Source organism: Pelophylax lessonae (genome assembly GCF_965119305.1).
Source record: "Pelophylax lessonae genome assembly, chromosome: 6".
In the NCBI taxonomy this organism is placed as follows: domain Eukaryota; kingdom Metazoa; phylum Chordata; class Amphibia; order Anura; family Ranidae; genus Pelophylax; species Pelophylax lessonae.
In genome coordinates this window covers 11696566-11832226 of record NC_138773.1, presented here as the reverse complement: position 1 = coordinate 11832226, position 135661 = coordinate 11696566, and the positions used below count along the sequence as shown (strand labels likewise).

General features: G+C 42.9%; 2 protein-coding genes and 1 long non-coding RNA gene across 4 annotated transcripts in view; 2 read left to right on the top strand and 1 right to left on the bottom strand.

Moving 5' to 3' along the window:
* The first annotated feature begins 37268 nt into the window (after positions 1-37268).
* LOC309557875 (uncharacterized protein) lies at positions 37269-115014 on the top strand. Of its 2 annotated transcripts, none has more exons than XM_082260681.1 (4): positions 37269-37638; positions 103832-103958; positions 105758-105831; positions 114379-115014. In XM_082260681.1, the coding sequence occupies exons 1-4, from the start codon at positions 37314-37316 to the stop codon at positions 114732-114734; spliced, it is 882 nt and encodes a 293-aa protein (XP_082116807.1). In that variant the 5' UTR covers positions 37269-37313; the 3' UTR covers positions 114735-115014. The 2 variants fall into 2 exon arrangements, with proteins under 2 accessions (XP_082116807.1, XP_082116806.1); XM_082260680.1 differs by lacking the exon at positions 37269-37638 and adding an exon at positions 96943-97311.
* Positions 77446-79212, top strand: LOC309558277. Its single transcript, XR_014225415.1, has 2 exons — positions 77446-77505; positions 78934-79212. It is a non-coding gene; the product is annotated as an uncharacterized lncRNA (long non-coding RNA).
* A 12093-nt stretch (positions 115015-127107) lies between the features above and the next one.
* The window catches only part of LOC309558404 (uncharacterized protein), a gene marked incomplete at its 3' end in the record, with an annotated part of 48772 nt that continues 40218 nt past the window's right edge, over positions 127108-135661 (bottom strand). Inside the window, exons 7-10 of the mRNA XM_082261478.1 lie at positions 134387-134470; positions 133154-133225; positions 132973-133056; positions 127108-127167 (exon numbers count right to left, since the gene is read on the bottom strand). Coding sequence (XP_082117604.1) covers positions 127108-127167; positions 132973-133056; positions 133154-133225; positions 134387-134470 — 300 coding nt within the window. The remainder of the gene's footprint in view (positions 127168-132972; positions 133057-133153; positions 133226-134386; positions 134471-135661) is intronic.

Below are 135661 nucleotides of genomic sequence, written 5' to 3'. Positions count from 1 at the left end.
TACAACTTTGGAAACACAGCCCTCTGAATTGCTTCTCCCAGGTGAGAATACCGCCTTCAAACAAGGTCCAACAGAAAACCTTGGGTAATGTTTACCTAGAAGGACATCTCCTAATTGACTTCAATGAAAATACAGCAAAATTAGTTATCCAATGACCAGGCCATTGTCTCAACTCTGGAAAAGATGAACACAGAACAAAGCTCCCTCAAAGAAAGAACTGTTTTTTTTTTCTCTTGTAACAATTTCACACAGTTAAGACATTATTTTCAAATATTTGGTGGTATTATCATAAATATTGATGAATCTCCATGGTCCACAATATGCCAAAAGGTGAATATGGAATCTTTGCTTATGTGTTTAGCATAATATTCTACTGAGAATTATATCATATATGTATAAATCTAAACGTGTATGATTATAAGACTTTCCCCCTTATACAGTATTATATCCCATGAAATAAATCAAGTCATGATTGTATTGTTTGCTGGCATAATAATACACACATAACACGTAACATAATAATAACACACGTAATATGTACACTTCCTTCCACATCATGTTGTCCAATCTATTGTAAACAAGAGTATTCTCTTCTACCTGTAGCAGGTCACTGATCCTTTCCTTGATATGTCCTAGCTACCACCAGGGAAAGGTAAAGGGAAATCGGGAGTCCCTTGATTTAACGTAACACTCATATGTAATTGGTGCTAGAACCAGTCTATCCGAACAGAGTAAGTACACAGTGTTAGGTTGATAGATTGACGGATGGCCGAGCGCAACCCCCTGAGGAAGACACGTAGTCCCTCGTGTCGTCACGCGTAGGGGAGGGGCCAGGCTAGTTTCGGTGATCAGAACTTCCTACAGTGTTTGGAACGCTGACTCCGATTTTACTGCAACGGGGTTGCGCTCGGCCATCTGTCAATCTATCAACCTAACACTGTGTACTTACTCTGCTCAGATAGACTGGTGCTCTCTAGCACCAATTACATATGAGTGTTACATGAAATCAATGGACTCCTGACTTCCCTTTCCCTTTCCCTGGTGGTAGCTAGGACATATCAAGGAAAGGATTAGTGACCTGCTACAGGTAGAAGAGAATATTCTTGTTTACAATTGATTGGACAACATGATGTGGAAGGAAGTGTACATATTACATGTGTAACAGAGCTAGCACATGCTGCGAGGAGGCCTCGGTCAGCCTGTCTGGGATGCACAGTTTGCGCAAGCTGAGGTGAGTGTACTCATACTCGGCAATCGAGGGAACGGTACTGCAGGTTAGGATAGTTCTCCAGCTCTCAATTTGACATATTCACAATGGGATCCAGGTTCACCCTGAGTTATGCCTACCTTTTCATGGGTTACTGGGAGGAGATTTACATTGGGGACAATAACGTATATGGGGCAATCTGGTTCTCTATGCCAGGTACATAGATGATATCCTTTTCATCTCGGATGGTTCTGATTCAGCTTTCGATGGTTTCATTGTACCCTGTAAGAATTACCCATTTGGCATGGAATTCACTTACATGGCAGATGAGTTTTGTCTAATATTTCTTGATCTTGAGCTGAGTTTCAACATGGATTTTGAACATCATGTCGAGAACTCATTTTAAGCTGGCAGTAGGAAATGTTTACCTGCATTCACAAAGCGGCCACCATCCCAGCTGGATTCTCAATGTCCCATTTAAGTTATTCTGCTGACTCAGATGCACATGTACCATGAGTCAGGTAGTAAGGGAGAGATTTCTGGAGAAAGGCTATTGAGAACCCTTCATAGAGGAGATGTTACTCAAATATAAAGCCCAAAATGAGTCTCATAAACCTGGGTGTCCAATTTAACTAAAAAAGAACCTCTAGGACAGAAAGGAACCAAATACACAGGTACAATAACAGGGCCTTTGACATTCACAGATTATTAGCTAAAAATTGGAATATTCTTAAACAGGATTCTGTCCTGATCAATATCCTGCCTGAAAAACCTAGCATAACCTATAAGAAAGCAAAAGACTTGATGAGCATTATAGCCCCTAGTAGAGTCAAACCCCTCGGGAACTATTGGTGAGGGCCATCGGGGGTCATTTCTTGATCAAAAAGGCAGCTTAAATGTGCAGTGAAAAAAGCAAGGATTAAAGGCAAAAGCCACCATATCAAATAGATTATTCATGTTTGTACCCGATTCGCCATCCATGGCCCCATCTGCCCATGCCAACTACTTTAGATGGGCAGGACTTCATGGTCTTTTGAGAGTTAGTTTTGGCAAACACAAAATAAACATTCTTAAGGGAATTGATAATCAGTCAGTCCCTCAACATTTTTCTGAGAAGCATGATAAGGACCTGTCAGGGTTTAGAGCAGTGGTCCTCAACCCTGGTCCTCAGGGCCCACTAACAGGCCAGGTTTGCAAGATAACTGAAATACATCCCAGGTGATATAATTTGCTGCTCAGTGATTGCAGTACTCTAGTCTGCATCTTCCCAAAGTAATACTTAAGATCTGGCCTGTTAGTGGGCCCTGAGGACCGGAATTGAGGACCACTGGTTTAGAGTATTTGGAATAGAAGCCATGGCAGGTGATTCTGACCTGAATAGGAAACACCAAATGACCTGCAAGAGGGAGACTTATATAGATATAGATTTATAGACTTGGTAGCCTCGTGGGCTTAATGAGGATTTCCAATTGCATGTGGTCATGTAAGTTTAACTATTGTTAGGCCTGGTACACACTGGTAGTTTTACTTTATTCAACCAAGCGGGCTGAACGAAAAAAAAAACTTAAGAGCACAGGAGGAGCTGCTGTACTAACAGTTTGATGTTAGTACAGCAATCTCCTCTGCTGAGCTATTGTGTTCTCAACGGGAAACGGACCCCTGCCAGAACACACCGGTGAGAGCTCTCAGCCATTGGCTGAGAATACTGATTGGGTGCCAAACAGCAAACTTTTTTTGGTAATGCCTCTTTGACAGAAACCGGCTTCTGTCAAATCGGCTGCCACACACACGGGCCAAAAGTTGGCTGGTTCAATTAATATTCGGCCTGTGTGTACGCCCCTTAAGTGTGTAATGAAAGCTCTGTATAGCAGACATTAGCACATATTTGTCAATTATCAAGTCAATGATATTATGATATAATGATATTGACAATTGTCAATTGTGAAAATCTGTCTGTTAAAGTCCTACCGCCCTTTTTCAATAATTTTTATGAATATATATAGGTGACTGTTTTCTTTATCCGTTACTATTAGTTTTGTTATAATATTACTGTTATGTGTACTTTTTTATTTTATTTTATTTTATTTTTTTAGATCTTGTGATTTTAATAATGATATAAGTATTTTGATACTTATTGGATCATTTATCTATAGTTGGACCATCCATTATAGTTTATTTTTATTTTTTTATTAAGTTTTTGCAGCATCCTGATGGTTAGTGTTCCATTTTGAAAATCTTTACCCTTAAGATATGGGGATTTCATACCAATTAGGGATCAACCGATTATCAGCAAAGCCGATTATCGGAGGGCTGATATCAACTTTTCCCGATATATCGGTATCGACCCCGAAACTGGCCCATATAACCAATATTTTTGTGACGTCATTCTGCCTTCTTAGGCCGCCTCCCTCACCTTGGACAGCCTCGTCTAGAGTCGGGACTAGTCTCGCGGGAGTGTATTACAGCCATACACCCACCCACAGCAGCCCGGTGCCAGCCAGCCAACCACACCCACAGGCCCTGTACCAGCCAGCCACAGGCACTGTACCAGTGAGCCACAGGCACTGTACCAGGGAGCCAGCTAGCCATCAACGGGCCCTGTACCAGCCAGTCACAGGCACTGTACCAGCCAGCCAGCTACCCCCAGGCCCTATACCAGCCAGCCACCCACAGCCCCTGTGTCAGCCAGCCACCCACCACAGGGTGCCAGCCAGCCACTCACCACAGGGTGCCAGCCAGCCACCCACCCACCACAGGGTGCCAGCCAGCCACCCACCTACCCACCACAGGGTGCCAGCTAGCCAGCCACCCACCACAGAGTGCCAGACAGACAGCCACCCACCACCACAGGGTGCCAGACAGCCAGCCACCCACCAAAGGGTGCCAGCCAGTCATCCACCACAGGGTGCCAGCCAGCCAGCCACCCACCATAAGGTGCCAGACAGCCAGCCACCCACCAACCACCACAGGTTGTCAGACAACCAGCCACCCACCAAAAGGTGCCAGCAAGCCAGCCACCCACCACAGGGTGCCATCCAGCCAGACAGCCACCCACCCACCACAGCGTGCCAGACAGCCAGCTGCCCACCACAGGGTGCCAGCCAGCCAGCAATCCCAACAGGGTGTTAGAAAGCCAGCCACCCACCACAGGGTGCCAGACAGCCAGTCACTCACCACAGGGGGCCAGCCAGCCAGCCATTAAGCATTAAACAAAAATGTACATGTTCAGTACCAGATTTGTGTCAAAAATTGTCTTTATTTTTCAAAACTTTAAATGTACAAAATATCGTCCCATATCGGCCAATACCGATACGTTGTGACTAAAATATTGGTATTGGCCCTAATAAATCCATATCGGTCTAGCCCTAATACCAATGCTATTATAGATGATATTTGTAATATTATTATTATTATTATTTTTATTATTAATAAAATGATAACAATTGTGAAGGTGTTTTTAAAGTATTTTGCTGCAACTAATTTTAATTTCAAGGAATTGATTATCTATGCATTTAGTATACATAAGGAACTCTCTTATGCTGCTTTTTCATGGAATTGATCTGGTGTTTTTTTTTTCTTATTTTGAGTGTGGTCTGTCTTGACCTGATAGCTGATACTCTATGTAAGAGCAGATGGAGTCTCAGCAGTGTGTAGGCAATTTCAAAGGTTACCCCACCCTTGTATTACAGGACAGTGCAGTACTTGAGTCCTTTCCGTTCTATCCAGAGATTGTGCTGCCCCCTTTGTAGGCGGGGCTTAATTCTGGCATATCCAGAGTGAGACACACTTCCATCCCTAGTATCTGGTGTATGTATCAGGTGTGTGTTTCATAGGCACTGGTGGACATCTTTGGATATCTATATTGATTTTGGGGGACACCAATTATTACAGGTTCACTGCCCCTCTCCCACCCCTGCTGCCAGTGGTCAGTAATGTCACTCCATATATCACTATTATAATTATTATTATTACTATTCTGATTTTTTTATCCTCATTCTATCTGCGGTTAGAAAGGACTACCATGTACAGTATGTCACAATAGTGAGTACACCCCTCACATTTTTGTAAATATTTTATTCTATCTTTTCATGTGACAACACTGAAGAAATGACACTTTGCTACAATGTAAAGTAGTGAGTGTACAGCTTGTATAACAGTGTAAATTTACTGTCCCTCAAAATAACTCAACGCACAGTCATTAATGTTTAAACCGCTGGCAACAAAAGTGAGTACACCCCTAAGTGAAAATGTCCAAATTGGGCCCAATTAGCCATTTTCCCTCCCTGGTGTCATGTGACTTGTTAGTGTTATAAGGTCTCAGGTGTGAATGGGGAGCAGGGGTGTTAAATATGGTGTTATCGCTCTCACTCTCACATACTGGTCACTGGAAGTTCAACATGGCACCTCATGGCAAAGAACTCTCTGAGGATCTGAAAAAAGAATTGTTGCTCTACATAAAGATGGCCTAGGCTATAAGAAGATTGACAATCCCTGAAACTGAGCTGCAGCACGGTGGCCAAGACCATACAGGGGTTTAACAGGACAGGTTACACTCAGAACAGGCCTCGCCATGGTCGACCAAAGAAGTTGAGTGCACGTGCTCAGCGTCATATCCAGAGGTTGTCTTTGGGAAATATACGTATGAGTGCTGCCAGCATTGCTGCAGAGGTTGAAGGGGTGGGGGGTCAGCCTGTTAGTGCTCAGACCATACGCCGCACACTGCATCAAATTGGTCTGCATGGCTGTCATCCCAGAAGGGACTGTGCATCCCAGTTTTATTCCATAGGGTTCAATACTGAGTAGGCCCACCCTTTGTAGCTATAACAGCTTCAACTCTTCTGGGAAGGCTGCCCACAAGGTTTAGAAGTGTGTCTATGGGAATGTTTGACCATTCTTCCAGAAGCGCATTTGTAAAGCAAATTTACACTGTTATACAAGCTGTACACTCACTACTTTACATTGTAGCAAAGTGTCATTTCTTCAGTGTTGTCACATGAAAAGATAGAATAAAATATTTACAAAAAAGTGCGGGGTGTTCTCACTTTTGTGAGATACTATATATATATATATATATATATATATATATATAAATATCCAAGCAAAGAGAGGGACATCAGCAGAGGGACAGAAGGGTTTGGTTAATAAAGAGGGACAGTCCCTCTAAATTACAGACAATCATGAGAAATGTAAAATAGGATAATCAGAGGAGCGAGAATTAAAAATAAACAACAACAGGGAAGGAAATACAGTATGAGACAATTGTATAATAATATGTTATATATTGTTATATTTGTTTTATATTGTTGTATCTGTTGTATGTTGATGTATTTGCTCTGTAATGTATCTGTTGTATATTGTTGTAAGTTTTCTAATATGATGTATCTTTTGTACGATGATGTATCTGTTGTATATTGTATCTATTGTATGATGCTGTATTTGTTTTGTAATGTATCTATTGTATTATTATGTATTTGTTTTATAATGTATCTGTTGTATATTGTTGTGTATTGTTGTATAATGTATCTAACGTAGAACAAGGTATCTGTTGTATAATGTGTATGTTGAATCTGTTGTGTTATGTATTGTATATTGTTGTACTTGTTGTGTATAGTTGTAACTTATGTATAACAATGTAACTGTCGTTTTCCTCCCAGACTCCCCCGCCTGTTTCTCTACTTTCTCTTGTCAGTTCTCTTATCCGACCCCCTCCCCTCCCCCTCCTTTACCCCTTCGCAGTATCTCTGCTCTTACACTTTATGTTGGGGTCCGTATTCTCCTCCTAATATAGAAAGGACAGATTTTCAGAGAAAGTGAAACTAACTGAAAGAAGAGGAGGAGGAGGAAGAGGAGGAGAAGGACTAAGGGGGGGGGGGAGGAGGAGGTGGAGGGGGAAGGCGAGGAGGTGGAAGGGGAATGAGAGCACACTTTTGCATGTGAATAATACCTCTTACAGATGTCCTCTAAAGCTGACCATACACTAGCCGAAAAATCGTTCAAACTCATTTTCAAAAAATGAAAAATCAGCAATGAGAGCAGACGATCGTGCTATCATGTAATGACTGAATTTCGAACGATAAATCGTTCAATTGACGTTTTTCCTTCAGTTTGTCACATATGCCGGGTGCAAACAGTTCGGGTGAGAAACACATTAACCTTTCAATTTATCGTTTGTTCTGGAGAATTTTCCAAACTGTTCCTTCGATTTTTCTGCTCTGAAAAGTTAAAAATTATTTTCTATTTGTGCCGATTAACTGGACGAAAAACGAACGATCGGACCAAATGACAGATTTTCGAACGATTTTTCGGCTAGTGTATGGCCAGCATAACTGTCTCAATGCCTTCAGATGACCGTGTGAAAGAAGATCACTGTATATATTCATATCAATTTGTGAAATGTTTTATAAACCTGTTTTTAGTGTTTATTGCTTTAAGATTTTTTTTTTTTTTTTTTTTGCGTTTTTACACTGTTTTTTGTGCATTTTTTTTTTTTTTTTACAAACATAGAAACAGCTAAAAGTCGGCAGAAAAAGACAGAATAGTTCATCGAGTCTACCCTTTTTTTTTTTTTTGTTACTTTTTTTTTTGTCTGAGTATTGATCTGTTTGTCCCAAGCAGGTTTGAAGCCATTTACGGCTGATTGTCCCATTACTTCTGCTAAAAGTTTATTCCAAACATCAACTTCTCCCAGTGAAATAATACTTTTTAATTTTATTTTTTTAACTTTCCTCCAGTTAGTTTGAGGTCATGTCCCTGTGTTCTTGATTTTGGTTTCATATTGAAAAAACTGCCCTTTCTGATTATTAAAGGAGTTGTAAAGTCTCATTCTATGCATTATGGTGAAAAACCTTTTCTACTTCATCTGCCCCCCAGACCCCCCTTTTTTCTTACCTGAACCTGATCTTTCCAGCGACCAGCACAAGCCTAGTGTCTCCAGCTGCTGTCTCAGGTCCTCATTGGATAGATTCATAGCAGCAGGAGCCATTGGCTCCCGCTGCTGTCAATCAAATCCAGTGACACAGGAGCAGGGGGCAGGGCCAAGTCCTGCTGTCTGTGTGAATGGACGCAGCAGCAGGACTCGGGAGCGCACCAGCTTGGGTGCCCCCATGGAAAGCAGCTCTCCTTGGGGGCACCCAAAGAAGAGGAGGAGCCGAGAGCAACGCCTGCATATCCCAGAAAAGGAGGATCCAAGCTGCTCTGTACAAAACCCTTCCAGCGCTTCAAGCCTTGCTCTCAAATCGCTCTACTGCAGGGTAGTCTTCCCAGTCACAATTGTAGACTGACGGCGGTGAGAGCCGGCGGTGCAGAGGACGGTCTATGTCAGGGGTCCTCAAACTTTTTAAACAGGGGGCCAGTTCCCTGTCCCTCAGACACTGTTGGGGGCCGGACTATAATTTGAAAAAAATATGAACAAATTCCTATGCACATATTTTATTTGTAGTGCCACCCTGCCACAGTATAAGCAGCAGTCTCTTAATATAATATATACAGAAGCAGCAGTCTGGTAATATAATATATTATATATATGTGTGTGTATATATATATAATATTAAAAGACTGCTGCTTTTGTATATATTATATTTACTAGTAAATATAAAATTTACATAGCAGCAGTCTTGTGTGATCCCCAATATTATTATTATTAATATTATTATAATTAATTATTATTATTATTATAATTAATTAATATTATTATATAGGATTTATATAGCGCCGACAGTTTACAACTTGACGGTATATTACATATCACTTTACTGATATATAATATTTACGACCACACAGGACTGCTGCTTTTGTATGTAATATATTTTCCTGCTGACATAGAATATTGGGGAATGTGGGGATCACAAAAGATTGCTGTTTATATATTTACTGCTGATACAAATTATATCATGATTCATAATCACACACTGGCCAGTCTGTCCCCATCTCTTCTCACGTCTTACCTTCTCATCTCGGCTCCACAACCACACCGTGTGGGACAGCCAGGGACTGTGGGCTCCTCTGCTCTCTTGTGGGTAGGACTGGAGGAGCGAATGACATCACGTTGAGGCACTCAGCACTTTATTGGCTGGCATGGCACCTGTCCTGGCACACTGCTTGTAGCTAGGCCACGGCCTAATCATATTCGTAAACCTAATTGGCAGGGTCTGGTGGTGGTGAACAAGATCAATCAATCCAATTTGCGCACAGGCCAGGCAGCACAGATCACTGTGTCCATGTGAGGCCTGCACACTTGCACAGTGAGTGACAGACAGTCAGCCCTATGCCGATGGAGCCGCAGAGTTGTGGAGTCTCGCAGTCCAGCAACGGCCATGGCCTCTGCCGTACCCAGCAGACAACATGAATGATCCATCCGGGTCGGGTTCAGGACCCTGGCGGGCTGGATGTGGCCCGCGGGACCATAGTTTGAGGACCCGTGGTCTTTGTGAACAGCTTTACCCCAGATGCCTTCATATTTAGGCTCCATTCACATACTGGCGTATTGGATCGCGGGCAGAATCGCCACGATTCTTCCCACGATCCCGAATCATTGCAAATTACGGGACGCCCGTGCGATTTCCGCGACTTGCAAGGGCACCCTAAACGTGGCACCATTTTGCTGCGATTGTTGCCCGCCGAATAGTGGTAAAATCAAGCAAACAGAATCGTAGGACGCCTGTCGCCCAAAAAAAGTACAGGAACTTCTTTTGGGCGACAGGCGTCCCGCAATTCTGTTTGCTTGATTTTACCGCGATTCATTGGGTGACAATCGTGGCAAAATCGTGCTGCGTTTGGGGTGCCATTGCAAGTCGCGGGAATCGCACAGGCGTCCCACAATTTGCAATGATTTGCTACACCAGAATGTGAATTGAGTCTTAGATGTGTCTGTTTTAATCATCAATCATGTGAGTTGCTAAATGTTGAACCTTCATTAGTTGTAACCATATTGCTACACTTAGAGGCTCCTCTCTTCTCTTTTATACTCTGTAGCTCCTGCTGGATTTTTCTAATCCCATTGTGGAGGCGCCATTTGTGGATGGACATTTTATGGTCACACAACCTATCACATTGCTAGAATCTTTTTATATGGACTATAAACTGAAGCATTTATGAATAAATGGTTGTGGAAGGAAGCATCTGAGTTTCCATTATTTCTTATGGGGAAATTCGGTTTGATTTAAGAGTGCTTTGGATTACAAGCATGTTTCCGGAACTAATTATGATCACAATCCAAAGCTTTACTGTATTTTTCAAGTTGTCACTTTAGAGATCAAAAAAAAATAAGCTCACTTTTCCAAAAATAATAATTAATAAATATTTTTGCAGGTAAAAAAATATGCATTCATATGCTCAATAGGGTTTAGGTCTGGAGACAAGCTTGGGCAGTCCATCACCTTTACCCTCAGCTTCTTTAGCAAGGCAGTGGTCACCTTGGAGGTGTGTTTGGGGTCGTTAGCAGGGTGGAATACTGCCCTGCTGCAAGGTCTCAAAAGGGGGGGGGGTCATGCTCTGATTCAGTATGTCACAGTACATATTGGCAATCATGGTTCCCTCAATGAACTGTAGCTTCCCAGTGCCGGCAGCACTCATGCAGCCCTAGACCATGACACTCCCACCACCATGCTTGACTGTAGGCAAGACACACTTGTCTTTGTACTCCTCACCTGGTTGCCGCCACACACGCTTGACACCATCTGAACCAAATAAGTTTATCTTGGTCTCATCAGACCACAGGACATGGTTCTGGTAATCCATGTCCTTAGTCTGCTTTTCTTCAGCAAACTGTTTTCAGGCTTTCTTGTGCATCATCTTTAGAAGAGGCTTCCTTCTGGGATGACAGCCATGCAGACCAATTTGATGCAGTGTGCAGCGTATGGTCTGAGCACTGGCAGGTTGACCTCCCACCCGACAACCTCTATGACGCAAAGCATGTGCACTCAACTTCTTTGGTCGACCATGGCGAGGCCTGTTCTGAGTGGGAACCTGTCCGGGTTAACTGCTGTATGGTCCTGGCCACTGTGCTGCAGCTCAGTTTCAGGGTCCTGGCAATCTTCTTATAGCCTAGGCCATTTAAATATAGAGGAAGAATTATTTTTTTCAGATCCTCAGAGAGTTCTTTGCTATGAAGTGTTGAACTTCCAGTGACCAGTATGAGAGAGTGAGAGCGATAAGACCAAATTTAGCACACCTGCTCCCCATTCACACCAACATTACACTGTTATACAAGCTGTACATTCACTACTTTACATTGTAGCAAAGTGTAATTTATTCAGTGATGTCACATGAAAAGGTATAATAAAATATTTACAAAAATGTGAGGGGTGTACTCACTTTTTTAAGATACCGTATATCTATGTAGGTCATCCGTGAAAATGCTCAGTTTATAAGAGCTATTGCCCACCTGAACTCCATGGATATAGGGATTAGACCGTAGAGCCACAGCCAGATTTTCCTTAGCCAAAATATATGGGTATGGTGAGAGCAGACAGCCCTGACGTGTCCCATTTGAAATATTAATAGGTCGTGACAATATTCCACTAACTCTTATCCTTGCGGATGGATCGGTGTATAAATTATTTTTGTATAAATTCTACCAGGAGACCTATTTGTTTCAGAGATGCTACCATAAACCTCCAATCCAAGCGATTGAAGGCCTTCTCCGCATCTAATGAAAGAAGACAAAGTGGGTTTTTGGTTTTCCGGGCATACTGTATCAAGAAGCTTGTCTTTAAGATATTATCATGAGCTTCCCTGTTTGGGACAAACCCCATCGGATCTAGGTCTATTAAGGAGGGGAATAAAGGAGTAGGACAAAATAAAATCATATAATAACCCACTCACCCAGAGCTAAAACAAGTTAATATAAAACATAAAACATAAAACACTATACGTGTACAGCAGCAGCTGCTATTCAGAGACCAATGTAAATAAAGGTGCAATAATGCTCATAAGAGGATGGAACACAATTACACTAGCAGGGCTTGCTTGATCTTACATATAAATATAAATAAATTATACTTATAAGTCCAAATAACTGGAAGTTCTAGATGGTACATGACATGCACATTCGTAGTGACTGCATCTATGAAAAATAAAGTTCTAATAAAGTCCATAAATGCATCCAAAAGTATCACTTTCTTCACCCCGGTGCAATATCAGAACTGACTGGACCACCTTCACCACACCAGCGTGTATCCCCCGTGGTAATGGACACTCACCAGAAAATTTGATGTGTAATATGACGTCACACCCGGAACCCGCTCGCTTCAGGTACCGAGCGGCGAGACAGCACAGTCGGGAGTTGCTTCGTAGGACGTAGGTCTTCTTTACTTTGTGACATGCAATTATTTGATTATGTTGATGTGAGTGCATATTTAATGGGGAATGGGAACTTTTATCTAGTAAAACTCTAGCATTACTGTATTACGCTATGGGTCCCTTTTTCTGCTTTGCATATTACACATCAAATGGAGCTTATGGGCTTTGGAGTCTTTAGTTCTGTGGAGATTGGAGGATCTTAAACAGAGTAACAGACCATACTTTCTTTTGGCGTGGCAGACCCATATGTGTCTCAAAGGCTACATTTATTCCATTTTCTGGTGAGTGTCCATTACCACGGGAGATACACGCTGGTGTGGTGAAGGTGGTCCAGTCAGGTCTGATATTGCACCGGGGTGAAGAAAGTGATACTTTTGGATGCATTTATGGACTTTATTAGAACTTTATTTTTCATAGATGCAGTCACTAGGAATGATCGAACTTTTGAAAAGTTCGGTTCGACCAGAACACCCAAATTTCCCGAAAGTTCGGTACGGATTCCAGAACCCCATTAAAATCAATGGGACCCGAACTTCTGGAATCAAAAAACACAATTTTGAAGCCCTAAAACCCAATAAAAGCCCCTACAAAGTGCCTAGGGTTCTGGGTCATGCCCCAGGGACTATGAATCAGGCAAAAAAAAGTTCTTAAAAATTGTAGTTTTTTGATATATATATATATATATATATATATATATATATATATATATATGTATACCCCTAACCCAGAATCTGCATAGTGGGGTCACCCTGACATGGCAGAGTCAGTTCACCCTAAACTACACTACGGTCACCCTGACATGGCAGAGTTCGGTCACCCTGACATGGCAGAGTCAGTTCACTATAAACTACACTACGGTCACCCTGACACCTAAAGCTATACCTACAAAAACTAGATTTTTGAATCTAACTATAGTGGTATATAGTACCCTAACTACACTGCATATCCCTTTCCTCGCACTAATAATTGCAAAATGACACTGGAGCTTTACAAGCAGCAGGAGAAACACAAATGCTTCCACTCTCTTCCACAGCCCCTGTATTACAGTGCTAGAGTTTTGGCGGGGCTATGTTATATACTGGGGACATATGGGGGGCGTATTCACTCCTGATTGGCCTCTGGACCCCGTAGTCACTCCAATCACATTTTACTGAGGTTTCTGGGCCAATCATGGGCTTTTAAAGCCCAGTTCCTGTCCTATTGCATTTTGGGCGGTTCTGGTTGCCTAATTCCGAACTTTTACCTCAAAAAGTTTGGAATTCGGCCGAATTTCGAACACCCAATGTTTGGGTCGAACTGATGGTTGACCCAAACCGTTCGATCAACCCTAGCAGTCACTACGAATGTGCATGTCATTTATACCATCTAGCACTTCCAGTTATTTGGACTTATAAGTATAATTTATTTATATTTATATATAAGATCAAGCAAGCACTGCTAGTGTAATTGTGTTCCATCCTTTTATGAGCATTATTGCACCTTTATTTACTATTAAGGAGGGGGTCACGGTTTGTAGACGCATGGCTAAAATTTTAGCAAAGATTTTTAGATCTACATTTATCAAGGAAATCGGCCTGTAACTAGAATATTGAGTAGGGTCCTTTTCTGGCTTTGCTATAAGAGTGATTTGTGCCTCCTGTGTTTGCTTGGTAAATGGGCAATCTGATTTAGTTTCGTTATAGAGGTTACAAAGAACAGGACTGAGGACATCACCAAACTGCCTATAAAAAGCCCCTGATAGCCCATCTGGACCACGGCATTCACTTTGTTTTAAGGATTTTAGGGCCGGATTTACTTCTTCTGTTGAAAAAGGGATCAAGAGGCTCTTTGCCTTCTCTTCTGTTATACAAAGTATATGATAGAATGGTACTTTGAATATAGTCAGAGAGTTGGGGATGGTGTAAGTTATCTGATATAGGTGTATTTGTATCCCTTAAATTATAAAGTGAGGAGTAATAATCATGAAATGTGGAAGCGATTTGTTTGGAAGCGTATACAAGGTCTCGCTGTGAACATCGGACCATTAAATTCTAACGCCCAGATTGTTTTTTGGAGATCGAGCATACTAGAGCTTTACTACATTCATTACCATGTTCATAAAGAACTTGTTGTGCACATTCTCTGTATTTCAGAAAAGCTTGGTCAAGCAAAGAACGCAGTTCAGCTCGCTTTTGTTGAAGGCGTTGGAAAGTAGAGACCTCTATGTTTATTTTATGTTTTAGTTCTAATTCATGAATTTCCTTAAGTAGGGAGGCTACTGTAGAGGCCTTTTCTCTCTTCTGTCTGGTGCCGTGGGAGATAAAAACTCCCCTCAGCACACATTTCAATGCCTCCCACTTAGCAGGTGCCTTTGTATCATCCTTATGATCAGATAAAAAAGCCGAGACTGCCTCTGCTATAGATTGCCTTGTCAATGGATCCTTTAATAAGTTCTCCAAGTATGTTTCGATTTGCAAGTATTAGGAAGTTTCACTGAAAAATATAGTGGGAAGTGATCTGACCACATTTGCACTCCTATCGCAGACCATGGTTCCCAATCTAGCAAACAATGGGAAATTAAGAAGTAGTCTATTCTGCTGTACGTGTTGTAGGAAGCTGAGTATAATCTATAACCAAAGGAGGCAAAGTGCGTCAAACGTTTATTAACTGAAGTGAATGGAACAAACGCTTCAACCTATTCAAACAGAGATACAAAATATGTGGTATGCTCATTGAATTATCCATGAAAGGATCCAGAGTTATGGATGGGAGCTTGCTGAGCATGTTGTCACTGCAATAGTTCATCACCATGCCAGGGGAAAAGGACTACCGGCCCCTCACCACCACCGAGAGGGTAAGAGCTATATAGACTAGTACGGATCGATATAGAATGGTGCAGGGTCCACTAATGTGGTTCAATGTGAAACAGTACAGTGTTGTCTCTTCTCTTATAATACTGCCAGCCAGCTTCATTACTATATATTCTCTGTTACATAGATAGTAACACTTACATAGTTAGTGAGGCTGAAAAAAGACACAAGTCCATCCAGTTCAACCTATGATGTGTGTGTGTGTTTGCTTTTAACCGTACATTGTATACCCCTGTATGTTGTGGTCTTTAAGGTGTCCATCCAATAGTTTTTTGAAACTATCAATGCTCCCCGCTGATACGACTGCTTGCGGAAGAGAATTCCACATCCTTACCACTCTTACAGTGAAGAACCCCTTACGCACTTTAAGGTTAAACCGCCTTTCCTCAAGTTTTAGTGAGTGGCCACGTGTCTTATTGTATTCCCTTACTCTGAATAGTTTGTTCCTTATGCTAGGGTCGCCAGTACAGTATTTGTACATTGATATCATATCCCCCCTCAATCGTCTCTTCTCCAGAGAGAATAAGTTCAGTGCTTGTAGTCTTTCCTCATAGCTGATGTCCTCCATTCCCCTAATTATTTTTGTTGCCCTTCTCTGGACTTTCTCCAGTTCCAGCACATCCTTCCTGAGGACCGGTGCCCAGAACTGGACAGCATACTCCAGATGTGGCCGGACCAGAGTTTTGTAGAGTGGAAGAATAATCTCTTTATTTCTGGAGTGAATCCCCTTTTTTATACAACCCAGTATTCTGTTGGCTTTGCTTGCAGCGGCTTGGCATTGCATGCCACTTCCAAGCCTGTTGTCTACCAGTACCCCCAGGTCCCTTTCCATCCTAGACTCACCCAGAGGTTCCCCCCCTAGTGAGTAGCTTGCTTTCTGGTTACTGGCCCCCAAGTGCATTACTTTACATTTTTCTACATTAAATCTCATCTGCCATGTAGTTGCCCACCCCGTTATGTTGTTGGTTCCTCTTCTATAGTATAGTGTATTTATTATGGTGTATATAGTATAGTGTATATAGTATAGTGTATATAGTACAGCAGGGGTGTCAAACGCAATTTCAATGCAGGCAGAATTGGCATTATAGTTACCCTCAAAGGGCCAGTTGTTTCTGTAAGACTAGATGTCCAGAGCACCCCATTCCCTTACATCAGATGTCAAGAGGACCCCCCATCAGAAGTCAAGAGTCCCTCACCCTGCCTTACCTCACAGTACACCCCCTTAACGTGCGCTGCTGCTGGGAAGAAGCTGGGGCGGAGCTGGGAAGCAGAAAGTGCAGGGTCTGCAGGATGACAAGAGGAGGGCTGGAGTCTACAGAATGCTAAGATCAGGGGAATTGGAGATGAGAGGGTGCTGGGGCTGCACAGAAAGGCGCTGGATCTGCAGGAGGAGTTCTATCTTCCTCTCTGTTGTAGACTGTTGAGACGGGGAAGGGGGGGGGGGGTAGATATGAGCCTCTCTGTGGCTGCATGGAGAAATGCAGAATCTGGTGGAGGAGTTTTGTCCTCCTCTCTGCTGTTGACTGCTGAGACAAGGTGGGGACAACAATGAAGAGGTTGCTGCAGCTGCAGGAGAGGTGTGAGGGCCACATGAAATGGCCTGGAGGGCCGGATTTGGCCCCAGGGCCTTGTGTTTGACACATGTGTAGTACAGTATATAGTATAGTAAAGCTGCATGATTCTGGATAAAATGAGAATCACAATTTTTTTGCTTAGAATAAAGATCATGATTCTCAGTGTAACATCATCTTTCACATTGGCTAACTTTACTGTTTTCTTTATTTTGGTAAACAACGGCTTGGGGAGCCAGTCTGTATGATGAGGCCACAATTTAGTGCACTAGGAACAAGATTAGAGATTTTTTGGATAAATTCTGGTGTCTCTTCTGCAGACTTTGGATAGAAGTAACAGGTGTGGAAAAATTTGTGTGTCGAAAGGTGCCTTCACACTGTAACTCTATAGAGGTACTCTTGATGAAAGCAAGAATTCTCTTGTTGTCAAAAATTGAAATGATATGCACCTGTCAAACAGGTGCGAAAAAAATTGGTCTTTAGGTGTCTGTGGCACCTTCACACCGTAACCCTATAGAGGTACTCTTGATGAAAGCAAGAATTGGCCTTGCTTTCAATAATATTCACCTGTCAAACAGGTGTAGAAAAAAATTGTCTTTGGGTGTTAATTGTGCCCCTGAAACCTACACCAAAAAAAAAATGCTTCCATATGAAATCAACACCCACAACACTAGGCAGCCTAGAAGTCTTTTCCCAGAGATTCCACATCCCAAAAACACTTAATCAGTGACATCGGCATCAGGGGCTTCATAGCTGCTGGTAATCCAGGACTGATGCATTTGGATAAATGTCACATGGTCCACGGAGTCTGTAGAGAGGCGGGTTCTATTATCAGTAACAAAACCTCCAGCAGCAGTGAATGCCTGTTGGGAAAGCACACTCAATTGCATACTGGCCAAGTTGTGGCCAGTGGTCTATTCTCATGACCCAGTAACCCAGTGGATCGTCAACTGGAAAGCTCTCCATCTCTGTTTTCGCCCCTAGATAATCGTCCACCATTTAAGGCAGACACTGCCGTTGGGATGTGGAAGCTAAGAGCCCTGGGTGACGAGGACTAAAAAAATAGTGAAACTCATCACCTAGGCGGCCCTCTTCTCCTCCAATCCTCTCTTGACCAACAGAAGCATCAAAACAAAGTTTTCCACGACACTGTAACCTACCAAAGTCAGGAAAAGCATTAGATAAACTCCTCTTTAAAGTTTCCTCGAGATATTTCATCTTCTGCCCCCTCTATGGGGATGGGATGAGTTCTGAGACTTTCCCCTTGTAACAGTGGTCAAGGAGGGTTGACAACCAATAGTGATGCTTCTCCTTGATGCCATGTATGCTTGGGTCCTTTCACAGGCTTTGAAGCATAAAGGAGTCCATGCACCACAAGTTTGCGGAGGCATGAGAAGCAGACTCCTCAGAGTCACTGAGGATAACAGTATCTGGAACTGCCTCCTCTCAGCCACGTACTACTCCCAAGGGTTCTGGGGATGGAAACCCATCTGTTAGGGGTTGACATAGGTTTTCCTCTGCTTCAATGCCTCCAAAACTGCCAGAATCCTCCTCCTCCCTCTCCTCTTGTGTGTTCTGTGGTGTAGGAAAAACGGTGTCTGCATAAAGTGGGCCTTGAGGTGGAATCCCTATGGGATTTTAATTATCCAGATATAGACTGGGCAGAAGGAACCGCACATTCGTCTAAGGCTCACCATTTTCTAAATGTTTTGCAGGACAAACTTCATGGGTCAGATGGTGAATGCACAAACGAGACCTGATTGCAGATGTAGAAAAAAGGGGCAACTTAGGAAACAGTGACCATAGGTCAATTAGTTTCAGTATAAATCACAGAAATCGAAAACATAAGGGTAATACACAGACACTGAACTTCAAAAGAGACAATTTCCCAAAACTACGCTTTATGTTGGACGATAGTAAATGGGATAGAATCCTGGGAACAAAGAACACTGGGGAAAAATAGGAGTGCTTTAAGAACATACCTAATAAAGGTATTGGCCAGTGCATTCCAACAAAAAATAAGCTTAAAAGAGCTAAAATAAACCCGGGGTGCCTAAACCCCAATGTAAAAATGCATATAAAAACAAAAGAAAAGGCCTTTAAAAAATAAAAAGTAGAGGGGTCATTGGCAGCATTCCAGCACTACAAAAAAAGCAATAAGAAATGTAAGAGCACAATCAAGGTGGCTATGATAGAACACAAAAGGCACATAGCGGAAGAGAGTAAGAAAAACCCCAAGAAATTCTTTAAGTATATAAATAGTAAGAAAGTGAGGCCAGAACATATTGACCCCATAAAGGATTATGAAGGGAATCTGGCTATAAAGGACAGAGAGAAGGCAGAGGTTCTAAATACATTATTCTCCTTAGTCCTCACAAAAGAATTGGGGGGATACAGTACCTAGATTGTACTGTTAAGGTTAATAACACGTCACAGGAAGCACCCTCGTGGTTAACAGAAGGTAGACTCAGAACTAGACTCGAAAACTTAACATAAATAAGTCACCGGGACCAGATGGCTTACACCCAAAGGTCCTTAAGTAACTAAGCCAGGTGATAGCCAGACCCTTGTTCCTAATTTTTAAGGACAGTCTACTGACAGGAATAGCACCAGCTGATTGGAGAAAAGCCAATGTAGCACCAATATTTAAAAAAGGGCCGACGTAATAATGTGCGTATTGTGGGCCTGCCTGAAAAAGTGTAGGGTAAAGACCCGACTGATTTTATTCAATCCTGGCTCAATTAAATATTTGGCAAAGAAGCTCTTTCCCCTATTTTTACAATGGAACGAGCACACCGCGTCCCTACCAGAGCTATACCGGGTAATACACCCAGGCCCATATTGGCACGGATATTGCATTACTGGGACAGAGAGAAAATTTTGAAACTAGCAGGAGAAAAAGCTAATATTACATATAATGGCAGCCGGGTTTCCTTCTACCCTGACTTTTCAATGGAGGTGCAAAAACAGCGGGCCAAGTTTATGGATGTAACACAGAGGTTGCGTAGACTGGGCTTGGTGTATGCAATGCTTTATCCGGCACGTCTCAGGATTACGGTGGAAGGTAAAGTGCACTTTTTCAACTTGGCCTCTGAAGCAGCATCATGGCTGGACGTGAATGAGCCTACTTTGCGTCATCGTAATAGGACGACTTCTGAGGACTGAGGTTTGCTTCTGCTTTATGATTCATTATATTATTTGTTAGCCCAATTGAAGTGTTAGTTGCTACTCCACATTGGTTCCTGGCCGGGGAACGTTATTTTGTTTTTGTTTTTTTTTCTTCCTTTTTCCTCCCCCCTTCTTCCTTTTTTTTTTCCCCACTTTTTTTTTGGAATACCTGATTTATGCTCTTTGAGGAATTAACCATTTAAATGACTGCGAATGATCCCCCCTAGTCTGGCCCTGGGGCGGGGATCGGATGGGCCATGTATTGGCCGCTATTATGCTTGAGCGACCTCATGTCCTCAGGGTTAGATGTTTATAGGCAACTGCGTGCCTTATTGTGTTTGATTATGCTTTATTCTGTGTATGTGTTTTTAGGAGATGTTCAACCTTGCAATTCTTTTCCAGGTGCTTATGGTCTATTTATATTTATTGTGCTCTAGAGCCTCTGCACTTCCTCCAGTGTTTGGACTTGGTTGCTACACTGGGTGATGTGCCCTCAGAAATCAATTTTGACCTGTCATGGTGGTTACCCCCATCATTTCCTGAAATGTCAGGGGTCTTGGTAGTCCCTTAAAGAGGGGGATGGTATTCTCTGTTCTTCGTAAATACCAGCCTGCTATTGTTGGTTTACAAGAAACCCACTTGGTGGCAGATACTCTGTCATGTTTATGGTACTCCTGGGTAGGCTGGGCGTACCACTCCACCCACACCTGCACATGTCCCTGGATTTTCAGGAGTTGCATACACAGGTGGACCCGGAAGGGAGATATGTCTTTTTGTACTGTAAATTGTTTACTATGACTTGTATATTGGCGATGCTATATATTCCTCCTCCATTTTCTTCAGTAGTGCTGCGGGAATTGATAGCCTATGTTTTTACGAAGCCAGACGTCCCCCTGTATCTTTTGGGTTATTTTAATGGGGTCATAGACCCTAAATTAGATAGACATCCACCTGCGTCAGCTACATCCTTGTCCAGGGGTACGGCCCATTCGCGTTTTATGCTAGAGTTGGGCTTGGTGGATTTTTGGTGTACAAAATTTCCTAATATTAAACAATTTTCATGTTTTTCTAAAATGCATACCTCTCTCTCGCACATAGATCTGTGTCTTCGCTCAGGGTTTGCTTTGGCCCGGGTATGTGGCGTGGAATATGCGCAGAGAGGGGTCTCTGATCACTCTCCGGTGGCGATGGGTGTAATGGCCAGAGCTTCCATCAATTTATTGAAGGTCCCGAATAAACGCTTTTTGGCTAAATTTGATACCATCTAGTGCAGCCATCTCTTCCCAAATTGAACACCTTTTTTTGGATAATGCCTCCTGTGAGGATGTATTGATTAGATGGGATGCCTTTAAATGCTTTCTTAGGGGTATTTTTATTTCTGCTATAAATCAAATTTAATACTGTACGAGGGAGTTGGAGGAGGCGTTGACACGGCGGGTGCGGGAGTTGGAAGAGGAGTATGTGGCTGACCCTGGGGATGCCACTAGGGCAACTTGGCTTGCAGCTCAAGACGTATTGACTAAAGAAATGAATTTAAAGGCGGAGAGGAAATGTTTTTTTCTAGGGTAATATTCTATGAGGAGGGGGAGCAGACCGCCTGCCTCTTAGCTAAAATTGTTATTGTGCGCCCATCAGTTCCAGCTATTGGAGCCCTGACACTTCAGAATGGTAAAATGGTTAATTCCCAGGAGGGGATTATGCAGGAATTGGTTGGATTTTATACTGATCTGTATGCCTCTCACCTTCCAAAGAATTACATACTTATCTACGAAATATTACCCTCCCTCAGCTTATGGATATTCAAAGGTCGCACTTGGAGGCCCCATTTTCATTGGAAGAACTACAGAAGGCGGTAGGTCTGTTTCCCAAATCCAAGGCCTCGGGGGATGATGGGTTACCGATGGAGGTATACCAAAACTACTCAGAAATATTGTTGCCCAAAATGTTAGAGGTATTCAATGAGGCAAGGGTTTGACAGAGGTTGCCCGAATCAATGACTATAGCTAGCATAGTACTGATACTTAAGCCAGATAAACCAGTGACTGAACCAAATGCATACTGCCCTATCTCACTTTTGCAGACTGACGTCAAACTTCTGGTAAAAGTTATCGCCAGACAACTGAATAAAGTGACGAGCTCCATAATACATGAGGACCAGGCAGGATTTATGCCCAATAAATCTACATCAGTGAACTTGAGGAGGCTATACGTTGATATGCAAACTCCAACTGACAATGGGGGATGGAGGGTATTACTGTTGTTAGATGCCAACAAGGCATTTGACAGTGTAGAGTCAGAATATCTGTGGGCCGCCCTGGGGGGATTTGGGTTTGGTCCTGGGTTTATTTCCTGGATATGTTTATTGTATAATGCCCCTTGTGCATCTATTAGGGAAGGGGGAAGGCAATCTTCTGGGATGCAATTGGAAAGGGGAAACAGACAGGGGTGTCCCCTCTCCCCATTGGTATTTGCCCTGGCAATTGAGCCACTGGCGGTGTGTAATTGAAATAATGAGCATATTGTGGGGTTCAAGTATGGTTCTTTACAGGAAAAGATCCTACTATATGCGGATGACATGCTTTTGCTTCTGTGGGACTCTGATTCCTCACTCAGGGAAATTATGGCCACTATCACTGAATTTGGGAGGTACTCTGGGCTTACTATCAATTGGTCGAAATCTGCTCTGATGCCCCTAGATGGGGTGGTGGATCCGTTGGTGAGTAGTTTCTGTCCGGTTCCGGTAGTTGCCTCATTTAAGTACCTAAGGCTGGTTATTTCGCCAGCCCTGTTGGATTTTTTTAGACTTAATGTATTACCTCTACTGGTAAAACTTAAAGATCGGACCAAGATCAGGAGGAAGTTATGGCTATCTGTTGCCGGACACGTTAGTCTGGTTAAAATGATACTCATGCCTCAATTACTTTATTGTCTGAATAATTCCCAGGTGGTGATTCCACTGCGGACTTTTCGGATGATAAATTCTATTTTTAGGGATGTAGTCTGGAAGGGAAGCACTGCTAGGATAAGGCTGGAACAACTTTAGAAGCCTAAGGAGGGGGGAGGGCTGTATTATATAGCTTCACAGTTACAGCATCCGGTGGGGGGACTGGCGGCTGGACTGGTGGCCTCATCATTGCATGTTATGCTTCAATATAGTGGTGCAAAGTCTTTGGCGGAGGGCCTGGAGGCGCAATTATTTGCCAAATATAAAAAAATAATTTCCAGCGTATAGACTTGTCCAAAAAATATGGGATAAAACCAAGCAGTTACAAGGCGTGTCTGAGTTCACGAAATATAGCCCGATATGGAATAATTATTCCTACCCTGAGCTTTTAAAATGACAATTCGTGGCCCAGTGGAGAGCTGTGGGGGTGACACACCTCTATCACATTTTTGAAGGTGGCAATTTTTTGTTGTTTCCTCAATTGCAGGCTAAATGTATTATTTCACTAAATATGAAATTCCCTTATCTTCAATTACAGCATGGTATAAGAGCCCAGACAGCACTGAAGGGTATTGAGCTCTCCCCAACTCCTGTGTTTTCCCTTATGCAACACACAGCTACTGTATAACTAGGCGATTTATTTTGGGATGCTATGCGCTTCTTTTGGGAATGTATTTAGAGAAATTTCCTAGTGATGCCCGTGAAAAATGGGCGAGAGACGTGGGAGAAATATCAGGGGAACAATGGGAGGGGGCATAGGAGGCTGTCATGACTTGCTCATTGAATGCCTCTCAGAGAGTCTCCAAACTATATATCCTCCTCAGAGTTCACTATACTCTGCTTAAATTACATCTGATGGGGGTGAGGCCAGATGCATTATGTGGTAAATGCAGGGGGGAGACGGGTACCCTTATCCATTTGCTATGGAGATTTCCCAAATTGCACCGCTATTGGTCCAAGGTTGTGACCACAGTAAACACTGCTTTAGGTGTAGTGGTCCCTTTGGATCCTAGACAATGCTTGTTGGGCATGCTTGATACGGTCATCCAGGACAGATGTCTTGGGGAGGCGGCAGCGAGAGCTCTGTTTCAGGCACGTAGACTTTTGTTAGCAAACTGGACTGCATCTGAACCTCCCACGCATGAGATGTGGCTTGAATAGGTGGGTAATACATTACATATTGAAAAATGTATATATCAACATAGGGGCTCCCCGTATAAATTTGAGAAGGTGTGGGGTAAATGGTTGGCTACTCCAGGCCTGGCCCCTGCGGACTTGGTACTGGATAGATTGCTGCACCAATAATGCCATTTATAATGTCACTTGGGAGGAACTGTAGAGGCGATAGGAGCTATATGTCTGCAATTCTAGATAATGAATAGTATTTCTGTAACATTAGGTATGCATTCACCTGTTATAAATATATTGTTGTTTGCATCTCAATAAAATTGTTCTTGATTAAAAAAAAAGGGCTGAGATATATCCCTGGGAACTACAGGCCAGTTAGCCTAACATCAATAGTCTGCAAGCTATTAGAGGAGATGATAAGGGACTATATACAATATTTTAGTAATAAAAACTGTATCATTAGTAGTAATCAGCATGGATTTATGAAGAATCGTTCTTGCCAGACCAATTTATTAACCTTCTATGTGAGCTGCCATCTAGATAAAGTAAGGCATGTGGATGTGGTATATCTGGACTTTGCAAAGGCACTTGATACAGTTCCCCACAAATGCTTACTGTACAAACTAAGGTACGTAGGTATGGATTAAAAACTGGCTTCAGGGGTGAGTCCAGAGGGTGGCGATAAAAAGGGAGTACTCGGATTGGACGGGTGTGGAAAGTGGGGTCCCCCAAGGATCTGTCCTGGGACCAATCCTGTTTAATTTATTCAGGAGGATGGGATGACCAGCAAAATCTCAGTATTTGCGGATTATACTAAGATAAGCAGGGCAATATCTTCTTCACAGGATGTAGAAAACTTACAAGAAGACCTGAACAAAATAATGGGGTGGGCATCTACATGGCAAATGAGGTTTAATGTTGAAAAATGTAAGGTAATGCACTTGGGTGCCAGAAATACAAACACAAGTTACTCGCTAGGGCTAGAACCTCTGGGGGAATCTAAGATGAAAAAGGACCTGGGGGTTCTAGTAGACAATGAGCTCAGCAATGGCATGCAATGCCAAGCTGCTGCCAGCAAAGCCAACAGAATACTGGCATTTATAAAAAAGGGAATTCACTTGATTATTCTTCCACTCTACAAGACTCTGGTCCGGCCGCATCTGGAGTATGCCATCCAGTTCTGGGCAACAGTCCTCAGCAAGGATGTGCTGGAACTGGAGAGAGTCCAGAGAAGGGCAACAAAGATAATTAGGGGAATGGAGGACATCAGCTATGAGGAAAGACTACAAGCATTGAACTTATTCTCTCTGGAGAATAGACGCTTGAGAGGGGTTATGATATCAATGTAGAAATACCGTACTGGTGACCCTAGCATAGGGAGCAAACTTTTCAGAAAAAGGGAATTTAAAAAGACACGCGGTCATTCACTAAAATTAGAAGAGAAGTGGTTTAACCTTAAACTGCGTAAAGGGTTCTTTGCTGTCAGAATGGTAAGGATGTGGAATTCTCTTCCACAAGTAGTGGTATCAGCAGGGAGCTTCGATAATTTCAAAAAAACGTTAGATAGGTACCTTAATGACCACAACATACAGGGGTAGACAATGACATGTTAACTGCAAACACACACACACACTTCATAGGTTGAACTGGATGGACTGGTGTTTTTTTCAACCTCACTAACCTCTTCCTCCCGCTGCTCTGCCTCGAGTGCCCTGTCCATAATGCCAAGCAGAGTCTGCTTCAGCAGGAAGACAACAGGGATTGTGTCATTGATACATGCATTGTACAGCTCCCCATCCTTGTGGCCTCCTCAGATGGTGACAGTACAGTGCATGCATCCTTTATCAGCAGCCATTGATGTGGGGAAAAAAAGCAGAGCCAGCCTGAGGCTGTCGTTGTACCATACTCACACAGGTACTCATTAATGACCTTCTGCTGCATGTGCAGCTACTGCAGCAGTGCCAAAGTCGAGTTCCACCTAGTGGGCATGTCACAAATCAGGCGGTTTATGGGCAGGTGCAATTCCCGCTGAATTTCAACAAACCGAGCACTGGCTGTGTATGACTGCAGACCTACAGACTCTTCTGGCCTGCTTTAGCAGATCTTCCAACCCTGGGTACTTGTTTAGAAATGCTGCACCACCAAATTGAAGACATGTTGCAGGCATGGCACATGTCAACTTTCCCTGTCTAAGGGCAGATAGGAGGTTTGTGCCATTATCACATACCACCATTCCTGTTTCCAGCTGGCGTGGCGTGAACCACCTCTGGGCCTGCCCCTGCATAGCTGCAAGAATCTCAGCTCTGGTGTGGTTCCTGTCCCCTAGACACACCAACTAAAGCACTGAATGGCACCATGACTCATTGAATAGCCCCTTGAACGCTTAGGGCGTTCTTGTGGTTTGTAGGACAATTCAGCAGAGGAGGGCAAGGAGAAGGAGGAGGGGGTAGTGCTAACAAATTTTGCATCATCACCACTAGCTGTATGGAGATGTGGCGGCACAACAAGCTGCAGCACTGAGCCCTGTCCTGCATCCTTTTGAATTGAAAGCAGAGTTACCCAGCGTGCTGTGAACAAAATATAGCATCCCTGACCATACTTGCTGGACAACGTGTCAGCAGTAACGTGGACTTTGTGGCTGACTGCCTTCCCAACAATGCCACAACATTGCCTTCCACGTGTTGATATAGAGCTGGAATGGCCTTACATGAAAATAAATACAGACTGGGAACCTGCCATTGGGGTACAGCACATTCTGCAAATTCACAGAAGGGGGCAGAATACACCAGACAGAAAGTCAAACATTGTAAAGGCAGCAGCTTTGTCAAGCTTTCATTTAGATGCTAGGCATGTGGGTGGCAGTGACTATATTTTTATTTTCGCTGCAGCAGATGGGGCATAGAAATTTGCCGGCTATAGTCTACAACGGGTGGTGTGCTACTGGCAGATGTGCTGCAAGGACCTGGGCCACCCTGCACTATACCATCATCCCAGTCAGTGGAGGCTGCTCAGAGGTCATGATAGATAGGTAGATTGAGGTGAGTAGGGAGGAAGAACAGAATTGTGTCCCTTTTGTGTGGCTTTCAAGTTCTCTTGCCAATAGACTGAGTGGTGGGAGGTTAAATGCCTTGTCAAACATGTGGTACCTAAATAGCTGGTGTTTTTGCCAAGCTTGATGTGTTTGAGACAAAGTTTGCAAATTGCAACAGTGCGATTGGCTGCATATGTGCTAAAAAAGGCCCAGACAGCTGAGCTGTGGGAAGGGTGCCAGGAGATAACAGCTCTGCAATGTGATGGAATTGGGTGGCTGCTCTCTACTTTTCCATGATGGCTGCCTCTTTGGGGTTGTGCCTCACCCTCACTTTCCTCCTTTGCTCTATCTGGCACCCAAGTTGCGTCAGTGACCTCATCATCATCATCTCCTCCATTCTCATTACCACTGGAGACAACTTGGCAATAAGCTGCGGCTGGGGGAACATGACTGCCAATTTGTGTACCGGTGTTCTCCCCTTTCTGTAGGCTCATGGTCCTACCTTCCTCAACCTCAGAACCAACATCTGAATCGAGTAATGGCTGTGCATAGTCAAGGAGCAAGTGGCTGACGCTGTGTTCAAATAACTCAGTTGACTCCTCCATGCCTGATGCTGTGGCTATGGCAAGCATAGCTGTGGACAAGGACGCAGATTTAGCCACTCTGGCAGCTGCAGTGAACTGCTCACTAGTCTCTGCTTGGATGACGGAGAATGGGGAGGATGAGGATGGTTTAGTAAGCCAGTCCACCACCTCCTCTGCATGCTGTGGCTGGATAGTACGGGCAACATCACTAAACAGAGGAAATGCTGCCCTGCCTGAGGAGTGACCATGTCCACCTTTGCCTGTGGACACATACGCTGCTGGCCCCCTCACACTGCCATGGGAAGGTCTGCCTTTCCTTGTTGACCTCCCAGACATGATGGGGGGTGCTCATTAACAAAATGTAATAAAGATGTGGAAGTGTGTACATAGATGCATTTTAATCAATGGAAAGTGGTGTTTGGCACACTTTAACCTGAGTACTCACTACACAGACACACTCCACTGACACTACAATAAACTTCAGTAAAACTGCAATGACACACAGAAATATACAGCGTTAAATGCGCACTAATATACAAAACGATATACTGCGTTAAACGTACACTAACGCACAGATATATACTGTGTTAAACGTGCAGTAATGCACTGAAATATACTGCGTTAAACGTGCAGTAACACACAGAAATATAGTGCGTTAAATGTGCACTAATGCACTGAAATATACTGCGTTAAACGGCACACAACACACTGACATATATTGCATTAAATGGCACGTAACGCACAGAAAAATACTGTGTAAAACGTGCAGTAACGCATAGAAATATACTGCGTTAAACTTGCACTAATGCACAGAAATATTTTGCGTTAAACGTGCACTAATGCACAGAAATATACTGTATTAAATGTGCACTAACGCACAGAAACATACTACGTTAAATGTGCACTAACGCACAGAAATATACTTTGTTAAACGAGCACTAACGCACTGAACTATACTGCAGTAAACCTGCCCTGACAAAACAAACTGACACTAAAGTAAAAATGAATGGTCACTACACTCACACTGACTGAACTATCACTAGATTCAAACTAAATTGATATTCTACACCGACAATAGAATCAGAATAACACACTATAGCACACTAACTCTCAGGGATGTACCAAGGGGTTGGCAAAGCCACCGTCTGCCAGGGGCGCAGGCCAGGGGGGGGGGGGGGTCACGCAAAAATCAATTGGCAGTGTTAGCAGTGATTTTTGGGACCTCCGCTCAGCCTGCGCCCCCAGCACCCCAGGCAGCATGCGGCTCCATCTAGGAACCGCACGTAATATTGAGGAAGGGGGGAGGTTGGCAAGGGGGCTGGAGATATTGAGGAAGGGGAGAGGTTGGCAAGGGGGCTGGAGATATTGAGGAAGGGGGGAGGTTGGCAAGGGGGCTGGAGATATTGAGGAAGGGGGGAGGTTGGCAAGGGGAGAAGAGATAGGGATAAAAGAGGGGTTTTGCAAGGGAGAGAGAGATATAGATGAAAGGGGAGAGGTTGGCAAGGGGGAGCGATATGAATGAAAAGGGGGAGGTTGGCAAGCGGAAGATATGTGGATGGAATTGGGGAAGGAAAAATGGATGGAAGGGAGGAAGGAGGACATGGATGGAAGAGAGACATAAGGGGGAGAAGTTGGAAAGACATGGAAGGGGGAGAGAGATACGGATATAAAATGAGATACATAGATGGGTGTAAGAGGGGGAGAGAGACATGGATGAGAGGGGAACAGAGAACAGAAAGAGGAAGGAGGGGGGGGGGTAGAAGAGATATGGATGAAAAGCGGGAGGTTGGCAAAGGGGAGAGATGTGGATGGAATGGGGGAGAGAAAAATGGTTGGAAGGGGGAGGGAGACATGGATAGAAGAGAGACACTGGGGGGAGAGGGATATGGATGGAAGGGAGACATAAGGGGGAGAGACATGAATAAAAAGTAGGAGAGACAAGGAAGGGGGAGAGACAGGGCCGCCATCAGGGGGGTACAGGCAGTACTGGTGTAAGGGGCCCGAGCCTCTACAGGGGCCCGGGGACCGCTTCCCCCTTACACACTTTAAAAACAATGGCTCCCGATCTTCACCGCCGCAAGCCGACATCCCCCCGTACACACGAGTGGGGGGCGGGGGTGGCCGAGCTGATATGTGCTGTTGCTGTCTCTAGGGGCCTGGGCAGGGATCGCTTCTCTGGGCACATTCCCCGCATATTCTCTGAGGACCGGGGCCGCTATGAACCCCTCTGTGACAGGTCCCGGCTGCTTATCACAACAGCACAACTAGCCGACGGAGTCTGGGCTCTTCCTTCATTCTGACCAGGGGCGGACTGAGGGTCCAGGGTAAGTGGAGGGGGAGGGGGGGGATATACTTGCCACTGTGGGGACAGCAGCAGTGTTATTGCTTCTAAATACATACACTGTCTGCACCGGCGGTGTATGTATTTAGAATCTCCACAGCTCCTTTCTCTTCTCCACTCCCTTGTCTCCCGCACTGATCTTTGACTCAAACCCCTCCTCATCCCCCTCCTCCAATCAACAGTGCGGTATGCTGAAGAAGGGGCGGTGTTCACTGTAGCTACTGCTGGCTGGGATGGCTGCTCAAACTACAGGGAGAAGGTGACCACTGACCTGAAATTTTTCTGAGCAAAGGCTCCTTGGATGAAAAGCTGCCAAAGTTTCTGCTAGGATTTGTCTTGTAGGTATTGCAGGGATAAGGAGAGGAGGAGAATCAAGAATAGACAGGGAGTGTGACAGATCTCTCCCAAGCTGGCACACAGCCCTATCTACATAAAGACATCCCCCAACCACTCAGTCCAGATAATGTGTGATTGTTCATTTAACCCTTTGTTTATGTGGTTAGTTTACACTTCTGATTGTACAGACTCAGAACTTGGATAACACAGGGTTAAATTAATTGTCATAAATTAATTTCATATCATCTGGACATGAACAGAGTGCTGGAGGTGGATTATATAGATATATATTTACAGCTTATAAAAGGAGGATTTTTTCTTTGGGTACCAATTTTGTATTATGTATTGTTGTATATTATTAGTGAGTGAGCACAATAGTTTATTTTTTTTATTCTAAACACCACATCTCAGCCCCCTACTCCCCCCAGCTTGCATCACCCACATACCACTTCATACATCCAGCTGAAAGACACTTGGACCCTTATCTGCCCAACATCACTCCCTAGTCACCCCACAGACTGCCATTAAAATAAACTCTTCCCCATTCTGCCACTTTCATACCCTCCACACTCTTCTCTACATACTGGAGGGATTCCACTGGACTGGATCTGGGCTGTACTGAGAGCGCAGAAGGGATAGAACGAACGACTACAGTGGGAGGACAATGCGAGAGGACTATCATAGAAGGGAGATGAGACTGGAGAAGGACAACATGGGATTGAGGAGGACATGGGATGGAAGAGGAGGACATGGGATGGAAGAGGACATGGGATGGAAGAGGACATAGGATGGAAGAGGACATGGGATGGAGAAGGACATGGGATGGAGAAGGACATGGGATGGAAGAGGAGGACATGGGATGGAAGAGGAGGACATGGGATGGAAAAGGACATGGGAAGGAGAAGGACATGGGATGAAAGAGGAGGACATGGGATGGAGAAGGACATGGGATGGAAGAGGAGGAGGATGTGGGATGGAGGAGATGGGACTGGAGGAGCAGGAGGACATGGGATGGAGGAGATGGGACTGGGGAAAGAAGACATGGGATGGTGAAGATGGGACTGCAGAAGGAGGAGGATGTGGAAGATGGGACTGTAGGAGCAGGAAGACATGGGATGGAGGAGGAGGACATGGGATGGGGGAGATGGGACTGGAAGAGGAAGAGAAGCACATGGAATGGGGAAGGAGGAGGACATGGGATGGAGGATATATTAGGTTGTAAAAGTATTAAAATAAAAGTGGGTACACTGAAGGACATGGTGGGATGGCCAGTGGGTGGATTTGGTGGGAGAGCCAGTGGGTGGGCCTTGAGGAATGTTTGTGGTCAGCCCCGGGGGGCCCAGACCTAAAGCTGTGTAAGGGGTCCCAAAATTTCTGATGGCTGCCCTGGGGAGAGAGATATGGATAGAAAATTAGATACATGGATGGATGGATGGAAGGGAGGGAAAGACATGCAAGAGAGGGGAACAGAGAATGGAAGCGGGGGTAGAAGAGACATGGATGGGAGGGGGGTAGAAGTGAGCAGAGAGTGCAGCTACATTTTACCTTGCCTAGAGATTTCAGAGGGACTAGGGAGGGACTGAGCAGAGCGGATAATACGGCTACACCTAAGCTTTGACACTTTACCTACCTGGCTGAGATTGCAGTTGGCATAGGGACTGAGGGAGCATGTGGAATGGACATTCTAGGCAGTGGCATTATTAAGAAGACCGTAGGTAACGAAGTGAAGCTTTTGAGTAGATGATATACAGTATACGTACCCAGGATTACATATTGTGTGAGAATGAAACACAAAATTTTAGTTTGTGTTGCTCTAGGATTCACCAATTTTTATACAGGTCACAGATGACCAGTTACATGATGCTATCTACTCATCAGTGGCTATTACTGTCATTCAAAGACAAACACAGTTAGTCCCACCATACACAGACAGCCCAAAACCATCACAAACACAAGCAGTCCCCATCACACAATAACAGCACAAAATGATCGCACACATTCTCATCACACACAGCCAGCCCAATGCCAACACACCGTTTCCATCACATGTACACAGCTCAAAAAAATTACACTATCACACACAGACAATATAATACATCACGTGTAGCCAAATATATCACACACAAACTGTAGCCATTACACTGAGACAGCCCAATATGCAGTCCCCATTACACCTTGAGACGCCAATACACCACGTGCAGTCCCCACTATACTCAGGCAGCCTGAGTTCATTGGTCACAACCAAAGTATTTGTTAGCTATAAAAAAATGTTTACAAAATGTAGTGACACCAGTAAAGACTCCTGTTTGTAATAGGGTGCAGGGCAATAATACCCTGGGGCCGCTGTGGGATGTGGCCTTTAAGAATTGGGCAGTAGCGGTATGCAGATGCAGCCATGAGAGAGTATTCTCTCGGCCAATGTGATGCCGACCTTGTTACCGCCGGAAATCTCAGATTCGGCATCTTTTTCCTTCTGCGTGGTGCATGCGGGAGGCTCTTTGACGTCTTCAGGCAAGTCCTGTGAGTACATTCTAAATGCCAGAGTGTCCTGGGTGATGTAATCTCAGTGATGGGGTCATCTCAGTGATGGGGTAAGTGGTGGGGCAAGTCCTGTGAGTGCAATCTCAGTGATGGGGTAAGTGGTGGGGCAAGTCCTGTGAGTGCAATCTCAGTGATGGGGTAAGTGATGGGGCAAGTCCTGCGAGTGCAATCTCAGTGATGAGGTAAGTGATGGGGCAAGTCCTGCGAGTGCAATCTCAGTGATGGGGTAAGTGCTGGGGCAAGTCCTGTGAGTGCAATCTCTTTGCTGATGTAAGTCCTGGGCAAGTCCTGTTAATTGGTATAAAACTTGATCCAGGGCTGGTTTTTATACCCAGTCCAGCACTGGTATGGTGTGATGTCCCAGTGTTATGCTTGTAGAAAGGTGTGATTTATCAATGTTGTGTTTGCAGTAAGGTGTGATGGCCTGTGTTGTGCTCATCATTAAGTGTGATGTGCCTCTTCTATGCTTGCAATATGGTGACAAGTGTTCCTCTGGCACTTCACCATCATCACACAGGTCTAAATATGTGTGTGTAAAAAATATATTTATGATTTGAGGTTGATAACACAGATTATTATTGGCATTATTGGGAAAGCATTGTATATGGAGCTTTGCTATTCCATGTGTACGAGTTGCAGTGATTTCATATCGCGCGGAGAGCTTTGAGTGACTGCTGGAAACCTCAGAAATGTTCAATTCCCTTTTATATATTTTTATTTATGGGACAGGGAGGATTAGGAAACAAAATATAATGCTACATATGTTTCTTTAGTTCCCCTTTTCATGGTGGAGAACTTATATAGGATTATCACCTTTAAAAATGTAGAAAATTATTGAAATTGATCTAAACATGAAAAAAAATTAAAATTTTTACTTCTTCATGGTGGGAAGGGGGGGGGGGGTGATACAGCTCCTCGCCAAGGGCGCTGGAGACCCTAGGTTCACCTCTGCTAACTCTCTAGTAGCACTGAACAGAGCCCTGTTCTTACTCTCTCCACACCAATATCACACTACAAATGGCCGCTATTGAAAGAATACTTTTATAGTGTGGGGTGGGACTAAGAGCAATGAGCCATGATTGGATAGAGTCATCATTACTTTCTCCAATCATGGCTCTGACAGTGATCTGTGCACTGATTGGGCAAAGCTGTCATCGCTTCAGCCAATAAAGGCTTCCAATGCACTATGCGGTGGCGCAGTGCATTGTGGTCATTCCGCGGACCGAACAAACAGTCGAACGCCTCGATAATTCGGGGGGTTCGTCAAACAGGCGAACAGCCAATGTTCGGCCAGAAACTCATGCTTGGGCCAAACCGTTCACCCAACCCTTATAGTTATGTATTTTACTGTACTATCTGTAACAATTTGCATAATTCTGTGATAGATACGGTATTACAATTGAGCAGAACCTTTAGTAATATGCATGAGGTATTGGATAAACTGGGTGCATAAATGCACATACATGTCATCAGGGCTTTTTTTCAGCGGGAACGCGGGGGAACGCAGTTCCGGCACCTCCAGAACTGAATGAATGTAATGGCAAGGGATGCTGCGTGTGCTGGAGGGTCTGTTGATGCTGGCTAATAGGCTATCTATTGTTGCTGGAGGGGATCTATTTTTGCGGAGGATGGGGGTCTATAGTTGCTGGGGAGGTCTTCTGTTGCTCAATGGGGGATGTATTGTTACTGGGGTGGGTCTTATGTTGCTGGTGGGTCAGTTGTTGCTGGGAGGGATTTATTGTTGAGGGAGAGGTCTTTGCCGCTTGCTGCTGGAGGGTCTATTGATGCTGGCTACTGGGTAATCTAGTATTGCTGGAGGGCATCTATTTGCGCAGAGGAACTATTGTTGCTGGGGAAGTCTGTTGTTGGTGGGGTATCTATTGTTTCTGGGGTGGGTCTTATGTTGCAGGGCATCAATCATTGCTGGGAGGGATCTACTGTTGAGGGAGGGGTCTAATGTTGCTGGCTGTTGGAAGTCCATTGTTGCAGGGGTGGATCTATTGTCACTGGGGTGTCCATTGTTTCTAGATCTATTATATTGCCTTTCTTGTTATTGTTAATTCTCTAAAAGGGGTGGTACTGGGAGGTGGGTAAGAGGTGAAACCAAGGAACGGTGTTCGGAGGTGGGTAGAGGACGGAGTCAAGGGGTCACTCAGAAAGGAGGAGTTCCTGCACCTACTCTCTGAGAAAAAAAGCTCTGCATGTCATCAATGCCACCAATTCTCATTGTATAAACCTCAAGCTGGGTCCCAGGTATCTGCATAATATCATTCTTTGTATAGTGTAAGCATGACTCCAAGTTGCTATCCATAACCGGTCATTTTGTATGAAAGGGACCACTACAAATTCATGTGATTACGAGGCTGTATGTTTCTCCCAATGGTCAGGAGTCAGCAACCATAAGTGGGGGTGGTCAAGAGTCCCATTCCCAAAGACATTACAGGGATAGGTCTCCGCCCTCCCCCTATATATCCCCCACCAGGGGCATCATCATGAGCTGCATCTGACGTCACACCTCCCCTTTGTGAGCATCAACTTTAGTTTTATATTTATACAAAATAAGGGTCCTTTCACATGGGCTATCCGCCCGGCGGACTCCGTTTTCGGCAGATCGATCCCCGCTGAGCAGGCGAATGACAGGTTTGTCTATGCTCTGTGACCTGTCAGAATCCCGCTCTCCTCTATGGGAGATCGGATGAAAATGGGTGGTCCTATCCGATGGAAAATAGGTCAGGAAACAAAGAGAATCCGCGCTTAGGATAACCAAAAAAAGAAATAAAGAAATGTATATAGAGAGATCTCAATTGGAAATAGCAAATGAATCCACGCTTAGAGTACGAGAAAAGGCTAAAAATATATATGCAGGAGCTTGGCTGCAGCCCACTTCAAAAATACAACCCTAAAGGGTCATATCAAATATGTGTATGTGTCATTTTTTCTTGTATTTTTGCACTTTTTGCTGCACTTCATTTATTGGTTCATACTGTTAGTTTCACATATATGGTTTATACCTTTGTACTTTGCACCGTATATATTTATTTACGGCCATATATATTTATTTATTTGTGGACGTTATAGTTATCACTATAGGCCCACACATTAGGCTGTGTGACGCCTACCCACCTTAGGTGGATTTAATTATTTTTCTATTTTCTTCTTTTTTCCTACTTTATTTATATACATTCATATTATGTATTAGCGTGACCACACTATTTTGCACATAGCACTTTCTTCATACTTTTGATCCGTTATTTATTTATTTATTTATTTATATTCTTAATGGTGCACATATCCACCTTTTGGCACTTTGCACTTTTTTGCACACCAGTATGAATATATATGGTTTTATTGTTATTGATGTTTAATGTATGGATATTGTAAGGCCCCGTTCACACTGGGGCGACGCTACTTCGCCGGGCGACCTCACAGGTCGCGGCGCGCTGCTCGCTCCGCGACCTCGGAGCGGCCGGCACGGACTTCATAACATTGAAGTCTATGCAGGTCACTCCGGGTCGCCCCAAAGAAGCTCCGGACCCTTTTTCTAAGTCGGAGCGACTTGTGTTGCTCCTATTAGAACGGGTCCATTGCTTCTGTATGGCAGGCGACCTACGGCGACCTGTCAGGCGACCAGGTCGCCTGACAGGTCGCCCCAGTGTGAACGGGGGCTAAGTGACACAATATTTATTTATTTATTTATATGATACACTAGTCACTTTACCTCACAACACGGTGAGCTCAATCTTTACATTTTTTCAGACATTGAGTACTTACTATTAGAATCCCACCCTACATATCCGTTATATATTTTTCATTTGGCAGCGCCAATCACTTCCCCTCTTTATACACGGATGGAAAATAGGGTTTCCATCTGTCTGGATTTCACAGACAGGATTGGATCAGATAGCAGCAGGTGTCAGCAGACATGTCACCACTGACATCCACTGCTCCATAAGGCTGCATGGAGGGTCTGATCGGGTCCGCCTGAAAAATTGGCATGCGGACCTGATTGGAAAGCCTGTGTGAAAGGGCCCTAAAAAGTGTGGTATCTTTTAGGAAAAAAAAAAAAATTATGTGTTATTTACATCATGTGGCACCTAAAAAGTCTCAATACAATGACAATCTATTGTCTTGATTCAATTAATTATGTAAAAACTAAAAATGTATAACAAAAACTGACTCGAATCTATGGTCATTTCCCTTTAAATGTAGCCCTAGTTGTGCAAAGCAAGCATATGAAACAGAAAGTAGGAGAGCAAAGATTGTTTTGCAAGAGTGAGGGAGACAACACCGCACAGAGAGTTGGGAATATTGAGAAATGGATTATAAGGAGCTAAGAAGAAAGATTGAGACCTTCAGCCTGGATGATGGAGATCTGGGCAGTCAGGGATATGAGAGGGTCCTTCTACAGCTGTTTGGCTATATTGGTCATGGTAAATCCTCCTTCGTTAACTCCTGTAAGTATGTCCTGAACGATGGAGGACCATTTAGAGAATATGCAGAAGCTGGACAGAGGTCAGATGGAGGCAGCATGACTACAATAAGAAAAGCTTATGAGCTCACCCCAAATATCACCATGGTGGACAACCGAGGCTGTAAAACAGTGACTACGTTTGAACGGGCAGAGGTCTACGCCCAGCTTGGTAAGTAAGATTAAGCATTATATTACTTCCATTATTACAACTACTAGGAGATGACAATCTGTAGATTTACATCCTCAGGAAATATTACCTGCACCATGAGAGAGTAAAGAGACCCTGTCACAAGACAATTCATAACAAACAAAGAGCTGGGGGGGGGGGGGGGGGGGGCACACCCTGAACATGCATTTCTAGAGCTGGTGCAGCTATAAAAACCAAATGACATACAGTACATATCTACAGAGAATAGTGCACACATGCAAAAGAAATGATTATCAAATATATAAAGGCAATCAATAAATTAAAATGGGGATTTTGTCCCACCATATGGCCATATCGTGCTCAAGCCCACCACTACGTCAAAGTACCCCATTATCAGTGGGTCTTACACTATCCATAAAATGAAGGATGAATCCAGCCTCTCTAAACCATTGGAGATACTTACTCCTTAGGCTCCATGTACACGGGACGCTGGAAATGGCCGTTTAGGAGCAGTTGGGCGTTTTTTTCAGAAGCCCCTGAACCCATCTACATTTTATCTTATCTGTCCATGTACACCAGGTCGTTTACAGTCATTTGCAGGCAGTTGCGTTCGGGGACTGTTTTTAGAAAGCAAATTATTTGCGTTCGAACGTGTGTTTCCCGTCGTTTCAAACGCGTCCGAACGTGTCTGAACGCGTCCGAACGCGTCCAAACGCGATGACCCGCGTTTAGCGTTCGCGTTTTTCCATTTTAAAGGGGAATAATTTTTTTGACCTCTAGGAACGCTTCTAAACGCAAACGCCCGAAAACGCCGCTAAACGCCCGCTAAACGCGGGTACAAACGCGACTGAACGGACGTTTCAAACGTCCTAAAAATTCCAGCATTCAAAGGGACTTTTAACAACGTCCCGTGTACATGGAGCCTTACTGGGAGAGGTGTGCAACTGCCCTATAAGGGACTCCTCCTATATCTTCTTACTGGTGGACACTGATAACAAAGTACAGGTGTGGGAGGGTGGGGTGCTCAACCCCAGAAGTCTGGTCAGACCGTATACATAACAAACAAACAAAGAGCTGGGGGCACACCCTGAACATGAATTTCTAGAGCTGGTGCAGCTATAAAAACCAAATGACATACAGTACATATCTACAGAGAATAGCGCACACATGCAAAATAAATGATTATCAAATATATAAAGGCAATCAATAAATTAAAATGGGGATTTTGTCCCACCATATGGCCATATCGTGCTCAAGCCCACCACTACGTCAAAGTACCCCATTATCAGTGGGTCCAACACTATCCATAAAAATGAAGGATGAATCCAGCCTCTCTGAACCATTGGAGATACTTACTCCTTAGGCTCCATGTACACGGGACGCTGGAAATGGCCGTTTAGGAGCAGTTGAATTTCTAGAGCTGGTGCAGCTATAAAAACCAAATGACATACATATCTACAGAGAATAGCGCACACATGCAAAAGAAATGATTATCAAATATATAAAGGCAAATATCAATAATAAAGCTGCCCTATTAGTGATGCATGTTATTAAACATATACATATACATATAATGTGATATAAATAACAATAAGCACTAAAGCAACATAGGATCACAACCTTAGGCAAGGTATTGTGAGCCCACGTACATATCCAATAGTGCAGTAAAATTACAAAAAACGTGCCAAAAGTGCCATATATTAAATATAAATTATTAAAAAAAGAAAGAAAAGTCCAAAGCAGTGAGTATTAGATGTGTAAGGAAAAATTAAGTCCTCCACCACAATTAGGTAAATTCTTCCTCTACGGTGTTTGGGTGCCAAAAACACAAGCTGAGGCGCTTACCAGATGGAGTATAAATTAAAGCCCTTCAGAATAATCCCTGGGGGGTCCAGAAACCGATCAGCTCAAAGATGCCTCACAAGTCTCCACGCCATACCGAGCAAATACTGAGTACCGTGGCATTCAAAGGCAGCTCAGACAGCAAATCCCCCACAGTGTCAATATATAAAAATAAGGGCCCCCATAGTGAAGTATGTAGCAATAAGCAAATTTATTAAACAAGGTATAAAACTCACATATAAACGAAGATAAACAGCTCTGTAATTGTCAGAATCCGCAAGACACAGCCGCCCGACTTCCGGGTAATACGTGGTGACGTCAGCACGCCTTCCCGATGTGTTTCATCATAGGTGACGTCTTCCTGGGGATGGTCCCCAGTCCATCCAGTTCAAACTATGATGTGTGTGTGTGATTGAAGTTAACCGTACATTGTATACCCCTGTATGTTGTGGTCTTTAAGGTGCCCATCTAATAGTTTTTTGAAACTATCAATGCTCCCTGCTGATACCACTGCTTGTGGAAGAGAATTCCACATCCTTACTGCTCTGACAGTGAAGAACCCCCTACGTTTTTTAAGGTTAAACCATTTTTTCCTCTAGTTTTAGTGAGTGGCCACGTGTCTTATTGTATTCCCTTTCTCTAAAAAGTGTGTTCCTTATGCTAGGGTCGCCAGTACAGTATTTGTACATTGATATCACATCCCCCCTCAATCATCTCTTCTCCAGAGAGAATAAGTTCAGTGCTTGTAGTCTTTCCTCATAGCCGATGCCCTCCATTCCCCTAATTATTTTTGTTGCCCTTCTCTGGACTCTCTCCAGTTCCAGCATATCCTTCCTGAGGACCGGTGCCCAGAACTGGACAGCATACTCCAGATGTGGCCGGACCAGAGTCTTGTAGAGTGGGAGAATAATCTCTTTATTTCTGGAGTGAATCCCCTTTTTTATACATCCCAGTATTCTGTTGGCTTTGCTTGCAGCGGCTTGGCATTGCATGCCACTGCCAAGCCTGCTGTCCACCAGTACCCCCAGGTCCTTTTCCATCTTAGATTCACCCAGAGGTTTCCCCCCTAGTGAGTAGCTTGATTTTGTGTTTCTGACGCCCAAGTGCATTACTTTACATTTTTCAACATTGAAACTCATCTGCCATGTAGTTGCCCACCCCATTATTTTGTTCAGGTCCGCTTGTAAGGTTTCCACATCCTGCATAGAACATATTGGCATGCTTTGATTTTTATCATCCGCAAATACTGAGATTGTACTTGATATCCCCTCCTCTAGATCAATTATGAATAAATTAACCACTTTAGCCCCGCTCACATGGAGGCTACTGCGGCAAAGTGCCGAGATCCCGTCCAGCGACGTAGACCTACGTCGCTGGACTCCGCCCCTTGTGGGCGGCGCTCGCGCGCCGCCGGAGGCTCGCTCCCGCTGTGTTCATTCACAGCGGGAGTCGGGCCAGGGGAGGAGCAGCGGCGATCGCCGCTGCTCTGCCCCGATCGTCGGGGATCGAGTCTGGAGATCTGCCTGCTGTATGTAAACACAGCGGGCGGATCTCCATAGTGACAGGGACTGACAGATCGGAGTGTTCAGCATAGCTGGACATCCGATCTGTCCTTCTGTCACTCAGTCACCTCCCCCCCCACACGTCAGTAAGCACCAGGCATACATTAACCCCTCCCTCTCCAATAAAATTAACCCCTTCCCTGCCAGTGTCATTTTTACAGTAACAGTGCATATATATAGCACTGATTACTGTAGAAATGTCACTGGTACCCCCAAAAGTGTCAAAAATGTCAGTCAAGGGTCCGATCTGTCCGCCGCAATGTCGCAGTCCCGCAAAAAAAAATCGCAGATCGCCGCCATTACGCGTTAAAAAAAAAAACACCAAAAATGACAGAAATCTTTCCCTTAGTTAGTAAACGCAATAACTTTTGCGCAAACCAATCAAAATACGCTTATTGCGATTTTTTTTACTAAACATAGGTAGCATAAAACAAATTGGCCAAAAATTAAAAAAAAATTTGATTTTTACATTTTTTTGGGGGGGAATTTCATATAAAAAAATGTTAAAAATATTGTTATTTTTTCAAAATAAACACTCTTTTTTTGTTTATAGCGCAAAAAGTAAAAATCGCACAGGTGATCAAATACCACCAAAAGAAAGCTCTGTTTGTGGGAAAAAAAGGACGTAAATTTCGTTTGGGTACGGCATCGCACGACCGCGCAATTGTCAGTTAAAGTCGCACAGCGCCGAATCGCAAAAAGTGGCCTGGACGGAAGACAGCAAAATCCTCCGGTGGTAAAGTGGTTAAACAGGATTGGTCCCAGGACAGAACCTTGGGGGACCCCACTTTCCACACCCACCCAATCCGAGTACTCCCCATTAATCACCACCCTCTGGACTCTCCCCTGGAGCCAGTTCTCTATCCAGGTACTCACCCTATGGTTCATACCTACATTCCTTAGTTTGTACAGTAAGCGTTTGTGGGGAATGGTGTCAAAGGCCTTTGCAAAGTCCAGATACACCACATCTACAGGCTTACCTTTATCTAGGTGGCAGCTCACTTTATCGTAGAAGGTTAATAGATTGGTTTGGCAAGAATGATTTTTCATGAATCCATGCTGATTACTATTAATAATACCAGTTTCATTACTATGTATGTGGTCCCTTAACATCCCCTCCAAAATCTTGCAGACTACTGATGTTAGGCTGACCGGCCTATAGTTACCCGGGATATATCTTGGCCCTTTTTTAAATATTGGTACCACGCTGGCTTTTTTCCAAACAGCTGGCACCATACCCATCTGTAGACTATCCTTAAAGATCAAGAATAATGGTCTGGCAATCACCTGGCTGAGCTCTTTAAGAACCCTTGGGTGCAAGCCATCCGGTCCTGGTGATTTATTTATGTTACGTTTCTCTAGTTTAGTTCTAAGTCTATCTTCTGTTAGCCGTGGTGGTACTTCCTGAGTTTAGTGGTGGGGGAAGGTGACGTGGATGATGACGTGTCCATGGACGTCACGTGGGTGGCCACAAGAGAGGAAGAGGAGGGGAGTTCAGAGGGAGAGACGGTCCAAAAGATAGGGAGGAGAAGCAGGCGGAACTTGCATTGCACAAGAGGTACAAAGCAGACTGCAAATGTATCAGGAGCGAGCCATCAACCATTGATAGTCACATCTGGCGCTCCCAGGACGCCGGCACATGGCTCCGCAGTGTGGGCTTTTTTTAATGTATTTCTCGCAAAAAGGCATTCCAGAGCTGTATGGCCATGTTCAGCGGCAAGTGAATATATCTCTGGCACACAGTGTCGGTGCCAAGATACATCTGACCACAGACACATGGTCTAGCAAACACGGGCAGGGAAGGTATATCACTTTTACTGCCCACTGGGTGAACCTTCTGACGGCCGTCAAGCATGTAACCCGTGGCACCCGTGTATATTTGGTTGTACCACCACGGGTTGCATGCAGGCCTGCCTCTTCTCCTCCTCCATCCTCCCTCTCCTCCTCGGCTGACTCCTCCTTTTCCGCTGCTACCATCTCTTCTGCTGCGCCGCCCAAGATCCCCAGAACCTATTCCACATGCCAGGTGAGACGTTGCCATGCTGTGCTGTGTCTGTTGTGCCTGGAAGCCAAGAGCCACACTGGTCCTGCACTTCTTTCAGCTTGGCGTTCACAGGCAGATCAGTGGCTGACACCGCTCAGTTTGACAGTTGGTAAAGTGGTGTGTGACAACGGTGCCAATCTGCTGAGCGTGCTGAAACAGGGCAAAATAACACACGTGCCATGCATGGCACACATCCTGAACTTGGTCATGCATCGATTCGTTGCCAAATACCCTGGGGTCCAGGACGTCTTGCGGCAGGCCAGGAAAATCTCGGGCCATTTCAGAAGATCTTACACAGCCATGGCTCGCCTTGCTGACATTCAGCGGCGACACAACCTGCCCGTCAGGCGTCTTATTTGTGACTGCCCGACGCAATGGGACTCAACGTTGCATATGCTTGATAGGCTCCTCCAGCAGAAACGTGCAGTTAACGACTACCTGTACGAACTCTGCGGCAGGACAGGTTCTGGGGAGCTTGGGTTTTTTTCACCTCGCCAGTGGCTGCTCATGCGCGACACATGCAGACTTCTGCAGGCATTCGATGAGATCACCAAACTGGTCAGTCACGTCCAGGGCGCCCTAAGTGACATCGTACCTTACGCCTTCTTTCTGGAGCGTGCATTGCGTCATGTCATTGATCAATCCGTCGAGGAGCAGGAAGATGAGGAAGTCGCAATATTAGATGAATTCCCAGGGGGTGCAACTCCATCTGTGACAAGTCAACAACAGGAGTCTGAAAAGGAATCAGAGGAGGATGGTGCTGGGGGGGATGAGGAGAAGCAAGAAGAGCATGCTTTAAACCTTTCTGGGATCCCTGATGTTATCAGTGGATGGGGGAGGAGAACGAGGACGACATTATCTTGGATGATGAGCTGGAGTCAGGCTACTACACAGCTTCCAGTTTAGTGTGAATGGGGGCTGACATTCACACTGTGATTTAAGGGGGACCCCCCCTATAAAAAGCATAAAGGGCAAGGACCAGTCCTGGGTGGCAACGTACTTAGACCCCCCGGTACAAACAAAAAATGGCAGAAATGTTACCAGCATCACAGAGGGCGATCAGAATGCAGCACTTCCAGGCCTTGCTGCGAGAAATGCTGCATTCTGCTTTTGCGTGCGCTGGCGGAGGAATTTCCAGTCACAGAGAGACAGTTGCGGGTAGCAATCCAACAGCGCCTGCAAGAACAGGGCAGTTTGAAGATGTCTTGGTCACTTCAGATATGAGATCCTTCTTTCAGCCGACCCATCGACAGCTGTACTCCAGATCCAGCATCAGGGAACGCCTAGACTGACAGGTGTCCGACTACATCGGGTTAACGGCCGATGTGGACGCTCTGAGGAGTGATGAACCCTTGGACTACTGGATGGCCAGGCTTGACCTCTGGCCAGAGCTTGCACAATTTGCAATGGAACTGTTGGCTTGCCCCCCGTCCAGTGTCCTGTCCGAAAGGACGTTCAGCACAGCAGGGGGGATCGTGACCGATAAGCGCACTTGCCTAGCTCATGACAGTGTAGACTACCTCACATTTATAAAAATGAATGAGGCATGGATCTCTGAGGAATTCAACACATGTGACCAGTAGACCATGTTTCATTTAAATTCCTCATGACAGGCCACAAATATCCGCCAGACCACCATCCACCCGCAACAATTCATGGTCCTTGTCTTTGCTAAATACAGCGGCATAAAAGGCATTTCATGTCCATTGAATGTCTAATTTTTGGGGCCCTTCTTGGCCGACAATTATTTTTTTCTGTCAATGCCTAATGTCAGGTGAACCCATGTGGGCTAATTTTTGGGGCCTATACTGGCCGACACTTAGTTCTGTATCCTGTGAATGCCTAATGTACCTCCAGCCACAGAATACAACATTCTTAGCTGTCAGGTAAACCCATGTGGGGCCTTTTATGTCCGACACTTACTTATTTATGATTAAAAAGGTTGTGAAGGCGCCCAGCCCTAATTAAAAGATGTTAAAACCTGCTGCCCTTTTAATTGTTAACTAACAATAAATAGGTAATGGGTATGTGGTAAAAAGGCGCTGGTAATCTTTAAAGTGCTGTGTGTAAATACTTATAAAAATAACTTAAAATATTTTTCACAAAGTATAAAAGCTTCAATAGTGCAATCTATCTTAAATAATTATTAAAGTGCAAGTGCTATCAAATTTCTGTGCAAAAAAATTAAAAAACTTTTTTGAACCAGTGCTTACTTGTGCATCCACAAAGGATCAGTAACACCGCAAAACTGGTGCATATATTGGATCAATAACTATTGTGCTCACAAATTTAAAGTGTTAAAGTGATAAAAGTGCTTTATAAATAATTATATTTGAGTCCAAGTCAATTCATGCAAAAGGATTATCAATTCAATCGCTTAGATCTTTGGTGCTTCAGGTGAAGGGGAGTGTTACTCGTTGCCTCTTACCAGATAAGGGCAGGTCGCAAGGACCCCTAACGCCTGTGATCCCTTTATTTAGGTGGATCAAACCTTTAATCGGCTCCTTTCTCCAGAGTATCCTGCTCCTTACTCCTATTCGTGCGTTACTCGTACATATGGGGATACGGTCCGCATGTATAAAGATATACAAGATAGCCCGGCTATATAAGATAGCCCGGGTATCAGCAGTGACCACCACTGCTGATACCCGGAAGCAGGAAGTAAGGGCTTTTTGACATACAGGCTGGAACGCAAGCCGACCGCCACATGCGAGCAGGGAAATAGGAGACACAAAGGGGATACTGCAGATCCTTGGAGGACTCTTTTCCTGATGCCCGCAAGCAATCTATACAAATTGCCCAGTGCCAGGAGGGCACAACAAAATGTAAGAAGCCAACTATTTGTTATTTGTGTATTTCCATTAAAAACCAACAGTATTACACTATTGTTCGGCTATCTTATATATCTTTATACATGCGGACCGTATCCCCATATGTACGAGTAACGCACGAATAGGAGTAAGGAGCAGGATACTCTGGAGAAAGGAGCCGATTAAAGGTTTGATCCACCTAAATAAAGGGATCACAGGTGTTGGGGGTCCTTGCGACCTGCCCTTATCTGGTAAGAGGCAACGAGTGACACTCCCCTTCACCTGAAGCACCAAAGATCCAAGCGATTGAATTGATAATCCTTTTGCATGGATTGACTTGGACTCAAATATAATTATTTATAAAGCACTTTTATCACTTTAACACTTTAAATTTGTGAGCACAATAGTTATTGATCCAATATATGCACCAGTTTTGCAGTGTTACTGATCCTTTGTGGATGCACAAGTAAGCACTGGTTCAAAAAAGTTTTTTAATTTTTTTGCACGGAAATTTGATAGCACTTGCACTTTAATAATTATTTAAGATATATTGCATTATTGAAGCTTTTATACTTTGTGAAAAATATTTTAAGTTATTTTTATAAGTATTTACACACAGCACTTTAAAGATTACCAGCGCCTTTTTACCATATACCCATTACTTACTTATTTATGCTGTGAATGCCTAATGTACCTTCAGCCACAGAATACTACGTTCTTAGCTGTCAGGTAAACCCATGTGGGCTAATTTTTGGGGCCTATACTGGCCGACACTTACTTCTGTATCCTGTGAATGCCTAATGTACCTCCAGCCATAGAATACAACGTTCTTAGCTGTCAGGTAAACCCATGTGGGCTACTTTTTGGGGCCTGTACTGGACGACGCTTACTTCTTTATCCTGTGAATGCCTCATTTTTCAGACTGGAATTGAAAATCAATGGGGCTGTAAACGTTCTGCCAAATTGTGGAATGGACGCGGACCCATTTTACAGATGTGTGAATGAACCCTATATGTATTAGACAATGTATTTACCGGCTGCTGTCAGTTCTGGCTGATTTATGAACAAAAAAAATACATTTTTTTGCTGTAAAGAAAAAAAAAAAAAAAACTTTAGGGCAACTTTTACAATTGCAATACTTCTGTTATGCCATTGTCCATGTGCTGGGACTATTTGTGCACAGCTAGTAAGTATTTTGTGGCTGCAAATATGACCAAAATGTTTTTAAAGTTCGTCTCCCATTAACCACTTTACCACCAAAGGATTTTGCTGTCTTACGTCCAGGCCACTTTTTGCGATTCGGCACTGTGCGAATTTAACTGACAATTGCACGTTCGTACGACACCGTACCCAAAACGAAATTTACGTCCTTTTTTCCAACAAACAGAGCTTTCTTTTGGTGGTATTTGATCACCTGTGCGATTGTTACTTTTTGCGCTATAAACAAAAAAAGAGCGTTTATTTTGAAAAAATAAAATTTTTAACATTTTTTTATATGAAGTTCCCCCCCAAAAAAATGTAAAAATCTATTTTTTTTTAATTTTTGGCCAATTTGTTTTCTGCTACCTATGTTTGGTAAAAAAAATCACGATAAGCGTATTTTGATTGGTTTGCGCAAAAGTTATTGCGTTTACAAACTAAGGGAAAGATTTCTGTCATTTTTGGTGTTTTTTTTTTAACGCGTAATGGCGGCGATCTGCGATTTTTTTTGTGGGACTGCGACATTGCGGCAGACAGATTGGACCCTTGACTGACATTTTTGACACTTTTGGGGATACCAGTGACATTACTGCAGTAATCAGTGCTATAAATATGCACTGTTACTGTAAAAATGACACTGGCAGGGAAGGGGTTAATTTTATTGGAGAGGGAGGGGTTAATGTATGCCTGGTGCTTATTAACGTGTGTGGGGGGAGGTGACTGAGTGAGTCAGGGACAGATCGCATGTTCAGCTATGCTGAACCCTGCAATCTGACCCTGCCTGTCACTTAGGAGATCCGCCCGCTCTGTTTACACAAGCGGGCGGATCTCCACACTCGATTCCCCGACGATCGGGGAAGAGCAGCGGCGATCGCCACCGCTCCTCCCCTGGCCCGACTCCCGCTGTGACTGAAAATATAGGGAGCGCACCTCCGGCGGCGCGCGAGCGCCGCCTACAGGGGGAGGAGTCCAGCGACGTAGGTCTACGTCGCTGGACGATAATGGACCACATTGCTGCAGTAGCAGCAATGTGAGTAGTGGGAAAGTGGTTAAAGTCAATGGGGCCCGCCGTGAACATGCGGTTCGCGGACATTTGAGAAAATTTGCGGCTGATGTTTGCGAACCGCCCCGGTCGATGTTCGTCCATCACTAGTTGGGACCCTTGGATGGATTGGAGATCCTCCATGGAAGTTGAGAAAGGTTCCATAATGACACTCAAGAATGGACTAATTGCCACTCTCTCCATCAGGATGTTGGGACCCTTGAATGGAATGGAGATCCTCCATGGAGCAAGAAGTGGATCCAGGCAAGACGCCGCCAATGGGCACGCTGGTTCCTGCACTGGACTTGGTTACCTAGTTACTGTGTGACGTCAATCCCAGAGGTTCCGCTGCTCATGGCGCTTGTGTACCATGCTCGGTACACGCGCCGGCGGCGTCCTGCCTGGATCCACTCCTTGCTCCATAGAGGATCTCCAATCCATCCAAGGGTCCCAACATCTTGATTGAGAGAGTGGCAATTGATCTGTTCTTAAATGTCATTATGGGACCTTTCTCAACATCCTCACTGTTATCCCGGACCATGTGGTAACCACTTGCACTTCGTTATTTTAACTTTTAACTGTTAATAAACTAGTTCTCCTTTACCTTTTGCCGGCTGCTCATGGCTTACCTCTTACACATACCATCACTGTGCCCTGTCCATATTTTGTTTAGATAATCTGTAGAGAAGCATGACCAGCACAGACAGAAGAGTAGAGCCCTATGATGTGCAAGGGGGATGTGGGTGTGATAGGGATTTGACTCTTCCTGGAGTGGTCAAGTTTCCTGGCACATTAATAGGCACAATGAAAGGCTGGCCATAGATCAGTAAGCTGATCGAAAAAAGTGAATGGATTCCTTCATTCACACACGTGAGGCAGATGGAGGAATCCTCCCCACTATATCTTTGTATTCTGACAGCGGGGACTCTCAGCTGCAGCCACTGACCGACAAAAGTTTTCCAAAGGTCCCATTCAACAGAAGTCATTAGATTGATTTCTGTCAAGTGGGAGTGGCCACAGATGGATAGAAATGTGGCCAGTCCCTGCTGAACCAGCCACATTTTGATCCTTCTATGACTGGCTTTAGTCAATAATAAATCATTCATGGAAAGAAAAATACTGTAAGGGAACATTTAAAGCGGTAGTAAACCGCAAGGAAAAAAAAAAAACTCTTGCATACTAGCACATTATGAAATACTTACCTTAGAAAGAAGCCCCCGCAGTGGCACTCAGTCACTGCTGAGAGGGCTGACATGTTCCCTTTGTGTTTCTTCCGGGTTCGAGGGGCTCCAGCGCTGTGAGTTGCCAGAGCCGCAATGATGTCACTCCCGCGGGAGCCCTCCATTCTGACAAGGAGCTCTAAAGGTCCGGCAAGATATAATGGACCTTCAGAGCGCATGCCCTGCTGATGTCAGCTGCTGCATGCAGGGTGAATATCTCCTAAACCGTGCAGGTTTAGGAATATTAATTTTACCTACAGGTAAGCCTTATTATAGTCCTACCTGTGGGCAAAAATCACCAAGCGAGTTTAGTGCCCCTTTAAGATATTTTTTCCTGTGCTTTTGCTTGCAATTTTTAAGTATAAATCTATGTACTGTATATACAGTTTTAAAATATACTCCAGGAGAACTCACAGCGTATAACTCTCTTTATTGTAACCAAAAAATAGAAATACCAAATAATAGGATTTTAGAGGTGCTATAGACACAAAACACTATTCATGAAAATTTCATTTTTATTTACACAAATGTTAAACATATATAAAGGAAATTCTTTACATGTTTTTCAAGAAAATATTTCAATGTTTCGCTACATAAATATATCTCCTGTGGTATAGTGTTGAGAAACATTGAAATATTTGCTTGAATAACATGTATAGTTACATAGTTAGTCAGGTTGAAAAAAGACACAAGTCCATCTGGCTCAACCAATAAAAAAAAAAAAAAAAAAACCTAAAGAAAACCCAACCATACAATCCCATCTACACAACCCTATACCCACAGCGGATCCAGAGGAAGGCGAAAAAACCCCAGCAAAGCATGATCCAATTTGCTCCAGCAGGGGAAAAAAATTCCTTCCTGGTTCCCCGAAAGGCAATTGGATATTCCCTGGATGATCTGTACCTATAAATATTAGTACCCAGTTATATTATGTACATCTAGGAAAGAATCCAGGCCTTTTTTAAAGCAATCTAGTGAGCTGGCCAGAACCACCTCTGGAGGGAGTCTATTCCACATTTTCACAGCTCTTACTGTGAAGAAACCTTTCCGTATTTGGAGACAAAATCTCTTTTCCTCCAGACATAAAGAGTGCCCCTTGTCCTCTGTGATGACCTTAAAGTGAACAACTCAACACCAAGTTCACTATATGGACCCTGTATGTATTTATACATAGTGATCATATCCCCCCCTTTTATGTATTTATACATGGAGATCATATTCCCCCCCTTATGTATTTATACATGGTGATCATATCCCCCCTTATGTATTTATACATGGTGATCATATCCCCCCTTATGTATTTATACATGGAGATCATATCCCTCCTTATGTATTTATACATGGTGATCATATCCCCCCTTATGTATTTATACATGGAGATCATATCCCCCCCCTTATATATTTATACATGGAGATCATATCCCCCCTTATGTATTTATACATGGAGATCATATCCCCCCTTATGTATTTATACATGGTGATCATATCCCCCCTTATGTATTTATACATGGAGATCATATCCCCCCTTATGTATTTATACATGGTGATTATATCCCCCCTTATGTATTTATACATAGTGATCATATCCCCCCCCTTATATATTTATACATGGAGATCATATCCCCCCTTATGTATTTATACATGGAGATCATATCCCCCCTTATGTATTTATACATGGTGATCATATCCCCCCTTATGTATTTATACATGGTGATCATATCCCCCCTTATGTATTTATACATGGTGATCATATCCCCCCCCCCCTTATATATTTATACATGGAGATCATATCCCCCCTTACATAATAATATGTGGTGATCATATCCCTGTTATGTATTTACACATGGTGATCACAGCCCCCCTAATCTCCTCTTCTCAGGAGAGAATACATTCAGTTCCTCTAATCTTTTCTCATAGCTGAGCTCCTCCGTGTCTCTTATCAGTTTGGTTGCCCTTCTCTGCACTTTCTCCAGTTCTCTGATATCCTTTTTTAAGAACTGGAGCCCAAAACTGAACTGCATATTCCAGATGAGGTCTTACTAATGATTTGTACAGGGGCAAAATTATATCTCTCTCTGGAGTCCATGCCTCTGTTATACAAGAAAGGACTTTGCTTGCTTTGGAAACCGCAGCTTGGCATTGCATGCTATTATGAGGCTTAGGATCTACCAGAACACCCACATCCTTCTCCGCTATGGATTCCCCCAGATCCTTCTCCACTATGGATTCCCCCAGATCCTTCTCCGCTATGGATTCCCCCAGATCCTTCTCCGCTATGGATTCCCCCATATCCTTCTCCGCTATGGATTCCCCCAGATCCTTCTCCGCTATGGATTCCCCCAGATCCTTCTCCACTATGGATTCCCCCAGATCCTTCTCTGCTATGGATTCCCCCAGATCCTTCTCCGCTATGGATTCCCCCAGATCCTTCTTCACTATGGATTCCACCAGATCCTTCTCCGCTATGGATTCCCCCAGTTCTACTCCACCTAGTATGTATGATGCATGCATATTCTTAGCCCCCAAGTGCATAACTTTACATTTATCAACATTAAATCTCATCTGCCACATAGTTGTCCAATGTAAAGAATGTCAAGAATTTCCTTTATATATATTTTTTAACATTTGTATGAATAAAAATGGAATTTTTATAAATAGTGTTTTGGGTCTATAGCACCTCGAAAACCTGATTATTTGGTATTTCTGTTTTTTGATTAATCTTTTCAGGGTGTGGTGCTTTATAACTATTGGTACACTCAGGGCTTTTTTTCTCACAAAATAGGTGCAGGAACCCCTTTCCAAGTCACCCATTTTCTTGGACCCTACCCACCATTCCATGGTTTACCCCCTACCTACCTCCCAGTACTGCCCTTTTAGAGAATACAGAACCAAGTATCATTTAGTGGTGTTAAGTAATTATTTGGGAATATGGTAATGATAACAAGAAAAGCAGTAAGATAGATTCCCTGTAGGCAACAACAATATAGCCCCTCGCCAGCAACAATAGATTCCTCTAACAACAATGGACCACCCGCAACAAACTTTCGCCCCTAGTAATAATAGACTCCCAGCAGCGACAACAGATCTCCCCGCAGCCAGCAACAATAGATCCCTCTCTTAACAGTAGATCTCTCCCAGCAAGAACTAACATCCCCAGAAATATAAGACCCACCCTCAGCAACAGTAGGGGCCCCACCAGCAACCATAGACCTCCTCAGCAACAACAGAAGCCCCTGCAAAAATAGACCGCCTCCAGCTGGAATAAATCCCCCAGCAGCCAGCATTATTAGACCCTGCACTCCAGCACCCCTTGCCATTACATACAGTCAGTGCTGGAGGTGCCGGAACTGCGTTCCCCCGCATTCCCGCTGAAAAAAAGCCCTGGGTACACCACTCATCTATATATAATTTTTAATCTCTTTATTGTAACTTATCCACTTGCCGATCGCCTAGCGCATATCTACTGCAGCAGGTCCGCTCTATTGCACGGAGTCATGTACCTGTACATGATTTCATACAATAGCCACAGGGGGCCGGAGGCGTGAACGTGTGCTGATTGGACACAGGGGATGCCGATCAGCGGGTCCAGCGGACCACCTCTGATCATTCCCAGGAGTGGCAGATCGCCGTTCTGACAGGGGAGAAGATGGAGATCTTGTGTTCCTACTAAGCAGGAACACGGATCTCTGTCTTACCCCAGTCACAGCACCTCCCTCCCCCACACAGTTAGAAAGCACTGTTGTTAACCCCTGATGTTAATCCCTTCCCTGCCATTAGTATAGTGACAGTTAACAATCATAGCACTGATCACTGTAATAATGCCATTGATCCCCAAAGAAGTGTCAAAAGTGTCAGTTAGGTGTCCGATTTGTCTGCTGCAATATCGCAGTCCCGCTAACAATCGCTGATCGCCACCATTACAAGAAAAAAATTAATAAATACAAGTTCCATAAAAATATCCCATCGTTTGTAGATACTATAACTTGTGTGCAAACTAATCAATATAGTCTTATTGGAATTTTTGTTACCAAAAATATATAGCTGAATACATATTGGCCAAAAATGATGAAACAAATTAGATTTTTTTCATTTTTTTTATTGAATATGTTTTATAGCAGAAAGTACAAAATAGAGGTGATCAAATACCCCCAAAATAAAGCTCTATTTGTGGAATAAAAGGACATCAATTTTATTTGGGTACAGCATGGCATGACCGCGCAATTGTCCGTTAAAATAACGCAGTGCAAAATCGCACAAAAATGGCCTGATCATTAAGGGGGTAAAACCTTCTGGGGCTGAAGTGATTAAAAGCAACTGCCTCAAAACATTTCATATACATTGGGGCCAACAACTACTGTATTTCTCAGGAAATACACACTTTCTCAAGGCGTTAAGTGCCGGTTCACACTATAGCAATGTCAAACATCGCATGTGATTGGCACCACACTGCTGTGCCAATCACATGCGATGTCTGTGCAATGCAAATTTAGCCATACAGATTGTAAGGCTGATATTGCATCTCATTCTGACCAAAGTCGTGCAGGACCCTTTTTTGGTCCGCACCAGAATCGGATCGCATGGGTGTTCACACCTGTGCGATCCGATTCCTGTCCGAATTGACAGTTCGCACTGCGATATGCAAACTAATCTGGGGGTGTCATTAACTTTGTATTGATCCCACATAGCGCTCTTGTTATTATCATACCATTGTAATTGTGCGTTACTAATATTAGGCATGTATAATATTTTTACAATATTTTATAGTAGTTTGTATATATATATGAGTTTCAACTGCTTTAGTGGTACTACACCCTATGTGGCCCATGATCCATAAAATTACATGTTAATTCAGTTTACATCGAGTAGTTACCTAGGTGTATCGGTAGATGGCACTATTATTCAGTTGGTTTGGATTACTGGCCCAATCAAGCCTCTGGAATCAATTATACTTTGGATGTGCCTATATTTGATTCTATATATGAATATATACTCACAATGTTTTTATTAGCTAGTTATGGTGATCATGCCTGTAATTGGGCATTATCGCTGTTTTACCTAATCTAAGATGGCGGTTTTGATCCGCCCTTGATGGTCACATGGGGCGCGAGTCCTATTGTTTGTGCTATTTAAGCTGTGTCGTCAGCACGCCGCCTGTACCTTGAGAACGTCACATCTGACGAAACGTACGTTGGTCGCGGCGTGCTGACGTCACTATTCTGTGTCTGAGGACGGGAGGAGGAGCCAACCGGCCGGCGGCTCATATCAAACCCACGCTCTCAAACTTTTATGCTTGTAAGTTGCTCTCTCTTTAAACATATTAAATTGTCGGTTTTACACTATCGAGCGCTTTTTGTCTCCATATTGGTCCGTTGGAACTTGGAGCAATCGGTCCGATATCGGGATATCTATGAAGACCATAAGAGACTGTTTGGCTTGTTAACTATCATTGTCTGGTAAGCGGCAGTGTTTTTGGTGGCGGGCTCCATTTGGTCTTTGGCTGTCTCCCTGCACTATTGCACTAGATATCTGAGGCTGCCCTGATACACTCTGGAGGCAACTTTATGAGACAGTTTGGCTTGCACAACATCAGTGTCTGGTAAGCGGCAGTGGTATTGGTGGTGGTCTCCAATCCTTCTTGGTGGCTAACTTGGCTGTTTCCCTTCACTTTGCAATTTATATTTTGCCATCTGGTAAGCAGATTATATATTGGTGTGGTGGCCTTTCTTTTCACCCCTATCCATTGTTTGTCCGGTGGTGGCTTAAACTTTGGGTGATCTATAGTACAAGTAAAACAGTATTATGATATGGAAGTTTATTTTTTCTTCACATGCATCTGATACAATTCTGAGGAAACCATACAATTCCGTTGAACCTGAGGCTGTTGGATCCATACATCCTGGTGTCATTAGGGCGAATTTCCTTCCTTTGTCTGGTAAGAAGACTATATCTGGTGGTTCATTTCCCATTTGATGATTCCGGATCTCTGGATTAACTCTTGATATTTGGACATTTTTTGTTATTTGGACAGTTTATGTGGACATTCATTTACGATTTGATCATACATCAACTATCTATGTTTATATCTGTCATCATCACTCATTAGCACAACTTACGTACACCACAGCAGAAGAGGGAGCAGGGTGCAAAAGGAGAGCGGCCATCTCCTAGACAGTACGCCTGCTACTGCCCAACGCAGCAAGGGACCGAGCACACCAAAGCAAGCTCAAAGGAGTTCCCTAGCGTGGCACTTCTTCCGACAATGTGCTGATGACAGGACACAAGTGGTTTGCACGCTGTGCAATCAGAGCCTGAAGCGAGGCATAAACATTCTCAACGTGAGCACAACCTGCATGACCAGGCATCTAAGTGCAAAGCACGAGCTGCAGTGGAGTAGACACCTCAAAAACCAAGAAAGGTCTCTGGCTCCGCTTCCTCTTCTGCTGCAGTCTCGGCCTCTTCATCCACCTCTGTAGTGACAGTGGCACCTGCCACCCTGCAAATAGAGCATCTGCCAGCAACACCACCACCTGCGTCACCAACAACCATCTCCACAATGTCCCATGGAAGCGTTCAGCCACCTTTACCCTTTTACCCACCCGCGACCCCTGGCCCTGAATGCCAGCATTTCAAAATTCCTGGCCTTTGAAATGCTGTCATTCCATCTGGTGGAGACGCAGAGTTTTAAAAGCCTTATGGCGGTGGCTGTCCCACAGAACGTAGTGCACAGCCACCACTACTTTTCCAGGCGAGCCATCCCTTCCCTGCACAACCAAGTGGCGGACAAAATCAGGTGTGCGCTGCGCAACGCCATCTGTCGAAAGGTCCACCTAACTACGGATACGTGGACCAATAAGCACCTTCAGGGACGTTATATCTCCCTAACAGCACACTGGTTAAAGGAGGCGGCAGTGGGCCTGAGGCGGATAGCATTTTGGCGCATGTCCTTCCACCACCGAGGATTGCAGGGCGCTTCAGTTTGCCTCCTGTTGCTAACTCCTCCTACTCCGCTTCCTCATCCTCTACCGCCTCCTCATCCGGTCAGCGTAACACCTTCACCGCCAACTTCAGCACAGACAGGGGTAAACGACAGCAGGCAGTTTTGAAACTTGCTCCCTCTTCTGCTGTGCTGGTGGCTTTATGCGACCACCTCCTCTTCCCCCAAACTACACAGGTCACGTGCACACAGGTTTGGGGGAAAAAACGCAACACTGCGCAGGAGTTGTGGAGGGCCATGGAAAAACAGACCGATGAGTGGTTGGAGCCAGTGAGCCTCAAGCCCGGCCTGGTGGTGTGCGATAATGGGGGAAGACACACTGCTGGTGGCATTCCCACCTGACAGCGGGGGCATAGTGGAAGCACAAGGCGAAGGCAAAGGAGGAGGAATAGGTCACCAATGCAGCCGGGGCACCGCCAGCACCTCAGAAGGCAGGGTTAGCATGGCCAAAATGTGGAACAGCTTTGTCAGCACCCCACAACAACCAGCACCACCAGCTGATATGGAACGTCAGAAGCAGGAGGCAGCATTTCACTAACATGGTGGAGCAGTATGTGTGCACACGCCTAGATGTACTGAATGACGTGTCTTCCCCCTTCGACTTCTGGGTCTCCAAATTGGGCACATGGCCTGAGCTTGCCCTTTACACCTTGGAGGTGCTGGCCTGCCCTGCAGCTAGTGTATTATCTGAACGTGTATTTAGCACGGCAGGGGGGCGTTATCACAGACAAGCGCAGCCGCCTGTCCAGAGACAATGTGGACAAGCTCACGTTCATTACAATGAACCAGGCATGGATCCCACAGGACTTGTCCGTACCTTGTGCAGAATAGACATGTATACTTGCCTTACCCAGCCATTGTTATATTTTTGATCTTTCTCACTCTTTTGGGGTGTACCCTAATTTAAAAAAAAAAATTAAATTAAAAACAAAAACCAGTGTTGGCTACCTCGTCCTCCTCCACCACCCCTTCCACCTACACAGCCACATCCACTGCCACCTCAACCTCCTACTCCATATGGACCTCGTCCTCCTAGATCAAGAAAGAATATTATTTTTTATTTTTATGTATTTTATGTTATTTTGAGTTATTTCCCTATCCACATTTGTTTGCAGAACACTTGCCATGCTCTTAACAACATTTTGCTGCCATTTGCAGCCCTATAGCCCTTTCCATTACTTTTTTAGAGCCATTTTAGTGCTCAAAAGTTCGGGCAATAATTATATGTATTTCTTTTAGAAGTATCCTGAACTAATTGTTTTATTTCAGTATAATATTAATTAAGTTTGGACTTTTGTGGGAAATACTTTTGTTTTTCCTGTAGTATTCCACATTTTTATATTATTTTTCCCACATTGATTTGATCGCTGCGGCTGAGCGCTGTGTTTTCTTTCTGGTTTGATGGTTGATTAAATTCACCGGATGTCGCCCCATGGCTAATTGGGCCACTTGCTTCCGCTACTGTATTTAAGCAGCGCAATGCCATCCACTGACCACGCCCCTGACGACGTCATTGTTGACGAAACGCCGCGTTGGGCGGGTACTGGGACGTGTGACGTCATCGCACCGAAGGACGCAGTGGCCATCTTTCTGGTTAGAAACCCATAGTACACTCTATTACTATGTGAGTGTATCTGCTCTATCTCCAAAAAATTTCATCTTTAATTAAATATACTACACTATGAGCCTTTCTTCTATCCTTGGGGGCATTTTTTGAGTATCCTTCCCTGGGAAACCTGACTGTTTGGATTTACCACCTGGTCCATGTGAGTGTTGGTTGGGGCTAAGGAGACCTGGATGAGCCTGTGTTTGGGATATATGAATGCTCGATTGTTGTCAGCCGGAAGGTAAGAGGCAGTGTGGTTGGTGATATTTGGTGGTGGTGGCACTTATTGGCCCAATCAGCTGGACCTCATAGATGGACTGTTTTGGACTGATACACTTCTGATCTTAGCGCTGCACCTCACTTTTCTTATCTTGTGTTTATGTTTTATCCTACATATGTGTAGCAGCTGATCTCTTTTAAATTGATTATTTTCTACCTTAATATGCCTATTTGTTCTGATTGATCCAAGCGTAGCTTTCTTTGTGTATTTAATTATTACAGTATATCATTACAAAGAATGAAATTGTGTTGTACTGAGGAACAGAGCCGGTGTAAAGGAACAGATTTAAAGTGGTTGTAAAGGCAGAAGGTACATTCTATGCATTAAGATAAAAAAAACATTCTGTGTGCAGCTCCCCCCTTAGCCCCCCCCCGTCAAATACTTACCTGAGCCCCATCCTTATCTAGCAAAGAGAATGTATAAACATAAAATATGGGGGAACACATTAGTGTCCCTCACTAGGAGCGTGGGACTTTAGATGAGATGTGGCCGGTGTGTACATGATGATCATTTGGTGATGCATATACAACTGCTGGTAAGCATAAAGGAGCATATGATAAATCATCATGTGTTTATTAACATATTTCATAGCACTTAAACATTTGTACAGCGAGTATTCATAAATTGAGACGGGGAATGAATAAATATACACAATGGTAACATAATACAATCATAATAAATAATACATAAGTTGAAGAAAATACCAACATGTATACAATATAAAAGATAATTTGGTTGGATGCCTGTTGTATATAAGCTATCAATTGAAAAGGCCTCTTGAGCTCTACGCGTTTCGTGAAACAAAGTTCACTTCCTCAGGAGCAGGCTCATTTCGATCTCTAAAAAAATATATATAAAACACATTGGATAGCATCCAAGAAAAAGGCTGATTTATGGAGCAATTCTGTAAATTTGAACTTACAAAAAGGTGAACACTGCAAAAAAGGGGGGGCTGGAGGCCACCCGAGTATACGTCCATAAAGGGAACTGAGGGAGTAGAGATTCCGCACACGACCTGGGCGCAAGGTCCATGTAAAAAAGTGAATTTCCAATAGAGGTCATATAGGGCTGGAATAAGATGTATATGAGAAAATAATTAGTAATAGGGTAAATCCATGTAATGGTAAGAAGGTACAATACTAAGCCCACAGGCAAGGATAATCTGGCATAGAATGAGTTACATGGAAAAATAAATTAAATTTAAGGACATAATAGATAGTAGGATAAACTATGATAATGGTTGTAATATATATGAAGGTAAAATACTGAGCCAAATACCTTCCCCCCGCCCCAACCTATTGGTTGGGAGTGGTATGGGGGTGTGGTCGCGGCTGCAACGCATCGGCGCCACTTTCCCGTGCATAATATGACGTCATTACGACGCCAGTGTTGTTGCACGTGACTTCCATCAGCGTTCACATAGGGACGCCATTCTTAGCAGCTCCAGTCTGCTTGGTGATGTCCCGGATTTCGAATGACTAGTGACGCTGGGAGTGATCTCTGCCCCTCCCTCGGCGCAGGTCGGCATTCACCTTCTCCATTTTCTACCTCATTCACTCCACACACATGGTCACCCTTTTCATGCATGTTCGATATGCCCCCAATCTCACCTTTTCCTTTCAATTGGTCCATACACTTTATATGACTCCCGCTGGTCCAGTTATGTGAATGTGATTCCTGCTCATTTATGAGAATAGATGAGCATGGTGGTCTGGTGAGTTGCCATTCCTTACATCATTCCCGGCACTTGGTGGTGGAAACAGAGGTGATCCCTGTAGATTTCACGATCAATCAGATGTCTATTGGATTATAAATCATTATCTTTTACTTGTGGCTGGAAGGACTATGGGACATTTATAGTGTTTTTATATGCTTTGTATGATTCACGGGTGCTCTCTACCTTTATGCCTGGTGTCTGACAATTTTAGATTGTCATTTGCGCTACTATTATTTGTCATCATTTCTTTTGCATCAAATATTACCGCATATTTGTCTGTTAAGTAGCAGCATCCAATTTATTACATCCAGCAGGTGGCTGGTTCCTCCTCAAGCGCAGAGATTTCTCTATAGGCAGTGTGTGTATTTGGAGATTTATTATTTTATCTGATGTAAACCTGACCTGATCCTGATGCAATCCTGACCTGATCCTGATATAAACCTGACCTGATACTAATGTAAACCTGACCTGATCCTTATGCAATCCTGACCTGATCCTGATGCAGTCCTGACCTGATACTAATGTAAACCTGACCTGAACCTAATGTAAACCTGATCTGATGTAAACCTGACCTGATACCGATGTAAACCTGACCTGATACTGATGTAAACCTGACCTGATCCTGAAATAAACCTGACCTGATCCTGATATAAACCTGACCTGATCCTGATTTAAACCTGACCTGATCCTGATGAAACCCAGACCTGATATTGATGTAAACCTGGGCTAAAACTGGTGAAATCCTGACTTGATCCCGATGTAAACTTGACCTGATCCTGATTAAACCCTGACCTGATCCTGATTAAACCTTGACCTGATCCTGATGTAAACCTGACCTGATACTGATGCAATCCAGACCAGATCCTGATGTAAGCCTGACCTGATCCTGATGAAACCCTGACCTGATCCTGAAGTAAACCTGACCTGATACTGATGCAATCCTAACCAGATCCGTATGTAAACCTGACCTGATCCTGATTAAACCCTGACCTGATCCTGATGTAAACCTGACCTGATACTGATGCAATCCTGACCTGATGTAAACCTGACATGATTATTATGCAATCCTGACCTGATGTAAACCTGACCTGATCCTGATACAATCCTGACCTGATACTGATGTAAACTTGACCAGATCCTGATGTAAACTTGACCTGATGCAAACCTGACCTGATCCTTGAGAAATCCTGACCTGATACTGATGTAAACCTGACCTGATCCTGATGCAATCCTGACCTGATGTAAACCTGACCTGATCCTGATGTAAAACTGACCGGATACTAATGCAATCCTGACCTGATACTGATGTAAACCTGACCTGATACTGATGTAAACCTGACCAGATCCTGATGCAATCCACGCCTGAAAACAACAAACAAACACAGGGGCGCACAGGCCTAGTGCATTATCCTTTGCTTGGTTTATTAAAAATAAGAAGATTAAAAATACTCACAAACGAGTTTCTTGGTTAAAAGCATATCATGTAAGGAACGCAGTCCTCAGTAGTATGATCCGAGGGTAAGTTATCCCTTGAGTTAGTAGTGGCTAACGCGTTTCGAGGGTTAGCCTCTTCCTCAGAGCCTAAAAAAGCATGTCTAAGCCCTTGCTTAAATACTATACAATGACCATTGTATAGTATTTAAGCAAGGGCTTAGACATGCTTTTTTAGGCTCTGAGGAAGAGGCTAACCCTCGAAACGCGTTAGCCACTACTAACTCAAGGGATAACTTACCCTCGGATCATACTACTGAGGACTGCGTTCCTTACATGATATGCTTTTAACCAAGAAACTCGTTTGTGAGTATTTTTAATCTTCTTATTTTTAATAAACCAAGCAAAGGATAATGCACTAGGCCTGTGCGCCCCTGTGTTTGTTTGTTGTTTACAGTATTTCCAGACTTCCCTGGTCGTGTAAAGGGCAGCAAGGCCGCAGCATTTTTTCCTGGGTTGTCGCATCCACAGCTCCAGAAACAGTGGAAAGACCCTAATGAGGTGGACTAGAAGCTACACCTCTCTGAGCGCAGGGAACTGGTGCTTTGCACCTTAAAACTTGTTTTGCAATCCACGCCTGATCCTGATCAAAAATTGACCTGAAATGCTGAACAATTACTTTTTCAATTAGCTGTGAAAACGTACCAGGAACACTTCACACTCTTCATGGATAGAACTGTCTACCCCCAGGATTACAGTTCCCTAAGAAGTCATTCCAGTATCATCCAAAAGCTTCCCAGTGATTCTCAAATATCAATTGTGACAGGAAGTCAGGTAAATCTGTGGGTGTTGTCACAGACGGGAGATACATCTCTGCCTTGTTTAGACAATTCACCAATTACTATAGGGTGTCGGCTGCAGAGGTAGCCAGAATGGTGTAGGACGTTGAAAAAGCTTCAGCTGTTCAGGATGAGGCAATTAAGGCCTCTATAAGTTATCCAGGGGATGACTACTGATTGCTGCCTCCTGAGGCTGTGTGAGCTGAGGAGAGCAGTCAGCTGAAAGACTTCTAAAGGTGAGGTGATGAACTTTTTCTGTGTGAAGAAAAACAAATGGACATTTTCTGTGTGAAGAGAAAATAAATGGACTATTGAGTGTCTGCTGTAGGATCAGCAGTGTCTGCCCAGCAGTAGGTTGGGACAGACTCCATAGATAGGTTCCTGTGTGTGTGAAGGTAGAGGCCCACAGCGGCTAGGATTTGATTTGTTTATTTTTTTATTTATGCTGTTTTGATGCATGCACTTGTTTGAAGAAAACTGGAAGAAATAAACCATAGACTGTTGTTTTCAACCACTCCTCGGCTATCTCCCTGTGTTACGAACCCCCCCAAGGGGTCATCCACACCCGCCACCGAGCTAATCCCTCACACAATCAAATAACTTTTTTTTAAGATAAAATTGCTAAACAGCAAAATCAGAATTAAACCATTCCATAAAAAGATAAACCCCATCTCTGTGGCATGAATGCCGCACACAACAGCATATAGTATCAAACTTCCCAACTCCAGATGATGTCAATAGTTACTGATACTGGAAAAGAAGACCTGGCTCACAATCAGCATTCCAATTCATCCCAAATGTGTTCCGTAGGTTGAGGTGAGACCTCTGTACAGGACACTTGAGTTCCTTCACACCAAACTGGTCACACTATGTCTTTATAGAGCTGGCTCTGTACACAGGAGGCACAACCATGGTGGAACAGCAAAGGGTCTTCACCAAACTGTTACCACAAATTTAGAAGACCACTATTGTCTACAATGTCCTTGTATGGTGGAGCAGGAGCTTTTACTAGAGACACCTGAACTCCATCATTTTGGGGGTCCACATACAGTATGTTTGACCATATAATGTGAAGCGCTCTAAAGCCCTGAGACTTGTGGAGATTATTAAACTAATGGCCATATTTAAAACAACTGCTTTGGGATGCTCAGTCCAGAAACATTTTCCTGGAGAGTGGTTTTGTATTGCTCCACAGTTGCTGTCATGAATCTCTATTCTGTATATCCTCGTCTTCTCCAGTATTTTTGGTGAAGACAGTCAGCTGATTGCTATCTCTTGTCCCCTTCACTTCTTTATTGTCTTAAATATTTATTATTTTCCAGGAAATTTTTATCCACTGAATGAGCCTGTGGTGGTGAAAGAGAACTTTGAAGATGCTATGTCAGCCCTGGTAGAGAGCGATTTGGACATCAATACCACTGACTTCCTTGTTCCCATATTTCTTTTCAGGTGAGACGTGTTATCAGGGCTGTTTAACCAAAAAAGAACAGAATATATAACCAATGAAAAGAGAGAAAGAATGGTGTTCCTTGAAGATAGCCTTTCTTAGGCTCTATTCACACCTGAGTGTATTGTTTTCAGGCGTTTTTTTTTTTTTTTTTGGGGGGGACTTTTTTCAGGTGTTTTTCGGGGCTTTTTTTTTCTTTTTTCTTAGCCATTTTTTCCAGGTCTTTTGAGGCAGGCATTGACATCTAACAAAAACGCTTTTAATCTGCCAAAAAATAAGTTTATGTACTTTTTTGAGCTTCAAGTGTTTTGCTTCAGGTGTCAAAAAGCTCATATGTGAACAGGGACCATTGAAATGAAAGCTAAGGCCTGTAGACGCAGACGTAGCATAGGCAAAGGGCCTACATGACTGGGTTTGGCAAGCTAGGCCACAGCATATAAGGAGTTATCTTCATTTTTAGGTTTTAGGGCTTACCTTATTGGTGCAACCCTGGGGCAGGGAGTGATCCCGGTGGCCTCTTTGGGGGGTAGGTGGTGCTTCTGGCATCAGTTGCAGAAGTTCAGCGCAGAAGAAAGATTCTCCCTACCGCCCGCCCGCCCTAAGTGTGGCCCAGTTGGTATAGGGGGCTCAGTTAGTATTAGGGAATAGTGATGAGCCGAACACCCCCCTGTTCGGTTCGCACCAGAACATCTTGAACAGAGGAAATGTTCTAGCGAACATACGAACATAGAAAATCACAAGTCCTCATTTTAAAGACTTAAATGTAAGTGACTATTAATTACCCGCTGGCCAGGGATTCAAACCCACAGTCTCTTACTTGCAGGCCCGTTATTCTACCAGCTATTCCACCAAGGTAGCTGAGTAACCTAAGAATCTCTCTGCCTAACAATTCTCTATCTAAGTTTGACAGCTCTTTTATAGGGCTCTGATGTCACTAGTGCCCCATAATCCACTGTTCAGGTGCAGTGAATAAATTACTGAGGTCACTTCAGAAGGGGCGGGGACAATTAATAGGTTGTAATTAAAATCCATAATTAATATTATTCACCCGCTGGCCTGGATTATGGGGTGCTGGTGACGTCAGAGCACTATAAAAGAGCTGTCAAACTCAGATAGAGAATTATTAGGCAGAGAGAGTCTTAGTTTACTCAGCTGCCTCGGTTGCGTAGATGGTAGAATAACGGGCATGCAAGTGAGAGGCTGTGGGCTCAAATCCCTGGCCAGCTGATAATTAATATTAATTATGTATATTAAATAAAACCTATTAAATTAAATATGGATGCGGGGACTCGAAGCTCCCACCAAGAAGCCCATTTGTTCACCATTCGGCGAACGGGCGAACAGACAGAGTCCGAGTCGAACTTAGGTTCGACTCAAACACGCAGCTCATCACTATTAGGGAATGGGGGATTGGTTGTCATAGCAGCAGGTAGAGGTGGATGGGTTTTGAAGGCAGGGGATGGTTACGTTCTTTGGAGAACGATGGGTTGGGCCCATCTTCGGTATGGGTGTACCTGCCCTGTTAAGTGTCAGAAGTGATGTGTTTTGGATTGGTTGGCTGTATCGGTTGGAGTATTAATTAACAAGTGTCCCCGAGCCAATGTAGTTGCGGCTTGGGGCCATGGAAATGGAAATGTGTGTGGGTGCCAGATACAGCCGGTTGGTCAGATAGTTACTTCAGGCTGTTAGGTTATGTTTTTTGAATATTATGTGAATATTATGTGAATATTATGTGAATATTATGTTGTGAAAACTGAAAATATTATTGTTTGTTACGGTTGTTGTTTAATAAAAGGCTGCTATGGCCATTTAAAACCCAAACAAAGGTGTTTTTTTTTTTTTTTTTATTGCTTTGGGGGGTAAAGTATATAAGGGAGGTGTTGGGTTTTTCAAAGGGGGGGGGGGGGGCATGGAAGCAGCGGTATGGGCAATACCCCAGTCCTAATGAAACTAATTTGGTTTTGTTTCATTTTTACTCATTGTATTTGTCCTGATGTCTTTTCAACCTACGTCCATGTTACCGTTGTCCTCTGTTTGCATCCATTTTCCCTTTATTTGTAAATGTACCTCACTTCATTTCATCAGTTTAATGAACCAATAAACGATAAACAAGTGTATTTTTTTAAAGTCTTCATTTCGGAAGATTTACCCCCCTTGATGACCAGCCCATTTGTAACGATTCGGCACTGCGTTACTTTAACTGGCAATTGCTGGGTTGTGCGACGCTGTACCTATATACAATTAATGTAGTTTTTTTTCCACACAAATAGAGCTTTCTTTTGGTGGTATTTGGTCATCTCTGCCTTTTTAATTTCTTTGCGCTATAAACAAAAAAGAGCAACAATTCTGAAAAAAAAAAAAAAAAAACAATATTTTTTACTTTCTGCTTTAAAACACATCCAATAAATAAATTATAAAAAAGTGAACTTTAATTTTTTATAATTGTAGGCCAGTATGTATTCTGCTACATATTCTTGGTAAAAAAAATACAAATAAGCGTATATTGATTGGTTTGCACAAAAGTTATTGTGTCTACAAACTAGGGGATATATTTATGGACTTTTTATTTTTACATTTTTTTTAACAATTGCGGCGATCAGCGACTTATAGCAGAATTGCGATATTGCGGTGGGCAAATCGGGCAGTAACTGACAAATTTGACACTTTTTTGGGGACCAGTGACACTAATACTGTGATCAGTGCTAAAAATATGCACTGTCACTGTAATAATGACAATGGCTGGGAAGGGGTTAACATCAGGGGAGATCCAAGGGTTAAATGTGTGCCTAGCCAGTGTTTATGTGCTGTTTGGGAGGTGCTTTTACTGGGGAAAGGCATTGATCCTAGTCCCTGCTTTGCAGGAACACAGAACCAATGCCTTCCCTGCTGACAGAATGGCAATCTGCCTCGTCTACATAGACATTCTGCCTGCGTACAGAAGGATCAGCGTGTGCCGGCAGACATCAAGTCCAATGTACCTGATGATCAGTTCCGGCAGTGCACAATCACAGTGGGAGTGAGCCGCTGGTGGTGTGCTTTTTGTGCCCAACACCCGGAAGTGCAGGATCACTTTTATATTTGCGATCCTGTGCACAGCGGGCACCCCATAGCAGTAAAACTGCTATAGGGCGGTCAGCAGGTGGTTCATATTGGGGAAAATACTGTAGCCCAAATTTGCCATTGTCTTTTTGCTTAGACAAAACTTGCTTAGAATTTAACCACTTTTTCGAAAGGTTTGATCCCTAAACGGCTGTAAGCGTATGTGTTTGCCTCCGTCCCTTAATATGAACACTGGGGTTGTTTGGTGCCACAGACCAAGAAAAGGAGTTGGGACTCTTTGGGCAAGTAACTTTGTATACAAGGATGTAGATAAAAAATAAGTGTGCGGCCGCAGGCCGGTATTTGTGGGAGGAGCTAGCGGGCTTTATAGCGCCGCCCCTCCCCTTGACCGGCCTGCTGCCTCGGATCGTCACTGGTCAGGTGTTTCCAGTGATCACCTGACGTCGGATCTCGCTGTTCCTCCTCGTGGACCGGACGTCCGGTCGGGTCGTGCAGCAGGAAGCGCTGCTCGCCGAGCTCCTCTTCCACAGCGCAGCCTCTGTCAAGTTGCCTGGCTCTCCCTCCGCTGGTATCCTGTCCGGCTCCCCTGCGTTTGGCCACCGTCTGCTCGGCTGTTTCTGTCGGTCACTCCGCTGCTTTCTCCCCGCTGTTCAGCAGGAGGTCAGGTACGGCAGGGTATGGGGGGGAGGGGGGGGGGTTGGCATCTTCCTGCACACACTGCCTGCCTCCCTGTAGGCCACGGCTATTCTTTCTCCACATACGGTCCTGCACACACTGCCTGCCTTCCTGCAAGGCCACGGCTACCTCCATACACAGTCTCATGCACACACTGCCTGCCTTTCCTCTAGGCCACGGCTACTTCACATTTACGTGTCTCTACGCTCATTTCAGCCTCCGTCAGCTTGTCTCCCCCATATCATGTTCCCTGTTTTGTTCCTGGTTGTCACGGCTGTCATTGCTTTGGGGGGGGGTGGCCCGGTCTTACCAGAGGGAGGGGGGGGGGTGGGCATGTGAGGGTTGGTGGGAGGGGGGGGGCGGGGGGTCTCATGGCTCGCAGGGTGTGCATGTTCTGTTAGGTTCCTCATGATGTTCTCCAGTGGGGGGTCTGGGTGTCCCCCCCCTATTTGTTGACCATTTTCCTTTTTCCTTCAGGTTCTCACCATGTCCTTCAATACCGGCATCAGGTACTACTTCAGGTTCAGGTTCCTTGTGTACCTCACGGCTCCACTCATTTTTTAGTCTTCACAGACGCTACCCTGGCGTCGCCCATAGTCACTGGTAGGCATTCTGTCATTTGCCCCCACCACACTTTGTCATCTTTGTCTGGTTGCCCGGTGGTCAGCCCCTTCCAGGTTTTTCAGGCTCTTACACTCCTCATGTGCTTCACCCGCGGTTGCTTTGGTTCCGTGCTCCATCACGGCTTCATCACCTCCACGCACATACCACATTTTCATGTTGTCCGTCTTTCTTGTCGTCACTGTTTTTTTTCTGTGTCTTTTCAGCTGTATGGTTCTGTCATATATTGCCCCCCCCCCCTTGTAGGGCAAGTCAACTGGCTGTTAGGGTTCAGGCGCTGGCCTTAGACCCCCCCCCCCTTCGTAGCCGGTCCCGCGAGGCCAACCTCCCAATCTCGTCGGAGATTATTTCGCCCCACGGGCCAATCCAAAGCTAGCGCCTCGCTCCACCCTTCTCATGGGGTTTATAGTTAGGGCCTCACCTGTCACGGCCACACGTTTTGATTCTTTTACTGTCACCGAGAGGCCATCTTTCCCGCCACCACGTCTGTGGCTCACGCCCCTCGCCCAAATCATAGGTAGAGCCTCTCACCGGCCGCTTGGCATCTAGCAGGGCCTCACCTGTCACGGGGTAGTTAAGTTTTTCGCCTCTGGGCTCTAGCTAGCCAGCCAGTGGTTCTCCTATACGTTACGGTCGCTAATCGGTCTTGGGCGTTCTACTTTTTTCTGTTTCCTTCTACAGCGGGCCTCAAGGAGCCACCCTGGAAGATGGATTTTCCTCCCCCTCCACGCCAGCCAGGATCAGCACCCCTGTCAGGTCCGGTACCCCCAGGGGTCGTCGGGTTCCTTCTCCGCTGGGCTCTTACGGGTCTTGGACTATTCCGAAAATCTCGGCGGTCCTACGCCAGAAGGGTATCTCGTTCCCGGCCACTGCAAGAAAAGCGGAGCTGTTCAAATTGATGATGGAACATCCAGAAGATCCGGGACTGGGCACCAGCTCTCAGGGCTGTTCATCTGCCATACAGGGAACCCTGGACTCCATCCTATCCTCCCTACAGTCCATCGGCGATAGACTGACTAAGCTGGAGGACGCCAGTCCGGCCCAAGGGGGCCCCCCTCCTTCCTTGCCGGTCCCAACCCCAGTTCCTGCTGGTGATCAGGGTAGGCCCCCAGTTCCCATCTTGCCTTCTTCCACGGTTTCTCCTATTATCACCCCGGCCCACTTGGTCCCCGCGGCTCTCCGCAAGGATATCTTGGAGGGGAAGGATGTCAACCTAGTGGCTCTCCTCATTGCCTCCCAGGACACGGTCGAAAGCAAGGTCTACAATTACGGTGATTTGTCCGTAGTCATGAAGGCCAGGGACCCCCGGCTTAATAAGAAGCTCACTATCCCCGAGTTTGTCCTGGCCTTCGGCATCTACAGGGACGTTTTATGTTCCGTTTACCCGCAGCGGCGGGAAGAGTTAGATCTCTACTTGCATAAGATAGTGGATTTAGGGCACAAATACGGGGGTTTTACCTTCTTCGACTTTCATAAATCAGTCTCGGCCAAAGCGGCGGCAGCCTTGGCTCAATTCAATGTTCGTGTGGATTGGAGTCTACTGGATACCGAGCTCTTCTGCAGGCACTTCGCAGGCTTGGCACCTCCCTCCTGTGCCACATGCTCCTCCACTTCACATTCTGCCAGCCTTTGCCCCATGGAGGCTGTGTCCTCCCCGGCCGGGGTCCCAGGGGGGGGGGCTGGCAGGTCAGAGCAGCGTGGCCTTAGGGATAAGCTGGGTCGTCCCATAGTGTTCTTAGGTAAAGCCCAGGTTTGCAATAATTTCAATGGGGGGGCGTGCAGCTTCAGTGCTTGCAGGCTGCTCCATGTCTGCTCCATCTGTTTCAGGGCTCACACCAAATCCATGTGTCCATCCAAGATGTACCCCAAACAATGACTAACCGGGGTCAAGGTCGAGGTACTGGAGTTCTACCTGCAGGCTCATCCGTCTCCACACCTGGTGGAGTATCTGGTTCAGGGGTTCTTGGGTGGGTTCCACACGGGGCTGGTGTCTCTTCCCACGGGGACCCTGGAATGTCCCAATTTACTATCGGCCACGGAGGACCCGGAGTCGGTAGATCTACTTCTTGAGAAGGAAGTGCAGGAGGGGTTCATGTTAGGCCCCTTCCCGGCCCCCCCCTTCTCCTCTTGGCGTACCAACCCGATCGGTATTGCCACAAGCAAATTCACCAATAAAAAACGTTTGATTATCGACATGTCGGCTCCTCATTCTTCCACCAACCCCAGCCTTAATTCCCTTATTCCTTCGGCCGAGTTCTCACTCCACTATGCTACCGTGGACAATGCCATCCAGGCCATTTTGGGGGCTGGCAGGGCTGCCTGGCTCAGTAAAACGGATATTGCCAATGCCTTCAAACTGCTGCCTATTCACCCCTCCTTATGGCACATCCACGGTGTAAAGTGGAGGGAGAATTATTATTTCGCTTGCAGGCTGACTTTTGGGTCTAAAAGCAGCCCCAAGATTTTTGATACCTTTGCTGAGACGCTCTGCTGGCTCCTTCTGAATGTCTCCAGGTGCCCCTCGGTGTTGCACTACCTTGATGATTTTTTGTTGGTCGAGGATAGCAACTGCACGCCGGTCAGTCTAAATAGTACCTTGGCCTTATTTTCCACCTTAGGGGTTCCCCTGTCACCAGGCAAAACGGTCGGCCCGGTCACCAGGCTGGATTTCTTGGGGATTACCCTGGATTCTGTCTCCATGCAGTCCAGCCTCCCTGTGGACAAACTTGAACGTATTCGTGGGGTGGTAGGCAGGTTCCTGGAACTAGGGACTTTCTCCAGGAAGGAGTTGCAGTCCTTGATCGGGTCATTAAATTTTGCCATGCGTATCATCCCCCAGGGCAGGTCCTTTATCTCTCGGTTGCTGCGGCTGTTGCCAGGTCTTCCGGAGGGTGTCATCTCCCACCTGGATCCCCCTGCCAGGGCGGACCTGGGTATGTGGGTTGAGTTCTTGGGAAGCTGGAACGGTATCTCCATGTTCATCCCGCCCATTTCTGCCCAGTCCCCTGTGTTTTGGACGGATGCGGCCGCCAGTACCGGGTTCGCAGCCATCTTCGGGGATTCATGGTTCAGGGATAGTTGGCCGGTTGAGTCTCTAGCCTTACCTGCTTTCCGGGAGACCTCAGCGCTGTTTGAATTATACCCTATTGTGGCAGCTGCTGTCACCTGGGGTAGGTACTGGTCAGGGAAGGCAGTCAAATGTTTCAGTGATAACATGGCTGCTTGTGATATCATCAACAAAGGCCGTTCATCGTCCCTGACTATTATGAGACTGGTCCGCAGGCTGACCTTGGTTGCCGCCACTTACCAGTTTTTTCTTTTCTGTGAGCACATTCCGGGTCATACCAACTTAGCCGCTGACGCTCTTTCCCGCTCCAAATTGCAGGTTTTCTTCACTCTCCACCCGACGGCCGACAGATGTCCCACGCGGACCCCAGAGTTCAAGGATCTGCTCCTGGACTAGCCCGCATCATGGCGCATGGACGGGAGTTGGCCCGTTTGGCTCTGTCATCCAACACCAGGAAGGCTTATGACCGAGCCTTGACCATCTTCCGAAGGTTTCTAGTGGATTTTGGATTGGTTGATCAGTCAGTGCAGACCATGGTCGCCTTCGCTGCTTTTTGCCACCTCCAACTCAAGCTATCTGTCAGTACTATTAAACTATATCTGGCGGGTGTTCAACACCACTTTCTGACGCACCATCCAAACTCCTTTCCTTTCCTCCGGGCATATCCTCTGAAGAGCCTCCTGAAGGGCATTGGCAGGTTGGATCACCGTTCCCCCATCAGGCGGCTGCCGATAGATGGGGTGAAATTTAGGGCCCTCTCCAACTTACTGGACACGTCGCCCTTTGAGCCATACACGAATGCCGTGGTCAAAGCGGCGATGTATCTGGCTTTCTACGGTTTTCTCAGACCCGGGGAGTTTTCGGTAGCTTCCGCAGCTGAGGGGCGGTTGTGTCTCCTCAAGCGAGATCTCGTCAAATGGGGGGATCATTATGTTTTGACTCTGCAGAGCACCAAGACCAGGCAGGTGGGCCACCCCGTTACCATCCCGTTTTACCCATCTGGGAATCTTTGGTGCCCGGTCAGGGTGTTGGATGTTTTCGTGGCTCAGACCCGGAGCAGCCCCAGCCATGCACCGCTCTTTGCGCTCCTGGATGTTCCCCTCACTACGTCCAAATTCATTTTCTACATACGTTCTCTTTGCATCAGACAGGGGTGGGACCCGGCAGCGCACTCTGGCCATTCCTTCCGGATAGGAGCGGCTACGGCTGCTTCAGGGAATAATACGCCAGGCCATATCATTAAAAGGCTTGGTAGGTGGGAGTCGGACGCCTTCCAAGTGTATATACCGCACCCAGAGAGGGAATTGAGATTGGCTTTTCGCAAGCTTGTGTCCTAGATTTTTTGAATAAAGTGTGTTGTTTTGCTTACTCTTTTTGCCCTCTTTATTTACAGGCTACCCCCCTTACGTCGGTTCAGGCACACCACACCGACTGTCCTTACCAGGGGGTGACGTCTTTTAGTATTGACCATAAGTGTGCGGCCGCAGGCCGGTATTTGTGGGAGGAGCTAGCGGGCTTTATAGCGCCGCCCCTCCCCTTGACCGGCCTGCTGCCTCGGATCGTCACCCCACCCTCCTTCACCCTTTTTTCTCTACCTCTTCCCCTTGGGGGTGCCCTCTTTATTTACAGGCTACCCCCCTTACGTCGGTTCAGGCACACCACACCGACTGTCCTTACCAGGGGGTGACGTCTTTTAGTATTGACCACAAGTGGGTTTATTTGAAAAAAGAAATTAATTAAATACATTTTTACATGTATAAACATATTGGACTAGGTGGGACTTTAGATGAGACTCAAGCTGGTGTTGCCCGGCGTCTCCATCCCTATAACAAGAAAAAAAGAGGTTGAAGGATTGTAAGAGGTGCATGAAAGTCAGCCAGCCCCCAGTCTGATGTACTCACCCTCCAGTCTGTCACCAACCAAATATAACCTGTCTCTTGGTACAAAGAACAGGGGTTTAGTTGACACACATTTGCAAACGCATGTGAAAGCTGCAGAGCCACTTCACGGCACCCTGTTTAAATCTGCAGTCCTACACTCTTAATTTAGTGTCCTCACACTGGAGGCACATGGCCGCTAATGGATGGATGGGGGAACAGGTGAGAGGGAGACAGCCCAACCTCCCCCAACCCATCCCCATCCACAACTCGCTGTTGTCTCAAAGACTCAAATAATTAGGTTATAACCATGGTGCAAACTGGAAAAGACCAGCTGAAAAGCATTACACCTCCAGTGTGCTTTACAGGCCATGCCCCATACATAAAATCCCTTCCTATCTATATACTGCATCCACCAAGGGGATGGAGGTGTAATGCTTTTCAGCTGGTCTTTTCCAGTTTGCACCATGGTTATAACCTAATTATTTGAGTCTTTGAGACAACAGCCAGTCATGGATGGGGAGGGGTTGGGGGAGGTTGGGCTGTCTCCCTCTCACCTGTTCCCCCATCCATCCATCCATTAGCGGCCATGTGCCTCCAGTGTGAGGACACTAAATTAAGAGTGTAGGACTGAAGATATAACAGGGTGCCGTGAAGTGGCTCTGCAGCTTTCACATGCATTTGCAAATGTGTGTCAACTAAACCCCTGTTCTTTGTACCAAGAGACAGGTTATATTTGGTTGGTGACAGACTGGAGGGTGAGTACATCAGACTGGGGGCTGGCTGACTTTCATGCACCTCTTACAATCCTTCAACCTCTTTTTTAAATTTTTACATGTATATAGAGAGAGAAATATGACATTCATAGGTTTTGGGTTATATAAGCAAGGTGAGTAAAGATTAGAGGGTTTTGGTGACATTAGTGATATGGTGACTTTTGTTAGGGATCTTTATCTCTGTTCATCCATGCTGATTGAGCTTGGAAAGTGGTCACAGACTTTCAAGAATCATTTATCATTTATTGTTTACTTTATTTTACTTTTTATTATTTTTTACTTACCATTTCTTATTTTTTACTTCTTACTTAACCACTTAAGCCCCGGAGGATTTGGCTGCTAAAAGACCAGGGTTTTTTTTGCGATTTTTTTACTGCGTGATTTTAACGGACAATTGCGCGGTCATGCGACGCTGTACCTAAACGAATTTGACGTCCTTTTTTCCCCACAAACAGAGCTTTCTTTTGGTGGTATTTGATCACCTGTGCGATTTTTTGATCATGCGCTATAAACAAAAAAAAAAGCATACATTTTGCAAAAATAACATATAATATTTTTCACATTTTTCACATTTTTTTATATGAAATTCCCCCCAAAAAAATGTAAAAATCTAAATTTTTTAACATTTTCGGCCAATTTGTTTTATGCTACATATGTTTGGTAAAAAAATTTGCAAAAAGCGTATTTTGATTGGTTTGCGCAAAAGTTATCGCGTTTCCTAACAAAGGGAAAGATTTTTGTCATTTTTGGTGTTTTTTTTTTTTAACGCGTAATGGCGGCGATCTGCGATTTTTTTTTTTGCGGTACTGCGACATTGCGGCGGACAGATCGGACCCTTGACTGACATTTTACACTTTTGGGGTTACCAGTGACATTACTGCAGTAATCAGTGCTATACATATGCACTGTTACTGCAAAAATGACACTGGCAGGGAAGGGGTTAACTGTATTGGAGAGGGAGGGGTTAAGTGTGTCCTAGGGGCGTGTTTCTAACTGTAAAGGGACATGGCTATTGGTGTAAAAACAAAGATCAACGGTCCTACATAGTAGAACCGTCTGATCTTCATTTTTACACAGGGAAGAATGACAGGCGGCTTGTTTACATAAGCCGTCCGCCTTTCTCCCTTCACCGGAGCGATCGTGAGTGACCGGCGGACGATCGGGTCTGCCGGTCACACGCACTGACTTGTCAGTGAACGAGCTGGGGCGGGCGCAATTGGCTCGCAAGTCAGTTACAGGCGAGTGACGTACCCCTACGTCACTCTGCCTGGCCGGGGCTGACCGCCGCAGTATATAGTCGTGCGGCGGTCGGCAACCGGTTAATTATTTACCATTCCCAATTTTCCTTACTTTGATCTTATTTTCAGATCCCTTCTTACATTTATCCATATCCTTATTATTTCTATATTTTCACACTTTATGAATTACATTTTTTATAACACAAACCAAAAAATGTTGTTTCCCACATAAACTCTTGTTCTCAACATAAAGCGCCCCCCAAAAACAACTAAAATATAAAGATAAAAATACCTACTTCACCCAAACATAAATAATCTCTCACTCTAATGGAGATACTTCTTCTCCCCCTTCCCCACATCTTGTCATCATGATGTATCAGTCAGCTCCCCTTTCTTTTTCTTTTTTCTTTTTTCTTGAAAATATTTGAACTGCTGTTAAAACTACTATATATACGTTCTTATATATACATATATATATATACAAACAATTATTGTCAATCCACTCTTTTATTTATGTACAGACTTTGTCTATTATTACTTATGCAAAAATCTGTGAATGCCATGATGTAAATTTTCAATATCCCCAATTCGCACCCGGCACAGAAAGCCCCTGCATGCAACAGGGGCCAATAGGAGCCGTAGGGGTACAACCAACCATACTCCGATCCGATCCCTTAAGGGATAAATAGCTCCAAACACTCCGTGATGGCGGCCGAAAATAGACATCTTGACGGAATCTCGATGCGCATGCATCCCAGCGGTGCATGCGCAATAGAGACTAAACCACGTGACAGACGTCTATGTCCAAGTACGTGCGGCGCCTAGTGCGCAGTAAATATAGTGTGAAATAAAAGGCCGGGGAACCGCATCCATCCTCACTTCCCTCGCAGAGAGGGAGAAGGAAGGACACAAACAGCGCTGCCTGGCACCAACCAAAAATTTCTAACATTCAATGTAAGTCTACAGTGGAGTCTCTCCACACTTTCCTTACTTTATATGCGATATGCAAACACCTTTAAGATGGTTTTTATAATACCTATCCACCACAGCTTAACAATATATCCCCAGAGGCGTAACTAGAACCTTCAGGGCCCCGGTGCAGGAAACCATGAAGGGCCCCCTGGACCCCTGGCCGGGGCCCTTCCCTTCAAGCCTGGGACTCTTCCCACTGATCTTGGGGCCCTTTACTCTCGTTGCGGGACCCATTCACAAGTTCTGCAGTGGGCCACCTTCCTGCGATGTTGGGGTCTCCCCACAGTGGTGGAATGCCAGAGCCCGGTTGCAAATGTGACCTTTACGATCCTGGAAGTTCACCCACTGGTGTCAGTTGTTTTTATTTTTTTGGTATTTTAATTGTATTATTTTTTATCATTTTATTTTATTTTTTTACAATGTCACTGACTATGACTCTGTCCATTGAGAAAAGGAAGGAGCTGGTAAATTACCTATTTACCGACCCCTTCCTGGTTCTCTATTGTGACACATCCCCTGCAGCAGCCGGCAGGAGAGGGTAGGGAGCACAGTAGGGGGAGGCAGCACAGTGGGGGGGGAAGCTCAGTAGGGGGGGGAAGCACAGTAGGGGGGGGGGACCAGGGGAGCACACAGGGGCCCAGAGACAGCAGAACACAAGTTAACTGGATGGATAGGAGGAGTGGCGGGGGCAGCATACAGAGGAACCAATCTCCTCCATTTTCCCCCTGCAGCTACAGGAGGAAAAAGGAGGGCAGTGATTTCTCTACATGCGGCCCCTGCTGCCCCTCCTATCCAGGTGTACAGGGGAGCCGCACAGGGCCCCCTGGAGCATGGGGCCCAGTTGCGACTGCAACCCCTGTAGTTACGCCCCTGTATATCCCCATACAGTACCGGTACTGGCAATAGACGGGAATACAGAGGCCCCCTACTTGGAACCTCAAGGACCGTAGCTGCATTTATTCGCAGCACAAGTCTGTGAGTCTTACAAAATACCCCTCTTTGTTTCATATATGGAATCACCAAAAAATACACATATAATCATTGTTATGTAGCATTCCAGGACAGCCCACCTAAAGGTTCTCGTTGCTAACAAGGGACAAAAGAAACTTACATGGAACAGGCAAAAAATAAATGTATGTATGTATGTACCAAATTTATTTGTATGTACAAAAAATTATTTTACACCATGGTTTAAATACCATTGGCCTGCAAGATATTGAACTTATATCTTAATACCTTTCAGATATGGTGATATATAATCCTTGACAAAGGCTTTAAGATAGCTGGGACAGAACCCACTGTCACTGTGTGTTTTGGAGGGGACTGTGCGCATACAAACAATGTACGGTAACGTTCTTATACTCCAGTATTCCCAGTAGAATCAGACTGGAGTAAAGCCATATTTCCGACCAGCAAACCCTTTTGGAAACCTCCAATCATTTGACGTAGATTAAGTGATTGTTCTTTTTTTTTTTTTGTTTTTTTTTTTTTTAGTGCTAAGTGGAATATGTCACCGCATGATCGAGACAATGTCAGAGCTTTTCTCCACAACTGTGACCGGATGACAGGTAGCCTCTTAACCCCTTTTCCAACTGTGCAATACATCTACACCACACTATGTTACCAAAAGTATTGGGACACCTGCCTTTACACACACATGAACTTTAATGACATCCCAGTCTTAGTCCGTAGGGTTCAATATTGAGTTGGCCCACCCTTTGCAGCTATAACAGCTTCACCTCTTCTGGGAAGGCTGTCCACAAGGTTTAGGAGTGTCTATGGGAATGTTTGACCATTCTTCCAGAAGCACATTTGTGAGGTCAGGCACTGATGTTGGACGAGAAGGTCTGGCTCACATTCTCCTCTCTAACTCATCCCAAAGGTGTTCTGTGGGGTTGAGGTCAGGACAGTCAAGTTCCTCCACCCCAAACTCGCTCATCCGTGTCTTTATGGACCTTGCTTTGTGCACTGGTGCGTAGTCATGTTGGAACAGGAAGGGGCCATCCCCAAACTCCTCCCACAAAGTTGGGGGTCTAATGCCTCGTTTCCACTGAGCGATACAGTTTAGTTTGGTTTGGTACGGTACGCAATTTTTGCCGTTTCCATTGTCAAAAGTTGTGAATGGTACCCTAATTCCGAAGCGCACCGTAACACATTTTTGGGACCCTTTCGTTGGGGGTACCAAGCACATTAGTACCGTACCAACAGGGTGGAGCTACACTGTTGAGGTACTGTTGGCAGTGGAAACGCAAGCCTGATCAAGGTGTACCGTTCCAAACCGTAATGAACAGCACCGAAACGAACCGCTAAGTGGAAACAAGGCATAAAATGTCTTGCTATGCTGATGCCTTAAGAGTTCTCTTCACTGGAGCTAAGGGGCCAAGCCCAACCCCTGAAAAACAACCCCACACCATAATCCCCCCTCCACCAAATGATTTGGACCAGTGCACAAAGCAAGGTCCATAAAGACATGAATGAGCGAGTTTGGGGGTGGAGGAACTTGACTGGCCTGCACAGAGTCCTGACCTCAACCTAATAGAAACACATTTGGGATGAATTAGAGCTAAGACTATGAGCCAGGCCTTCTCGTCCAACATCAGTGCCTGATCTCACAAATTCGCTCTTCTGGAAGAATGGTCAAACATTCCCATAGACACACTCCTAAACCTTGTGGACAGCCTTCCCAGAAGAGTTGAAGCTGTTATAGCTGCAAAGGATGGGCCAACTCAATATTGAACGCTACGGACTAAGACTGGGATGCCATTAAAGTTCATGTGTGTGTAAAGGCAGGCGTCCCAATACTTTTAATTTCAACAGTTCTTTATTGAAATTTTTAGAGGAATAACAGGGGAGTCAGATATACGATTGTTACACACATCAGATGATCTGACTAGAGCATAAGAAAAAGGAATAAACATGGTGGAATATGAAATGTTGGAGTAACAAATGCTTTAACCTTCTACTCTACCAATAAACACATTTATTTTCCTTTCCAGGAGTCGTCCCAATCATTGTTCTCACCCATAAAACCCAAGGAGATTTCATAGAGGCAGAGAAAGAATTCAGGCTTATGGGGGCGGAGTCTGTGTTCGCCATTGAGAATTACACGAAGGACAGCAATGTGAAAACTCTGGGAAGAACCACCGACATCCTGAGGATCATACAGATGGCCCTGGAAAACGTCACATTCCGTCTGAGTCTGCCAAGAGACCCGAAGAGAGACCGGATACAGAGGAAGAAATTTCTGCTCAGCTACATCCATAATGCCGTGCTTACATATGAAAAAGAAAAAGAAAAAGCAAAGAATGAAAACACGAGCCACAAAAAGGAGAAGAAGGAACCCGGGTTTTTTCAAAAACATTGTGTGTTACAGTAACATTGGGATGAGTAGGGATCAGTGGATTGGTTCTCCCAAAATGGGATTCCAATTGAATCCGACCAATCTGAGACAAGCCAGAGCTTCATATGTATCACCAGTTAGTCCAACCAATTCATTCTTCTGTAATCTGGTGAGAGGAACCTTCCGATCCTTCACCATTTCACCTCCAACGTTCTATTTACAACAATTCCACATCCCACAGTTTGGGAAGTCTTCCATCCATTCTTACTTGCAGAAAATTCCGCAAGTGAATATTGTGTTTTTTTTTTTCAAAACTGTTACATAGTTACATAGTTACATAGTAGGTGAGGTTGAATAAAGACAATAGACCATCCAGTTCAACCCGTGTAGGTGTGTGTGGCTGTAATCATCTCACATACCCCTGAATGTTCTGATCCTTGAGATGTAAGTCTAATAGTCTTTTGAAAGCCACCATACTTCCCGCAGAAACCACCTCTTGTGGTAGAGAATTCCACAATCTTGTAGCCCTAACAGTAAAGAACATCCCACGTTGCCTGAGGTTAAAACGCTTCTCCTCTAATCGCATTGTATGCCCCCCAGTCCTCATGCAATCCCTTCGACTGAACAGCTTTTTTCCTAAGCTGAGATCCCCATTGAGATATTTAAAAATTGCTATCATGTCCCCCCTCAGGCGTCTCTTCTCCAGGGAGAATAAATCGAGCGATTGCAGACGCCCTTCATAATCAAGGTCCTCCAATCCCCTAATCAGTTTGGTTGCCCTTCTCTGAACTCTCTCCAGCTCCAACACATCTCTCCTGAGGACTGGTGACCAGAACTGGACAGAATACTCCAGATGCGGTCGGACCAGAGTTTTATAAAGTGGAAGGATTATAGTTTTATCTCTGGAATACATCCCTTTCTTTATGCACGCTAATAATCTGCTGGCTTTGGCAGCTGCCGCTTGACATTGCATGCTGTTGACTAGTCTATCATCAACAAAGACTCCCAGATCTTTCTCCATTTTTGATTCCCCCAAGGGTTCCCCTCCTAACGTGTATTGTGCTTTTATGTTTCTAGTCCCCAAGTGCAAAAACCTTACACTTCTCCACGTTAAACCTCATTTGCCAAGTCGTTGCCCACTCTGTTATTTTGTCCAGGTTATCCTGTAGGTTATCTGCTTCATGCTGTGCAGTTATTGCCCTGCCCAATTTTGTGTCATCTGCAAAAACTGATATAGAACTCCTGACCCCGACCTCAATGCTGTTTATGAATAAATTGAACAAGGTTGGTCCCAGGACTGAGCCCTGGGGCACCCCGCTTACTACCTCAGACCAGTCTGAGTATGCGCTGTTTATTACCACCCTTTGGACACGGCCTTTTAGCCAGTTCCGTATCCAAGAGCAAACCCTGCTGTCGATACCTGCAGACCTTATTTTATAAATTAAGCGCTTGTGGGGAACTGTATCAAACGCTTTAGCGAAATCCAAGTACACCACATCCACTGGTCTGCCCCTATCTAGCTCACAGCTCACCTCCTCGTAGAATGCTAAGAGATTGGTTTGACAAGAACGCCCATTTGTAAACCCGTGCTGGTTATTACTGATGATGTTGTTGTCTTTAGCATATTCTACAATATAGTCCCTTATCATCCCCTCCAGAAGTTTACATACTACTTATGTCAGACTGACAGGCCTATAATTTCCCGGGATATGCCTCTGGCCCTTTTTGAATATCGAAATCACGTTAGCCTTCTACCCCTGATCAATGCTGCTAAAATGTGCATTTCTCAACACTGGGGAACGCCTCACATCCCGACCATCCCAGAATGGTTCAAACAAATTGACAAACTTGCCAAAATGGAAGAACTAATCTACATAGCTCAATACTCCCCTACCTGGGCATGCTGGAACCATTTCTGAAATACAGATTGATACCTTACACTAATGGCACAATCCCAACCTAGCCCACCATGAGAAAACTGTAACAATTCTTATAGCACTTCATAGCTAACCCTCCTCTTTTTACCACAAGTCACGAGACCTCCCACCTCTATACCAGGGTTGAGTTCGGGAAGTCTCCTGGTGATATAAACAATCGAGACCTCTATAAATTTATACTTTAACTGCTAAATCCCCATCAGTCTGACACACCTTTATGCAGTCAGTAACCTACCTCTAGTGCAGACTGAGGAAGGATCTTTCTCCTTACCCACCTCCTCAATACCCCCCGGTAACAGAACCTCAACCCACACTGTACTTGTGGACTTCCGTCAGGATACGGCTTCCTCCCAGTCGTGAACATAGATATCAGATTCTCCCAGCCGCCCCAAACAAAGCTAGCTGATAACTTAGCTTGTACTGGAATCTCTCATTTATTGAACAGTCACATAGAATTTATATACAGCCCGGACCTCCCCCTCCTGATCAGATTACCACACACAGGTCAAGGGCTGCCTGATTACGTTATCCTATGCAGATGAAATTGTATACAGAAATTGAATTAACCTGAACTAATTATCTAGCCACCTGGACAGAAACAATGTGAGGTCATTAACATTTAACAATGGAACAGACAGACTTAACACAATCCACATCACACCTCAATAGACAGACAATAGGAAAAAAAACTGCCAGTGACAGTCTGTCCGTCTCCTACATTGAAGTACATGGAATACACATCTAAGCATTGCTTTGATTACTTAGGAGTCACAGACTTCATGGCAACAGGCTATAGGTCTCACAGTGTAAAGTGGGATTAAATCTTTATATTTCTTGAGAGATATTGTTGATACATTTTACTGTCCCATTTGAAGTTATCCAAACCATTTTCTCAGTGTCCATTAAGTGTCTGTCTTTCACTCCCAGTGACAGTGAGTACTGCCACACCCCCCCCCCCCATCCTTGCTACCCCCGCCCTCAATCTTCCTTTCCTATATTTCTACCCCTCACCTACCAAATCCATGTAGCTCTATCCATTGCTAACTGGACACCCAAGACAGAAAGCCCGATTGATGACATTCAACATTTACCGATTTCAGATATCATACAAATATCTAAACTTTTTACCAAGCTTACGAATATAGCCGGGGATTTTTTTAGCCTTATATAGAAGTCATACAACTATATCATTGTCTACTGATATAAGTTTACTTGTTATCAACCTAAGCGCCTTCTTTATTACTTTTTTCCAACAGCTTGTTACTTACCATGATTATTCATACTCATATATATATATATATATATATATATATATTATGTTGTACTCATAACTGGCATATTTACAACAAACAACAATCTTTGTTTCTTTAAATGCTGTATGATATAACCGTTATCTTGACACTACCTTTCGAAAAAACTTTTGAAAAATAAAAATTTGATTTTTTTTACATTTTTTATTCAATATGTTTTATTGCAGAAAGAAAAAAATATTGTTTTGTTTTGTTTTGTTTTTTCAAAATTGTCAGTGCTTTATTGTTTATAGCGCAAAAAAAAAAAAAAAAAATGCAGAGGTGATTAAATACCCCCAAAAGAAGGCTCTATTTGTGGAAAAAAGGACATCAATTTTATTTTTATTTGGGAACAGCGTCGCACAATTGTCAGTTAAAATAATGCAGTGCTGTATCGCAAAAAATGCCCTGAAATGAAGGGGGGTAAATCTTCCAGGGTTGAAGTGGTTAAAGAGAGAAACTGGATCACTGGAGCTGAGAGCTCCACCTGTTGGTTGGATACAAAAACACAAAATATTACCATGCAGTACTTCTTATTAAATTAAATAGAAAAATAATAAAAAAAATCTATTTTAAAAGTGTTTTTTAATTCTTTCCATAATGCATAAAGAAGTTATAAAACAAATCATACAACATCTCTCTGCCTTTATTTTATCCAATCATGTAAACAGTTTGTAATCTGTTTTTGTCTGTCTAAGGATTAAATAAAATACATTTTAACTCCAACCCCAGACTCCTCAATGACTAAATGAGCTCTAAAGGGTATTTACACACAGGGCAGATTTTTATGGGAAATATTTTTTATTTATTTTATTGACACTTTTCATACAAAACCTGACACCGCTGTCCAATTATATACAATGCCTTGCGAAAGTATTCGGCCCCCTTAAACTTTGCAACCTTTTGCCACATTTCAGGCTTCAAACATAAAGATATAAAACTGTAATTTTTTGTGAAGAATCAACAACAAGTGGGACACAATCATGAAGTGGAACGAAATTTATTGGATATTTCAAACTTTGTTAACAAATAAAAAACTGAAAAATTGGTCGTGCAAAATTTTTCAGCCCCTTTACTTTCAGTGCAGCAAACTCTCTCCAGAAGTTCAGTGAGGATCTCTGAATGATCCAATGTTGACCTAAATGACTAATGATGATAAATAGAATCCACCTGTGTGTAATCAAGTCTCCGTATAAATGCACCTGCACTGTGATAGTCTCAGAGGTCCGTTTAAAGCGCAGAGAGCATCATGAAGAACAAGGAACACACCAGGCAGGTCCGAGATACTGTTGTGGAGAATTTTAAAGCCGGATTTGGATACAAAAAGATTTCCCAAGCTTTAAACATCCCAAGGAGTACTGTGCAAGCGATAATATTGAAATGGAAGGAGTATCAGACCACTGCAAATCTACGAAGACCTGGCCGTCCCTCTAAACTTTCAGCTCATACAAGGAGAAGACTGATCAGAGATGCAGCCAAGAGGCCCATGATCACTCTGGATGAACTGCAGAGATCTACAGCTGAGGTGGGAGACTCTGTCCATAGGACAACAATCAGCCGTATACAGTAAACCCCCCCTCCATTGCGGGGGTTACGTTCCGGACTCAGCCGCGAAAAGTGAAATTCCGCGAAATAGAAAAACCCTATTAAAATGCATTGTAGGCATGTTTACACACTTTTAAAACAATAGAAACTCATTTAAACACATAAAAGATACTAAGAGACAGAGCAAGAGCTATGGAAAACACAAAAATATTTCATTTTTAATGATTATATAGTATAATAACATTACAAAAAAAAACGCAAATGACCGGGACCTCAAAAACTGAACCGCGATGGAGCGGGGGATTACTGTACTGCACAAATCTGGCCTTTATGGAAGAGTGGCAAGAAGAAAGCCATTTCTTAAAGATATCCATAAAAAGTGTTGTTTAAAGTTTGCCACAAGCCACCTGGGAGACACCAAACATGTGGAAGAAGGTGCTCTGCTCAGATGAAACCAAAATCAAACTTTTTGGCAACAATGCAAAACGTTATGTTTGGCGTAAAAGCAACACAGCTCATCACCCTGAACACACCATCCCCACTGTCAAACATGGTGGTGGCAGCATCATGGTTTGGGCCGGCTTTTCTTCAGCAGGGACAGGGAAGATGGTTAAAATTGATGGGAAGATGGATGGAGCCAAATACAGGACCATTCTGGAAGAAAACCTGATGGAGTCTGCAAAAGACCTGAGACTGGGACAGAGATTTGTCTTCCAACAAGACAATGATCCAAAACATAAAGCAAAATCTACAATGGAATGGTTCACAAATAAACATATCCAGGTGTTAGAATGGCCAAGTCAACTTCCAGACCTGAATCCAATCGAGAATCTGTGGAAAGAACTGAAAACTGCTGTTCACAAACGCTCTCCATCCAACCTCACTGAGCTTGAGCTGTTTTGCAAGGAGGAATGGGCAAAAATTTCAGTCTCTCGATGTGCAAAACTGATAGAGACATCCCCCAAGCGACTTACAGCTGTAATAGCAGCAAAAGGTTGCGCTACAAAGTATTAACTTAAGGGGGCTGAATAATTTTGCACGCCCAATTTTTCAGTTTTTTATTTGTTTGAAATATCCAATAAATTTCGTTCCACTGCATGATTGTGTCCCACTTGTTGTTGATTCTTCACAAAAAATTACAGTTTTTTATCTTTATGTTTGAAGCCTGAAATGTGGCAAAAGGTTGCAAAGTTCAAGGGGGCCGAATACTTTCGCAAGGCACTGTATCTTCTCTGGATAATTTTGCTTCACATTTACAATATTTAAAGAAAAAAAAAAAATATGCAAAAAGAAGCATTAGCTGTCACATTGTTTCACCGACTTTATCACTGAGTCATTAGACTGGAATAATTATCCAAAATTTACTTCCACTCTCCAGATCTTGTTGCTCGGTCAGTGACTCATAATGTATTGACGTCAGAGACAGCCAGGCCAAAGAATTTTTCCAGTAGGGATCGACCGATGTTTTTTTTTCTTTGCCGATACCGATACCGATGTTTTGGTCATCTCGTATCGGTATCAGCTGATATGATCCAATATTTTCGTACATTCAAAAACATTTTATTTTTTTTTACTTGACGGGTGCTGTTGTGGAGGGATCTGGGGGTCTAAAATACCCCAAACCCCTGATTACTGTAGTAATGTCACTGGTCCCCCCAAAAGTGTCAAAAATGTCAGTTAGGGGTCCGATCTGTCCGCCGCAATGTCACAGTCCCGCTAAAAACCAGAGATCACCACCATTACTATTAAAAAAAAACAAAAACTATAAAAATTACATAAATCTTTCCCGTAGTTAGTAGACGCGAAAACTTTTGTGCAAACCAATCCAAATACAATTATTGCAATTTTTTTTACCAAAAATATGTAGCAGAAAACAAATTGGCCTAAAATGTTATACAATTTAGATGTTTAGGTTTTTTATTCTGGGAATGTTATATAGCAGAAAGTGAAAAATATTGTTTTTTTTTTTTTTTTTCCAGAATTGTCGCTCTTTTTTTGTTTTTAGCACAAAAAATAAAAATCGCAGAGGTGATCAAATACCACCAAAAGAAAGCTCTATTTGTGGGAAAAAAGGACATCAATTTTATTTGGGTACAGCGTCGCATGACCGCGCAATTGTCCGTTAAATTAACGCAGTGTCGAATCGCAAAAAATGGCCTGGTCATTAAGGGAGAAAATCCTTCTGTCCAGAAGTGGTTAAACACTGATATTTACAATGGAAAAGGGTTTTTTTTTTATTTGCAGTCAAATGACTTTTCTCTTCTGGTTTCTAGTAAAAAAAAAGTGCACAGGCTACTCTAAAGAACCCCAAACTATTTGGGGGACGTTTGGGGGGTCTATGTGTTTTTTTTTTAAAAGAATCCAGCAATGAAATTATATTTGCCAGCAATATAAACCACATTATTTTTTTCTTTGCAATGGTCACTTTTTCTGTATCACATCCTACAGAATGTATAAACAAGTGGGGGGTACTGCGCTTCTGGGTTGATAACCAATAATAAATAAATAAAGTTATTTATATGCACCTGAGCACTTTATTTGTCACTAGAGCATCATCAGCACATTAAGTGGTTTTTTTAGATTATTGCACCAATATTTTAAAATTGTTTATTATGAATATGGATTTATCTTATATGGTTTAGTTCCCTTCTATTTTTATTGTGACAGGCACATACACTAAATACAGTTTATTTATTTATTTATTTATTATTGGTTATCAACCCAGAAGAGCAGTACCCCCCACTTGTTTATATATTTGACACTGTTTGGTTACCAGTTCCGGTACTAGCAGCATCTGGGATCTCCTTTACCCCTTTAAATCGCTCTTTTTAGACAGCGCAGGACTCACCACACTATTCCCATCCTACAGAATGAGTCTCCCCCAATAAGCATGCCAGACCCATTTAGCCTGATATTTTTTTCTTTTCTTTTTTGTAGTTCTTTATTTAGACATTTGCAAAAGATTGCACTAGTATTACAATATACAACAAATGTGAACAGGAACTCCACAAAGAACCAGCAATAGCTCACAAGAAATTAAATAGATAAGGAGCTGCGCCAAATATATGTAAAAATGATGATAATGAATAAAATAATCCAAGACAATAAAGTCCAAGAAAACAGTCTGGAAAGGGAGAAAGAGACCAGATCTCAGCCGACCAATCACTGTGTATGCTAGCCCCTGTCCACTGACTCTCTACTGGAGTTGTCACCCTTCCTGGGCAGACCCCTGGCAAGCTTCCCGGTACTCATGGACACTGTTTTTCCCAAGGTTGCTCTGCCTTTAGCTCCACTTATCAATATCCACTGGACCTCCTGACTCAGCACCGCACTTCTGACTCCCAAGGCCGACCGCCTGTGACCACCTTCCATGCAGACAGGAGGAGAGAAAGCCGTCACCCTCCTCCTGGGACCTGGCTTCCTGCCCAAAGACACCCTGTCACATGTGCCCGTGGCTTTTATAATATATCCCAGGATGCACCACTATTGTGCCAACCCACTGGGATAGTCATAAAAGCCTGTGTGTCACTGGCTGGGTTTCCTCCACTGTCCAACACGCTCCCCTATTGGTTACAGTGGGGACACTCCCTCAGACCAGATGAATCACACATGGACACATGTAACAGGCCTGACTACTGATCAGACTCCCCTGATAAGCAGAAGGAGTACATTATTTACACTAACTAGCACCTATCTAGATCTCATGATCAACTGATTTCCCAATAGTTTCTTTAAAAGCATATTATTCAAAGCAATATTAGGAAAAATGTATGGAACAAGAAAGAAAAAATATATAAGGCAACAATAAAAAGAAAAATTAAAAAAATAAAATATAGCGAATAAAAATAAAATAAATTGATTTTTGTATATCAAAGAAAGAAATAGAGAAAGAATAAATAATGCAAACGCTTTATATATGCAAAGATGCCAAGGAAAAGATCACTCTATATTTGTTTACACAAATAGATGAAAGTAAACTTAAAAATGAAAAATAATGTCTGAAAATTAGGATTAAAAAAAAAAAAAAGGATGAACAACTATATGTATACTGAATATATATATATATATATATATATATATATATATATATATATATATATATATATATATATATATATATATATACATATATATATATAGATATATATATATATATATAGATAGATAGATATACCAACATGATACCCACCAGGAAACCAACATGATACCCATGAAACAATATTACACACTTTATGGCTCCTAATCCAGACTGAAAATATATGAGCAAATTATCATTAATTTGAACAACAAACAAGCGTCTTCATGTCCAATTGGGTCCCTTATAACAATATTATAAAAAATATATTTATATAAAAGAAGTAAGCCCCAAAGGACAGATAACACTCGATATAATGTATGGACTGCGACCAAACTAAAAGTGCATCGTGAAAAACAGGGGGTGGAAACTCAAACCACCGAAGTTGAGAAAATGTACAGGGTGTAGGTATGGATGTATATATTTACAAAATTATGATATGAAATCTATAATTTCAATGTAAACTCCATATATCAAGTGATATATATACTGTATACATGATGATGATGATGATGATGATGATGATGATGATATCTATTGTCTAATTAGGTTGCCATACACCTACATATCCTGGTTATTTGGTCATAGTAATGACTCACATCCCATTCAAAGTTGAGACCGAAGGGAATGCGACTCTGGAGCTGGAAAATCCAGAACACTTCCCTTCAGCATAATAGATTGAAAGCATCACCTCCCCTCTTGGGTGCTCAAACTTTTTCTATAACCTCTACTCACATAGCAGAAGTCTCATCAGCATAACATCCTCTGAAGTGTTTTGCTGTGTAGGTTGTTTCGTTTTTTCTACACTATAAATGTGCTCATAGAAACGGTCTGTTAAACGCCTTGTGGTTCTACCCACATAATGAATATGACATAAACTACAGTTGACCGAGTAAATAACAGAATTGGTATTGCAATTAAAAAAAAGACCTGATCTCAAATTCCCTCTGATTGGCTGAGGCTCTGAACATATTAACCCCCCCCCCCCCCCCCGCCATCAAAAAGTGACTTGAGTAGAAGTACTAAAGTATTCAACATTTTTACTTAAGTATTGCAAGTAGTTTTTTTTTTTAATTTTGCTCCTCAAGTACTAAAGGTAGAAGTAGAAGTACTGTGTTATGTAGTTATTAAAGAAAGAAGTCAAAAGTTTGAACATCATATTGTTTTTTATTATTTTAAATGATTAACCTAAAGGACAATCACAATTCCTTTGGCTGTAACTTTTTGTAAACAAAAACAGATAAAGTATTTCCCTCCCTTCCCCTTTAAAGCATCCCTCCTTCTCTTCCCTGCATGTTTTTTTTTTTTCTCCACAGCTTATTGGTGAGCAAACTCATATATAAACCAATATGATATACAACAATATATTCCAATAATGTAATAAAGGAAGAGTGTATGAAATCAAAGTCAATAAAAAGTCCATATATATAATGCCATAATACCATATACACACACACATATATATATATATATTACTTTTCTCTATTTCTGTAAACCTATATCAAATGATCTTTTCCTTGGCATCTTTGTTGCATATACAAAGTGTTTTCATACAGTTTATTTTTTTGATATACAAAAATCAATTCTTTATTTTCATTCACAATATTTTCTTTTTTCTTTTCTTTGTTACATTATATATTTTTTCTTTCTTGTTCCACATGTATTTCCTAATATTGCTTTGAATAATGAGTGTCACAGAATGTGCAGTGCTAATACTGTATATATCTCAGTCCATTAAATATTAATGAATCCTCAAAGTTTGTTACTGACAAATGGTGTAAGAGGAAAAGGAGTGTCCAAAAGGAGCCGTCACCAACATCCATTCACACTGACTCTTACCCCTAATGTGGACCCCCAACAAAGAAGGTCAATCGAGCACTGTCCTAATATTCCTGGAATGATACCGCTGGATCTGATAACCAGCTTCTCCCAAATGGAATAATCAGTGGCTGCCCACAGCGTCTTCTCCAGTCTCATTCAATCTCAAAGTACAAAAGGGGGCATATCATAGTGTAGTATGTTTAAATAAAATGATTTATTGATAGAAATATCGCACTCACTTGTATATATGACAATTTAGACATAAAGCATGGAAACGGAATGTTTCCAACCAAAATAATAACCGCCATGTCCAGGTGCGCTATGGCGTAACGCGTTCACTAATCCTCCCTATGCGTTTCGTCAGCAATGACGTGTATTTATAGGACTAACCAGGGCGGTGGTCAAGTAATCAATTGTGCTCCACAGGCCAGAAAAGAGGAAACACTCCTTCCCCTCAGCTCAACAACTGTGAGACCTTGCGGCCCAAACATAGGAAGTAATACCAACAAGCCACAAACTCTATAGAGATGTATATAAAGAAATAGCACCATTGAGTTTCAGGTCCTAAAGGACACAGGCAAACGATCTCGCAGTATTTGCTAAAAGGGCTATTCAGAACCTTGATATTAAAAAAATCAATAAATCCATATCCCCAGCAAATAGGAAATATACATTTTGGCTAAAAAAATTGTAAAACCAAAACAGATAATAATCAACCACACGCCAGGACATGCTTCCATCTTGTGGTCAGAAAACAAATGACATTACACATTTAAACATTTAAAAAAATATATAATAAATGGACACAATATATATATATATATATATATATATATATATATATATATGTATATACATAAAAAAATCAATTATAAATACAATCAGCTAACTATAAATCCATAAATCAAATATAACTATATACAAAAATAAATCCAAAAATATAGATCACATTTAAAATTGCAAATCAATATTACAGCAAATAACCCTCATTTTCAAATCCAAGAAATGGATCTCTGTATTACTATTCATGCTGTAGGGAGATACTAGGGAGAGGTCTAGATTGATCATAGATGACATCTTCCTTCCACTTGGCCATGTACAAGTTAGCCATACTGGGCAAAAATGTGGCCCCCATAGCCACCCTTCTACTCTACAGGCAGTATGACAAGATGGAACTATCCCTCCTTTCTATTGTTTGTAGAACATTAATTGCCTGAGCTGAATCCCTCGGGTAAAATGGAGTTTGTAACACCAATGGCTGCAATATATTTACCTTCCCTGGAAGTCACTGAGTCAATCCTACCTATGATTGGCCTACCAGGGGGATTCTTGTCAAAAAAGGATATCATATATATATGTGGAAAATTATTACACCAGCTTGCCTCTTTTTCATCACCTGTACCGTGAAAAAACCCTGGCCTGTGGTACCTCCAGAAAAAATCAGGAAGGACTTCCCACAAAATGTAATCACAAAAACAATACAATGGGGGGGGGGGGGATTTGAATTTCTGAGAAATGAGGAAGTGTGGGCCGTGAAGTGGAGGGACAAGAAATATGTTTATGTCATGCCCACCATCCACAATGACACCTTGTGAAGATTCACAGGAGACGCAGCCCCATTGCAAAGTCTGAATGTGTCCATGATTATAATCAGTTGATGGGGGGGGGGGGGGTGGATTTAAATGACCAGATGCTGCAACCATATTTATCGACCCAAAAGTCTCATTACTGGTATAAAAAAGTTGAATTTAATTTCTTTCATATGGCCATGTGATAATTCATATATCTACTATCAGAAGTCAACAGAAAGCCAACCTACCATAAAATATATTGAAGATATCGTCACTGTCCTCATTTAACAGCCAGGACCCGCTCCAGTAAGCATTCACTCTGATAGTGTAAGTTGACTTTATGAGCAACATTTTCTCTATAACATTCCCCCCCACAGAATCAGGAAGAGGCCAAAAGAAATGTTGTGTGTGCCGCAAAGGAGTTAGAAGAGACACTAGTTATCATTGTCCCAATGTCTCTCCCTCCCCTTATTTTTTTTAACAGACTGCCATTTCCCCATTTCAAATACCTGTGTGGATCATTTGCCTGTTACCACGTTTCTACCTTCCACGTTAACTGACCATGGCCTGTTAATCGACCACATTTTTTGCATTTGCCTGCCATTTTAAACCAAGTTTATGACTTCCACATGCACCGACCTCGGCCTGTTAATCGACCACATTTTTTGCCCGCCACTTGGACTGATCTTTTGCCCTTCTACTTTAGTACACAGGGGTCTCATGTATGTGAGGAGCTTCAGAATAGTGTTCTGAGTAGAGAAAACCAGTATTTGGTTTTCTGTGTTCCCAGAACAGGGTTTGGAGTCCGGAGGCTTCAAAGAGATTTGGGTGGGAAAAGCCTCTATCCCTGTCCCCATTCTTTCCTGACAGAGGCCCTAAGCTTGATGGTCCTTCCTGCTGCCTGGACCAATACTTTGGCTGCGCCAACCATATTGCTGCCTGTAATGACCCAGGACTTTATGGACCAGATCTCTGCCTGCTACCTGGACCAATGCTTTGGCTGAGCTGACAGTATCTCTGCCTGCTGCTTGTACTGACTATGGACAGTATTCCTGCCTGCTGCCTGGATGATTGCTTTTGTTGTCGCTGACCACATTCCTGCCTGCTACCTGGATGTTCTCCTCTGTGGACCACTGCACTACTAAAACCACAGGTAATCTTTTGTTTACCCTTTACTCAGCAGAATGTATTTTGGGGTGTAATTGGTATGTACATGCTATGTGTTAGAAATATGAAGGGCCTTCAAAAATGCGATAGGTTGTCAGGAAATTAAATGTATAATTTATGTTCCTAGAACGCCTGACGGTGCTCCTTAGATGTTGGGCCTCTGTATGTGGCCAGGCTGTGTAAAAGTCTCACACATGTGGTATCACCATCCTCGGGAGGAGTAGCAGAACGTATTTTGGGGTGTAATTTTTGCTATGTACATGCTATGTGTTAGAAATATTGTATAAATTGACATCTTTGTGTTAAAAAAAAAGTTTTCAATTTTTTTCCACGTTTTACAAAAACTTGTGGAAAAAAATGACACGTTCAAAAGACTCATTAGGCCTCATAGAATATACTTTGGAGTATTTGCTTTTCAAAATGAGGTCAGTTTATGAGCGTTTCCATTGTCCTGTTGCTCCAGGGCCTTCAAAATTGTGATAGGTAGGAATAAAATTAGATGTGTAATTTATGCTCCTAGAATGCGTGGAGGTGCTACTTGGATGTTGGGCCTCCGTATGTATCCAGGCTGTGCAAAAGTCTCACACATGTGGTATTGCTATACTCAAGAGGAGTAGCAGAATGTATTTTGGTGTGTAATTGCAAGTATGCATATGCTGTGTGTGAGAAAAAAACTTGTTAACATGACAATTTTGTGTAAAAATATATATATATATATATTTCTTCATCTTCCTTAGAATTGTGGGGGGGGGGGGGAATTACAACTTCAAAAAACTCATCATGCCTTTTTCTAAATACCCGGGATTGTCTACTTTCTAAAATATAATTTGGGGGGTATTTGTACTGTCCTGACATTTCAGGGCCTCAAGAAATGAGATAGGCCATCTGTACATCAGGTGTGATCAATTTTCAATGATTGGCACCATAGCTTGTGGACTCTACAGTATAACTTTTGCACAAACTAAATAATATACACTAATTTGGGCTATTTTTACCCAAGATATGTAGCAATCGAGTACAATCTCAGTATTTGCGGATGATACTAAACTAAGCATGCCAATATCTTCAATGCAGGATGTGGAAACCTTACAAGCAGACCTGAACAAAATAATGGGGTGGGCAACTTCATGGCAGATGAGGTTTAATGTTGAAAAATGTAAAGTAATGCACTTGGGGGCCAGAAACCAGAAAGCAAGCTACTCACTAGGGGGGGAACCTCTGGGTGAGTCTAGGATGGAAAAGGACCTGGGGGTCCTAGTGGACAACAGGCTTGGCAGTGGCATGCAATGCCAAGCCGCTGCAAGCAAAGTGTAACGCTCCTGCGTTTTCTGTATAATGTGGATTTGCAGCTGCAGAAATATTCCACTTCAGTAGTCATGTAGAGAAACGCTGAGATACCAATCCCAACTCCCAAGACTCATCATATGTGGATAGTCTCAATTCAGCATACAAATACACACACTCAATAAGATGTTCCTGGAGTGATCTATGTATATAGTAGTATAGTGGTGATAGGCTGAAGAGACAGGTTGAGTAGAGATGATAGGTGACAGACACTTGAGAGGAATGTTCTTGAGAATGAGATAGTAGCAGATGGGATGCAGATAGGTTAGCAATCATGTATGGTAGTAGATGATAGGATAGCAGATGAACATACAGGAGAGACTAACCCAGTGCAAGAGCAGATGATAGTAGGCTCAAGAGCTAGCAATCTAGATAGTGCAGATGTAGTAACAGTCCTTAGTATGCAGAGCTAGATAGTGTAAGCTTTAGTATGAAGGTTATGGAAGATTCCCCTGTGGGGTACTTATCACTAGTAGCAAGTAGCAGAGGAGATGTTCGGTAAGAGCGGATGATCCGGTAGCAGGATACAGGGATCAGCAGCGAGGTTCCGATAGCGAGGTATGCTTGCAAGCATGCGAGCTTCAAGGCAGGTTATGCGGTGTTGAACGAACAATGTGAGTGAGACCGCCGGCGGTTGAAATAGCCGCTCCAGCGGCGCTCAGTGATGACAGCATCGGTCTTAAAGGTGTATGCGCACCTTACCAAAAGAGAATGGTGGGGCGCATACACTTAAGGAAAAGTGGAATTAGGGTACCAAAGGTACCAGAACATTACACAAAGCCAACAAAATACTGGGATGTATAAAAAAATGTTCACTCCAGAAATAAAGAGATTATTCTCCCACTCTACAAGACTCTGGTCCGGCCACATCTGGAGTATTCCGACCAGTTCTGGGCACCGGTCCTCAGGAAGGATGTGCTGGAACTGGAGAGAGTCCAGAGAAGGGCAACAAAAATAATTAGAGGAATGGAGGGCATCAGCTATGAGGAAAGACTACAAGCCCTGAACTTATTCTCTCTGGAGAAGAGACGATTGAGGGGGATATGATATCAATGTACAAATACTGTACTGGCGACCCTGGCATAAGGAACAAACTATTCAGAGAAAAGGGAATACAATAAGACACGTGGCCACTCACTAAAACTAGAGTAAAAACGGTTTAACCTTAAAATACGTAAGGGGTTCTTTACTGTCAGAGCAGTAAGGATGTGGAATTCTCTTCCACAAGCAGTGGTGTCAGTGGGGAGCATCAATAGTTTCAAAAAACTATTAGATGGGCACCTTAAAGACCACAACATACAGGGGTATACAATGTACAACATACAGGGGTATACAATGTACGGTTAACAGCAAACACACACACACATCATAGGTTGGACTGGATGGACTGATGTCTTTTTTCAACCTCACAAACTATGTAACTATGTAAGCAATATACATTTTGGCCCAAATTTATGAACAAAAATTTGCAAAATATTATATTATATACTAAAAAAAGTGTTTTTTGTTTCACAATGTTCACTCTTTTTTCATTTATACGGCAAAAAGAAAAAAAAAAAAAAAACAGCAGTTATAAATACCACCAAAAGAAATCTCTGTTTGTTTGGAAAAAACAATGTAAAGAAAATTGTTTGGGTACAGTGTAGCATGACTGAGTAATTGTCATTCAAAGCACTGAAAGCTCAAAATTGGTCTGGGCAGGAACGGGGTATGTGAATTAACCAATTGCCGACCGCTCACTGAGCTGGTACTGCGGCAAAGTGGCTCATTCCCGTCCAGTGACGTAGACCTACGTCGCTGGACTCCTCCCCTTGTGGGCGGTGCACGCGCGCCACAGGAGGCTCGCTCCCGCTGTATTCAGTCAAAGTGGGAGTCGGGCCAGGGGAGGAGCGGCGGTGATTACCGCCGCTCTTCCCCGATCGTCGGGGGAATTGAGTTTGGAGATCCGCCCGCTTGTGTAAACTAAGTGGGCGGATCTCCTAAGTGACAGACAGTGATAGATTGCAGGGTTCAGCATAGCTGAACCTACGATCTGTCCCTGTGTCACTCAGTCACCTCCCCCCACACACGTCAGTAAGCACCAGGCATACATTAACCCCTCCCTCTCCAATAAAATTAACCCCTTCCCTGCCAGTGTCATTTTTACAGTAACAGTGCATAGTTATAGCACTGATTACTGCAGTAATGTCACTGGTACCCCCAAAAGTGTCAAAAATGTCAGTCAAGGGTCCGATCTGTCCGCCGCAATGTCGCAGTCCCGCAAAAAAAATCGCAGATCGCCGCCAAAAAAAAAAACACCAAAAATGACAGAAATCTTTCCCTTAGTTAGTAAACGCAATAACCTTTGCGCAAACCAATTAACATACGCTTATTGTGATTTTTTTTACCAAACATAGGTAGCAGGAAACAAATTGGCCAAAAATGTAAATAAATTTTGATTTTGACATTTTTTTGGGGGGGGAATTTCATATAAAAAAAATGTGAAAAATATTGTTATTTTTTCAAAATTTACGCTATTTTTTTGTTTATAGCGCAAAAAGTAAAAATCGCACAGGTGATCAAATACCACCAAAAGAAAGCTCTGTTTGTGGGAAAAAAAGGACGTAAATTTCGTTTGGGTATGGCGTCGCACGACCGCGCAATTGTCCGTTAAAGTCGCACAGTGAAGAATCGCAAAAAGTGGCCCGGACGTAAGACAGCAAAATCCTCCGGTGGTAAAGTGGTTAATGTTAATGTGAATTCATGACTGCATAAGATGTCAGGTTAAAAGCCTAAAAACATAACAGACAAAATGAACGAATAATATCAATGTAAATACAGTTGCCCATTAACACGGCCACAGTTATGCAAAGTGAAACTACGTGGAAAAATAAAACAGAAACTAAGCACTCAGATGTTTGCAATGTTTGGAGGGAGGGATAGGGAGACAACACTGCGCACAAAGCTGGGAAAACTCGGAAATGGATTATATGGAGCTTAGAAGGAAAATTGAGACCTTCAGCCTGGATGATGGAGGTCGGGACAGTCAGGGATATGAGAGGGTCCTTCTACAGTTGTTTGGCCTTACTGGTCATGGTAAATCTTCCTTTGTTAACTCCTGTAAGTATGTCCTGGATGAAGGAGGGCCATTTGTGGAATATGCAGAAGCTGGACATAGGCCAGATGGAGGCATTGTGACTATGATAAGAAAATCTTATGAAATCACCTCTAAAATCACCATCGTGGACAACCGAGGTTGTGCTAAGATGAACAACTTTGAACAGGCAGAAGTCTACGCCCAACTTGGTGAGAGTGATTATAATACTTCCATTATTACAAATGCAATTATCTTTATTAACTACTAGGAAACCACAGTCTGTACATTTATATTCTCAGACACAATTCCCTTTGAGGAGCCTTTAACCACTTTACCACCGGAGGATTTTCCTGCTTTACGTCCAGGCCACTTTTTGCAACTTGGCACTGCGCGACTTTAACTGACAATTGCACGGTCCTGCAACGCCGTTCCCAAACGAAATGTACGTCCTTTTTTTCTCACAAACAGAGCTTTTTTTTGGTGGTATTTGATCACCTCTGCGCTTTTCATTTTTTGCGATATTAATAAAAAAAAAGAGCGAATATTTTGCAAAAAAATTGACATTTTCTATTTTGACAGTTAAATATCCAATATATTCAATTGTTGTCATATATTTAGGCCAAAATGTATTTAGCTACATGTCTTTGACAAAAAAATTCTCAATGCGCGTATTTTTAACCGCTTTAAGACCGGGAGATTTTACCCCATTCCTGACCAGGCTATATTTTGCGATTCGGCACTGCGTTAATTTAAAGGACAATTGCGCGGTCATGCGACGCTGTACCCAAATTAAATTTATATCCTTTTTTCCCCCACAAATAGAGCTTTCTTTTGGTGGTATTTGATCACCTGTGCAATTTTTAATTTTTGAAAAAAAAAGAGCGACAATTTTGAAAAAAAAAAAAAAACTATATTTTTTACATTCTGATATATAACATTCCCCAAAACAAATTTAAAAATCAAAATTTTTTAACATTTTAGGCCAATTTGTTTTCTGCTACATATTTTTGGTAAAAAAAATCACAATAAGCTTATTTTGATTGGTTTGCGCAAAATTTATCGCGTTTACTAACAAAGGGAAAGATTTGTTATTTTTATTGTTGATTTTTTTTGCTGGACTGCAACATTGCGGCGGACAGATCGGATCCTTAACTGACACTAAAGCATTAACCACTTGCCAACCGCTCACTGAGCTGCTACTGCGGCAAAGTGGTTCGTTATCGTCTGGCGACGTAGACCAAGTCACCAGACATTCCCCTCTCTCGGCGGCGCGCGCGCCACCGGAAACTCGCTCCCGCTGTATTCAGACACAGCGGGAGTCATGCCAGAAGAGGAGAGGCGGTGATCACCGCCGCTCTTCCCCGATCGTCGTCGATCGAGTGAGGAAATCCGCCCGCTTGTGTAAACAAAGCAGGCGGATCTCCTATGTGACAGGCAGTGACAGATCACAGGATTCAGCATACCTGAACCTGCGATCTCTGTCTGTGTCACACAATCCCCTCCCCCCACACACGTCAGTAAGCATGAGGCATACATTTACCCCCTTGATCACCAATAAAGTTAACCCCTTCCCTGCCAGTGTCATTATTACAGTAACAGTGCATATTTTTAGCACTGATTACTGTAGTAATGTCACTGGTACCCCCAAAAGTGTAAAAAATGTCAGTTAGGGGTCCGATCTGTCCGCCGCAATGTCGAACTCCAGTAAAAAATCGCAGATCGCCGCCATTACTAGTAAAAAAAAAAAAACAACAAAAAAAGCATAAATCTTTCCTGTAGTTAGTAAACACAATAACTTTTGCGCAAACCAATCAAAATACGCTTATTGTGATTTTTTTTTATTAAAAATATGTAGCAGAAAACAAATCAGCCTAAAATGTTAAACAAATTTTGATTTTTACATTTTTTTGAGAATTTCATATAAAAAATGTGAAAAATATTGTTATTTTTTCAAAATTGTCGCCCTTTTTTTGTTTATAGCGCAAAAAAATTAAAATCGCACAGGTGATCAAATACCACCAAAAGAAAGCTCTGTTTGTGGGAAAAAAAAGGACGCCAAATTTGTTTAGGTACAGCTTCGCACAACCGCGCAATTGTCCGTTAAAGTCACGCAGTGCCGAATCGCAAAATAGGGCCTGGTCATTAAGCAGCAAAATCTTCCGGTCTTAAAGTGGTTAACAGAGGCATGGACTCCAGAGAGAGAGATATCATCTGTACAAATCATTAGTAAGACCTCATCTGGAATATGCAGTTCAGTTTTGGGCTCTAATTCTCAGAAAGGATATCGGGGAACTGGAGAAAGTGCAGAGAAGGGCAACCAAACTGATAAGAGGCATGGAGGAGCTCAGCTATGAGAAAAGATTAGAGGAACTGAATTTATTCTCTCTTGAGAAGAGGAGAATAAGGGGAGATATGATCTCCATGTATAAATACATAAGGGGGGATATGATCTCCATGTATAAATACATAAGGGGGGATATGATCTCCATGTATAAATACATAAGGGGGATATGATCTCCATGTATAAATACATAAGGGGGGGGATATGATCTCCATGTATAAATACATGAGGGGGATATGATCTCCATGTAAAAATACATAAGGGGGGATATGATCACCATGTATAAAGACATAAGGGGGGATATGATCACCATGTATAAATACATAAGGGTATTATAAACCGCCAATCACGTTTAACTTCCGTAAAACTAAGAGGGGTTTATGCTAATGCCAGGAGCCTAGCTAATAAGATGGATGAGTTGGACATGTTAGTACATGAGGAGGACATAGACCTTGTGGGAATAACGGAGACTTGGTTCGACCCCTCACATGACTGGCTGGCCAATATCCAAGGGTATTCGGTGTACCGGAAGGACAGGGTTGGTAAAAGAGGGGGAGGGGTATGTCTCTATGTCAAGAACAATATAAAGGTGCTAGAAAGGAGTGACATTACGGATGGGATGAGCATGGATTTAGAATCTGTGTGGGTTGAACTCGATAGGGAAGAAGATAAGGGAAAAGTAGTTGTGGGGGTTTGCTATAGGCCACCTAACCAAGGGGAGGAGGTAGAGCTGGAATTTTTAGCACTAATGGGTAAAGCGGCAAAACTAGGATCAGTCATCATATTGGGGGACTTCAATTATCCCGACATTGACTGGGAAGAGGGGACTGCACACTCGCATAAGGCCCATCTATTCACGGAAACCTTACAGGATAATTACATGTCACAGTTGGTGGATTCCCCTACCAGAGAAAATGCAGTCCTGGATCTATTGATCACTAATGACCCAGACGTAATCTCGGAGGTAGGAGTCCAGGACAACCTGGGCTCTAGTGATCACAGGATGATCACATTTAGTATAAATAACAATATAAAAAGGCAAGTGGGGAACATAAGAACCCTAAACTTCAGAAGGGCAAACTTTCCAAAATTGTACTCATTGATGGAAAGGGTAAACTGGGACCAAACCCTGGGATCACTGACCACAGAGGAAAAATGGGAATGCTTTAGAACAATATTAAGCAAAGGCATCTTGCAGTGCATTCCTATGGGGAATAAATTTAGAAGAGACAAAGCCAAACCTGGCTGGCTAAACCGTAGCGTTAAAAAACTTATTAGGGGAAAAAAATTGGCCTTCAAGAAATATAAATCAGAGGGCACCGTATCGGCCTTCCAGCAATACAAGGAGGAAAATAAGAAGTGTAAACACGAAATCAAGATGGCTAAAATCAACTTTGAGAGACAAATAGCGGAGGATAGTAAAAAAAACCCAAAGAAATTCTTTAAATATATCAACAGCAAAAAAACTAGGGCAGAGCATATTGCACACATAATTAGCGATGATGGGAGGATGGTTACAGAGGACACTGAAAAAGCAACCGTGCTGAATTCTTTTTTCTCGTCAGTCTTTACGCAGGAAAAGGAAGGGTACACTGACCATGACTGTATGGTTAGTAGTAATACACAGGACTTGCCACTATGGCTAACAGAGGGGGAAATCAGGGAAAGACTGGATAAACTTAACACAAACAAATCACCAGGCCCGGATGGCGTACATCCGAGAGTGCTCAAGGAACTCAGTATGGTTATATCTAGACCACTGTTCCTGATCTTTGCTGACAGTATTAGGACAGGAGATGTACCAGGGGATTGGAGGAAGGCTAACGTGATTCCGATATTCAAAAAGGGCCAGAGACATATCCCGGGAAATTATAGGCCTGTCAGTCTGACATCAATAATATGTAAACTTTTGGAGGGGATGATAAGGGACTATATCGTAGAGTATGCTAAAGACAACAACATCATCAGTAGTAACCAGCACGGGTTTACAAATGGGCGATCTTGTCAAACCAATCTCTTAGCATTCTACGAGGAAGTGAGCTGTGAGCTAGATAGGGGGAGACCAGTGGATGTGGTGTACTTGGATTTCGCTAAGGCGTTTGATACAGTTCCCCACAAGCGCTTAATTTATAAAATAAGGTCTGCAGGTATCGACAGCAGGGTTTGCTCTTGGATACGGAATTGGCTAAAAGGCCGTGTCCAAAGGGTAGTAATAAACAGCGCATACTCAGACTGGTCTGAGGTAGTAAGCGGGGTGCCCCAGGGCTCAGTCCTGGGACCAACCTTGTTCAATTTATTCATAAACAGCATTGAGGACGGGATCAGTACTTCGTTATCAGTTTTTGCAGATGACACAAAATTGGCCAGGGCAATAACTGCACAGCATGAAGCAGATATCCTACAGAATGACCTGGACAAAATTACGGAGTGGGCAACGACATGGCAAATGAGGTTTAATGTGGAGAAGTGTAAGGTTTTGCACTTGGGGACCAAAAACATAAAAACACAATACACGTTAGGAGGGGAACCCTTGGGGGAATCAAAAATGGAGAAGGATCTGGGAGTCTTAGTTGATGATAGATTAGGCAACAGCATGCAATGCCAAGCGGCAGCTTCCAAAGCCAACAGAATATTAGCATGCATAAAGAAAGGGATGTATTCCAGAGATAAGACTATAATCCTTCCACTTTATAAAACTCTGGTCTGACCGCATCTGGAGTATTCTGTCCAGTTCTGGTCGCCAGTCCTCAGGAGGGATGTGTTGGAGCTGGAGAAAGTCCAGAGAAGGGCAACTAAACTAATTAGGGGGTTGGAGGACCTTACCTATGAAGAGCGGCTGCAATCGCTCGATTTATTTTCCCTGGAGAAAAGACGTCTGAGAGGGGACATGATAGCAATTTATAAATATCTTAATGGGGATCTCAGCTTAGCAGAAAAGCTGTTCATTCGAAGGAATTGCATGAGGACTCGAGGACATACAATGCGATTAGAGGAGAAGCGTTTCAACCTCAGGCAACGTGGGGGGTTCTTTACTGTTAGGGCTACAAGATTGTGGAATTGTCTACCACAAGAGGTGGTTTCTGCGGGTAGTATGGTGACTTTCAAAAGACTCTTAGACTTACATCTCAAGGATCAGGAGATTGAGGGCTATGTTAGATGATTACAGTCACACACACCTACACAGGTTGAACTGGATGGACTATTGTCTTTATTCAACCTCACCTACTATGTAACTATATAAGGGGGGATATGATCTCCATGTGTAAATACATAAGGGGGATATGATCTCCATGTATAAATACATAAGGGGGGATATGATCTCCATGTATAAATACATAAGGGGGGAAATGATCATCATGTATAAATACATAAGGGGGGATATGATCTCCATGTGTAAATACATAAGGGGGATATGATCTCCATGTATAAATACATAAGGGGGGGATATGATCTCCATGTATAAATACATAAGGGGGATATGATCTCCATGTAAAAATACATAAGGGGGGATAAGATCTCCATGTATAGATACATAAGGGGGGGATATGATCTCCATGTATAAATACATAAGGGAGGTATGATCACCATGTATAAATACATAAGGGGGGATATGATCACCATGTAAAATACATAAGGGGGATATGATCACCATGTATAAATACATAAGGGGGGATATGATCTTCATGTATAAATACATAAGGGGGATATGATCTCCATGTATAAATACATAAGGGGGGATATGATCACCATGTATAAATACAAAAGGGGTCCATATAGTGAACTTGGTGTTGAGTTATTCACTTTAAAGGTCATCACAGAGGACAAGGGGGCGCTCTTTACATCTAGAGAAAAAGAGATTTTTATCTCCAAATACGGAAAGGTTTCTTCACAGTAAGAGCTGTGAAAATATGGAATAGACTCCCTCCAGAGGTGATTCTGGCCAGCTCAGTAGATTGCTTTTAAAAAAGGCCTGGATTTTTTCCTAGGTGTAAAAATTATAAATGGGTACTAATACTTATAGGTAAAGTTGATCCAGGGAATATATGATTGCCTCTCGAGGGATCAGGAAGGAATTTTTTCCCCTGCTGTAGTAAATTGGATCATGCTTTGCTGGGGTTTTCACCTTACTATGGATAAACTGTTAGTATATGATTGTGTATATGGGATTGTATGGTTGGGTTCTCTTGGTTGAGCCAGATGGACTTGTGTTACAATCCCTGCAATGTACATAGATCACCCAGATGTTTATTCCATCAATAGTGGAGTTACACTTCTTCAGCTTCTTATGGATTTGCGTCTAGAAATGTTTTGCAGGAAAGTGGTATTTTATTTAGGGAATTGGTTGGGTGTTCTTTTCTTCATCGCCTTCCATCATTATTATTTCTCAGGAAATTTTCATCCACTGGATCAGCCTGTGGCGTGGAAAAAGAACTTTGAAGAAGTGATGTCAGCCCTGGAAGAGAGTGACTTGAACACCAATACCACCGACTTCATTGTTCCCATATTTATTCACAGGTGAGATGTATTATCAGGGTTTAACCACTTGCCCTCTGGAAGAATTACCCCCTTTCATGGACAAGTAATTTTTTGCTTTTTGGCACTGTTATACTTTAACCACTTGCCAACAAATCCACGTACATTTACTGTGGTAGGTCGGCTCTTTTGCCATGTACCTGTATGTCATTTCATGCAATAGCCTCTAGGTGGCGCACGTGCGCTGCTGGAGACCCAATCTTGTAATGATTAGAGAGAGGCGGAGTCCACCAGCCACCTGTGATTGTTCAAGAGAGAGGAGGCAGAATGGCGGTCTGACAGGGGAGAAGATGGAGATCTTTATGTAGAGCAACAATTCTTTTTCTCAGATCCTCAGAGAGTTCTTTGCCATAAGGTGCCATGTTGAACTTCCAGTGAACAGTATGAGAGAGTGAGAGCGATAACACCAAATTTAACACACCTGCTCCCCATTCACACCTTGTAACACTAACGATTCACATGACACAGAGGAGGGAAAATTGATATTTAGGCCCAATTTGGACATTGTCACTTTGGGGTGTACTCACTTTTGTTGCCAGTGGTTTAGACATTAATGACTGTGTGTTGAGTTATTTTGAGGGGACAGCAAATTTACACTGTTATACAAGCTGTACACTCACTACTTTACATTGTAGCAAATTGTACTTTACATTGTTGTCACATGAAAAGATAGAATAAAATATTTACAAAAATGTGAGGGGTGTACTTACTTTTGTGAGATACTGTATATACAGGTTTAATTTATCTCAGAGTCATGCCATTGTAAATAAATAAGTTAATTAACCCATTCCCTGACAGAAGGGGGTTATCAGTTCTCTGGTGCCTAGCTGTTGATGCTCCTGCTCTAACCACAGGTAAAAAAGTTCATTGCAAAAGTGCAAACATTTTAATATGAAATAAGGAATTCCCCCAAAAATAAGGAAATAAGAAAAATAATAATAATAATACTGTACTGTGTTCTTTCTGTGAAACAAAATCTCATGACAGTAAAAGAAACAAAAAAATCCGCTGATATGTGTCTTGACCAAAAGATTTTACGCACATGGACTTACAATCAGTGGCGGCTGGTGCATTGGGGGCGCAGGGGTGCCATCCTCCCTATCCATGCGTCTGGCCCCCTAATCTACATGCGGGGCACCGGACACATGGAGTTCAATGGGGCTTTTTTTTTAACCATGTGATTGGAGCCAGAGGCTCTAATAGGCTAAAAAAAGGGTGGGCTCGGGGCGCCCCGAACACACCCAATTGTGTGACAATAGCAAATTAATCTTTGCTATTGTCACATGGATCCTCCTCCTGACCAATCAGGAAGCGGGTCCTGAGACCAGTTTCCTGATTGGCCGAAACTCCTCTACCATGCCATTGGGCATGGTAGAGGAGGAGACAAAAGAGGGAGAAGAAGCCGAAGCCGTTGCCGCTGCAGAAGCAGGTGTCCAGGCAGGGAGGGTTAGTGAGTGGGGGGGGGGGGAGCAGGGGCCCTGCTGTGGTCCGGTGGGGGGGGGTATGGTGTGCGGCCTGGTGTGGTCCGGGGGGGGGTATGGTGCGGTCCGTTCGCCGCCCCCCCCCGGCCGATCGAGCACCAGCCGCCACTGCTTACAATGCAAAGAAAACCTCCGATAAACCTACATACACTAAAGCCAAACCGGGTCAAAGCCAATTTTCTTATCGGTCTAATCTCTTTATAAAATGTAACTCACAATGAAATCCTTCAGCCATTTGACTTTGGTAGAATGAATGTTCTATTTTCTTTTTTATTCTTCTATTTTCTTTTTTTCCTTTAGCGCTTTATGCAGTCTTGCACCACATGAACAAGATGATGTGAGAGCTTTTCTTCAGAACTGTGAAAAGATGACAGGTAAGAAGCTTCTAATGTAGGTGAAAATCTTAAGGGTCCTGTGACGGTGGTCACTGTCACTGGGGATGAAAGACAGACACTATATGTGGGGCCCTTTGAGTAATGTTAATTTGGATTCAAGTCCACGTCTCCCCAAGACAGTCAGACTCATAGCAGATGCTAATATCATCAGCCCAACCACCTGTCTACGACACATCGTTGATTATGCTGATTAACCCACCTATTGTCTACTGAGGGTTCTGTGTTTATACTTAGGATAATGTGCAGTGTATTTTGTTTTAGCCTTGTAGCAGTTCTGAGTTAATTAACATGTTAATGATAACATTGTCTGGGTCTGCATTCCTATTCACATATTGTTTCTGTCCAGATGGCTAGATAATTAGTTCAGGTTAATTATGTTTCCGTATACAATTTAATCTGCATAGGATAATCTAATCAGGCACCTGACCTGGTGGGGTAATCTGATCAGGAGGGGGATGTCCTCCTGTGTGGTAATATATTCGGTGTGAGTTTGTTCAATAAAGGTCTCCAGATCTATACAAGCTATTCTCAGCTAGTTTTATATGGTGGGGGCGCTGTAATATCTGATATCTATGTTCAGAGTGGAGGAAGCCGTATACTGATGGAAGTCCACAAACACAGTGTGGGTCGCAATTCCGTTACAGGTCCCTTAACCACTTCAGCCCCAGAAGGTTTTACCCCCTTAATGACCAGGTCATTTTTTGCGATTCGGCACTACGGTATTTTAACTGACAATTGCGCAGTCGTGCGACGCTGTACCCAAATAAAATTCATGTCCTTTTTCCCCCCACAAATAGAGCTTTTTTTGGTGGTATTTGATCACCTGTGTGGTTTTTATCTTTTGCGCTATAAACATAAAGAAACCGACAGTTCTGAAGAAAACTTTATGCCAAAAAACACACCCAATAAAAAAATGTAAAAAATCAAATTTATTCATCAATTTAGGCCAATATGTATTGGGCATAAATCCCAATAAGTGTATATTGATTGGCTTGCGACAAAGTTATCACGTCTACAGACTATGAGATACATTTATGGAATTTTTTTTTATTCTTTTCATTTTTTTTACTAGTAATGGCGGCAATCAGTTTATTTTTTTTTTTTGCGATACGGCTCTGCGCTATTTTAACTGACAAATGCGCAGTTGTTTAACGCTGTACCCAAATAAAATGGATGACCTTTCTTTCCCATAAATAAAGCTTTCTATTGGTGGTATTTGATAATATCTGTGTTTTTTTATTTTTTGCGATATAAACAAAAAAAATACCGACAGTTTTGAAAAAACTAAATATTTTTTTTTCTTTATGCTATAAAATGTAAAAAAATCAAATGTATTCATCAATTTAGACAACTTTGTATTCTGCTACATATTTATGGGGGAAAAAAAATCCCAATAAGTATCTATAGATTGGCTTGCGACAAAGTTATCGCTTCTACAGACTATGGGATACATTTATGGATTTTTTTATATTCTTTTTTTTTTTTTTTACTAGTAATGGCGGCAATCAGTTTATTTTTTTTTGCAATACGGCCCTGCGCTATTTTAACTGAAAAATGCGCAGTCGTTTGACGCTGTACTCAAGTAAAATGGATGACCTTTCTTTCCCACAAATAGAGCTTTCTTTTTGTGGTATTTGATAATGTATGTGTTTTTTTTTTTTTTTTGCGACATAAACAAAAAAAGACAGACAGTTTTGAAAAAAAATAAAATATATATTTTTTTTTCTTTATGCTATAAAATGTAAAAAAATCAAATGTATTCAGCAATTTAGACAACTTTGTATTCTGCTACATATTTATGGGGGAAAAAAATCCCAATAAATATATATAGATTGGCTTGCGACAAAGTTATCGCGTCTACAGACTATGAGATACATTTATGGAATTTTTTATATTCTTTTCATTTTTTTTTTTTACTAGTAATGGCGGCAATCAGTTTATTTTTTGCGATACGGATCTGCGCTATTTTAACTGACAATTGCGCAGTCGTGCAACACTGTACCCAAATACAATTTACGTCCTTTTTTCCCCACAAACAGAGATTTCTTTTGGTGGTATTTGATCACCTCTTTGGGTTTTATTTTTTGTGGTAAAAAAAAAAAAAAGAACCATAATTTTGAAATAAAAGATATATTTTTTTCCTTTCTGCTATATAACATTCCCAATAAAAAAATGTAAAAAAAATCGAATTTTTTCATCATTTTAGGCCAATTTGTATTCTGCTACATATTTTTGAAAAAATCCTAATAAGTGTTTATTGATTGGTTTGAGAAAAAAATTGATCGCGTCTACAAACTATGGGATACATTTTTGGACTTTTTATTTTTTTAAATTGTTTTTACTAGTGATGGCGGCGATCGGCAGTTTTTAGCGGGACTGCGACATTGTGTCGGACCGATCTGACACTAAGTGACCCACGATCTGACACGGAAGTGACACTTTCTGGGGACCAGTGACACCAATAAAGTGATCAGTGCTAAAAAAAAAATGCACTGTTACTGTATAAATTACAATGGCAGGGAAGGGGTGATCATGGGGTTAAGTGTGATCCTAGGCAGTGCTTTCTAACTGTGTGGGGGAGTGGATGTACTAGAGGAAAAGAGAGATTCGTGTTCCTTGTTGGCTAAAACACAAGATCTCTCTCTTCCTCTGTGACAGAACAGCGGTCTGCCTTGTTTAAATCGGCATCCATGGAATCACAGCTGGAGCGGCGCTCCAGCAACGCGCACGCAATCCCAACATTCCCTGCACAAAACCATTTACATGTACGTGATTTTGTGCAGCCGGGCCGTCCTGCCGCAGTATATATGCAGGGGGGGGGGCGGAACTTGTTAACCACTTGAGAACCGCCCTCCTGCATGAAATGACAAACCTGTACATCGGTTTGTGGTCTGGGGCGCGCGGGGCCACTTCCTTTGTGATTGGACAAAGAAGGAGCCAATCAGCGAATCACCAGTCATTCAGAGCAGAGGCAGAACGGTGATCTGCCTATGTAAACAAGGCAGACCGCTGTTCTGTCAGAGAGAAAGATAGAGCAGGAACACAGATCCCTGTCTTCTTCCAGTTTGGCCACCTCCCCTCACACAGATAGAAAGCACTCCCTAGGAGCACACTTAACCCTTTGATCACCCCCGATGTTAACCCCTTCCCTGCCAGTGTCATTAGTACAGTGACAGTGCATTTTTCTACCACTGATCACCGTATTGGTGTCACTGGTCCCCCAAAAAATGTCACTTAGGGGTTGATTTATTAAAACTGGAGAGTGCAAAATCTGGTGCAGCTGTGTATGGCAGCCAATCAGCTTCTAACTTCAATTTTTTTTTCAATTAAGCTTTGACAATAAAACCTGGACGCTGATTTCTATGCAGAGCTGCACCAGGTTTTGCACTCTCTAGTTTTAGTAAATCAACCACTTTGTGTCAGATTTGTCCACCGCAATGTTGCAGTCCCGTTAAAAATCGCTGACCGCTGCCATTACTATTAAATAAATAAATAAATTACATAAATCTATTCCTTACTTTGTAGACATGACAATTCACTTATTGAGATTTTTTTTTTACCAAAAATATGTAGCAGAAAACAGTGGCCTAAATTGATGAATACATTTGATTTTTTACATATTTTCTTTTTATTGGATGTTTTTTTTTTTTTCCAAAAAATATTGGATATGTTTTATAGCATAAAGTAAAAATTTGTATTTTTTTTTTTTAAACTGTCAGTCTTTTTTTGTTTATAGCACAAAAAATAAAAAAACACAGACATTATCAAATACCACCAATAGAAAGCTCTATTTTCCAGGAAAATCAATTTTATTTGGGTATAGCATTGCACAACCATGCAATTGTCAGTTAAATTAATGCAGTGCCGTATCGCATAAAAATGAACTGATTGCTGTCATTACTAGTAAAAAAAAAATAAAAGAATAAAAAAAATTCCATAAACGTATCCCGTAGTTTGTAGATGCGATAACTTTGTTGCAAACCAATCTGTATACACTTATTGAGATTTTTAGCAGAATAAAATACTATATGTAGCAGAATACAAATTGGCCTAAACTGATGAATACATTTGATTTTTTACATTTTTTTTTAATAGGATATGTTTTTTTTTTTTTTTTTTTTTTTACAAAAATTATTGGATATGTTTTATAGCATAAAGTAAAATTTTTTATTTTTTTTTTTTAAACTGGACATTTTGGTTTTTTACATTTTTTTATTGGGTGTGTTTTATAGCATAAAGTTTTCTTCAAAACTGTCAGTCTTTTTTTGTTTATAGCGCAAAAAATAAAAAAACACAGACATTATCAAATACCACCAATAGAAAGCTCTATTTTCCAGGAAAATCAATTTTATTTGGGTAGAGCGTTGCACAACCGTGCAATTGTCAGTTAAATTAATGCAGTGCCGTATCGCAAAAAAATGAACTGATCGCTGCCATTACTAGTAAAAAAAATAAAAGAATAAAAAAAATTCCATAAATGTATCCCGTAGTTTGCAGATGTGATAACTTTGTTGCAAACCAATCTACTGTATATACACTTATTGCAGAGGCGTAACTAGAGCCTTCAGGGCCCCGATGCAAGAAACCATGAAGGGCCCCCCCAGATCCCTGGCCGGGGCCCTTCCCTTCAAGCCCAGGGCTCTTCCCACTAATCCTGGGGCTCTTTATTCTCGTTGCATGGCCTTTTATTACGGTCCCGCAGCAGGATCCTTTCACAAGTTCTGCAGTGGGCTCCCTTCCTGCAATCTTGGGGCCTCCCCACAGTGGTGCAATGCCAGGGCCTGGTCGCAAGTGTGACTTTTGCAATCCTGGAAGTTCACCCACTGGTTTGCTACTGGGCCCCCTGGAGCATGGGGCCCGGTAGCAATCGCAACCCCTGCAACCCCTGTAGTTACGCCCCTGACTTATTGGGATTTTTAGCAGAATACAATACGATATGTAGCAGAAAACAAATTGGCTTAAATTGATGAATACATTTGATTGTTTACATTTTTTTTATTGGATATGTTTTTTTTTTTTTTTCCCAAAAATTATTGGATATGTTTTATAGCATAAAGTAAAAATGTGTATTTTTTTTTTTAAACTGTCAGTCTTTTTTTGTTTATAGCGCAAAAAATAAAAAACACAGATATTATCAAATACCACCAAAAGAAAGCTCTATTTTCCAGGAAAATCAATTTTATTTGGCAATTGTCAGTTAAATTAACGCAGTGCCGTATCGCAAAAAAAAAAAAAAAAATGAACTGATCGCTGCCATTACTAGTAAAAAAAAATTAAAAGAATAAAAAAAATTCCATAAATGTATCCCGTAGTTTGTAGATGCGATAACTTTGTTACAAACCAATCTATATACACTTATTGGGATTTTTAGCAGAATAAAATACTATATGTAGCAGAATACAAATTAGACTAAATTGATGAAGACATTTTGATTTTTTACATTTTTTTTATTCGGTGTGTTTTATAGCATAAAGTTTTCTTCAAAACTGTCTGTCTTTTTTTGTTTATAGCGCACAAAATAAAAAACGCAGACATTATCAAATACCACCAAAAGAAAGCTCTATTTGCGGGGGGAAAAAAAGACATCAATTTTATTGCTGTAAATCTTTGCACGGCTGCACAATTGTCAGTTAAAAGTAATGCAGTGCTGTATCACAAACAATGAACTGATCGCCGCCATTACCAGTAAAAAAAAAAAAAATTAAAGAATAAAAAAAAATTCCATAAATGTATCCCATAGTTTGTAGATGTTATAACTTTGTCACAAACCAATCTACTGTATTTTGCTGGTTTTTACTATATGGTGAACGTGATCTGATGTTAACCACTTGCCGACCGCCGCACGACTATTTATGTCGGCAGTCAGCCCCTCACAGGCAGAGCGACGTAGGGGTACGTCACTAGCCTGTGAGGCTCTGGGAAGTGAGCACGCACCCCCCGAGGCGCACTCCCGCGCGGTCACGGACTCCCCCGCGCGTGTGACCAGCGGACCCAATGTCCGCCGGTCACTCGGCGATCGTCGGTGCAGAGGGAGAAAGGCAGGCGGCTGATGTAAACAAGCCGCCTGTCATTCTCCCCTGTGTAGGAATAGTGATCGTACGGTTCTACTATGTAGGACCTTTGATCATTGTTCCTACACCTCAAGCCACAGCCAATCACAGTAAGAATCACGCCCCTAGGGACACACATAACCCCTCCCTCTCAAAAAAGTTAACCCCTTCACTGCCAGTGTAATTTTACAGTAACAGTGCATATGTATAGCACTGATTACTGTAGAAATGTCACTGGTAACCCCAAAAGTGTCAAAAATGTCCGTCAAGGGTCCGATCTGTCCGCCGCAATGTCGCAGTACCGCAAAAAAATTTGCAGATCGCCGCCATTACGCATTAAAAAAAAACAACAAAAATGACAGAAATCTTTCCCTTAGTTAGTAAACGCGATAACTTTTGCGCAAACCAATCAAAATACGCTTTTTGAGATTTTTTTTTACCAAACATATGTAGCATAAAACAAATTGGCCGAAAATGTTAAAAAATTTAGATTTTTACATTTTTTTGGGGCAATTTCATATAAAAAAATGTGAAAAATATTGCTATTTTTGCAAAATTGACGCTCTTTTTTTGTTTATAGCGCATGATCAAAAAATCGCACAGGTGATCAAATACCACCAAAAGAAAGCTCTGTTTATGGGAAAAAAGGACATCAATTTCATTTGGGTACAGTGTCGCATGACCGCGGCAATTGTCCGTTAAAGTCACGCAGTGCCGAATCGCAAAATAGGCTCTGGTCAGGAAGGGGGTAAAATCTTCCGGGGCTTAAGTGGTTAAAGGGATCCAAGGAACTTTCCTCTGTATCTATATGCAATTTTATGAACTTTTAGGAATTTTATTTTTTTATTTTTTGCCTTCACCCCGTTTTTTTCCTATTTAAAGTTCTTGCCTTTAGGTGCTTTGAGTAGCTTAGCACTGAGGAAGGGGGATGAGCCCCCGAAACATGTCAGCTGTATACCCCGTGATGTGATTGCGGCACATGTGTGTCCACACTGCTCAGCACTGTTTGTTTTTTTTTGGGTTACTACTATTTGCCACCATGTGAGTACCCATTTTTTATCAATCTTATTATTGAATAAATGTCTTTTGGTAATGCACAAGGTGCGTGCGGCTTCCATTTTATTTTGTTTTTGTAGTATCAATCGGATTACCTCGTCTGTGAAGGGCAGCATCTGCTCAGTTTTTGGAATTACCATTGTCCTAGGCTGTTCTACACTACAGAAGGCCTCATAGCGCTGGAAGTGACTGCTTGGCTTTTTACATAGAAGTGACTGCCTAGTGCGTTGTATGCTGCATTGCAAAAATAGTTCAGGTGTGCTGAGGTGCATGGACAGATCATTCATAATGGGGACACCCAGGGCTGCTGTTAGAAACCACGGGGGCCCCATACAGACAAGCTGACACGGAGCCCTATACAGCCAATGCTTCAGTTGTGAATTAACACAGTGTGTGATCGGTACTGATCACTCATTGTGTTCATTCAGGAAAGGAAGGGGCTGGTAAATATGACATATTTATGGGACCTTTTCCCTACTCTCAATCTTGAAGGATCCTATTGTGTGCTTGCAGCTGCCGGTGGGAAGGAGAGGATGAAAGCCACAAGCACTGCGGGGGTGGGGGTAGGGGTGGGGGCACGCAGGGGGGCCTGGGCAGCAGGGGGAAATTGATTTTGCACAGGGAGAGTGATCGGTGTGGCGTGAGGAGGGGGGGCAGTTACTGTAACAGATCCTTTTTGCTCTTTGCAGCAGCTGAAAGCCAATGGGCGGGAGAGGAGAAGAAGCTAGCTTTTAGCTCCTGCAGAGGGAGCCATACAGGGAATCAGTTCCATTAATTGCCCCCCTGCCACACCAACAACCCCCCCTTACCAAGGGCTGACTGGCAACTTTCAGCCCAGGGGGCAAGTACAAACCATAGGCCCATGGTGCAGCCACTCGGCCCCCCTCTCACTCTCCCTCTTTCCAGCCTCCTCCTGACCCCCATTCCCGGCTGAGGCTCCACTCCAGGTACTTTATACTCTCCGGCCGAATCTGGTTTCCCGACCTGGCCAGCGGGGGTGGGAAACTGAGACAGCTCAGTCGGGACTGGCCTGAGTAGGAGAGTCTCCAGTGACACCGGCCTCTGCTCAGACACAGTTTACACCATCCATGCTGGGGGGGGGGGGAGGGCTGCGCTCTCTCCTTGTCTTCATCCTGCACTCAGTAGGTCAGCGGTGGCGGGCTTTTTACTTCTCTTCACCAGCCCTCTGCTCACATCTGATTCACCCTGCTGCCTGGGCCCCCCTGCTGGCCCGGGCCCTCTACAGAAGAACAGGTGGTATCCTCTTATCTATGGCCCTGGGGCACCAGCTCTGATAACAATTGCCTAGGAGAGGGATTCCCCTACTCTGGAGAGATTTCACTAGAAGTGAATGAAAATCTCCCCAATGGTACACAAGAAAAAAAGACTGATATGGATTTATCTTTATCTTCTTTTTCAGGAGTTGTCCCCATCGTTGTTCTCACCAATAAAAACAGAGGAGATTTCTCTGGGGTAGAGAAAACATTCACACTTATGGGAGCGGAGACCGTGATCGCCATTGAGAATTACACAAGTGACAGCAATCTGAAAACTCTGGATAGAACCACCGACATCCTGAGGATCATACAGAAGGCCCTTGAAAATGTCACAGTCCACCTGAGTCTGCCAAGAGACCCGAAGAGAGACCGGATAGAGAGGAAGAAATTCCTGCTCAACTATATTCACGAGGCAGAGATTAGATATGAAAGAGCAAAAATAAAGGAGAACATCGTGAGCCAGAAAATGGAGACGAAAGAAGCTTGTGTGTTACAGTAACATTGTGATGTGTAGGGATCCCCCAAATGAGGATTCCCATTAAATCTGACCAATCTGAGAGAATCCGGTCTTTACCATGTATCACCAACTAACCCCGCTGATCCTTTCTACTTCGTAATCTAGCAAAAAGAACCTTCAGACCTTTTCTCCTCCAACCCTCTATATAGAAGAATTCCCCATACCAGAGTTTGGGATGTTTTCCATCTGCTGTCATTTGCACAATGATAAACATTTTGTAGTGACTCCCCTCCCCCAAACTAAAATTTCAGTTTCCCGTATTGGTTAACCACTTTACCACCGGAGGATTTTGCTTTCTTACGTCCAGGCCCGTTTTTGCGATTCGGCACTGTGCGACTTTAACTGACAATTGCGCGGCCGTGCGACACCGTACCCAAACGAAATTTACGTCCTTTTTTTCCCACAAACAGAGCTTTCTTTTGGTGGTATTTGATCACCTGTGCGATTTTTACTTTTTGCGCTATAAACAAAAAAAGAGCGTAAATTTTGAAAAAATAATATTTTTCACATTTTTTTTATATGAAATTCCCCCCCCCCCCCAAAAAAAAATGTAAAAATCAAATTTTTTAAAAATTTTTGGCCAATTTGTTTTCTGCTACCTATGTTTGGTAAAAAAAATCGCAATAAGCGTATTTTGATTGGTTTGCGCAAAAGTTATTACATTTACTAAGGGAAAGATTTCTGTCATTTTTGGTGTTTTTTTTTTTAACTAGTAATGGCGGTGATCTGCGACTTTTTTGTGGGACTGCGACATTGCGACGGACAGATCGGACCCTTGACTGACATTTTTGACACTTTTGGGGTACCAGTGACATTACTGCAGTAATCAGTGCTATACATATGCACTGTTACTGTAATAATGACACTGGCTGGGAAGGGGTTAATTTTTATTGGTGATCAAGGGGTTAATGTATGCCTGGTGCTTACTGACATGTATGGGGGGAGGTGACTGAGTGACACAGACACAGATCGCAGGTTGAGCTATGCTGAATCCTGCAATCTGACCCTGTCTGTCACTTAGGAGATCCGCCCGCTTTGTTTACACAGGCGGGCGGATCTCCACACTCGATTCCCCAACGATCGGGGAAGAGCAGCGGCGATCGCCGCCGCTCCTTCCCTGGCCCGACTCCCGCTGTGACTCGCCGAGAGAGGGGAATGTCTGGTGACGTAGGTCTACGTCGTCAGACGATAACCAACCACTTTGCCGCAGTAGAGCTCTAGTGAGCAGTGGCAAAGTGGTTAAGGCCTAATTCCAGCTATTTTTTCAGTTTTGGGCAGAATAGAGAAGAGTTACATTTATGTCTGTTGAAAAAGATGTGCATATATAGAAGGATCGGCAGACCGAAAAAAAATAAATAAAAAAGTCCAATTCATTTACAGATATTGTGTTAAAAGACATCCAACTCTCCTCCAGTAGGGTATCAAACTACTGCTTACATCATTAATGGTAGGACATGTCATGGAGGATCCTAGCCATATTTTTTTTTTTTTTAGCAAAGACTCTGGAGAATAAAATGGGGGTCGTTGCAATATTTTTTGTCACACAGTATTTGCACAGCGGTCTTTAAACACAATTTTTTGGGGGGAAAAATACACTTCACTGAATGTAAAATTGTTATCATCAGAAAGCCAACCTCCGGCTCTAAAAAACGGTACCGGGGTTGATGCCTGCAGCTGCATATCACCCCGGTACAGCCACTTCTGCAAGCCAACGTACAGGTGCAGGTGTAGGTGCAGGTGTAGGTGCAGGTGCATGTGCAGGTACAGGTGCAGGTACAGGTGCAGGTACAGGTACAGGTGCAGGTACAGGTGCAGGTGCAGGTGCAGGTGTAGGTGCAGGTACAGGTGCAGGTACAGGTGCAGGTGCAGGTACAGGTACAGGTGCAGGTACAGGTGCAGGTTCAGGTGCAGGTACGTACAGGTGCAGGTGCAGGTACAGGTGCAGGTGCAAGTACAGGTGCAGGTGTAGGTACAAGTGCAAGTACAAGTACAGGTACAGGTGCAGGTACAGGTGCAGGTACAGGTACAGGTGAAGGTACAGGTGCAGGTACAGGTACAGGTACAGGTGCAGGTGCAGGTGCAGGTACAGGTGCAGGTACAGGTGCAGGTGCAGGTACAGGTACAGGTGCAGGTACAGGTGCAGGTGCAGGTACAGGTACAGGTGCAGGTACAGGTGCAGGTACAGGTGCAGGTGCAGGTACAGGTGCAGGTACAGGTACAGGTACAGGTACAGGTGCAGGTGCAGGTGCAGGTACAGGTGCAGGTGCAGGTACAGGTGCAGGTGCAGGTACAGGTACAGGTGCAGGTACAGGTGCAGGTACAGGTACGTCGGTTTGCAGGAAGAGGTTATACCCAATATCAATAAATGAATTTGACCTCCTTTATCTTTTGGCCTGGCTCTCCTTGTATATATGCATGTCTTTTCCTGGTAACCTGCTGGAGTACCCAATGGAGGGCAGCATTGTCTGTTGTGAGAAGCCCAACCTGAGCCAGTAGGCTCTTCAAATGTTTTTTGCCCTCTCACCACCACGTTTAAACTCATATCAAAGTCCTGGCGCCTCTTGGATGCCTACTTTTTTTGTTATTGGAGTCTATATTTTTGTCTGTGACACCATTGGGGAGAATGTCATCACTTCCTGTCCCTTTGACCCCCCCCCTCCATACAGAAAATGGGGAGCAGCAGTTGTCACCAGGACAGGCACAGAAAGCCATAAAAAACATTGTCAGGAGTTCTAAGCCTTCCTCGCTCTACTAAAACACGTTTTTCTATCTGCCAATAGAGAGATTTCCTACCACTGTCTGTCCTGACAAGACACAAAGAATACACAGATACCTGACAGAGGCTCTAACCCTTTCCCACTCTATCCAAAAATAAAATATTTTGGTTGGTGTTAGACTTTTAAAATCACCATGTATCTTCCTAAAGGAAACTCGAGTCCGGGGGAAAGACCTGGTAGCCAATGATGATAATTTTCCTGATAAAAAAAATAGGCAAACCATGACTTCACTGGCTGCATGCTTGTTTCAGGTCAGTACAGGGAGTACCTATGGTTTTTAGAAAGAGGCCAACCACCATGACTTCTTTATTATATGTACACAACCACTATAGAAAGACAGTACAGGAGATGCTGCCTGCTTTAAAGCTGTATTTGTCTGATTGAATCCTTGCATGGAGCCTTATGAAGGGAGGGGAGGGAGGGGGAGGAGTCACCACATTTTCTGTGTAATTTTTGTGCATGTCAATTGAAACTTCAGTGATTGAGCTCTGAAGAGAAACTGGAACAATTGAGCTTGAAGCTCCACCTATTGGCTGGGTAGAAAAACACAAAATATTAATATGCAATACTTCTTATATACAAATATATTTTTTAAACAGTTTTATTTTCTAAATTCTGACCAGAATATAAAAAATAAAAAATCTATAAAACAAAACATACAAAAAAAAGAAAAAAAAAAAAAAACAGCACAAAATATTAATATGCGATACTTCTTATTTAACCAAATATAAAAGCTAACAATATATATTTCAAACAGTTTTATTTTCAAATTCTGACCATAATACATTTACATTTTTAAAACAAATCATACAAAAAAAACCCCACAAAATATTATCATGCAATACTCCATATTTAACCAAAATAGAAAAGATACAAATATACATTTTAAACAGTTTAATTTTAATACTCTAACCATAGTACATAAAATAAAAATATATAAAACAAAAATTACAAAAAAAAAAAAAACCAGCACAAAATATTAATATGTGATACTTCTTATTTAACCAAATATAAAAAACAACAATATATATTTCAACAGGTGGGGGGTACTGCGCTTCTGGGTGAGTGAACTATATTAAATAAATAAATAAATAAATAAATCAACTGTACCTAGTGTGTGTGCCTGACAATACATAAGAAGGAAACTAAACCATATAAAATAGATACATATTCATAGTAAACAATTAAAAATATTAGTGCAGTACTCTAAAAAATCACTTAATGTGCTGATGATGTTTTAGTGACAAATAAAGTGCTCAGGTGCATATATATAAAACAAAGTGTCCTCTGTGCTTCACAAAATTAATAAATAACGGTCTGGGTGTAAATAAAGTCCAAATAAATAAGGTAAGTGTTCAGGTGGATAAAATATGTCCACAGGTGCTACTCCTTCACCAAACACCGTGCTGAATAAAGTGGGGTGCTTCTCCTTATCCCCTCTGGGTGTTCTAACCGCTCACCTTAAAGACTAAGGGTATAAGCCTTATCAATAAATCAGGGGACTCCTCTCCAATCTTATGACGTGCTCCACTGGGGTCAGATGTCTGGGCTGCTGGGGGTGACTTGGCTCCCTCTCCCTCTCCAGAATCCCCACGGTCACAATGGATCTCAAAGCAGAATACTCAAGATAGTGCAAGTATGTATGGATAACGGGTACTTTATTAAAATACAGTTAAAACCACTCACATTTACTGAGTAAACAAAGCGCAAAAGGATAGCGTCGGAGTGGGATCGCAGTCCTCACTTCCGCGATGTGCGTCACTTCCGGTCCGAACGTCCCTACGCGTTACGCCACTTCCGCGTCACGTGGCTTCTTCAGGGGTAGCTATTGGCCGCGTGTGACGCTCATTAATACTGTTAAGGCCGGATGTGTTCAAATCGCCATTTTGGATGTGGGTATTGAATTCATTCACCGAGAACCGGATATGCCGATTCCGCCATGATATAGAAGCCCGCTCCGGGCTCCCGGGGTAGTTAATACTTTACAAATTTAGTCCGTATATACCAAATTACAACTGAATATGTGAATTAAGAAATGGCAATCAAATTAACAATAGAGTACTTAGAAATCTAAAACCATCTATTGGAATTGTTTACGGAGGACTATGTCCCGGGAGTGCAGCACATATTCCATTACTACATATTCAATAATAAAACATAATAACATGTTATCTAAAGCTTCTAATATTAAAAATGCAATTAAATTAGTAGACCCCGAAAAATATTAATATTATAAAACACTGGATCACAGATAACGATCAATTCATTAAATAATCATAAATATCTCAATCACCGACTCATCTATCTAAAAGTGTACATGATGTATCCAAGAGAACAAAAAAATATAAAATACCAGATAATCATTTAAAAATAAAATGATTATAATAATATATGTAAAATGTATGTTAAAAAGTAATCTTAATATATGTAAATAGGTTTAAATAGGCCCTATTCAACGGGAGGTAAATGTTGTGTAATATATTCCTACCACTAGATGGAGCCAATTCTAGAATTTAAAGGAGATGTAACCATAAGATGGTATAAATTGGGATCTAGAGTCTCTCAATGGGATGAAATATAAGGGGCATGCACTTAGTCTATACTGATACGTCAAAGCCTAAAATATTGAAATAAAATTAAAAGATTAAAAGTCGCTGATGAAACAGTTTAAATCAAATTCTATATTCAAACCATTGGGATAAAGCGTATCTAAGGTATGGATCCAATAGGACTCGCGTTGGCTGAGGGATCTTACTTTATGACTCCCTCTCCAATGTCGCTTATATGGTTCAATCGCCCAGAACCTTAACTTAGAGGGATCTTTATTATGATATTTATCAAAGTGCCTGGATACGCTGTGCTTCTCAAATCCTTTTTCTATGTTTTTGATGTGTTCTTTGACTCTGATTCTTAGCAATCTCTTCGTTCTTCCGATGTACTGATGGCCACAGTCACATTCTAGAGCGTATACAACTCCTTCGGTATTGCAGCATACAAAATCCTTAATCTTGTGGGTTAGGCCATTACTCGTAGATCTGAATTCGAAGATTTTTTCTTTTGGATATTTACTATTCAGACAGGCGTAACATCTTTTACATGGATAGAAGCCTTTCCCTGAGAAGAATGTAAGATTTCTTTTTGGAGGGTCTACCACTGTTTTCACTAGCATATTCTTAATAATCGGCGCTTTCTTATAAACGAACATTGGTTTATCAGGGAGGATGTTCCTCAGATGTTTATCAAATTTTAAAATCTCCCAGTGCTTTCTAATCACTTTTTCTATTTTTTTATATTGCATATTAAAATCTAATAAAATGGGTAATTTCTCATTAAAAGAACTTTTTTGCTGCTCTTTGTCTTTGATTAATGTTTTTCTTTCCAGATTCCCGACTTCCTGTATTCTTTCTGAGATAAAAGTAGGATCATAGCCTTTTTCAATGAATCTATTGCCAATCAATTTGGCTTGCTCTTCGTAGTCGTTGTTCCTGCTGCAATTTCTTTTCAAACGAAGTAGCTGGCCTTTTGGGATATTGCAAATCCAATTTGTATGATGGCAGCTGTCTGTGGGGAGGTAACTGTTCTTATCCACCTCTTTAAAGTGCGTTTTTGTGATTATTCTTTTGTTCTCTTCATCTTGTATAATCTCTAGGTCGAGGTAGTTGACTTGTTTCTCACTGATCTCCCATGACAATTTTATATTCATCTCATTCTCGTTGAGCTTATTTAAAAACATTTCTAAAGATTCTACAGTGCCATTCCATATTAAAAACACGTCATCAATGAATCTTTTGTATAAAAGTAGCTCAGTGGGAGTGTCAGTAAAAACCGTATCTTCTTCCCATCTTGCCATAAAAATATTCGCTACACTCGGCGCGAATTTAGCGCCCATCGCAATCCCGATTTTTTGGTGATAGTAGGTTCTACTATACCAAAAATAGTTTTTCTCTAAACAGAAGTCGAGACATCTGATGATATATTTTCTTTGTTTACAGACCAGCGGTGAATATTTCCTCAGTGCCCATTTTACTGATCCTCGTGCTTCCTGGTGGTTGATGATGGTATATAGCGCCGCTACGTCTACAGTAGCCATAAGAACATTATTATTAAAATTCGGTAATTCCTCTAAAATCTGTAAAATATGTTTCGTGTCTTTGACATATGCCTTAGTTTTTGGTACTATCGGTTGCAGGAATGAATCTATATATTGACCCAGTCTAGATGTAAGAGAATCTATCCCATTTACAATCGGTCTCAGTGGGGGATTGTCTTTATTTTTATATATTTCAAACAGATATATTTTCAAATTCTGACCATAATACATAAAAAATTTTAAAACAAATCATACAAAAAAAAAGCACAAAATATTATTATGCAATACTTCATATTTAACCACATAGAAAATGTACAAATATATATTTTAAACAGTTTCATTTTAAAATTCTAACCATAGTACATAAAATAAAAAATATATAAAACAAAAATTACAAAAAAAACAGCACAAAATATTAATATGTGATACTTCTTATTTAACCAAATATAAAAGATAACAATATATATTTCAAACAGTTTTATTTTCAAATTCTGACCATAATACATTAAAAAATTTTAAAACAGATCATACAAAAAAAAAACACAAAATATTATTTTGCAATACTTTATATTTAACCAAATAGAAAAGATACAAATATATATTTTAAACAGTTTAATTTTAAAATTCTAACCATAGTACATAAAATAAAAATATATAAAACAAAAATTACAAAAAAAAAAACCAGCACAAAATATTAATATGCAATACTTCTTATTTAACCAAATATAAAAGATAACAATATATATTTCAAACAGATATATTTTCAAATTCTGACCATAATACATTAAAATTTTTAAAACAAATTTTTAAAATCTTTGTTATAAAACATATCCAATAAAAAATGTTTAAAAATCTAATTTCTTCATACAATTAGGCCAAAATGTGTTTTTTTCGCCTGGTCTGTGGTAAAAAAAAAAAGATATACTATATACTATAATGGTGTCATTAGGAGAAAATGTCCCTCATCGACGGTATCAGTGGGAGGAATTGTGCCCCATTGTTGATGTTATTGGGAGGAATTGTGCCCCATTGTTGATGTTATTGGGAGGAATTATGCCCCATTGCTGGTGTCATTGGGAGAAATTGTGCCCCATTGTTGGTGCCATTGGGAGGAATTGTGCCCCATCGTTGATGTCATTGGGAGGAATTATGCCCCATTCTTGGTGTCATTGGGAGGAATTGTGCCCCATCGTTGATGTCATTGGGAGGAATTATGCCCCATCATTGATGCAATTGGAAGGAATTGTGCCCCATAATTGGTATCATTGGAAGGAATTGTGCCCCATCCTTGATGTCATTGGGAGGAATTATGCCCCATCGTTGATGTCATTGGAAGGAATCGTGCCCCATCATTGATGTCATTGGGAGAAATTGTGCCCCTTCGTTGGTGTCAGTGGGAGGAATTGTGCCCCATAATTGGTGTCTTTGGGATTAATTGTGCCCCATCGTTGATGACATTGGGAGGAATTGTGCCCCATAATTGGTGTCATTTGGAGGAATTGTGCCCCATCATTGATCTCGTTGGGAGGAATTGTGCCCCATAATTGGTGTCTTTGGGATTAATTGTGCCCCATCGTTGATGACATTGGGAGGAAATGTGCCCCATAATTGGTGTCATTTGGAGGAATTATGCCCCATCATTGGTGTCATTGGGAGGAAATGTGCCTGATCGATGGTATCAGTGGGAGGAATTGTGCCCCATTGTTGATGTTATTGGGAGGAATTATGCCCCATCATTGGAAGGAATTGTGCCCCATCGTTGATGTCATTGGGAGGAATTATGCCCCATCATTGATGCAATTGGAAGGAATTGTGCCCCATAATTGGTATCATTGGAAGGAATTGTGCCCCATCCTTGATGTCATTGGGAGGAATTATGCCCCATCGTTGATGTCATTGGAAGGAATCGTGCCCCATCATTGATGTCATTGGGAGAAATTGTGCCCCTTCGTTGGTGTCAGTGGGAGGAATTGTGCCCCATAATTGGTGTCTTTGGGATTAATTGTGCCCCATCGTTGATGACATTGGGAGGAATTGTGCCCCATAATTGGTGTCATTTGGAGGAATTGTGCCCCATCATTGATCTCGTTGGGAGGAATTGTGCCCCATAATTGGTGTCTTTGGGATTAATTGTGCCCCATCGTTGATGACATTGGGAGGAAATGTGCCCCATAATTGGTGTCATTTGGAGGAATTATGCCCCATCATTGGTGTCATTGGGAGGAAATGTGCCTGATCGATGGTATCAGTGGGAGGAATTGTGCCCCATTGTTGATGTTATTGGGAGGAATTATGCCCCATTGCTGGTGTCATTAGGAGGAATTATGCCCCATCGTTGATGTCATTGGGAGGAATTATGCCCCATCGTTGATGTCATTGGGAGGAATTATGCCCCATCATTGATGTAATTGGAAGGAATTGTGCCCCATCATTGATGCAATTGGAAGGAATTGTGCCCCATAATTGGTGTCATTGGGAGGAATTGTGCCCCATCCTTGATGTCATTGGGAGGAATTATGCCCCATCATTGGAAGGAATTGTGCCCCTTCATTGATGTCATTGGGAGGAATGGTGCCCCTTCGTTGGTGTCAGTGGGAGGAATTGTGCCCCATAATTGGTGTCTTTGGGATTAATTGTGCCCCATCGTTGATGACATTGGGAGGAATTGTGCCCCATAATTGGTGTCATTTGGAGGAATTGTGCCCCATCATTGGGCTCGTTGGGATTAATTGTGCCCCATCGTTGATGACATGGGGAGGAATTGTGCCCCATAATTGGTGTCATTTGGAGGAATTGTGCCCCATCGTTGGTCTCATTGGGAGGAATTGTGCCCCATCGTTGGTGTCATTGGGAGGAATTGTGCCCTGTCGTTGATGTCATTGGGAGGAATTGTGCCCTGTCATTGATGTCATTGGGAGGAATTATGCCCCATCATTGATGTCATTGGGAGGAATTGTGCCCCATCATTGTTGTCAGTGGGAGGAATTGTGCCCCATAATTGGTGTCTGGTGTTAGGAATAGTGCCCCATTGATGTTGTCAGTGAGAGGAATGGTTTCCCATCATTGGTTTCAGTTGGAGTAGTAGTGCCCCAAGGGCCGGTTAAAGCAAGCAAACAGCCACATCTGGCCCCTTGCCGCAGTTTGGGGACTGCTGTCCTATACTAACACTGCCTTGTTATATATTTGAGCACACGCTCTTATGTACTATTTTTTTGTATCACATCTTTTGTAAATAGGCCTATTTTTGAGATGCAGGGACATCATTTGGCCCACTCATTTGTGAGGACTTCCGTGAGACCGTGATTGATTCTGGAGGCGCCTGCATCCTTTCCATGGAAATATATGAAGATAAACAATTTGACTTTTTCAGATTGCTAGAATATTGTAGGAGTGTCTCATAGACCCTTGCTAGATAGTGAGGTGGGGTGGGGTTTGTTATTGGTAAGTGCCTGTATTCCATTGTTCTATTGTTTCTGTCTGCCTTGGGATCAACCTATTTTGGGATGTATATGTGTATGTATATGTGTATGTGGATTAGCTGCTAAAGGGGAGGGGGGATTGTCCCAAGGTGTATATCTCTTTGTGCATGTCTTTCAATAAACAGTGTCCCACAGTGTATATCTCTTTGTGCATGTCTTTCAATAAACAGTTCTTATTCTGGTTTGCTCCAAAACTGGTACTGCCTAGTTCTTGGGGTAACTATAGCCAGATTCACGGGTCTCGTGTTCCAGAGCTTAGGAAGCAGCTTCTTGGCGGAGATAACCAGTTGGGGCGTCTGGAGTCCGTCACATACTTCACCTGAAACGCGTCAGCTTTTGGAGGATAATTTTTCTACTGATGTTCCACGTATCTTGATGAGCACCCATTGCAAGCTGTGATTGTTTTTTTATTTAATTGTTTATGTTATATTTGCCATTGTCATTTTCTATGGAACTATTGTGTTATGAAATTTATATTTTATATACGATTGCAATAAACGAAAACTTTTTAACCTATTTGGATGATTGGTCGCCTACATAGTCCCACCCACTTAGGGTTTTTTTATTTTTTGCTTTTCTTTCCTCGGAGCACAGAACACTGCACCCCGAACCCTACCACTTGTGATACTAGCAAATCAATATGCGCCATCGGTTTCCGGCTTTTCTTCCCAGCCACTCAGGAAAGGAGGCAGATCTAAAGGAGACCGGGTGAGCTGGGTGGAAGCCACGGCCCTGTGTATCAGGAGAGCCTGGAAAGCTCCATTTGTGGGGTGAGTGCGGACCTGGAGGAGGTTTGTTTGCCACCCCCCAAAAAATGTTCATCACCAGCCGCCACTGATCATATCACTATTATTAGTAGACTATATTATTATTATTAGATTTAAAGGAACAGCACACCATTTATTTATATTCAGAATATACCGAGTGACTGAAATCACAGTGCAGATGCAGCATGATTGGGAAGTGCTCCTTATCTTTCAAGATCAGCATGAAAATACTGTATTAAAAACAGGGGAGGACTGGGCCAGGGGGGGGGGCAATTGCCCCCCGGGCCACTCTGATGCCCCGTAAAAAAAAGGCTGCACCACTTCTGCCACAGACATGCCTAAATGATTCCTGGTGAAGAGAAGTAAAACGTTTCCACTGCTGACCTACTGAGTGCGGGGTGAAAACAAGGACAGAGTGCAGGCCCCTCCTCCCCAGCAAGGATGGTGTAAACTGTTTCTGAACAGAGGCCAGTTTCATGCACCATTGGAGACTCTTCTCCCCCAGCCAGCCAAGATCGAGCTGTCCCAGCTCCCCCAACTGCCCCCTGCTGGCCAGGTCAGGAACAAGTATTTGGCCGATGAGTAGAGAGTACCTGGAGTGGAGCTTCAGCCTGGAATGGGGGTCAGGAGGAGGACAGGAAGAGGGAGAGTGGGAGGGGGGCCGAGTAACTGCACCATGGGCTTCCAGTTTGTTCTTGTCCCCTGAGCCGAAGGTTGCCAACCAGCTCCTCATTAAAAATGTGCTTTATCATCGTTACATGGATACAACAACTTTTTTTTATTTATATTTTATTGGAGTTATTATTTTAGAAGCTATAAACCCAGAATATTTATTAAAGTAGCACATTTATGAAATGATAAGCGTGTCAAAAGCACATTAAATGATTTTTCAGCAAACATTTTGAATTGTGTACTCATTTAATTTTATTTGTACTGATTTATTTTACAAAATTATTTTCATAATTTAAAGTAAAAGTCATCAAATACACATCTATCATAAAAAGGAAAGTTACAATGTTCCCTCTTATGGGAATCCAAAGCAAATTCTAATAAAAGTAAATTTCAAAAACAAATGTTTGTAAACTTTAAACGTTAAAAAGAGAACTATTTTGTCAAACTTTATTAGTAAGTATTTGGTTACAATGGTGGAAGAGGAGGTTGTTCAACATTCAGCATAGAGGTAGAATGTTTCTTTTTGTATATTTTCGGTATGTCATGGTCATCTCTCCTTTGGTGGTGAAATCATGGAGCTCCCAGAATGCACGGGGAACACAGGACTGCCTGGACTATCAACTCCGATACCTAGAAATAAGAAGATCAGGAAGTCATCCACAATTCATTTTGGTTCCTCCATGTGAGATGCTTTCATTCAAACTAATTAATGGGATCTGTTATTGAGACAAGGATGAAGTCTGCCATTGCTGACCATCGGAAAATGCTAGCTGCCTGGTTGTTTCTGGCCTTATTATTTTCTGTCTCGAAATACGTATCCAGCATGCAAAGTCTATGAGAAGTCCTTGAAGTCTATGAGAAGTCCTTGAAGTCTATGAGAAGTCCTTGCCCCTGAGCTGTATGCTAGTTCCATGTCAGAGACTCAGCATTAAAAGCTGAACCCTGGGTATGATTTTTATAGCATAGTTACATTAGTCCAGCTTTACCACGTACAGACCACCCACCGTCATGCTTATTTTTATTACAATCGATGTCTACATTCCTTGTAATAGGAATAAAAGTGATCAAAAAAATTGTTTTTTTTTAAAGGACAGTGTAAAAAAAAAAAAAAATGATAAAAAAAAATAGGAAAAAAAATTAAAGCGCTCCGTCCCCGTTAAAACGCGCGCAGAAGTGAACGCATACACAAGTCATGCCTACATATGTAAACGGTGTTCAAACCACACATGTGAGGTATCGTCGCAATCATTAGAGCGAGAGAAATAATTCTATCCCAAGACCTCCTCTGTAACTCTAAGCTGGTAACCTGTAAAAATTTTCAAAATGTGGGATTTTTAAGCACCAATGTTTGTCGCCATTCCGCGAGCGTGCGCAATTTTGAAGCATGACATGTTGGGTATCTATTTACTCGGCTTAACATTATCTTTCACATTAAAAAAAAATTTGGGTTAACTTCACTGTTTCCTTTTTTTTTAATTCAAAAAGTGTATTTTTTTCCAAACAAATTGCATTTGTAAGACCGCTGTGCAAATACGGTGTGATAAAAAAAATGTTGCAACAATTTCCATTTTATTCTCCAGGGTCTCTGCTACAAAAAATATATATATAATGTTTGGGGATTCTAAGTAATTCTCTAGCAAAAAGTGTCGCCTATGGGATTTTTAAGTACCAATGTTTTTCGCCATTCCATGAGTGTGCGCAATTTTGAAGCATGACACGTTGGGTATCTATTTACTTGGTGTAACATTATTTTTCACATTATAAAAAAATTGGTCTAAGTTTACTATTTTCTAATTTTTTTAATTCAAAAAAGTGTATTTTTTCCAGAAAAAATTGCGTTTGTAGGACCGCTGTGCAAATATGGTGTTATAAAAAAATGTTACAATGATTTCCATTTTATTCTCCATGGTCTCTGTTAAAAATATATATATATATATATATATATATATATATATATATATAATGCTTTGGGGGTTCTAAGTAATTTTCTAGCAAAAAGTGTCTCCTATGGGATTTTTAAAGTACCAATGTTTGTCACCATTCCAGGAGTGTGCACAATTTTGAAGCATGACATGTTGGGTATCTATTTACTCGGCGTAACATTATCTTTCACATTATAAAAAAAAAAATTGGGCTAACTTTACTGTTTTCTTATTTTTTTTTTAATTCAAAAAAGTGTATTTTTCCCCAAAAAATTGCATTTGTAAGACCTCTGTGAAAATAAGGTGTGATAAAAAAATGTTGCAACGATTTTCATTTTATTCTCTAGGGTCTCTGCTAAAAAAAAAAAAATATATATATATATATATATATATATATATATATATATATATATATATATAATATTTGGGGGTTCTAAGTAATTTTCTAGCAAAAAGTGTCACCTATGGGATTTTTTAAGTACAAATGTTTGTCACCATTCCACGAGCGTGCAATTTTGAAGCATGACATGTTGGGTATCTATTTACTCGGCGTAACATTATTTTTCACATTATAACAAAATTGGGCTAACTTTACTGTTTTCTTATTTTTTAATTCAAAAAAGTATATTCTTCCCCAAAAAAATTGCATTTGTAAGACCTCTGTGAAAATATGGTGTGTGATAAAAAAATGTTGCAACGATTTTCATTTTATTCTCTAGGGTCTCTGCTAAAAAAAAAATATATATATATATATATATATATATATATATATATATATATATATAATGTTTGGGGATTCTAAGTAATTCTCTAGCAAAAAGTGTCGCCTATGGGATTTTTGAGTACCAATGTTTGTTGCCATTCCACGAGCATGCGCAATTTTGAAGCATGACATGTTGGGTATCTATTTACTTGGCGTAACATTATTTTTCACATTATAAAAAAAATTGGGCTAACTTTACTGTTTTCTTATTTCTTAATTCAAAAAAGTTTATTTTTTCCAGAAAAAAATTGTGTTTGTAAGACCGCTGTGCAAATATGGTGTGATAAAAAATGTTGCAACAATTTCTATTTTTTTCTCTAGGGTCTCTGCTAAAAAAAATAATAATATATATATAAAATGTTTGGGGGTTCTAAGTAATTTTCTAGCAAAAAAAAAACAAAAAACTGATTTTAACTTGTAAACAACAAGGGTCAGAAAAAGGCCCGGTCCAGAAGTGGTTAAAGTGGAGTTCCACCCTATTTTTATACTTACCTCCATCTTCTCGCTCTGGGTCACCTGAAAAAGAAATGGATAATCGCATATTTTTTTTTTTTTTACTTACCTCGTAGCGAAGAAAATATACTTACCTTACTTCCTTCTTCCTCCTTCCTCGGCCGCGGCCCGTCGTCACTTCCTGGCTCTGCAATGATTCCTGGGAGCTGGACGTCATAGCTCCCAGGAATCATTGCGCCTGCACCGGCCCCGACGTCAGTTCCGGGTCGCGCGCGTCATCCCCTTCTAAACAGCTTCTGGGCATGCCCAGAAGCTGTGGAGGGATGACGCGCGCGACCCGGAAGTGACGTCGGGGCCGGCGCAGAGCATCGTGGGACCAAAGAAGGCGGAAGAAGACGCCGAAGAGGACGCGCTGGCTTCAAGCTGCCCACATCTGAGATGGCAGCGCTGGACAAGACGTTTGCAAGGTAAGTATTTGTCCTAACAGGTAAGTGCAACCCGGGACAGATCAGAGGCTAGCCATTGTGGAATGCACTAGCCCTGACTGTCCCGGGGGTATTAAAAAAAAAAATAAAAAATCCAGGGTGGAACTCCGCTTTAACATAATACAAGTATGCATACCTCATTACCACAATGCTCACTAAACGAAGGGTGCGTAACCAAAGGCCATTGGTATTAAAGCATAACATATCAATCTCCACAGACCATCACGGACTGTGGAAAAGTTTGCATTTCATTTGGAAATCAAGGTCCCAGAGTCTGGAGGAGTAGTGGAGAGGCACAGAATCCAAGTCACATGAGGTCCAGTGTGAAGTTTCCACAGTCAGTGATGATTTGGGGAGCCGTGTCATCTGCTGGTGTTGGTCCTCTGTGTCTTATCAGGTCCAAAGTCAGTGCAGCCCTCTAGCAGGAAATTCTAGAGCACTTCATGCTTCCCTCTGCTGACCAGCTTTATGAAAATTTAATTTTCCTTTTCAATTATTTTTCATTAAAATTGAAACAATGTACATACATGGTCATGAGTTAAATATGCTGCACTGCCATGTCAAAATACAGGTAAGTAGTAATATTAATACGCTGAGTGCAACTAACAATGAAATTCCATGTAGTGAGATTTTAAGATGCTGATTTTGAATTCCAGCAGGACTTGGCACCGCCCACACTGCCAAAACTACCAATTAGGGATCAACCGATTATCGGCAAAGTTGATATATTGAGGGCCGATATGCACTTTCCCCGATATATTGGAAAGTGCTGTACCGGAGTGATGCCTGCAGCAAGAGGCATCACCCCGGTACCGGCGTCCATAGCCCATGGTCAACTGTCTTGTAATGACAACCGATGTGGCTGAAAAGCCAATCGGCTGTCATTACAAGGAGCTGGAGGGGACGTCCCCCCCCTCCCTCCCTTCCACCTCCTTCTGCGGCTTGCCTGGGTCTCCCGTCAGCAGCAGAACTGCAGCCGCTCAGCACTGGACTCGGTAAATGGCGGCTATCACTGTAGTTTGAATGTGGTAAGTGTATTTTATTTCTAAAAAAGGACATATTGTGGCATACACACATACACTTTAATATATATGTATATCTGCAATATCAAATTTTAAGTTTTGTATTTAAAGATTGTGAGATATTTTATGTAATTGTTCTTTTGAGTGTTGCAAAGTATAAAATCTTGTTTGATTGTATGCTATTAAGTTAAATGGGAGGGCAACACTTCAACACTCCTTTGAGTGCCCAGTGTGTCTCCACTCTTACATATACCTGAAAGATAAGTGCAGCCACCCTCCATCACACCTGAGATACCACAATATGGCAAGTTTAAAAGCCTGCTTGGTGCACTGGAGCAGTTCCTGACCAAAGGGCTCCTGATGGTCCCTGCCATTGCTTCAAGGTCCTGTTTTTTATATTCTGACTTCTACTATGGTTACCTCTTCAGCTTGTCCTCGGTTTCCTATAATATGACTCTGCCTGTATGTTACCTGCCCCATCCTGTGAGATGACCCCAATATATCTGCTGCTAGCACTGGATGTCTGCCTGTCAAGTAAGACTCTGTTTGCCCGATACCTGATCAACCTTCTGTCTGTACCATGACCTCTACTCTGACCTTGTAACTATTTAATGACCTCCTGCCCTGATCCTTGTCTGTTCATAAATTTCTCCCATAAGCTGTTGCCAATGGGGAAAATCAGATCCCCAACCAGGGGAGGACTGGGCCAGGGGGCGGGGGCGGGCAATTGCCCCCAGGACTGCTCTGATGACCCGTAAAAAGGCTGCACTGCTTCTGCCACAGACATGCCAAAAGGATTCCTGGTGAAGAGAAGTAAAAAGTCCCTGCCGCTGACCTACTGAATGCAGGTTGAAGACAAGGACAAAGCGCAGGCCCCCCCCCCCACCCAGCATGGATGGTGAAAACTGTGTCTGAGCAGAGGCTGGTTCCATGCCCTACTGGAGACCAGTGGCGGCCTGCCCATTGGGGGTGCAGGGGCGCCGCCCCCCCCTATCCATGTGCCCGGCCCCCTAATCTACATGCAGTGCACCGGACGCATGGATTCCAATGTTTTTTTTTTTTAAGCACGTGATTAGATCCAGAGGCTCTAATAGGCTTCAAAAAAGGGTGGGCTCGGGGCGCAGAGCACAGCGCCCCGAGCCCACCCAGTTGTGTGACAATAGTGGATGAATATTCGCTATTGTCACATGGATCCTCCTCCTGGCCAATCAGGAAGCAGGTACTGAGACCTGTTTCCCGACTGGCCAAGGTGGAGGAGGAGGGAGGAAATGCAAGAGACTGAGAAGAAGCTGCCGCCGCCGCTACTGCCTGCCTGCCCGCCCTCCACATGGTGAGTGATCCGGTGAGCCGGCGACCCAGGGGGGTGGGGTATGGTGTGCAGGCTGGTGTGGTCTGCGGGGGGGAATGATGTGGTCCGTCTGCCACCCCCCCAGGCCCATGGAGCACCAGCCGCCACTGCTGGAGACTCTTCTGCCCTGGTGAACCCCAACCGAGCTGTCCCAGCTCCCACAACCTCTCCTTGCTGGCCAGGTCGGGAACCCAGATTTAGCTGGTAAGTAGAGAGTATCTGGAGCAGGGCTTCAGCCTAGAATGGGGTCAGGAGGAGGATTGGGAGAGTGGGAGGGGGGGTGAGGGAAAGTGAGAGAGGGCCAAGTCGTTGCACCATGGGCCTCTGGTTTGTACTTGCCCCCTGGGCTGAAAGTTGCCAGTCTGCCCCTGTCCCCAACTCTTTCACTTTAGATTGGATTCATAGGAAACTGATAAAGCATAACACAACATTGTTGACTCACATCGGTGGTATCACGCATCTCCCAACCTTTCCAAAAGGTGTACAGCACCAGACCATAACCCATCGTCTTCAAGACCAATTGATTCTAAATTAAATTAAACACAGTTATTTAAATAACATATGGAACAAAGGAAAAAAAATATTATGATTGTACACAAATGGGGGACTAGGAATTGACTTACCATTTGGGATTGGCGCCTATTATTATGAGGGAGGCTTAAACTGGCCAGAAGCCATGAGGCCGGAAGTACAGCCTAGAGAAACAAAAACAAGGGCAAAAAATTATAATACAAATCATTCTATTTTAATTAACCACTTGCCGACCAGTCACATTGACTGTACTGCGGCAAAGTGGCTCGTTCCCATCCAGCCACGTAGACCTACGTCGCTGGACTCCTCCCCTTGTGGGCGGCGCGCACGCACCGCTGGAGCCTCGCTCCCGCTGTATTCAGTCACAGCGGGAGTCGGGCCAGGGGAGGAGCGGCGGTGATCACCGCCGCTCTTTCCCGATCGTCGGGGAATCGAGTCTGGAGATCCGCCCGCTTGCGTAAACAAAGTGGGCGGATCTCCTAAGTGACAGACAGGGTCAGATTGCAGGGTTCAGCGTAGCTGAACCTGCGATCTGTCCCTGTGTCACTCAGTCCCCTCCCCCCACACACATTAGTAAGCACCAGGCATGCATTAACCCCTCCCTCTCCAATAAAATTAACCCCTTCCCTGCCAGTGTCATTTTTACAGTAACAGTGCATATATATAGCACTGATTACTACAGTAATGTCACTGGTACCCCCAAAAGTGTCAAAAATGTCAGTCAAGGGTCTGATCTGTCCGCCGCAATGTTGCAGTCCCGCCGCCATTACTCGTTAAAAAAAAAATGACAGAAATCTTTCCCTTAGTTGCGCAAACTAATCAAAATACGCTTATTGTGATTTTTTTTTTACCAAACATAGGTAGCAGAAAACAAATTGGCCAAAAATTTTAAAAAATTTTGATTTTTACATTTTTTTGGGGGAATTTCATATAATAAAATGTGAAAAATATTGTTATTTTTTCAAAATTTACGCTCTTTTTTTGTTTATAGCGCAAAAAGTAAAAATCGCACAGGTGATCAAATACCACCAAAAGAAAGCTCTGTTTGTGGGAAAAAAGGGCGTAAATTTCGGGTACGGCGTCGCACGGCTGCGCAATTTTCAGTTAAAGTCGCACAGCGCCGAATCGCAAAAAGTGGCCCAGACGTAAGACAGCAAAATGCTCTAGTGGTAAAGTGGTTAAGGGGGGAAATCTTCCGGTCCAGAAGTGGTTAAAGACTTTTTGAATGATGACACTTTAGGACTGATCGGTGATCGTGTTATCTTGGGTATCGCAGAGTTAAGTACCTGAGAAGGACATACAGAAAATATTCAACTTAAACTTACATTAGAAATGCTGCGTCTGTAGTAAAAGTTGTACAAACTGACCAGAGTCTCGATCCAGGAAAACATGGAATGAATCTGGGGATTCTAGAATAGAGTTACATTTGTATTAATATTTTGACTAAACAACACCAGACACAAATACACAATTACAAAATGTAACTTTTAAGAGATGAAAGGATGGATGTATGGATGTCTGTCACACTCAACTCATTCTCAATCCAGCATTGGGTCTTCTCTTTGACACGTCTTCAATGGCACTTCTGGGTTACACCCGAAGTGCCATCACCAGGGCAGCCATCAGAAATTTTACGCCTGGGCCCCTCCAGGCCTGACAACCAATATTCCCCAGGGCCTGCCCTCTGGCCATCCCACCGAGTCCTTCAGTGCACACACTTTTATTTACTCTTACAACTTAATATATGAAAATGAATCCAATCCAGCAAAGATAAAGCCCCAAATATTCAGCAAAGAAACATCCCAATCCAGCAAAGACATGGCCTCAAATATTCAGCAAAGAAACATCCCAATCCAGCAAAGACATGGCCTCAAATATTCAGCAAAGAGAAAGCCCAATCCAGCAAAGAGACATCCCTTCGGCTGCATCGGCTTACTCTGCGGCTGCCCTGCTTTAGCAATTGCTTGTTCCTACAACAGCAACAACTCAATCTCATTAGTTGGATTCCCAGGCCCCCAATATGTGTATGGACTGCCCCCCCCCCCCCATGGCAGCCCTGGCTATCATCACAGCCAATCAGCTCTCACAGGTAAGTGGAGCATTTCTCCACATTCAAGCAACACTTTGCTACTCGTAGGTTGAGCCTCCAGCATTCCCTGTGTTTCCCGTGACTCTGACACCAGTGCACTCCACTGAACCCTGCACACCTGTGCTATTAGAAACCCCTGAACTCCAGTGACCCACGTGTCTCAAGTGGCCCTAGTGCTTCAAAGGTCTCTCCAGTCATCCAGTGCTTTCAGGGACCCCTGCATTCCTGTGCCTCCAGAGACCCCTGCACTCCAGTGACCCAAGTATCTCCTGTGCCACTTGCATCCTGGTAACCTCAATGTCTCCAGTAACCTCAGTGCACCAGTGCCTTTTGTGACACCTGTACTCCTGTGCTTTCAGAGACCCCCGCACTCTAATTACTGAAGAGTCTTCAGTGCCACTTGCACTCTGGTGACCTCAGTGCACCAGTGTCTTTGGAGAGACCCCTGCACTCCTGTTCTTCCATAGACCCCCCACACTCCAGTTACTTAAGTGTCTCCAGTGCCACTTGC

Excerpts from the sequence above, each read along its gene's own strand:
- LOC309557875 (XM_082260681.1), top strand. The coding sequence starts at position 37,314 with ATGGATTATAAGGAGCTAAGAAGAAAGATTGAGACCTTCAGCCTGGAT. Across the intron at positions 37,639-103,831 it reads AGAGGTCTACGCCCAGCTTG|GAAATTTTCATCCACTGGAT; the intron begins GTAAGTAAGATT and ends ATTATTTCTCAG. Across the intron at positions 105,832-114,378 it reads GAACTGTGAAAAGATGACAG|GAGTTGTCCCCATCGTTGTT; the intron begins GTAAGAAGCTTC and ends CTTCTTTTTCAG.